The sequence below is a fragment of the Trematomus bernacchii genome, unplaced genomic scaffold (genome assembly GCF_902827165.1).
Source record: "Trematomus bernacchii unplaced genomic scaffold, fTreBer1.1, whole genome shotgun sequence".
NCBI classification, from domain to species: domain Eukaryota; kingdom Metazoa; phylum Chordata; class Actinopteri; order Perciformes; family Nototheniidae; genus Trematomus; species Trematomus bernacchii.
This window is the reverse complement of record NW_022987409.1, coordinates 2,425,184-2,564,044: the sequence shown is the minus strand read 5'-3', so window position 1 is coordinate 2,564,044 and position 138,861 is coordinate 2,425,184. Positions and strand designations below refer to the sequence as shown.

General features: G+C 42.1%; 4 protein-coding genes across 4 annotated transcripts; 2 read left to right on the top strand and 2 right to left on the bottom strand.

The window, feature by feature from the left end:
• The first annotated feature begins 24,695 nt into the window (after positions 1-24,695).
• LOC117487889 lies at positions 24,696-55,934 on the top strand. The gene is made up of 15 exons (XM_034136644.1): positions 24,696-25,064; positions 26,121-26,232; positions 31,454-31,667; positions 37,298-37,440; positions 38,405-38,491; positions 39,297-39,451; positions 39,566-39,664; positions 39,791-39,916; positions 41,332-41,430; positions 41,518-41,676; positions 51,810-52,044; positions 52,751-52,811; positions 52,901-53,079; positions 53,161-53,249; positions 54,380-55,934. Exons 1-15 carry the CDS (start codon positions 24,879-24,881, stop codon positions 54,482-54,484), a joined length of 2,049 nt encoding a protein of 682 aa, XP_033992535.1. The 5' UTR covers positions 24,696-24,878; the 3' UTR covers positions 54,485-55,934.
• Positions 55,935-64,725: 8,791 nt separating this feature from the next.
• mrpl11 (mitochondrial ribosomal protein L11) lies at positions 64,726-114,671 on the top strand. The gene is made up of 6 exons (XM_034138743.1): positions 64,726-64,877; positions 77,792-77,968; positions 104,733-104,828; positions 111,129-111,222; positions 111,615-111,774; positions 114,438-114,671. The coding sequence occupies exons 2-6, from the start codon at positions 77,846-77,848 to the stop codon at positions 114,544-114,546; spliced, it is 582 nt and encodes a 193-aa protein (XP_033994634.1). The 5' UTR covers positions 64,726-64,877; positions 77,792-77,845; the 3' UTR covers positions 114,547-114,671.
• On the bottom strand, positions 93,764-98,966 carry tmem265 (transmembrane protein 265). The gene is given in 3 exon segments (XM_034138730.1): positions 93,764-94,587; positions 94,589-95,117; positions 97,900-98,966. Coding segments are annotated over 2 exon segments (1,062 nt in total). The 5' UTR covers positions 95,116-95,117; positions 97,900-98,966; the 3' UTR covers positions 93,764-94,052.
• Positions 114,672-120,060: 5,389 nt separating the features above from the next.
• npas4a (neuronal PAS domain protein 4a) lies at positions 120,061-124,115 on the bottom strand. Its single transcript, XM_034138839.1, is given in 9 exon segments — positions 120,061-120,089; positions 120,204-121,530; positions 121,532-121,988; positions 122,309-122,444; positions 122,606-122,715; positions 122,838-123,147; positions 123,241-123,343; positions 123,430-123,590; positions 123,941-124,115. Coding segments are annotated over 9 exon segments (2,808 nt in total).
• Between the last annotated feature and the right edge of the window lie 14,746 nt (positions 124,116-138,861).

The following is a 138,861-nucleotide window of genomic DNA, read 5'->3' as shown; positions in this document are numbered from 1 at the left end:
GAAGGTCATCCTGTCCCCCCTCACCTCCTCGCTGTGCTCCTGGAGGCTGCAGTTCCTCCTTCTCTCCTGCAGGGAGCGTCCTTGACGAAGGTACGTTCTAACCGTTTGTTTTTTAGTGCTCATTTAAACTAATAATAAAACAGAAACGGGTCGTTTTTTCAATTTTGCCCCAAGACGAAAAAACGGAAATTCAGCTCGTTTTTTCGTTTTTCTGTTCTTACTGTTAAAACAAGTATACCACTCAATGTTTCGTTTCCATAGGTGGGTGGGTCTCCAGTGCCTCCTTGCTTCTGATTGGCTAGTTTTCCCCATGCTTGCGCTGTACTCTTCAAAATAAAGGTTCATACTCTTTGCAAGTTTGCCTAGACAGTGCAGTGCGTGTTTGCACAACATTGAATATATGGCTACATGCAAAACATACAGAAGACAGTCTGTCCGTGTGTGGGTGCGTATGTGTGTGCGCGTCTGTCGGTCTGTTGGTCTGTCTGTCTGTCTGTCTCGCGATCTGTCTATCTGGCTGTCTGTCTTGCACTGTCAGCCATGAATCCCTATCTTATAAAGTATGAGTATCTCTCTGTTTGATGTTACTGACACTGCTGAATTGATGCGGCCGTATTTCCCGTTTGCGTGGTCAAGTCAGCATCGAGGGTTTTTTCTTCAAAACTAAAATAGCTTGGAGGTTGAGGATTGATCAATACTATTTAGAGTACTTTTACTGTGTACTCTGTCAAACTCCCCTCTTGAGTACAATAATGCATGTTTTCTGCTATCTTTGATAAGAGATAAAATGATGTTCTGCCATAAATTCTTAATGAGAGTGATACTGTTTGACTCACTCAGTATACTAATTTAACTACACCAACAAGTACTTTTTCAAGTATTCTTTTTCAAATTCCCCTCCTTAGTACAAGAATGCATCTTAAATAAAAATGTGTCATTAGACTTATATTGTTGGACAGAGTATTTTAAGAGGATATGGTAGACATGATATCAGCACTACTTCCAGTCAGTACTCCAGCAGCAGCTTTTACCCCTTGGGAAATCTTCAGAGAATATCCTGGATAGCTGGTATATCCTTCAGCATATACTTTTTTTTAATGTTTTGCATTTGTACTATTTTGTAGTCAATTTGGACAAATATCTTTTGAACTAAAAGTATCCTATGATTGCATATGGTGTGAATATGTATACCCTGCTCACTCAGTATTATTTTAGTTACAATTTATATTTTAAATGTAATGAAAAAGCCAACTCAATAGTGTGTTAAAAATAGACTTTAGGATATTGTAAAACCAAAAACTGATAATGTATTCTTAACCCCCCTTTATCTTCACATTTGCTTTACACCCTTTATCCTTGGTGGTCATTTTGACCCCAGGAGTTTAAAGCTCAAGAAAATAATCATATTCAAAATTGTTACCAAAATGTATGTTTCAAGTACTTTATGTTTCTTAGTTGACTATCTAAATAAAACACTAACCCCACCCCCCCTCCACCCACAGCATTGTACATCCATAATTCCTATTATGTGACCATTGTAAAATATATAAATCACCATAAAATCTCACTGATTGACGTAATATTTTAAAGGATGATCTTTTTGCTGTTGTCAAAGGATCTATATTATTTCCAAGTACAGTTTTGGCATTTAATAAATGTACAGTATATTATCTATGCCGCGTTCACACCAAGTACTTTCCTGTACTTAGTTCCGGCACTAAGAGCCCCGGCGCTTTTAACCCCAGGGCACTTATTACAGATCGCGTTCACACCGGAGTACTTTTCCCTGAGGGAAGATTACGCAAATGAGCCGCTGACGTCACTTCTTCTTCTTCTGCTTTGGCTTTACTGGCAGGCCACAAACCACTTCACGACGAGTACAGTAGGTGGCGGTATGCACCTTAAAGTTGTTTGCAATCCGCTACAAAACAAGACAAGAAGAAGAAGAAAAACTTCCCGCGTATACTGTCTGTTGTTTACCTTCCGACCTCAGACATGATGGAGATGGAGTCGACTGAAGTTGTGCTGTTTGTGCTCATGTTATACAGCTTTGTAACTTCGTTAATGCGGCCTGAGCCAGAGCCTGAGCCTGAGCCTATTAGGCGTTCGACACAAATCCGGAGCCGCCACACGTCGAATGCTATAATCGCAAAGTTTCTTCAGCATCAAAGGCAGTTTAAAAGCCTTAGGAAAAGGATTGGCCGACGGAAAGCACACATGATTGCCATGTTTCACCGTAGGATGGCTGATGACGATGAGCGTTTTCACGCCCTAAGAACAGCAATGGTAAGTTCAGTAAATTATTAATACTATCTAATGTAGGATTTGTGGAGTTATGTAGAGCTAATTTGCGCCTTTGTATGTGTTCCAGATATGCAAATACTACGGGACGCGTCGTGTCCCGCGCTCTCTCTGGGTGAACAATAGAACACAATCACAAAACAAGCCGAGCACGAGTGGTGGTGGAGAACGCTTTTGGCAGACTGAATATGGGGGTTATTCCCTATCTTTATTCAAGAGCGTACAGCTCTTATACATACAGCGCCAGCCATTGCCGAGGCTGGGGGGCAAGACACACGCACAGCCCTTATGAGGCATCTGAACAGCGTGTAAATTGTACATTGTAAACAATAAATGTAAACATTGACAATAAAGCTGATCATTTGTACAGTGCTTTTGTTTCTCTCTTTCATTTTGCAGTCAAGACAGGCAACATTACAATAGTGTAATAGTAGCCAAAACTAACATACATGTTAGTTTTGGCCCATAGTGGACTCCATGTTGTGGGGCAATTAAAAGTTTAGGTCAAATAATATTTAAAATGATATAAATTATCATATTTGTGTATGTGCCCCTGCCATTCCTCCACAAGGTTGCAACATTGATGATAAATAAATGACAAATAAAGCTTTGCCAGTTTATAACATGATGAAACATGATGGTATCAGAATAATCACTTACATGTGATGTATAGGATGCTACACAGGTCACAAAAGATAAAGTGTCAGAAATAAGCAAGATACAGGATCTGTTTAATCGCCATGTCGGTTTTCTTTATTGCACTCTCAAGACATAACATTAAATAGAAATATTTTAAATGTAACTAAAGTGTCAGTTGTACATGTCAGTAAACATTGTCAATATAAAATAAAGTGGCAGTTGTACATGTCAGTAAACATTATATATAAAATAAAGTGATAACAGTAATAACAATATAAAATAAACTGTCCCAGGTGTAGGGATAGTCTCAGCAGCATACACACCTTAGTGCAAAGTTGTGTGTCGTGTGTCAGTATTTACAAAAACTATACCAAATAAACTGTCCCAGGTGTAGGCATAGGCTCAGCAGCAGACATTAACAGTGGCAACTAAAGGGAGGAAGACCTGTTGGCTTTCACTAGCTGGGAAAGCACTTCCAGAAACCCAGTATTAAATGCAGTTTGTCGCTCATCTGCTGCTGGAACACTTCTGCCTGGCGCTCCATCGAGGTGAGCATTTTGTCCTCCGTTTCCTGGGCCTTGGTGAACTGCACCATCTGATCTCCGCGCAGCGACTCATTCACCACGGCACGCCGGTCCTCCAACGCCTGGACGGTCTCAAAGAAAAGTGCATCCTGTGTCCGCTTTCCTAAGAGGGGAAAATAAGCAAGATACAAGATCAACAACCAGAGACAATACATCATGTATTTTTTAGCTGCCCGGATTATAACAGACAAAGACTCATTCTGAAAACTGCACTGGAACAACTCAACATCAAGGACATGGATTTCAAGTCAATATATGAAAGTAAATCAAGAAATGAAGCAAACAAGCTGATCTTCAAATTCTTCAAAAGCACTGGTCTGAGGACAAGGATTTAATAAAAACATTTAATAAATCAACAGTAGGTCGCGATATATGCTCCAACTGGAAGCGATTTCTTACCGGAAGTCATGTGACCTCTAGCCCGGATGTTTACAATGTTTGTGAGAGAGTAAAAAGGCGCGAAAATGTGTAAATGCCGGTCTAGGCGAATACGTTTTCACGCTGTTTCATAATTGTACCAAGAAGGAAATAAACATGATTGTGAACATCAGTTCCATGCGTAACGTTCTTTCAAGACAAAGTTACAGTGTGTGTACCTTTGCGTTTGGTTGCCGGTAAGGGAGACGAGCAAGCGCTTTCATCTTCAACGCAAAGCTCGCTTGTTTCCAATCCCGAGAGTTGATGATTTTCCTCGCCTGAAACACACGATTAGTGCCATGAGTTAGTGAAGCAAATTACAGAAACACTGCACAGTTATTCACAAGTCAAAACGTTTTCATAGTGGCCGAAAATATCTAGCTAGCTAGATGTTATTAGCCAGCTCGGGGCCAGTGTTAGCTAGTTCAGCCTAGCATGGCTAGCTTGATCTACTGAGCAAATAAAAGTACATCTGAGACCATTATTGTGCAGATTAAAACCCCAGTGCATGTAGTTGCTTTTACCTTCGTCGTGGTCGCCCTCTAAATCCACCGTTGGAGCGACCTCCGATGCCATACTGCCCGAATCAAGGCTCTATGCTGTACCGGTGAATGAAGGTCTGTGGCCGAGCAAAGCATCCAAGCGGTCGAACCATTTACTGGTCCTCCGGTCGTTACCACTTTTATTATTCCAGTCTTTAGTTTTTTTGTAGTCCTGCCGGAGTTTCTTTATTTTCAGCCGGCATGCCATGGCGCTGTGCAAGATTCCCATCTCAAGCAACTTCTTCGAACAACGATCGAACATCTTCGAGTTGGGTACTGGCTTCAGCAGCATTCCCTGGGTCGCGTCCTCGGCGTAGATGTCCAGAAGCGCTGATACCTCCTCATCACTCCATCGCTCCGATGATTTCCTGATGTTTGCCATAACTACTCTCCGTCGGTGCGCTGGGGTTTTGTAGCGAGGAAAAACAATGGCGGCTCTTCACAACATTTTCACAGTTGTACGGGGCGTGGTTTGCAATTCGCCCAGCCAATCAGCACTGGGGCACTTTTTACCCACAGGAAAGTACGATCTCTCAGCGGGGGATCTAAAAATGGGGGTAAAAGTTCCCGAGATTAAGTACGATTTTTGGTGTGAACGCGACATAAGGGGTACTAACGGAACTAAACGCGAAAAGTACGGTGAAAAGTACTCCGGTGTGAACGCGGCTAAGGATAGTAGCATTTATTGTGTTTGGGGTCAATATGGAAATATTTCCCTTCCAGTGTCAGCATTCCAAAGGCATGCCGTTGCCTCCCTTTTTGATTTCTACACTCCTGTCAAAATGAACAACCCAATGTGGGCTTGTAATGGCGCGTTTCCACTACAGCGCGGAGCATGGTTTAAGAGGGCTGTGACGTCAGCGGCCCGTCTTTGGTTGCGTTTCCACTTGGCCTAGTACCGGCCGGCGGGTCCTAATTCACAGTTTTTCTGGCCTCATAAAATCGTGGGTCTAGGGCCAGAGACAACGAGGCTGAGTCGGGCTGAGTATGCTAAACTAGAGAGAGCATCGCTGGCAAGGGGGCTACAACTACAACAAGATGGACATATTTGACCGTGATTTAATTGTAATACACGTTTCAAAATGATGCCGAAGTAACAACATACTGATACCGGTCAGTAAAAACCATGAATTAATGCTTTGTCAAGTCTGCAGACAGACGGCAGGCGAAAAACCTTTTAAAATGCGTGTTTTCTAAATGGAGATTGGCTAAGCTAACGCAGTATATGCTCCGACCGTCCACACTCACAACAACGGCCTATACAGACATAAATAAAGCAGCGACTGTATTCGCCATGACACAGGCAGTCTGTGGTTTGTACTTGTTTAACTTTTGTCTAGTTTCTGAACATATATGAGGAGCTGTGAGCTCTGAGTGCTAACAGCTAACGGCTGTGTTGTTTTTCTGGGGTTCTCATTGAAGATGACGTCACGGCTCCGCCTACACTGCGTTACTATAGATACTGCCCCAGTTCCTAAACTGTAATGGAAATTCGCCATAAAGTGAGCCAGTCCTAACGAGGCCTAGCCATACTGAGCGAGGCCGTGTAGTGGAAACGCGCCATAAGTGGTTCCCACCCAACTCATAACTGTCCCCATGCATGCACCTCACCTTAAAATTCACAATCTCAAGTATATTATCTATCAATCCTCTATTGATGGTGTTATAAAGAGCTCAATGTTGACTTCAGGTCTAATGCTGCGTTCACACCGGACGCGATGCGAATATTCGCTTCGCTCTAATCGCTTCGCTCTAATCGCTCCTATCGCATCGCTCTAAACGCTGGAGTTTCACCGCGGCTGCCAGCTGTGTTTACTCGCATCATTCAAACAAGACGCGCTGGCTCGGGAGCTACAACTACAACAAATGAACATATTTTACCGTGATTAAATTGTAATACACGTTTCTAAATTATGCCGAAGTAACAACATACTGATACCGGTTAGTAACAACCATGAATTGATGCTTTGACAAGTCTGCAGACAAGACGGCAGGCAAAACACCTTTTAAAATGCTTGTTTTCTGAATGAAGATCGGGTCGACCAGGCTAAGCTAACGTTGTATATGCTCATTCCACACTCATAACAACGGCCTACAGACATACATAAAGCAGCGACTGTATTCGCCATGGCACAGACAGTCTGTGGTTTGTATTTGTTTAACTTTTGTCCAGTTTCTGAACAGATATGAGGAGCTGTGAGCTCTGTGTGCTAACTGCTAACAGCTAACGGCTGATGTTGTGTGGTTGAACGTCAGTGACGGCGGCTGAGATCCTCACCGCTGATTGGCTTCCGCGAGAACGCGTCACGTGAATTTGACGCTCGAGTTGAAAAAATTGAACTCTCGCGTTTAACGCGGGCACCGTTCAATCGCCTCAATCGCATGTAATCGCGCCGCCCCCAAACATCGCATCGCGTCCGGTGTGAACGCAGCATTAGACATGGCTGACAGCGTATCTTGTGGGGCCTGGAGCCATTTTCATTACATTAGCAGCAAAACTTACCCTGTTTTTCACGTGGGGGACCAAGATAACTTTCCATTTTTGGAAAGTAATGTTTCTGCTCGTGTTTGACAGACAACAGGAGCATCTGCATGGGGTATTCAGGGTGGACAATTTGACAGAGGATTTCTCTGAAAGTACAAAATAAAAGTATTTTATAGTCTTTGCGCTAGTAGTCTAACTACTGGGTCCAAAATGATCAGTCTTAAGAACTTAAAAGTATTTGTATTGCTCGTCACATATAGCAGCAAGGCAGGCATTCTTGTACACAGTAAAAGTATTTCATAGTATTTGGGATAGTTGTAACTACAACTGATTCCAACTTCATCAGTCTTATGAAAAACGTATGGCCAAATATAATGTTATCGCTCATCAAAGATAGCAGAAGCTTGTCATTTTTGCACTGTGTAAAGGAAAAGAGTTAGAACCTTTATTTTGAAGAGTACAGCACAAGCATAGGGCAAACTAGCCAATCAGAAGCAAGGAGGGTCCGTATACGTTTTGTCAGTTTGATTTTTCGTTTGAACAAAAAAAACGAAAATACCAGCCTTTTTTCCTTTTAAATCAAAAACGAAAAAACGGGAAACCAACGCCGTTTCCCCGTTTTTGTTGTCTGAATCAAATCGAAGAAGAAGACCTAATTAAAAAAAACGGTCCTTCAACAACTTCATTCAATTTTCCGTTTTGTATTGAAGAATGAAGAAAAGCCCCGGTGGACCGAAAGTTAAAGAACATATTTCAAAATAAAAGACACAAGGATATAATGGCAATGCTGTACAAGTTCAATCCTGGAACCCAGAAGTCTGACGAGGATAAGTTTATTTCTGCATTCACATGCAGATATGCATTTATAGAGATTAATACAAGTATGCAAGCTCTTTGCATAACTTTAATTAGCTGACTTCCGGTTTGTACGACTTCCGGTTTGTACTGTGTCTGTGAATTCAGTGTCCAGCTTGTCGGTGTGTGACAACGCATACCTGCAAGATTTACCTGTGACAAATGTCAGCGATGTGAACAGAACTGTCGCCCTACTTTCACCTGCACCCAGCAGCAAGCGGGAGAACGATATTGTTAGAATCACTGTTAATATCGCGGAAAAAGGTAGGACCCAAATGCAGACTACAAAAAAGGTAAAAAGGTCTATAAACAAAAAGCGAGCTTTATTCAAAAGCCGATGACAAAAAACATAACATGAACATAACGGTAGCACAAGGAAGAAACATACCCGAAAAACTGACCGTGACTGACATGGAGGAAGAAAGGAAAAACAAACAATGAACCGATGGTGAACACAGGAAGAGACAAGACTAAATACAGGGAGGGGTAATCACGAAACGAGAAACAGCCGGGCAGGGGTGGCAGAAACACAAGGGCAACAGGTGAACACAATTAGACAATTAGACACACCAGGGAAACTAACGACAGGAAGGAAAACAAGAGACAGGGGGTGTTTCTCAATCGCGAGTAAAGCTGCTCCAGAGCCACTATTTCAAGCATACTACGTCATCGAGTGCCGCCGAAGTACTGTTCCAATCTCCAGCATACTTGGAAATCTACCGAGCCCGGCGTACTCCGTTTGGAGAAATATCGAGGCTGCACATGAGTAGACTCCGCGGTCTTAAAATCCCCACAATGCTTTGCGCACGGACCAATTTCCCCAAATCTGTGACGGAAAATGTAAGGCGGGGCCTCTCATATGACGCACACCTGCACACTTGCTAGCCTGTTCCACTCTTTGTTTTCCGAATGCCAGGAAGTATTCTTGCCTCGCTTCTGAAGCAAGATGCTCGGCAGACATGTGCTACCAAGCAAGCGTACTCGCGATTGAGAAACACCCAGGGAGAAAAGAACAGCAAAACAAAACCCATTACCAGACACACAAAACTAAAACTGTGACATAACACCAAGATCATGACAGATATCTCATACAGTCGACCCCTAAAACAGTTCACACAGTAATGGAACAGTTGTTAAGCATTATTTTGTCCAACTAGTCTACATTATGAATTTGATGTTTGTCTAAACTGCTAAAAAGCTGACAGCTGAGTTTCAACAGAAAGACATGCAGGCCATAATCACTAGGCGCTCAAAAGAGGAATGTGTGTGTAAGGCTTACATGAACTGAATTGAAACACTGTCCATTTAGTTGATTAATAAACAAGAAATTCAAGTCAAAGTTTTAGGCATTTTCATTTGTAGCATGCTGTAAATATGGACTACAAAGGTTTATTCTCAATACTCATATATCAGACACAATGACTTTACTGAGAGTGATGATGACATGAACATAGTTACTGTATGGTACTGAAGACAAAATACAGTATATTGCATTTACCTCTTCCTCTAACTCTCTCCAAAATTGGCCTCCATTGTTGTGCACAACAAAGTGTTCAAGCTCAGGTTTCTAAGTGATCTAATTTTAACATGTGCATTTTGGGTGCAGGGGCTTGATAATTGAGTGTGGTATTTCAATGGCAGTGTTTAGCAAACAACACACAGGCTGTCGGTTTTGAATAGATTGTGTTATTGTGTTTTGTGGTTTATCCAAAATGTATCGAAATCATACAATAACACTAACTAACTAACTAATCAAGTCAGCAGTATATCAGCAACTCGTGTGTTATGCAAGGTACAATTACTGTCTTTGTCAATTAAGTTTGGTGACTTTGATTAAAAAATATCTAATATATTTTGTCTGACTGCATGGAGCAGTGAAAATGTTCTATATATAGCATTATATTTTAAGTTAGGCCTTTCTTATACGGAGCTAAAATGCGCTTTCTCTGCAAACTCCTTCCACAGCAGTTCATAGCTTTGTTCCCAGGCTAGTATAGGTTTCATCTACTGTAGGTAATGCACTGACTATAGATAAATATCTTGTACAACCACACCTCAAAACGTCCCAACATTCTCTCTAGAAATGCATTCAAAATACCTATCGTCTCCAACCTCACACATCCATGTTGTCATTGCTCAGAAATGTCAGTTAGGTAGCTTACACAACAGTATCTGCTCCGTTCACTTGTCTTGTTTTTGTGTGAGTAAGTGCATACCAAGCAGTAGCTGTCAGTATCATTTAGTTTCTGTGAATAGAGCATCTGTATCCCTCTCCTGACAGACTGATAACTACAGCTCAGTGAGGTAAAGGACTCTGAGTGTTTAGATAGTTAAAGTGGACCTATCATGCTATATTTGAATAATATATTGTAGGGCCATACCTATATAAGGTATATTTATACGTTTTCTTTTTCAAAATACCAAACAGATCATGCATTTTAGCCATGCCTCATTTCGCTCTATTTTGCTTTCCTCCACCCTGTCTTTGCATGCGCTGCAGCTGACCACGCCCCCCTGCAAAGGAGGGGGCCGAGTTACGAGCGTCGTGTTACCATGCTGTTACCATGCCACGGCAACCTCTCATTCCCCTGATAGGTCAGCTCCTCCGTCCTGACGTCAGAGGAATGTTCAAATCTGGATCAGTCTGTATCAGATCTGTTGCAGCCCCGTTTTTAAAACAATATTAACACTGATAACATGTCTAATGTAAATAAGAGTGTGTAGTTATTTGGTCAATCCAGTGTCCAGCTTGTCGCTGTGTGACAACGTCATGTTTGTTGCGATACCTACAAGATTTACCTGTGACAAATGTCAGCGATGTGAACAGCAATGTCGACCTACTTTCACCTGCACCCAGCAGCAAGCGGGAGAAATGTTTCAAGTTGTACTTGTGAAGTTATATCTCTCAAAGGCTCTGCCCTCTACTGGACTCTATGGGTACTCCCCTTGATCATATCATGCAAGCATTCATCCACTGAGACTTCTATAGACGTAGCCGGCCCCGGGGCGGGCCTACCTGAATGCGCGCGCATCTCACCGCATAAAAGGCGGCCTCGCCTCCTGACTGTCATCCCTTTCTCTTCAGCAAGCAAGAGAGACACACTGAGTGAAGAGAGACGGATAAAATGACAAACAAGCGAAGAAAATGGACTCACCATTGCTGGAGCAACGGCCCTGTCCTTCGTGTCCGGGCATCATTGCAGGCCTGCCGTTTAATCCCTCGGATCAGCCGCCGCCAGCGGCTGGTGCAGTTTGGGGATTGCTACGTCTCGCCGGTGGAGGACCCAGAGGTCGACGTGGTGGAGATGGAGGACCATGAGGAGGGAGTGCCTTTCGTGTTCGCCATGCCAGCGGACCGGGCGGGCCCGCTCCTCGGGGAGAGGGACGACGACGGCGACACCTCGTCGTCTGATGTTTCCGGCGACCGCCAGGAAGGCCAGCAGCACAGGTCTGCGCAACAGGACTTCCCGGCGGTGATGACTTCCCGGCGGTGATGACTATGGCGGCGGAGCATGTAGACTTACCGCTCCCCCCACCGCTGCCACCGAGGCCGCTGAGCCGACTACGTCAGGGCTTCTACGGCCCGGCCCGTCCGGCGCAGCCGGCCTTCGTTTCGCCCCCCCCTGCCAGACATCTGGCGGTGTGTGGAGGCGACGTGGCGACAGCCACTGAGGACGAAGGCTCCGGTGGCGACATGGGCTGGAATCCTCAGGGTGCAGGGCCACTCGGACACGGAGTGTCCCGGTGTGCCCCCCCCAACCCGGTATCACGGCAAGACGTGAACATGTGACGATCTACCATGCTGGGAGACGTGAATATGTCACGGTTTCGTCCCTTCAAACATGACAGTTACACCGTATTGTTAACATGGCCCAACCAGTGGAGAAATACCCGGAAGTGCCAAGCAAATGGTCTACCGCGCCTATTGGTCGGTTTTTATTGTCAAAATTAGATGTTTTTAATTTATTATTTAATCGTCACACTTGATTTCGCCGATTTTCTTGTTGCCCTAGCTGGTCGACACCTCTTTTAGCAGAAACAAAGGCTACATTAATGTATTAAATCGATGTTAATCCATGTGTGTGGATCATAGACTGGTGTGGCTGTGGAATTAACGGACGTGGTTGTGCGATTGCGTTGCCAGGCAACCCTAATTATATTTAAAAACATTTTAGAAGGCCTCACGAAATACTTTAATGTAAATTAAAATGTAAATGTGAAGGGATGTGTGTAATGTGATGATTGACATTATTCACCCATGGATCTATGGGTTGGGGGTATTGTTCCGCACGGACATTTTAGTTAACCGGACTTACTGTTCATGTGAAATCCGAATTTTTTTTTTTAAATAAAATAATACTTTATTCCGAGTTTGCTTGCTTTTCTCTTTGCAGGTCATCACATAACGGCATTGTAATACACTGCATTAAATATTACATATCTGCCGTAGTTCTGTATTTATAGAGCCCTGATGAGAAGACTTCTGGACAAACAGGAAGCACTGCCGCCAAAACTGAAAACGTGACGTGGATCATAAATATATCAGCAATTAAACAACATCTTACATTTCTTTTCACACAATACGTCTCCTTGCAGTATCAATACTAATTCGGCTGACTTTTATATTTGATCCAATTGGTAGATAGGCTGTATTTACACCATAACGGTGCACAGCTGATAGAAAGGCACATCTAGTGGTTAAAGCACGTTATTGAATTTGATTATTTGATTATTTTTCACAAAAATTAAACCATCAATAGCAGAAACAGAATTAACTGTCATTAGTAAACCACCCAAAAAAAAAGATCATAAGTGGTTTTGTTTTATATATATTTTAAGGATAATAATAGCAATGTAACACTGTCTATGACACTTACTGTATAACACTGATTTGAAAAACATACATAAAAAACGAATTCACTGCCCTTAATAAAGTATTTAAATATACATTTCAGGTGTGCTGTTTTGTTTAGATCATTGACATCTGGAGCTCTTTTAATGTCCTTTTTGATTATTGTTACACCAGGTCTTGTCAAAACCTTTATTCCATATTCAATAGCCATTACTAAACAAAACAGCAATTCTACTCCACTACAATTCAGAGGTTAACCTGGTATTTTTTCTCCACTACATTTATTTTAGTTACTTTGCAGATTCTGATTAATGATGTGAAATATAAACAACCCTTAAATCAGGCTTTAGTTACACCTGAGTAAAATTCAGGGAAAGGTGATTGTCAAGTGCCAACAATCAGGAGAGATATTTGATAGTTGCTGCTTGAGAAGACTAAACATTTATCTGCAGATCCCTATAAAGTATATTCATTACTCGTTATTCTCTACTATTAGTTAATTAAAGACTGTATATAATGGCTATTTTGCATATCCCTTTCAAGATTTTCTAAGGTTCATTGACATATCATATACACAACTAATTCAATAACGTGCTTTAACCACTAGGCGGTGCACACAAGGTACACACAGCCATAATAACTTTGTATTATTAGTGTAGGACACTTGTGTATGTATAACATCTGAAGATGTGTAGTTTTATTCATGTTTTCACATAATTGTACAGGATATTGCTATATTATTTCACATGTTTTACTTATAATATCTGATTTGTAAAACATCACAGACAGAAAGGTATATCTGTCATTTAACAGTAAGCTATTGAAATTCTGAATCCATAGATGTGTCTCCCATCACCCAAATCCCCTGACTATTCTCTCAACTCAGTATTTACATTCTTATATTCAAAGAAAATCAGTAATATCTTTAAAAACGACAAGTCCTTTTATATCAGCTGTGCACCGTTATGGTGTATAACGTATTTTTTTTCCGGATTTCACATCAACAGTAAGTCCGGTTAACTAAAATGTCCGTGCGGAACAATACCCCCAACCCATAGATCCGTGGGTGAATAATGTCAATCATCACATTACACACATCCCTTCACATTTACATTTTAATTTACATTAAAGTATTTCGTGAGGCCTTTAAATATAATTAGGGTTGTAGTTGAAGAGTTTGTAAATTGCGTTGCCTGGCAACGCAATCGCACAACGTCACGTCCGTTAATTCCACAGCCACACCAGTCTATGATCCACACACATGGATTAACATCGATTTAATACATTAATGTAGCCTTTGTTTCTGCTAAAAGAGGTGTCGACCAGCTAGGGCAACAAGAAAATCGGCGAAATCAAGTGTGACGATTAAAAAATAAATTAAAAAACATCTAATTTTGACAATAAAAACCGACCAATAGGCGCGGTAGACCATTTGCTTGGCACTTCCGGGTATTTCTCCACTGGTTGGGCCATGTTAACAATACGGTGTAACTGTCACGTTTGAAGGGACGAAACCGTGACATATTCACGTCTCCCAGCATGGTAGATCGTCACATGTTCACGTCTTGCCGTGATACCGGGTTGGACTCTTTCCCCCTGCTTTAGGGCAGGAGGGGGGAGTCCTCCACGTCATAGCACACCTCCGCGGGGTAAGCACGTCAGAGTGTGCTCTGTCAGCCGCAGCCCCAACTTTCTCCACGGTTACGACCGAGGGAGAGGTGAGTGAGGCGCAGCAGCTGCTAACCAGAAAGCCAGTCAGAGACAGTGAGATGGAACAGTGTTTTTGTGGGACGAAAGCGCGTGTATTAGGGATGTTAAGATTGACCGATTCGCATCGGTGCACCGGCATAAACGTTCAAGATGCGAGTGCACCGGTTGAAAGAGTGCACATCGGCTACAGTTTGGGTTGAACTCGCGATGCATCGATTGTAGCGTCTTTGCATCGGTAAAAAGATGATTCATTCATATAATATCCTCTCATCCTGTCAGCACTCAGCAGAGACGATCTTTGATCTTTGCTTCGCCACTACGGAGGCCGAGAGTCTCAGTTCAACACACATGGAAGTCGAGGAGAAAGAGAAACACAGCGCACCGAAAAATACCTACAAATCAAACGTTTGGCAACACTTCGGATTTTTCAAGAAAGACGGACAACTTGAAAAATCGCTCGCAAATTGTAAACGATGCCGTGCCGCTTTAAAGTACACAAGTAGTACGAGGAACTTAGCGACGCACATAAAGAGGCGACATGGGGTCTGCAGCTGAAAAGAGAAACCTGAAAGTAAGACATATGAGTTCAATCACTCAGTGAGGTGTAATGTCAGAGAGCGTGGTGTTTCGTTTACAACAGACTGACTGCCAATAATAGTTTAAATGTCTTCCTTACAATTGTAAGCCGTTATGAAATACCTGTTTGTGAAAGGTTATTTGTATTTGTTATTGTTCATATAGAAACGACACCACTGCTTACTGCTCTCTGGTGAGTTAGCCTATGAATGAGTGTTAAGCACATCAGTCAGCAGCTGTATGGGCATTGCACTATGGTAGTTGTTATTTGCACATTGTTCATCATGGGCAATACATCCTTAAATTGTTTAACTGTGAGGTGATACAATTGTACTGTACTCTGGAGAGTTTTTTAAGGTAAAAAAGGTAAAAAAGAAACAGCATGATGGGATGCGCAGTACTAGTAAAGAGAACCAAATATGTAAAGCACTTTTTTGTTAATGTAGATTTGCTGCATATAAGGAATACAACAAAATCCTCTGTCGTACCATATTGAAGTATCATTATTTTGCATCGTGTTGAATCGCATCGTATTGCCCCGAATCGCATAATGTTGAATCAAATCGTATCGAACTGTATCGCAACAGGGGTGAATCGTATCGTATCGCACCGCCTGGTGTTTCAAATGTATCGTTAATGTATCGTATCGTTGGCAACGTATCGAGATGCGCATCGCATCGGCCTCAGTGATGGAGATGCACATCCCTAGCGTGTATACATCGGGGCTCCGCCCACTGTACCCATAGAGTCCAGTAGAGGGCTCTGCCTGTGTTTATATAACAAGGGTTACCATACGTAACCCCTCGTTACGTCTACAATTAGGAGGGTGAGTAATTAAGCTTTTATTTCTGTAACGTTAAACTTATTGTTTTTCTTCAACAAGTTTGACAACATTGAAAGACAGAGGAGGGGCAGTATGTGCATTCTTAATGAACATACTTTGTATTTTTTATGTGTCAGGGTGTTATGCTACAGGTCCATGAAGACAGGCCCTACAGTGAGTTCAGGATGAAGTGTTGTTACTGTCTTAGTTACCGTCTGGTTAAACATGTTCCTGGGGATGTTAGACACAGCCAATAGTAAAACATAAACTTTAATATAACGAGCACAAGGTTGCTACTCCCCAGAAATGGACTGACTGGTCTGTGTGTGCTGCACAGAGGTTACAGTTGTGTTTTGTTCCTGTTCTGTTGTTAAAGAGTTATTTTTCTTCGTATAAAAGTAAATCAATTCATATCAGTCTGTATAAGAAGTTTGTAAGTATAGAAAACATTTAGGAACAAAGATATGACTTCTTATTTACTCCTTAAAATAGCACAATGTTATTAAACCAAAATGTTACCCTAAAAGAAATAATACAAAGCAAACTGAATACGTATTTATTTTGTTTCTCTTCTTATAGGTGGGGCTGAAAGACTCGACCCCCGTTGAGCTGGAGCATCATGGCTGCAGGTGTGACATGTGTTACTCTCCTGCTCCAGTCACATGACTCCCAGTGGGTCCCCAGTACTCAGCTGTACAGAGCAGCAGTGGTACAAACCAAGAACTATGGCAAGTCTGAGAATAATGTCATTGTAATTCAAATACTAAAACTACACACTCATCATGTCTCATACACACATCATCTCATCATTTCTATATCTTGCTTAAACCCACAGTGTGTAAAACCAGGCCCGGTAGAGAACATGGCTGGGATGTCCGCAATCCAAAGCAGAGAACAATGTCAGAGAAAGTAAAGTGAGAGATTAGTAGTTATGTGAAAGTAAGCTAGCACACAGAATAGTTTATGTGTGTGATGTCTCTGAGAGCTGATGGATCTGTCTGCCCTCAAAGTGCCAGGGATCTACAAGGACTTCACTGCTGCTTCTGCACCATAGGTATCCCTGTGAGGTGCCACTAGTGGACTCTGCTCTCGGTAAAGTTCAAACTGGCAGTCCCTTGTCATATGAACATCACCATGACAGCTAGAAGTCACACCGCTGCCCACCACGGCCAGATCTACCACTGGCTGGCTACAGACTACAACCATCTGCATGCGTTTTTTGTTGTTGTGAACATCAACAGCTGCCCTTAAGGGGATAGTTCTGCATGGTCTTTTGAAGTGGGGTAGTGTGGTATATATCCATAATCAGTGTATTACCTACAGTAGACCAGTGGAGAAACATACAGGAGCAGAGCCATGTACTGCTGAGGACGTGGGCAGAAGCAACATTTATTTTATCCACCCAAAAAAGCTGTATCAGTTTAAGTGTACGTTATTCTACGCTAATTATAGCAATTTTTTTCAGGTGGGCCTTCATTTTTGGGTGCATACAATAGGTTTTACTGCTGTGCTGGTACTTCTGTCTCTCCTACTAACTGGGGTCGTGCCGACCGCTGTCTTCTGGAGGTTCAACACATATACAGAGACAGTGACGTGATCCAAGGGATAAAAGAGACAACAGACCTCTGTGTGTCTCTACCTACATGCACAGCTGCCTCAAATGTCTGTTGATATATTACGATTAATGTCAATAAACATGTGTGTTGAGAATTATGTCTGGTGTTTCTTAAATCACTGTAGTTGTTCAGAGTAATGAGATACAGATAAATAAAGCAATGATCATATTTGTAACCGACTCAAAATCTGATCAAGACAAAAAGCTTTTGTAACATTTAACAACATTCAGTACAATTCATTTTTCATAATGGCTTTATTTAACACAAAAACATAATAGCATATATAGTAACACAACTCCACAACCCCCCCTAACCAAACACACTACAAACAAAATGAACAAACTGAACGAAAACACAAAGCCTCTAACCCAGGGGTGTCAAACTCAAGGCCCGGGGGCCAAATCCGGCCTGTGACTTCATTTTCTGTGGCCCCACAAGAGCTTGCCAAGAATATTATATGTTTATTATACGGTTACATGATTTACAGAAGCACGTTGCCCATAAACTACATGTCCCACAATGCATCTCAAATTAGACTTTTTTCTCAGAATTTGACTTTTTCTCTTCTAAATATGGCTTTTTTCTTAGAATGTGCCCTTTTCTCAGAATTTGACTATTTTTTTAAATGTTACTTTTTTTTCAACATGTTACTTTTTTTTAAATGTCACTTCCTTTTAAAAAAAAGTCACTTCTTGTTTTTTAAATGTCACTTCTTTTTTTATTATGACTTTTTTTTCCAGAATTTGGCTTTTCTTTTTAAATCATTTTGCGACATTCTCACTGAGACTTGCAATTATTTGCAATACAATACTGTACATTATTTTATATATATATATATTTATATATGTATTTTTAGATAGTCTTAAAGTTACAACCGGCCCTTTGAGTGCAACCATAATGCTGATGTGGCCCGCGATTAAATTGAGTTTGACACCCCTGCTCTAAAGACTTTCCAAGGTGTAAAAATGCTGCTGCCAGAGTACTGACTGGAAGTATTGCTGATATCATGTCTACCATCCTCTTAAAGTACTCTGTCCAACAATATCAGTCTCATGAGAAAGGTGTTTTAACGCTTATTCAAAATAGCAGAGAAACATGCATTATTGTACACAGGAGGGGACATTGACAGAGAATTACTCAAAAAGTACACAGTAAAAGTACTTCATAGTACTTGTGGGAGTAGGTTCACTAGTACTGAGTCCAACAACTAGTGTCAATCTCACGAAGAACTAATGGCAAAAAAATATTTTTTTCCCTCATCAAACTTAGCAGAAGTGGCTTGATGTTGTTCTCAGGAGGGGACTTTGACAGAGGACTAAAATAAAAACACACACACTAGAAGTACTTCAATGTATTGTGATAGTAGGTGTAAGAATACTGAGTCCAGCAGTCTCAATATCATTAAGAACTAATGGTAAAATTGTCTTTTTATCATTCATCAAAGATAGCAGAAAACATGCATTATGTACTAGGGGACTCTGACAGAGGATTACTCACAAAGTACACAGTAAAAGTACTTCCTTTTATTTCTGGTAGCAGTCAACTAGTACCGAGTCCAACAGTGTCAGTTTTATTAAGAACTTGTGGTAAAAAATATTTATATCGCTCATTGAATATAGCAGGAAAGAAAATGAAGAGCAGCTGATTTGAAAAGACAAACTCGAGAGACGGCTGAGTGACCGCAGTGCAGAATCGCTGTATAGTTTAAATCTCCTTAGTTACAATGTTGTCCATTTTACCCATAGGCTTATTATATTTACAGCCCCTTAATAACATTAATTTTCTGGGCTCAATATGTGTCTTGGCTGTTTTCGTTGTGATCGCTAAATGCACCTTATAATATTATCACTATAACACTGACCCAGATCGCTGGATCGCTAGAAACACCTGCCATCAGACTGGCAAGGGCTGTTCCATGCTCTGCTCAACCTCCCGCCTTCCCAATGGACTCAGTAGTGCCCCCTGCTGTCGTGGAGCATGTGCGAGTGAGCATGTGTGAGTGTGGGTGTTTCTCAATCGCGAGTAAAGCTGCTTCAGAGCCACTATTTCAAGCATACTACGTCATCGAGTGCCGCCGAAGTACTGTTCCAATGTCCAGCATACTTGGAAATCTACCGAGCCCGGCGTACTCCGTTTGGAGAAATATCGAGTCTGCACATGAGTAGACTTCGCGGTCTTAAAATCCCCACAATGCTTTGCGCACGGACCAATTTCCCCAAATCTGTGGCGGAAGATGTAAGGCGGGGCCTCTCATATGACGCACACCTGCACACTTGCTAGCGTGTTCCACACTTCGTTTTCCGAATGCCAGGAAGTATTCTTGACTCGCTTCTGAAGCAAGATGCTCGGCAGACATGTGCTACCAAGCAAGCGTACTCGCGATTGAGAAACACCCTGTGTTTGAGCCGGTTTGAGCACAACCACGGCGGAATATAGAGTGGCGAAGTCCCTCCCCTTCCGGTGGGACTCATGGGACCTTATTTCGGAAAAGGTTTGTATTGAAGTCAATGGAGAGAGAAAGATTATCTTTCGATCCCGTTTGAATTGTGCCACGAATTACACATATGATGTTTGTCAATCTTAAATAATAATTTTCATGTCAAAAAAGTCACAGTTTGTCGTAAAATTGTTGAAATATAAGACTATGAATAATACGCAACTAGAAAGACTACAAATCCCAGAATCCCGGTCCCGCATGCTGGCTCTTAAGGCCCTGACACACCAGGCAGTCACCAGAGAACTCGCCGACACCGACACCGACAGTTCCATCGACGAGTTCTCCTGCGTCTTGGCCATGTGTCGCACTGGAACACACCGCAAAGACTTCAGCCGAGCACGTACGAACTGCGCATGCGTGAGTGGCAATAACTGTCCTTACCAGCAGGCGGTGGTAGTGTGTATTCGTCATTCAAAATAGGCAACAACCGGAAGAAAGAGAAGAAGAACAGACTGTGATATAAACAAACAGCAAATAGCGTGTGCGTTCCATTTTCACTCTCGTCCATCGAAAACATGTTTTAGAATATAAAAATACATGAATGATGAAATGAGCACATAAAGTGCAGACATACTATAAAATCACAGTTAATAGACCTGCATCTGATGATCGCAGTGTTCTGGCGGGTGTGTAGTTTATTGAGTCAGCAATGTAGTAATGTATGTAATGTAATTATGGCCACTTCTTGCTAAATTTACATTTCCATGTGATGCTTTTATCCGAGGCGACTCACAATAGGTAAATGAACAGCAGTAGACACTATCTCATTTACTTAGACACTGTACTTAAGGACAATGTTGAGGTACTTGAGACTAATCCTGCAACTTTATACTGACAAATAAACCGGACTTGACCAAAAAAATCACGGAGCTCTCAGCAGAGGACAGCCGGGGACGCTCCCGCCGATATCAGAGATGTCCCTGCTATGTGTGGGAGGTAAGAGAGGACATTTAAGGGCTATGTTTGATGTCTTTAAGTATCACCTGCTGGTGTTTAGCTGCTGTCCTGTGCCTTAAATCGTTTGTTTACGTCCCTCACTTCCGTTTCGCTTCTCATTTGCTAGCTGAACAGCTGATCAGAGTGGTTTCTTGGCCCGATAGCTTGTGTCCGACACCCGGCCGACCGTGAAAGGCCAAATAAGGCGTGTCACGGCCGAGGGTTCGGGACACACCAAATTGACTTTGAGACTGACGGGAGATGTAGTTCATTGAGCGGTTTCACACAAAAAAAGTGTTACTTCACAGTTTTACGACACATTTTTATTTTTTTGACTTGCAAAATTATCTTTTAAATTGACAAACATCATATGTGTAATTCGTTTTAAAGGTAGGGTAGGTAAGTTTGAGAAACCGGCTCGAGATACACTTTTTGTTATATTCGATGGAATGCTCTTAACATCCCTATAGCAATGAATATCTTAAGTGCTTTGACAAAAAATCCATAAAAAAATGTCATCTGTGGAAGCCGTAATAGAGTGGCGAAGTCCCTCCCACTTACTTCCGGGATATGGGACCTTATTTCGGAAAAATTATGCATTGAAGTCAATGGGGAGAGAAAACTTATCTTTCGATCCCGTTTGAATTGTGCCATGAATTACACATATGATGTTTGTCAATCTTAAAAAATCATTTCCATGTCAAAAAAGTCACAGTTTGTCTTAAAACTGTTGAAATATAAGACTTTGAAAAATACGAAACTAGAAAGACTACAAATCCCAGAGTCGCGTAAGTGATGTCACAATTGAGACACTACGATACACGTATAATACCGTATATATACGATCAGCGCCATATAGATAGAATCTATCTATATGGCGCTGGCTAAGATAAGATAACTTTAACAAGATGCCTGTGTGCTTAGTACCAGGTTGTTATTATACCAGCAATGGGTCTTGCTTGTTCTTTCGCTTCCCGTCTGATGAAAAAGGAGTGTGTAGATCAAGTTAGCTACCTAGCTAGTAGCTAGCACGTTAGTTAGCATTACAGCCTTGTCATTTTTATTAGCCTTAACATGAAGTAACATTAAGTAACCCAAAATGTTAAACAGTAAGAGTAGTAGTCATATTTCGTGAACCCTTTGAATAGTACTGTCACCGGTGTGATCATTCTATAATACACAATTTAAGCCCGGGGGAGAAATGCTAACGCTAACGCTAGCGATCTTCTCTACTTCATGCTATCTGCACAAATGGTTGACATTAAACATTAAAACGACCGGGCAGTTCAGAGAGAATCAAAGGAAGGCAGGCAGGCAGCTTTGCATGACATTCTTCAGGACGTGTTTCATTGTGGTGATAGTGTGAGGGTAGCCAATCGGTTTGTTGACAGTAGTGACGGCCATCTTGGTGACGTGTGTTGTTCTGTGAGACCAGAGATGTAGTTCATTGAGCGGTTCACACAAACAAATGTGTTACTTCACAGTTTTACGACACATTTTATTTTTTTTGACTTGCAAAATTATCTTTTAAATTGACAAACATCATATGTGTAATTCGTGGCACAATTCAAACGGGATCGAAAGATAATCTTTCTCTCTCCATTGACTTCAATGCATAACTTTTCCGAAATAAGGTCCCATGGAGGTCCACCGGAAGGGGAGGGACTTCGCCACTCTATACTGTAAAAAGTACGACCAATCATTTTAGACGGCCGGCTAAAATAACTGGATGGCCTACCTGCCTGTCAGCCTTCCATCTGTGCACAAACTTATCTCGTGCCCTCATTGGTCATGTGCGCGTTCGTGTGTGTTGGAGGAGGGGCTCTATAAGGAAGTGTGTAGTGATCACTGATTTACATAATTCACGCATGGAACTACAGGTTGGGGGTATTGTTTCCGCACGGACATATATGTTGTTGACTGTATTTATGGCGTGCCCTCCCTTGCTTTCTTGTCTTCCCGGGCTGCGACCCGACAACATGTGGTTTTCTGCTGCTCATTAAAGCACCACTTTTCACCTTCGATGCACCGCCTCCGACTCCTATCTCTCGGCACTACAAGTGGCAGATTTTCTCCGGTTGTGTATTTTCAAATTCTAGCGATCTCGAGCCGGTTTCTCAAACTTACCTACCCTACCTTTACATACATGCCAACCTTTCCAAATCCAAAAGAGGTAGGTTTGCGCGCGGCAAATGTGCACGCCCAAATTAGGTAATCAGAAGAAATGGAACCCCAGTAATTACATGTATAAACCATGTATTTAACATATATTGCATAATTTTATGCATTTTTCAGAAAAAGTGGTAGTTTGGTAAACAGTGACATCAACGACATGTTTGGTCTGTAAAATGCCCGAAAAGTAAAAGAATGGGAGATAAATATCCCAAAGTCTCCCTATTTTATTATATTTTTAATGTGTTTCTGGTCCTCTTTCAGTTGCATTGTTGGAGAAGCCTGTGACATAAGATTTTCAACAACATAATTACTCTGTAGCTATGTTAGTTTGACAATAAAGAACCTTGAACCTTGACAGTGTAGATCAGGGGTGCCCAACCTTTTTTGAACCGAGAGCTACTTTTAAAGTTGCCAGTCTGCCGAGATCTACCAGTCCAAATAGAGAGGCGTAGCCATTACTGACAGCCTACTACCAGGTAAATACACACTTCTACTTATATAAAACTGACCTTTGTACAATTAATACTTCATAAAATACTGCAGATCCTTTATCTTACCTCTTTCTAATCTACACACATACAAGTATTTAACTGAAGTTACACAACAGTGTTGTTGATACAGAGTTGGAGTTTATTCACACGTCACATACTACAGTGGGTCATGTTTTCAAGAAACATTGAACAGTGCTGCCACATATGACACAGGAAAAAAAGAAAAGACTGAACCCTTTCTTTGCCATTATATAAAAATAGTGTTGCTACAAAAGTATAAATTAGTTTTACTAATAAGACAACTCAGATCTGAAGCTACACAGGAATCTGCTGCCAAAGTGCAATAAAAAAGACAAAATTAATAGAATCAAACCCTTTTTTTGTTGCATTTTAGTAGAGTATAAAAAGAAATGCCTTTAAAATAGGATGCAAGCAACACTAGTTTCTTAACCTGAATTGATAATAGACTATAATCAATTTAAACAGAACAGATCTTAAAGTTTGCATTCTTATACCATTTTGTACAATAATTATAATGAATAAGTTCAAACAAACTAAAACTTACAGCTGATTAATAACGGTATCTAACTTGAGTTTTTATTATATCAAAAACCTGTTGAAATGCTACTGTTATTTGTACTGTCCCCAAAAAGCGCGTCGGCAGCCTCCAGGAATGCTTCTTTCACAACTTCACCGTCTTTGAAAGACTTCATGTGTTTCGCAAGAACGTGACTGACACGATGCTATGGTAGCAGCCTTGCTCTTGTTGTTGGGCCTGGTGAAAATGGACTGCTGTGCATTTAGCTGTCCTTTCAGGTCCCTCACCTTTTGGGAGCGTAGGACAGAATTAGGAGGGAATTCCGTCTCGTAGCGTTTGTGCACTGTTTTGAAATGCCGCTCCTAAATTACCCTTCTTCGATAAAGCCACGCTCGCATTGCAGATGAGAGACAGATGGACTTTGAATTGGAATAGATACAAAAATAATCATCCTCCCACTCGGAGTGAAAATTATATATTTGGGGCTCTTTTGCTTCTGCCATAATTGTGGTCTTGTGTGTGCGGACTGCACAGCAAACTAGTGCCCACTGACTACCAGCCACGCCCCGATGGCAGTTGTTCTGTATTTCCTTTATCCTAATATGACTTGATAGATTTAAACTCCGCACACTGAGCTCTGATTGGCCAGCAGGCGGTGCATTCACTGAGTTGATCTCTTATCTATAGCGGGCAGCATCAGGTAAAAAAAAGTTATTTAGCCTTCCCAAACCTGAGCCTCACGCGCCGCCTATGATTGTCTCTTATTTTAACTTCCTCCTGGACGCGAGAACAACGAGCAAAAATCAACACCAGCAGAAAGAGCCTCTTGTAGGAGAAGAACATGTATTTATGGCGCTTCTCCATCGCCATAACCCTGGGCTTGGTGTGGTATTTTTCATGCGGTCGCTCGGTGACTCAGTACATTTTGTGTATCTTCTTTTGTTTTTCTTCTTCACTTTTATTCGAAAACAGTGGAAGAGAGAGCAGCACTCAGACTGATGAAGAGACAGTGGAACATCCATTCCAGGTATTAAATTAATTTTATTTTGGCAACAACTTTTATTGCAGTAAATGGTTGCTTTTACGAGCAGTGTTGCCTGATCGAAAAAAAAATTAAATATGTGAGCGTGAGATGCATTAGAGTACATCACATGATGATGGCACTTTTAACCGTTGTATATCCTGTAATAAGTTAAATAAGGCTGTTAATATTAGTATTAACCCTTCTCTTGCGTTAGGTCATACCCCCCTTCCCATGCTATTTTCGGTCAAAATTGACCGGTGTGTTTTGCACAGTGATATCTCTGGAACCCCTTATCCAATTTTGATGGTTGACATCTCATTTGAACAGTCAAAGCAAGTAGAATCAAGGGATGACAGACAGAATGACACCAGGGGTGAATTTCATATTATTTTTGGCAGTAAGTTCAAAGATAGTGCTTATTTTACATTACTGTATATTATAAAAATGCTTGCCCTGTAGGCTGTGTTTACTGGAGATGGAAATGCTTTAGTTAGTATTGTAGCTGCGATTCTTCCCGTTCCAATGATGTATTGATTTGATACAAGCAAGCCAGTGTTTCATGTCATGGTCCGGACCCACCGGTGGGCCCATCAAGTTCAGCATTCACTGTGATGAATATAAAATAAGTCACTGATACTGTTTTGAGAGAGAGAGAGAGAGAGAGAGAGAGAGAGAGAGAGAGGAGAGAGAGAGAGAGAGAGAGAGAGAGAGAGAGAGAGAGAGAGAGGAGAGAGAGAGAGAGAGAGAGAGAGAGAGAGAGAGAGAGAGAGAGAGAGAGAGAGAGAGAGAGAGAGAGAGATAAAGTAAAGTACTGTATGTACACTTGTCATATCAGTAAAATCAAGTACTGTATGTACACTTGTCATATCAGTAAAATCAACTATGTGTTGAAGTATTTGCAATCATAGCCTGACGTGCATGTTTCCTACTGAGGCCTGGAGAACTTGTTTTCACTCATCACACATGTCACATGGAGTTCAGCACATACTGATGCTACAGTTTTTACTCTTTATCTTTTCATATCGTGGTTTATGAGTCGTGGTTTTGTTTTATTTCAAGGAAGCTGCTGAGGGACAGTTGTTTGGTGATTTATGTGACTTTGCAAAAAGCAGCGTGCATGCTGAACCTCTGGAGTCTCAGTATCCACATGTGAAGAAGTCTCTACAGCAAGGTGAGGCATGTCTAACCGTGGAAAATGTTTTTTTAGGGGGTTTAACACATTTTACTGTACAGTTCTGGTAAACGTTTTATACAAATGTGAAAGAAAAAGTAAATCAAGGTTCTGCTCTTGACCCCAGGGTGTTTTGTCAGCACATTTCACTTCTGTAAAGGACAGTTTTGCATAGACACGGCTGCAGCTGGAGCTCATGTTACATGGAGTGAGGAGGGGTTTTAAGAAAAGAATGAAGGATGAAAAACACACCCTCCCAGTACAGTATGGATAAGGCTGCAATGTAGTAAGTAGAGGAACAAACCCCCAAAAAAGGCTTTAGTTATCGAGATACCCCTACTCGGGTAGAACAAAGCACAACCATGTTTTTTCATTACTTTAATATTTGTAATATATGAAACGGATTGTTGTATACAAATATTTTACTGCAAAATATTTTTTTTTGTAAATGTAGGCTCCTCTGAAGGGGGCCATGTCAACCTTATCACGTGTATATCTGGAAATAAGGATCAGAATGTCACCAACTTTGGTTTATATGTTCAGGGTGAGGCAAAGCATACACTAAAGCACCTTTTCTACCAATACCTTTGTCCATCTTTGTAAAATATACAATTAAACACTGATACAATTTAGGCGGAAATGAAATTTGAAAGGAAAAATCCAAAAGGTATGTTTATACTTTTCTGTCATTATTAAAGTTAGGAGACCAATTCCCCAAAAACCTTATTTATATGTACCAAAGAGTGTTATCTTATGATAAAAGTTGGTTATTTGACTATTAGGGGCTGGTAACCTCTTCTGTCACCAGCCCCTAACAGGTTGCTAGTGCAGCAAGGTCTTAAAACTGACAAATAGAATGGGCCCTATAGGTGTACATGGATGAACGAAAGGACACAGACCATAGATTAAGGCAAAAATGTAATATCATTATTTTTATATAATATATATAATAATAAACCCATCTTTATCATTCTTAATGCATTTATCTTTATATTTAGTTAATCTTTGAATTAACATGGCGATAGGCCTACTGTGAGCCAACAGGCTTGCATGACAGCATTTTCATATGACATAAATGAACATTTTTGACTGAACAAATCAAGCATTAGTTCAAATTAAACCATAAATTCTAAATACATACACAGCATTTAGTCAAATTTGCTTAATAAAGTCTAGTATTGTTCTTACATTTAAACCAGGTATATCAGGGACGACATTTAGCCTATAGGATTTAGACTACTTTTTATCATTCCTAAAATGTGCCTTAACATTAACATACATTAATGTTAAATATATACATAAACATATAAATCTTTCTCGCGCTGGAGACGCTGTAGTACATATGCCAGGCCTGTAAGTGGCGCTGTAGTCTGCCACAAAAGCAGCGAAGAAGACTTCCCGCCCATAGTTACCATGGTTACCCTTTTGTTTATTCTCCGATGTGGCTTTTTTTGTCCCTCCCCGAGGCAAGCGTTTGCTCCCGCTGCAATGCAATCCCTCCCCGTCGAGGCAAGCACTGTAATTCTCTCCGGTTAGTCCACCAGCAGATGACAAACACCCACCTCTCCGCCTCTTCCAAGGAACGAGGGGACCGTGCGGCAGAGTTTCAGTTTCAGTTTGTTTCGCCAGTCAAGATGTCCGTTAAAGTTTAAATCTTCCAGACAAAATTAGAAAAGTGCCGGTCAAAGGTCTTCTTTGTTATTTATTGAGCTTTAAAACAAATGAATAACGACTCTATATAATAAAACACGGAGGACGGAGATCTCTTTTTCTCCCCCTCTTCTGACAGCCCAGCAGCTGATCAGAGCACGTCTCCCCTCTCCTGCAGGGGGGCGTGGTCAGCAGAATCAGACCCGTAGACAGCAAACAGCACATAGAGCGAAATGAGGCATGGCTAAAATGCATGATCTGTTTGGTATTTTGAAAACAGAAACGTATAAATATACCTTATATAGGTATGGCCCTACAATATATCATTTAAATATAGCATGATAGGTCCACTTTAAGCTCACTCCATTGTGGAGATATCCCCGCGAGAGTGCGGAAAATTTAAATAAAATAATTGATTTCAAATGTGAAATTCTACCAATATACTCACGGACCACTAGGGGGCGCTCACGGACCACCAGTGGTCCGCGGACCACACTTTGAGAAGCACTGATTTACACCTATAGGGCCCATTCTATTTGTCAGTTTGAAGACCTTGCTGCACTAGCAACCTGTTAGGGGCTGGTGACAGAAGAGGTTACCAGCCCCTAATAGTCAAATAACCAACTTTTATCATAAGATAACACTCTTTGGTACATATAAATAAGGTTTTTTGGGGATTGGTCTCCTAACTTTAATAATGACAGAAAAGTATAAACATACCTTTTGGATTTTTCCTTTCAAATTTCATTTCCGCCTAAATTGTATCAGTGTTTAATTGTATATTTTACAAAGATGGACAAAGGTATTGGTACAAAATGTGCTTTAGTGTATGCTTTGCCTCACCCTGAACATATAAACCAAAGTTGGTGACATTCTGATCCTTATTTCCAGATATACACGTGATAAGGTTGACATGGCCCCCTTCAGAGGAGCCTACATTTGCCCTATTTTCGGTTATGGGAAGGTCATCAACCAAAAAGAAATATTTTGCAGTAAAATATTTTTATACAAAAATCCGTTTCATATATTACAGATATTACAGTAATGAAAAAACATGGTTGTGCTTTGTTCTACCTCGGGTAGGGGTATCTCGATAATAAAGCCTTTTTTGGGGGTTTGTTCCTCTACTAATGTGCTCAACGGGAAATTCGATTTGTGGTTCTTCATTATCAGCAGTTTCCGCTTTCCTTGTTATGCAGTGTTTATTAAATTGGTTATGGTTAGAATTTAAGATTTATAGCATAGCTGGCGCTCAGATTCTTTGAGAGTAATAATTGACTTTAAACACAGTTCATGTCCTCTCCAGTCACATTTCTCAAGGCTACAGCCAGTGTTTGAAAAGCCATTGAAAGTCAATGGAATTTAGAAAGTAAAATTAAGCTTTTTGCAATGATTTGGCCTTAAAAGCACTTTTCCAGTCCTAAACACTGTATGTCAGTCATATTCAATCTGGGTTCCAAGGTAATTGTTGTTTATTTTCACAAATGTGGCTATTCATGTTAACACAATTAAAAAAGTAAAGCTGTCAGCAACTCATGTTTAAAAATACACAGCCTCCTTTAGAAATGTACATATATTCCTAACGTCTCAAAGTATTTTAAAATAGTTTGTGTCCCACTATTAATAAACAAAAACACAGCTGACAAATGTGAGATATAAAACTACAATAGGGTCTATTTACATGTAAAGTGATTTTATTTCAAGCTGTTTCCGTGCCCTTTTTTATTGAAAGTCTTTGTATGCCTGTAAATTGCTGAAAATATTAATAATTCATAGTTTAAGATATATATTATGGCCTATCGACATAAATGAGATGCTGTGTAAAAGCCCCACATCAGCACTTTCAGCTGGTTCTTGTTTTTTCTCTATAGGACTTTTATATAAATAACTATGTTGCTATAAATAAAAAATGCTCTCCAGACGGACCCGTCTTCATCAAGTTCAGAGGGATTTACTGTCACGTATATCTGTGATGAGTTTTTAATTAGAAAAGTTTGGACAGGAGTTTTGTGAAGTTAAAAAAACAGAGCTTGAATTTCACCATAAAAGCTTTAAATTAGGGCTGTCAAGTTAACGCGTTAATAACGCGTTAACGCAAAAAAAAATTAACGCCACTAATTATTTTAACGCGATTAACGCATGTGTATTTTTTGTCCTCGGCCGCCGTAGTTTCAGAGCGCATCGAGTGTAAAATACCATCGACAAGCTGATGCTGACAGCCTCGCTCCTGCTGCCCGCTTGTGGCAGACCACACTTCCACGCTCACCGGCAGGCCCGGACTGGCCATCGGGAGGACCGGGAGGGAGTGTGTATGTGTGGCGCGACTCGCGCGAGCGAGGCACACCTTACGTGTTGTTGTTGTTAGCATCTGGTGCTAGCTAGCTGCGCTAACGGATTTAAGGAGCTGTTTCAATGACATTTCGCCGACAACTGCGCCGAGCACTTGACTTTATGCAGGTAGCCAGACAGTGGGACATTGTACGAAAAGTCAGCACACTCAGCACGGATCGTACGCGCAACATGATTGCAGCGTCCAGGCAGCTCCCATTCGAGCATATATGCCTTGAGCTGCACATAGCTCCAACGATTCATCACAGTGTCTCCACACACACACACACACACACACACACACACACACACACACACACACACACACACACACACACACACACACACACACACACACACACACACACACACACACACACACACACACACACACACACACACACACACACACACACACACACACACAGTATTATTGTATGAGAGAGGTTCCAGGTTGAATTGAGGCGAATATTTGTAATGTTCAGAGGTTGTTGTGTTTAATATTCATGAGAATATTTGTCATTGTTCAAATGATAATAAACAAACATATAAAGCATATTTGTCCACTCATATGTTGATAAGAGTATTAAAAACTTGAAAGATATCCCTCTAAGGTACATTTAGAACAGATAAAAAATGTGCGATTAATTTGCGATTAATCGCGATTAACTATGGACAATCATGCGATTAATCGCGATTAAATATTTTAATCGACTGACAGCCCTACTTTAAATACGTTAACATTGACATGCCATTTCATTCTGTTGTTTATTTATGCTTTGAGTTAGTGAAGGCAATATTTTTCTTCCCACTGCTCCCCTTTGTTATTTTGATAATCGTATAATCCTGAGAGTAATTCTTCATGCAATTTCAGCCTCTCACTTTTGGAGATTTGAGCTTTTCTGTGTTATATATCATATTAAACGGAACATCTTTAGCTTATAGCCTGACAAAACATGACATTTGAAGACACCTCTTTGGAATTTGACAAACCCGGATGGACATTTTTTGCTATTTTATGACAATTTATAGACTTAACTATTAATGTAGATAATATTAGGCAGGTTGATGTGTGTTCTGAATGTGAATTCTCTTTTATTTTTTCCGGAGCTTTGTATTACCATAATTGGAACAAATAAAAAATGAAATGAATTTCGCTGCAGTCCTCGAGTTTGATGTTCAGAAGAAGAGCGTGGGAGTTTTGTGTGAAAGTGAATTTTCTCTTTGTGACTGCTGTCCTCAGTGTTCGAATGTGCCTACGCCCAGCTGGTCCTGCCTTGGTACGGCGTTCCTGAGCAGCGCGAGCAGCAGCCTCTGCACAAGGTGCTCAGCGGAGAGTTCAACTTTGTAATAGACCGGATCATCGACAGAGCCAAAGACTTTGATGTCTGCCAGGCGGTCGTGGCCTCTGTTCCTATTCTGACCCAGCACTTACATAATGCCAAGCAGGCTGACAGGTGACGCCTACTCTCTCTCTGATTCATGCTGCTTCTGTTACTCAATTATGTTTCTTAACTCTATAAACCTCCACAGTTTTATCACTTGTGAATTATTTACCTTACTTTTACAAGATCATACCTGCAGTGACATCCTAAAAGTTGCTTTAAAGGTCCCATGTCATGGCCATTTCTACTGATCATAATTCCATTGTTGAGGTCTACTAGAATATATTTACATTGTTCAATGTTCCAAAATCACATTGGTTTCTCATACAGCATCTCTGTATAGTATGTGTATTCACTCTCTGTCCTAAACGGCTTGTTGGAGCTCCTGCCCCCCCCTCCCTATGAGCCCACTGTGCTCTGATTGGTCAGCTCGCCCACTATGTTCTGATTAGTCCACCACCGTTACAGCGGAACATCAGTGATTATGTGTTACAATGGTGTTTGTTAGCAACCAGAAAATGACACCAGTAATGACAAACAGATGAGAATGCTGCGTGGGGTCTGGGTGCCGTGTTGGCGGGACGTTACGGGGCTCGCTGCTCCGCCCTTTGAGGCTCGAGGAGCGGACAGTGTGAGCTGGATTACTGGTGTCGTTTCCTGGTTGCTGCGTGGGGTCTGCGAGATAGCGAGACACCACGGAGCTCAGCCTGAGCACACACACACACACTCACAGCCTGAGCTCCGTGTGTTTGCGGAGCACCGCGGGGGGCACCAGAGAGCTTCAGGGGAGGCGCAGCGTGAGAAAAAAATAACGAGAAACAGTGAAATCTAGCTAGTTAACTTCAGCCAGCTTTATGCGAGCGGCAACATGGAGCGGTATATTTTTTGTGAAGTTAGCCTACCTAAAGTGAAAGAGGAGACAGCGTCTGGCAGAAAACGGAGGAAGTATGACCTCGATTATTTGAAGCTAGGATTTTCATGGACCGGTCCTGGCAGGGGCCGACTGGCCATCTGTGTGTTCTGGAGAATCACAGAACAGCTGGTCGTCAGCGGGCCGTTGACGGCCGGCACCGCCCTTTATTTTAATTTTAATAATACGTACTTTGATCAAAAGCAAGTACCGGTCAAGGCTGCAGCCAGAGGATGATCTGCGTTTATTCCTGTCTACATTGCATCCCCGCATCATCCGCCTGTGCGCATCAAAGACGCAGACTCATTGTTCCCACTAAAGTAGGGGTGAGTGTAATAAGGAGGCAAAGTTGACGTTCAGTGTGTTGCCGGGAGCATATAAGGATTTAGCCACGATGTTGCAAATGTTAAAAATGTTTAAAACATATGTTTAAAACATAAAGATAAAAAGGTTTTAAGGAGGTGCCGCTACTCAGCCAATCAAATCGGTGCAGTCAGTGAGCACGATAGATTCAAACACACAGAGACAAGACAAGAAGAGAGAAACAGTCAGCCATTTCAAATGGCGTGCTCGAAAAAGAGAAAGGTAGACAGCGAAAACAGAGCATTTACTGACATTTTCTCTCACTGGACCTCTTTGAAATGCTATTGAATACCCCTGCATTATAGCAACAACAACAATAATAATAATAATAATAATAGCAATAATAATTGGGAGGGGGGGGGGGCGCGGCTGTTCTTATGTTCTCTGAGGGGAGGCTCACCTTCCCACACTTTGAAAACCCCTGGTCTAGAGTGACGTCAACCTTTCCCGGAAGAAAAAAATGGAAAAAGAAAAATGTCCAACGAGGCGTTCTGGGGCATAGACACGTCTTTTCTGTGTTAGAGTTTTACTCGCTACAGGGTGTACTTTGAGGGTTTGTGACTTTGCAGACTGTTTACGTGCAGAAAAAGCTACATAACACACAAGGGGACGGGGAATAACCAGAAAAGCATATGATGGGACCTTAAATGCAGAATGGTGTTTTCAACAGTACATCAGATTTAGAGGCCTTATTAGGCTTTTTGCGTTTTCTCTTTCCTGTAGTTTTATTAGTTTGTGCATGTAAATGGTCTGCAAAGGCTAAAATCCCAAAGTTCCCTCCAGAGGGAGTTTTTGTTCTATTGGCTAGCGCTTCAACACATTGTACATGATAGGCTAAGGGGCAGGACATCTCTAAGCGATTGACCAATCACAACAGAGCCGGCTAGCTAACCAATCAGATCAGACTGGGCTCTGGTTTCAGACAGAGGGTGAAAAAACATGCTGCAGCACAGGCAGTATGAGAAAAATAAAGAGCTTTTTGAACATTAAAGCATGGACACATGAAATACAAATATGAACCTGCATATGAGCATTATAGGGCCCCTTTTATTGTTGGATCAAGCATCAGATCAAGATTGGAAAACAATAACAACAAATAAATGACTGAGCCACTCGGAATCTTTTCCAGATTTGACAACACAGAGCATAATATGTACAATTTTGAATTTGATGTCGATTCAGAGAATCATGTGTTTAATCATATAAGTGACTCGTGTAAATATTATACCGATTATCAATTTAATGACAATGTTGGACTTGAAAATACATTTTCTTTAATACATTTCAACTGCAGGATTCTGTATGCAAACTTTAATAAGATCACTGACTACCTACATACATTTAAAAGTAAATTCAAAGTAATTGCCATATCGGAGGCTTGGTTAAATAAAGACAAAGTCACTGATTTCTAAATTGAGGGTTACGTGCTACACCATATCAACAGAACCAATAAGAGAGGAGGGGGTGTGGCTCTTTATGTGGACAGCGTCCTAAAATGCACACTGGTTGAAAAAATTACAATTATGACTGATGATTTAATGGAAAGCATAACTATAGAAATTGAAATGGAAAGGAAGAGAAATGTTGTTGTGACTTGTGCATATAGAGCACCAGGATCAAATGTAGAGATTTTTAAAGATAGTTTAGGAGTATTAATGGATGGCCTAAATGAAAATAAAACATTTATTATTTGTGTGGATTTTAACATCGACCTTCTAAATGTATCTAAACACAAAACAACTTCTGATTTCCTGGATGCATTGTACAGCAGGGGGCTTTATCCCCTAATCACCAAGCTCAGTAGAATAACATCAACTTGTGCAACATTGATCGACAATATATTTACAAATGTCATGGAAAACAGTGCTAAGAGTGGGCTAATAATAAATGACATAAGCGATCATTTACCTGTATTTGTAGCATATGATTGGCAATTAAAGAAAAAGAAGGAAGAGACTCGCAGTAGATATGTCAGGGTAAGGACTGCTGAAGCAAAAGACAAGTTTAGGAGTGACCTCTTAAAGGAAGAGTGGAGAGGGGTTTATGTAGAAGATGTAAATGCTGCATATGAGTCCTTCCTAAAAATCTACATATCACTGTAGGACAAACATTGTCCCACTGTACTCTGTAAATATAAAGGTACTTATTATCAAAAGCCTTGGATAACAAAAGGCTTACAAAATGCTTGCAAGAAGAAAAACAACCTTTATACATTTAGGACAAAGGCAGTTGAAAAGCAATACAAGGCATATACAAATAAGTTGACAGCTATAATGAGACAAGCAAAAAGAGAATATTATAATAATATGTTAAAAGAAAAGAAAAATGATATCAAGGGCACATGGAAAATCTTAAATAATGTTATTGGAAATAAATCTGTATCCACTGGCCTGCCCAGTCACTTCATTACTGACAAAAATAAGGTTGTAAAAAACATGAGTGAAGTGGTACATGAATTTAACTCTTTTTTTGTAAATGTCGGACCTAATCTTACAAAGACTATTCCAAAACAAAACGATGGGCAAAAAGAGGGTGGCGGAACTCGGGGAAGTAAAGTGTTGCAGTCAATGTTTCTGGGAGAGATAAACGAAATTGAAATTAGATCCATTGTAGACAAATGCAAAAATAAGACTTCGACTGATAGTGATGGGATCGACATGACAATAGTGGAAACGACTATTGACTGTATAATTAATCCGCTAAACTACATCTTTAATCTTTCATTTCAGACAGGTATATTTCCACTTAGCATGAAAATAGCTAAAGTTATTCCACTTTTTAAAACAGGGGATAAAAGCCAATTTACTAACTACAGACCAGTGTCCTTGCTTTCACAATTTTCAAAGGTCCTTGAGAAATTGTTTGTCCAAAAATGTGATAATTTTATTGAAAAATTATTTTGCTAATAGAAAAAAAGATGAAAACATTTCACTGTCCATTGATGGAGTCTTTATTGAAAGGGTTTCTGAATTTCGATTCTTAGGTGTGACACTGGATGATAACCTGACATGGAAATCACAAATAGCACATGTTAAAACGAAAGTGTGAATATTTCTGTTCTAAACAAGTCAAAGTATTTGCTAGATTACAAGGCATTGAGGATGTTGTACTGTTCACTCATTTTGCCATTTTTCATTTATTGTATAGAAGTGTGGGGCAACACGTATATGAGCAACATAAAGCCATTGTCAATATTACAGAAAAGAGCAGTAAGAATAATATATAAAGCTGATTCAAGAGAACACACCAACAGACTGTTTTTTAAGTCAGGACTCTTGAAACTCAAAGACATAGCTGAGCTGCAGACATTATTAGTAATGCACAAGGCAAAAAGCAGAATGTCACCAGTATATTTACAACAGTTGTTTGTTTTTGGATCAGACAAGGAAGACCACAGAAGGAAATTAAACTTTAAGCATCCTTATGCAAGGACTACTCTTAAGCAAATGTGTATTTCGGTGGTTGGTGTAAAATTGTGGAATTCTCAACAAAAGGATCTAAAGAATAGTATATGTATTTTTCAGTTAAAGAAATTGTATAAATTAAGAAAGATGGGACTATATGAAGCAGAATGTGAATAAGTCTATGTACTTTGGTCCTGCATTGCTAAATAATTTTTGATGTCTTTGATGTGATGTCTTGCAGGTCCCATTGTTATTGTTGTTATTGTTGTTATTATTGTTATTATTATTGTTATTATTATTATTATTATTATTATTATTATTATTATTATTATTATTATTATTATTATTATTATTATTATTATTATTATTATTAGTAGTAGTATTATGCGCCGCTTTCCACCTTCTTCTCCAGTAGGACTTAGATGAGGGTGTACTGTTATGTTTGGCTGTGAACATTTTTTTTTTTTTTAGAAAGGGGCAATTCATATAAGAGTTTATTCTTCTCCCTGCTCCTTTTCGCTCAATGGTGTTTGTAGAGACATGTTTTGTTGGCAATTATTGTACATGTGGCGTTACCGCAGCATCCTGACTAAAACCAACAGATTCAGAGACAGTTTCATCCCACAGGCGATAAGACTGTTAAACACCTGAACTGCTGTAACAACATCCATAACATTCTGCTACTTAGTAATCATTTATCTATTTACCTAATATATCATTCAAATAGCTTGCATATAGACTCTTATTTCACTATTTCACTTTTTTTTTAAACTATTCCTTTCTTTTTGCAGTTACTTTTAATATTTACTTGCACTATATTTTTCTGTTTTTCTGTAATATTGTGTTGCACTGTTGGAGAAGCCTACTCTGTAGCTATGGTTGTATGACTAATAAAGAACCTTGAACCTTGATTTGGTTATGCGTACCATGAGCGGGACAAATAAAAATGAAATGAAATGAAAGATTAAACATCAACAGTCATTTCTAGTACTTCCTGTAATAATCACCCTTGCTCTCTGTTTCAGGGAACTCTTGTTCAGCTCCAGAGCAGAGGAGATCGCAGTCCTCCGGGTGTTTTCTGATGCTCTAGTACGTAACCTTTTCCCAAAACCTCTCTGGGGCCATGAAGTCAACCGCTGTGCCTTATATGAGATTGTTGCCTTAAAGGGTAAGGAACCATCAAACTATCTCTTTGCAGGAATACACTCTTACATAAGGACAAAGCCCACCAGAGCTTCTTTTACAAGTGTGATTTGTGTATAATCCCTTATTGTCAGTGGCATAGTACAGCTTAGCCTTAGAGCATGAAAAGGGAAGGCACACTTCCGCAGTGATGTGCCAATTTCCTTTAGGGTTCTGTCTAATCCTTTTTAGAATAGATCAAATGTCTTATCTTGTGGCAAATCTGCAGTGCAGTAGGTTTTGTCATTATGCGTGTAGCTCAGTTACAATGAGTGATTTTGACAGCTGTATTTAAAATATGAAATGGATATCTTGGCAGCTGGAAACAGCTTATTTCTAACTAAATAGTTTTGATATGAACTCAATATTTGATTGTTAACACTAATTCAGAACATTTGGCAAATTATCCAGAGCTTTGATTTCACAGTCAAAATGAAAATCATGTATTTTGAGATGTATTGTACCACTTATTCTTAACTACACAACACATTAGAAGTACAACAAAAAACGATTCAAAGGAACTCATTTGCCAAATTTAAATTCATATTTTGACATTCCTGTAAATACAAATATTTGCTTTCTTATACAGAATAAACAAACAACAGTACTGCATGTACATTAGTACACTTTAGATGAGCTGGTAGGTGGATTTTGTTCCCATTGCAGAGACAAGCTAGTTGTTTCCAGTCAGATTTTATGCTAAAATAACTGACTGCTGCCAACTCATAACATGAAGGCACATTTTGTCAAATCATTTTAAAGCTAATCATTGAGGAAGCTCTTTTAGCTATATTACTGACTGCAGCTGTGTTAAGAAGAGGAAAAACCATAAACATGACTCATTTCACTAAACTGCTTTTGTGAAAAGTGAAAATCGTGCCTCATGATATTAGTGTGTTTATGCTAATGTGGCAAACAGAGCTTGGTGGATTATTTTCTGTTCTCTTCAGGGCTGGGCCTGCTGGTGACATGGCTGTCGGACCCCGACAACCTGAACCAGATGGTGGTGAACCAGCTGGACCGTGTGACTCCCAAAGGTTGTTATTTAAAAGCCTGTTTAATTCAAAGCTCTTTGACACTGTAGGATGTTATTCTAACCTTTTTAAGCTTTGAGTGTAAGACAATTCATATTAGGCAGGCAGGTAGAGTAGTTTGTGGTTGTTTTGAGGAGTGGCCTGTGCTTGCATAACATTTTGTACAAACCGTTTTGTGTACAGCAATGTGTTGTCAACTACATGACAGTGTAATTTTCTTTACATGTCTAATCAATCCCTTGTTTCTTTGTTCTGTTTGTTGGTACAGACAGCTAATTACACACACAGCTGACAGGCTGAATGCCAAATAATGTTTGTGCCCTTCCTTTCTTTGTATTGTAAACAATCAAACCGTAATGAAGGCTTAATACGAAGCGATTATGCCATGACAATAATGAACCCTGTGATGTGACAAACGTATGTATTTTCTATAGTGATCGCATCAAAAACATCATCATTTGTAGTAATCTGTAAGTCGTACCTCGATCCTGGGATATTTATTCATTATTAGTCCATCACATTGATAATAAGAATTCACTTTTGATTACTAATTATACTTACATGCTTGCATGCCTAATGATCATGGTGAATAGTTTCTCACTAGAGAAAAACAATATGCAGATTGTTGTGATGATCAAGGTTGAGGTAGAATGCATTTGTATTCTCTCCATGTACATGAATCAGTTCATCAGAAAGGGACACTGTTTTTTCAGTGCTGTAATGTACACAATAAAGAAAAGAGCTACGAGGCAGTAACAAGTTGTAGAATTATCTCTGACTTTTTACATGTGGTTGTTGTCATTTTCAGCCAACAAGTTAAAAGAAGGATGGTCTAAATTTGTGGACAAGGTAAAATCTAAGAAGGCCAAAAAGAAGAAGATGGAGCGGAGGGTCTTGGCGCCCAACGAGGACGAAGTCGACGGCAGAGAGTGCTCGCTCCACAGCCCGCACGACTCTGACAGGGTGAGGCTGCTGCACCTCGCCTCAAACTGAAGAGGATTAGTTGTGAAACATGACAGATTCACTGTGATTTTTTAAATGTATTATTCAATTTTTGTTGTGTGTAAACACCATAAGGAGGACAGTGATCTGGAGACGAGCGTCCAAGAGGACATGATGATCAGGTTGTTGTATGAGATGTGGCGCGCTGGCAGCTGGGCTGTCAGCATCCCTCATGTGAGTTATAAATATCCGTGACAGTAAGGAATGTCCCGGAGGCTCGTTATCTGTCTGCTGAGGCTCTTTAAAACGTTGTCCTTGGATGGTATGTTAATGTTTGAGCAGCAGTTGACTTTGTTATAGGCTGAGTGGGATGGCGAGGAGCTAATCTTCACCTTTCACCTGGAGGAGAAGGGCAGCCCGGAGAACCTGCAGTGGGACATCAAGAAGACATACATGGATGTCATATACTTCCGCAACAGATGGCAGGTAAAAGGCAGATAAAACGTTTTTTTGTATATTTGTTTTTCTATATATTATCAGTTTAAAAGTCCAAATGTGTAGGATTTAGGGGAATCTATTGGCAGAAATGGGGCGAAGCCTGCGAGCTAGTTCAGGCAGTCAACTCGAGCACTTATGCTGCATTCATACATAACGCCCCTTGCCACTCTACAACCAACCAAACAGAGTCTCCTTAATATGCCGCTCTATTTAACTTGCCAGATATCTCTCCATGCATTGCTTGCTGCTGCTGCTGCTGCGTTCGTGCCCTGCTATTGCGTTCACATTGCTACCGCTGTGTTTCATGCTGCTGCTGCTTGCCTGCCCCACCACCACCCCAGCTTCCATCCCAGCATCCACCTGTAGGCTCGGGGTTAGTTATTTAATCATCACTCATCGTGCTATGTATATCTATGGAGTGATGATGCCCGAGCCTAGTCGCCAAACTCAACTATATGCTGCTTCTAATAAACATGTTAAAGAAATACGTGAGTTGTCTGACTGAAATTGAATATAATTTTCATAATTCTGTTTTTGTTTCTGTATAACCACCTGAAATTGGTATCCTCCGAACCTGAAGCCAATGCAGAAGTGCATTAAAACTTGCAACAAGTGTATTCTCTCTAATGGCTAGCAGGGCGACATGATAGTTATGAGTTACATTTTGTTGCCTAGAAACGTCTTGTTCAGCATTTTTTTTGTAATCGTCTCCATCCTCTTTTGTCACTTCTTCTTTCCAAAAACAACATGGAGACTTTCACATTTTTCTGGCTTTACATTTCTATATTAAAGTTGCTGTAGACACTGCTAGACTATGCCTATCGACAGTGAAATGTACACATTGTAAGGAGCTGCTAAATACCAAATGTACTGCAGTATATTCTTTTTGCTTGCCCTCCTGTGAGGCCCTGTCGTCTCCATGCAGATGCTCTCTGTAGTTTCCACAGTGATTTACAGTTAAATCATGAATGTATAATAACTTAAATCTCTTCAAATCATTTTTTTAGTACGCCCCTCTTGGGTCGTCCTAACTCACGGTTTTCTGTCTCTTCACCCTCCTCCCAACTCCATCTCCGCACTCTCAACCCCCGCCCACCGTATATAAATCCCCCCTAGACCCCACTCATAAAAGAAGAACTTCTGGTTGTCAGGACTTTTTTCCTTTGACTTCAGATAGGAGTTGTTTTGACCACTTACTGTCTAGCATGAGCCAGAGGGGGAAGCATTGTTGTGAAAACAAACCACAACTTTTCCCTGAAAGTCAGCTTATTGAACGTGCTGTCATGAGGAATACAGTTTTATTCTTTTGCCAGATATAAAAAACAGCGGGGTTGACCAAACACTGTTCAGTCTTGAGGCTGTCTTGTCATAAAATGATATTTTTCCTCTTTCTTTTTTTTTAGGACTCGACCAGCCTGCCCACGATCCTGCTGCTGCAGAAGTGGGAGGTCAACGCTGAGGTCAAAGAAGAAGCCAGAGTATCAGTGGAGCACTTTCTGCAGGTATAGACAACATTAAACTTAGATGTGCTGGCAGATAAACACTTCAATCATAATCATGACTCAACATTTTCTTCATTTATTTTCCAGGCGTTAGTTTCTGCTAATCTGATCAGCCAAACTCAACCAGTTTTTCAGTTCCTGTGCCCACTCGACAAGCTGCTGAACGAGGAGGAACATTACGGAGGCGTGTGGGGCCTCCTGAGCGGCCTGGCTTACTTCCTGACTCCAGGTCAGGAGGAAGAGGAGGTAAAGTTTTACATATTTGCTTTTCTTTAAGTCTACATCTTAGAGGTGCGATGAGTGTGGTCTGTCAACAAAAACGTTGGCCCCGGCTCAACAGGGGTTACGCTGCTCCACAGCCTGTGAAACCAACACCAGATTTACTCTCTCTTGCTACGATCTGGCACCTCTGCGCTACATTTTTATAGAGGTTGGCGCTCGGTCAAATCCCGAACAAAGCAGAATGAAAGAAAAAAGGAAATGCAGGCAGAGGGCTTCAGTCTCTGCAGATAAAATAACTCGGTGTGGATTAAAAAAAACTCCCAGGAGAGAGAACTGGGGTTACGTACTGTAACCCAGCTTCTATGAGTATAGGCGCAGCCCTCTAAGGCTATCGCTATTGGGTAATCCCACTGCACGTGTGCAGCACTGACAGACTTAATCCACGCCCACCTACGGACTCACTTCCGTATAAATAGGAAGTAGGCTCTACAATCTGCTCCCACACAAACAGCTTTTCTTCAGCTATTCGTGGAGCCAGTGGGGCCCGAACCTTAGAGGGCTGCGCCTATACTCATAGAAGCTGGGTTACAGTACGTAACCCCACGAATAAACGAACAGGGGGAAGACCAAGATGCTGCAGTGCAAGTGTCTTCCACTGTCATTCCTCCGTGCAACGCCGTAGAGGTTGAAATTCCTCTGTTGCCGTGCGCTTGATGTTCTCCGGGGGATCCACCCCAGAGGAGACCTACGCCTGTGACACAGCCTCACACAGCCCGTGTGACAGGCGTTGTGCAGACAGAGGCTGCCCTATTGAGCGCTCTCTGTAATGCACAAACAGACGCTGGGAACTGCGCAATGCAGCCGCGCGTGCCGTATAGCATGACAGCGCACGCACGGGACGGAGGAGATGAGATGTGGCTTCTTCCTCTGATGTGTGAGGAGGAGGAAAAAAAGCCATCCAAAGTTATCACTCTCGATCTAAAAAAGAGCCTGTGATCATTTTTGGCATAAACGCCGGGCTAGGGCGCAAAACAGCTGAGCTGCCATCTCCTTGGATCTGGAGACATGACGGAGTCACAGAGAGAGCAGACAAATCACTCACCCCTTTTAGCTGATGTCAGAGCCAAGAGCAGAGCTACCTTGGCTGACAAGAACTTTAGGGGGACCTGATCTAAAGGCTCAAATGGAGCTTTTCTCAGTGCGCGTAACACCAAAGCCAAATCCCATTGAGGCGCCAAAGCGCATGACACAGGTATGAGTCTCTGTACTCCCCGTAGAAAACGTTTTGTCAGAGGGTGACTAAACACCGTGCTGACCCCAAAACCTACGTGGCAAGAGGAAATGGCAGCAGCATATGTTTTGACCGTGCTATAGGCCAGTTCCTGTCCAGCAACAGCTGGAGGAACGACAGCACGTGAGGCAGGGGGCCCGTAACGGGGTCCAGGCTTTTCCCTACACACCAAACGGAACGTTTAGGATGCTCTGGTGTGTTCAGCAGCAGCGCTGATCGTACACCTCCCTGGCGATTTATGTAGGCCGACGCTGCTTTGTTGTCTGTTCGAATCAACTCCATACGGAGAGTAATTCCAGCACGTATGGAGAGACATGTGAGCCGGCCACTGTCCCCCCACTGCCTGTGACATGCACGTTCTTCAGCCTGCGAGAGATGCGTCTGTCAACACTGCGGTGTGTGACGTCACTCTGCTCAGGGGCACCCCCACTGACAGGACGTGGAGATTTTTCCAGTAGGTTAAATCCAAACCCACGGAAGGAGGAATGTACACCATGCGTCTCCTCTGACGCACAGGGTCGATACGCAGGCAAATAAACCACCTCTGGAGTCTCCTCATGTGAAGGAGACCCAGGGGGATCACCACGTGACCAGCTGACATCATGCCTAACAGCTGCATCACGGAGAGGGCTGTCACCGCCCCGCGGGGTGTGACGCGCCGGAGGAGAGCTGTCCGAGTTGCCTAAAAACCAATAGGTTTTTAAAGACAGCCGGTTTATGCAGCGAGCCATGCTGCCTATAACCGACAGGTTAGGGGCAGCCGGCTTAACCGGTGAGCCTTGCTGCTTATTATTATCCATCTGTCCATCGAACACACGCGTCGCCACTCTGAGTAATACTCTGAGAGCGCACGATATGCTCTGGATGTGCTGTGGTTGTCATGGTGACGAGCCACGTCAGAGCCCTCGCCGCCGTTGCCCGTGAAGCAACCCAAGAGGGGCCCGGACCGAAAAGGCTGCGAGGGGGCCTCCACACGCTGCATCTCACACCGGCTCTCATCCTGTCGCTGTTTAGGAGAAGGCTCGTAAACTGGACATTGAGGCGCGTTCACGCTCAAACCTGCTGAGGAATGAGCAGAGGTGTGTGCAGTGCTCTTCACACAGTGCGTAATAACAGCCCTGGGCTCATTACGACCGTGTGTAGTAGGCCCATCTGGGACAGAGGAAAAACCGTGCCGCCTGCTAACCGACAGGTTAACAGCTGCACCGGATGAGAGCTGTCACTTTCTCCACTCTCTGCTGTGAGAGTCGCGCTCTCATGCGGGCTGAGTTCAATTCCACTCCCAGTTAAATGATAACCTGGGAGGGAAGAGGACAGCTCTTCTTCCAGTTGATAATGAAACCCAGGCTTGACAGATGCACGCTGTATCGTCTGTGTAAAGCCGCTTCCTCCCTGGAGCGAGGCAGCCACAGCCGGTCGTCCAGGTAAAATAACACTCTCATCCCCATTCTGAGTAGCTGGTCCAACCGTCTCCACCCACTTTGAAAAAGTGCGTGGAGCCAGGAATGAGAAACGCAGGAATTTGCTGTGTTTCGGGATGATGGTTACGTGGAGGTATGCATCCTTCAGGACTGGATGTGAACCAGTCTCCCTGGTGAACACACTCCAGCACCTGTTTGATCGTCAGCATGGGAAAAGGCAATTCCCTTGTTGGACACTGACAAATGGAGGATGGGTCTCATTCCCCCCGCCCCGTCTCCTTCGGGACCAGAAAATAGCAGGAGTAAAAACCCCTGATTTTCTTCCCCTTGAGGAACCCTGGAAAAAGGCTTTCTTTAACCAGAGTTCCTGCCGCTCTGCACGGAGCGCGAGACACTGTTCCTGGGATGACAGGACTCCCTGTACCCCGTAGAACTGCGGGGGGGAGAGGCGAACTGCAGAGACTACCCTCTGCCCATCCGCCTGCTCATCCATCTGTCCATCAGACACACGCGCCGCCACCCTGAGTAATACTCTGATAGCGCCGGGTGTACATTCTCTGGATGTGCTGTGGTTGGTGACAAACCACGCCAGAGCCCTCCACACACTGCCTTTCACACAGGCTCTCATTATGTCGCCATTTAGGAGAAGACTCGTAAACCTCGCGTTCACGCTCAACACCACTAAGGGATGAGCGGAGGTGTGTGCAGTGCTGTCCACACGAGGCGTGTGCAGTGCTGTCCACACAAGGCGTAATAATGGCCCTTCCCGTGGGCTTATTATGACCGTGGGTAGGAGGTACGTCTGAGACAGAGGAAAAATCCATGCTGCCTAACCCCAAAAAGGTTTAAGGTAGACGGATTGAATAGTAAGCCCTGCCGTTTATTAACCGATAAGTTTAAAAAAAACAGCCGGCTTAGGCAGCGAGCCATGCCGCCAAGTAACCAATAGGCTATTGGCAGCCGGCTTAACCGGGGAGCCTTGCTGCTTATTATCTTTCATCTGTCCATCTAACACACGCGCCGTCACTCAGCGCGCGAACCTGCTCTGGATGTGCTGTGGTTGTCATGGTGACGAGCCACGCCAGAGCTCTCCAGACGTTGCATTTCACACAGGCCTTATGTCGCGTTTAGGAGAAGGCTCGTAAACCGGACATTGAGGTGCGTTCACGCTCAACACCCCTGAGGGATGAGCGGAGGTGTGTGCAGTGCTGTCCACACTGTAATAATGGCACTCGTGGGTTCATTACGACCGTGTGTAGGAGGTAGGTCTGGGACAGAGGAAAAAAATCCGAGCTGCCTAAAAACCAATAGGTTTTAAAGACAGCCGGTTTATGCAGCGAGCCATGCTACCTATAACCGACAGGTTAGGGGCAGCCGGCTTAACCGGTGAGCCTTGCTGCTTATTATTATCCATCTGTCCATCGAACACACGCGTCGCCACTCTGAGTAATACTCTGAGAGCGCGCGACATGCTCTGGATTTGCTGTGGTTGCCATGGTGACGAGCCACGTCAGAGCCCTCGCCGCCGTTGTCCGTGAAGCAACCCAAGAGGGGCCCGGACCGGAAAAGGCTGCGAGGGGGCCTCCACACGCTGCATCTCACACCGGCTCTCATCCTGTCTATGGAGAAGGCTCGTAAACTGGACATTGAGGCGCGTTCACGCTCAAACCTGCTGAGGAATGAGCGGAGGTGTGTGCAGTGCTATTCACACAGCGCGTAATAACAGCCCTAGGCTCAGTGTTAATTTCGTCAACGAAAACTATGACGAAAAATGTTCGTCAACGACCTTTTTTACATGACTAAGACGAGACGATAACGAGCTAAAAATAGATTCTTGATAACGAAAATTTGACGAAATGTATATTTAGTTTTCGTTGACGAGACGAGACGGGACTAAGGTGTTAATGGTGGACTAGCGGACATTCAAAATGCAGCATATTTTCCCCCAATTGCCCGTCATGTCTGTCAAAATGCATCTTACATTTCTAACTTGCAATATCATTATTTCCGCTCTCTTCACTCCAGAAGAGCGATCTCCCTGTGTCTCTCTGTGTGCGGGGGGCGGGGCCTAACAGACACGCTGCAGCGGCACACAGAGATCTGCAGGGGACGGAGCATTCAGAAGTATAGAGACACTACAAGGCTCGATGTGGACAAAGCTCGTTTGCCATGTTTTCGCGTTAGCGCGTTGACACGAGTAGAGTAGTCTGTCCAAACAGCCGGCCAAAAGGCGTCATATTCAGTCGGAGAAATGCACAATTTTCGACTTCCTTAACTCGTAGCTCTGTTGCCCCAATTACGAGTAACGTTATCACATCAAGTGTGCAGAGGTGGGAGAAGTACTCAGATCTTGTCGCTAAGTAAAAAAATACCATAGTGTAGGAAGAGTTCCTCAAGTCAAAGTATGATCATCAAAATATATTTAAAGTAGCGACAGTACAAGTAGTGATTGTGCAGATTGTTCCATTTCAGAATAATATATATGATATGTTTTATAATGATTGATCATTAAAGTGTTCTCAAAGCTGGTAAAGGTGCAGCTAGTTTGAATGATATATTATATATCTGTATACTGCAGGGTAGCTTGTGAATTTACTAAAGTCTGAGTTAACACTTGATTATATTTCACATCATTCATCCACATCTGTAAAGTAACTAAAGGTATTAAATACATGTAGTGGAGTAGAAGTACACCATTTAACTATGAACTGTAGTGGAGTAGAAGTACACAGTAGCAAAACATTTACAAGTACCTCAACATTTTACTCAAGTACAGTACAATATTTTAACATAATTATATATTTAATTTATTTCACATTTTAAATAAAGCAATTAATTCGGTTAACAATTTGTTAGTTTTTTCTTTTAAAAAATAACAAAAAGTAAATACAAGAATACCGTTAAAGTACCGGATCGATAAGCAGTATTGATAAGACTAGCAGTACCGTAGAAAACCTTAATGATACCCATCCCTAGATATTACACAAGTAAAGTGTTAAGAGAGTGAAATGTTGCTTTACGAATTTCAACACTTGATGCTGTCACCTTGATTACAATTTCAGATACCTGTATTTGCCTAACTGAATTGGTTTAAAGAGAGAAAACATTTTGACTAAAAGTTGACTAAAATGTAATTTTTCCATCGACTAAAAGTAGACTAAAACGTTTTGAGTTTTCGTCGACTAAAACTAGACTAACACGTTTTGAGTTTTCGTCGACTAAAACTAGACTAAAACTATGAAGGATAGAAATGACTAAAATGTGACTAAAACTAATTACCATTTTCGTCTAAAGACTAAGACTAAGACTAAATCAAAAACAGCTGCCAAAATTAACACTGCCTAGGCTCATTACGACCGTGTGTAATATAGGCACATCTGGGACAGAGGAAAAACTGGGCTGCCTATAGCCGACAGGTTATAAGCCGCCTGTTTAAACGTCAAGCCCTGATGTATATTAACCGACTGGTTAATTACAGCTGGCTTGTGCCGCGAGCCCTGCTGCCTGCTAACCGACAGGTTACAGCCGGCTCAAACGGCGCACCCAGCTGTCTGTTAACCTTACAGGTAAAAAACAGCTGCACCTCCACACGCTGTATTGCACAGCGGCTCTCATCATGTCGCCGTTTAGGAGAAGGCTCGTAAACCGGACATTGAGGCGTGTTCACGCTCAAACCCGCTTGAGGAATGAGCGGAGTGTAGGAGGCACATCTGTGACATAGGAAACAAACCCGTGCTGTCTAATTAACCGACAGGTTTTAACCTGTTTAGCCCTGAGCCTGTTTTTCAGGTCTCAGGCTCGAAAATGACATTCCCAGAACAAATTACCATATCTTCCCTTCTAAAAGGGTTAAATTAATAATCTTTTTTCTCAAAGTAATGATAAACCTGTGCGTTGGATGTAGAAGAGTCAGAATCAATATAGATGTTTTTTATTTTAAAGAAAATTCAGATTGAACATAGTAAAAAAACTGTAAATTATAGTGTCCGTCCAAAAAATATTTTTTACTTATAGTGAAAACTACCCTTGGATGATGGTAAGGTAGACTAAAAGCTTCAGGAATCCAAAGTACAACATATAATAAGTCAGTGTTGTAGTCCAAGTCACCAATTCACGAGTCCAAGTCACTCTCGAGTCACCACTCTTCGAGTCCGAGTCCAAGTCCGAGTCACCAAGGGAGAGTCGTAGTCGAGTCCGAGTCCAAGTCCGAGTCACCCAAGGAGTGTCCGAGTCGAGTCCGAGTCCGAGTCATCATTACCTGTGCTCGAGTCCAAGTCCAAGTCCGAGTCACCCAAGGAGTGTCCGAGTCGAGTCCGAGTCCGAGTCATCATTACCTGTGTTCGAGTCCGAGTCCAAGTCCGAGTCACCTAAGAAGAGTCCAAGTCAAGTCCGAGTCACAAGTCTTCATGTATTAATCTTCATGGATATATGTGTTGAAATGTAGCTGCTCCTCTACATTGCTTTTATCCTGTCATGTTATACTAATGTGTCTATTGAACTGCTGTGAAGCGAGTTTGGCTACAATTCTTGTAATAGGTGCTATACAAATATAAAGCTTATTACTAATATTAATATTATTATATATAAATAAACTATATTTAAAATGAGTTACCTTTTAGAGAAGTGATTATATTTGTATGCCAATATTTTCCTATGGTAAAGTTTTTGCTTTGCACTTTTATTTTGATAGTAATAAGATCGGGACTCTTATTTTGAAGGAACTTTTACCGGTTAAATCGGTTCACTGATAAAGATTTAGCCCCAGAAAGCACATGGCTACTTAGCATGCAAAATGATGTCATTCTGCATGTTAAGTAGCCATGTGCTTTCGTGTTATCGGCTGAATCTTTATTTATTGATTAGATCACGTTACTCTGATGATAGTGTTCAAGACAGCCTATATGTCTGAACTCGATCCTTAGAGTAATGTGTTACGGAGCCTTCTCTTCAATATTGTTTCCACATAACGAGCATTTTGCGCTGCTCTTTTCCAATGTGGAAGCAGAATGTGTGAAAGCATACAGCACGTTGCGGGGAGTGTCTCTAGACATCTTTAGACTGGAATAGCGGGGCCCAGTACGTGAACTCGCCTCGCAGGTGCACACGCCATGATAGAGGACATCAGACTCCAGAGAAAATGTGCTCGAGTCCGAGTCCAAGTCGGAGCTCAATGTACAAGTCGAGTCCGAGTCATCGTGGGGGGGAAAATTCACGAGTCCGAGTCCGAGTCCAAGTCAGCGTACGCGATAATTCACGAGTCCGAGTCCGAGTCCAAGTCATCGTGCGCGAGAATTCACGAGTCCAAGTCTGAGTCGCGTCAATCGAGTCCGAGTCGAGTCACGAGTCCCGAAAATCGGCACTCGAGTCCGAGTCCAGGACTCGAGTACTCCATCTCTGTAATAAGTACCCTGTATCAAGATTGATGCAAAACAAGTGACATTTGACCTTTTTAGAGAGGTTTAGCAAAAAGAACTCCACCTCTGAGGTGATTTGGGTGGAAATGGGGGTTTTACCGTTTCTCTGGAACCCATTGGTCGATTTTGGTGATTGACATCTCTTTCTGACCGTTAGAGCCAATAGAATCGAAGGGGAATTTCCCCCCACACACACATGGTAAAGAAAAAAGGTGGGGGCTTCGCGCATGCAGTTTTGCATCAGAGCGAACCTATCTCTAGCTCTGACATCTGGAAACGGAAAAACAGTTTTATTGCTTATGGATGATCAGAAATCATTTCAAAGGGACACAGACACATTGGATTAACCTATGGATTAACTTCAGCAGCGTTTTTATCGTTTTAATGCCATTGAAGACCACTTTTGACCAGACTACGACACAGGTAAACCATGTTAGCGTTTTTAGCTACCTAGCGCCACATGTTTTGATGTCTGTTTTTGTTTATAAAGTCGCGAGTTCGTATCATAGAGTGATAATGTATGTACCCATCGATGTGTTGGATGTGCAGAAAAGATAAATAATAAGGTTTTATGAGTGAATTTCGGTGCAGTAATCTGTTAGCATTTTTCGCTTGTTGCTAATTCAGAGGCTGAGCGTTAGCATTGTGGGTTTTTAAAAAAAAAAAAAAAAAAAATGATCAGTTAGATGAGTTTCTTCCCGTTACATGGATATAAAACATTCATAGTTTATTAAATGAACATGCCCTCAGACACTGTTTCCTGCAAGATGTTGCGGGAGGGCCCCGGTACCGGGGTCTCTCGGGCTTAACAGGTTAAAGACAGCCGGTTTAAGCCGCGAGCCCTGCTGCCTAATAACCGACAGGCTATATGAGGCAGCCGCTTATACAGCTTTTTTTTATGTCATCCGGAGGAGAGCTCTCCTGAACCGGGGGAACGGGGAGATCTCATTAGGTGGCTGCCTTTCCGATGATCTCCGGGAGTTCCTGGAGAATACCGCCTATCGACGGCAGAGCCGTGATGGCGGATAGAGGGACCCGGTGACCCGGGACCCGGTGTCAGCCCGGCAGCCGAACCTAGGCTCGGCTGCCGGGCCCCCGCCCTGTCTCCCCCGTCCGGAGGAGAGGGAGGATGGGGCCGGGGGAACCACATGGTGATCCGTGAAATGGAATCCAAGTTGTGGTTCTTACGTAAGACCTGTGATGGCGACTAATTCTTATTGCTAGGGGGGTATTATAAACTTTCTGATTTTCTGACTGCTCATGTTCCTTCCTTACCCTGTGTTTTCAGACTTAGCAGTTTCTTTATTATAATCAATGAAATCATGAATAAAACAAAATCAATCAGAGATTCAACTGGGGGTGAGGATATCCTGACTTTTAACCCCTGTTATGCCTCAAGCTCGAATAACAGCTGGCTACACACCAACCCGATTTTGGGAGTCAGAGGCCGTCAGAGGCAGTCGGGCATTCGCGGCACCCTACTCAGGTTGGTGTGTCCCGCACCGTCGTCTCTTTACGGCACCTTTTCACACATCCCGCGAATCGGCCGCGGGAGGTCAGAGAAAGTCGGCCCAAGCAATCACTCTGATTGGCTGTTCACACTACCGCTGCCTGCTGGCAAGGACAGTTATTGCCACTCGTCGACTGAAGTATTTGCGGTGTGTTCGTAGGCGTAGCTGACGTAAAAGTCGGGACGCCTTCGGTACGCGTTCTTTGGTCTCAGGTGGGTGTGTAGCGGCCTTTACAGCATCTTTCATGAGAACTGGCACCCATACTCAACACTGATAGCTTTTAAATTATGCATCTCTTGTTTTAAACACAAGCTTTTTAGTTAAAATATAGTCTACAGTAGTTGATATCACTCTGCTGTGTTGCATTCCTTGTAAATCCAACTACATGTGTTATACCGTGGAGTGGAGTCTTGCTGAACAGATATATTTATGGATTAGTTCCCTGCTGGTGTTAGCCGCTCTGTGAGGCTGGTGCCTCAGGGTCTGCTGTCACAAGCTGATTGCTTTGTTTTCTCTGCAGAGCTCCAGCCCACAGACAGAAGCCCCCAAAGACATCATAACACCGTTTTTGCATCCAGAATCAACAGCTCTGCCTTCAGAAACCGCTGCTGCCTCTACTGAGGAGGGCAGTGATGTTCCTGATGGTGTTATCACTTCTCCACGAAGGGAGAACCTCCAGGGTCAGAAGAGCCAAGTCAACTTGGAGCAGCTGGAAGCGACCGAAGCCATATTTGATCTGCTGAAGGAAATATCTGGTTTGTTTAAACCATTTAAGGCATTCAAAAGATGGTTAAGATGTGTTGAGGTTCTTGTCCATGGTCGCATTATACTGCAAGGAAGTAATGTACTGCTGTGGATGTTGTTTCTCCTAACTTTCGGCGAGCCATACACAATATATGTACTATCCCTTTAAGGCCTGCAGGATTTTACCAGGGCCATTCTTTTTGTTTAACATACTGCAACCTTTAAATTGATTAATGCATGTTTCCTAAAGTCTTCAAACCTGTAGAGACCTGACACTCGCCTGACAAAGCTAATCCTTTGCAATGTGGTTTGTTTTTATTAACCATCATGTGGTATCTTAATGTGAAAGCATGCACTGGTATTAGAAAAAGGGTGGTGCATTTGTGTGCAGTGACAAGCTAGAACAATCAAGTGTTGGCAGTTTGTAGCTTCAGAAGAGAGCCATAATCAAACATTGATGTGATGAAAAGAAAAGTTTGGTGACTTCATGTCCTGAAATGTAGATACTTAATCATACAGGCTGGAAGATAGTAAGGAAAAATTGAGTAGGCTGAACCGCTTAAAAAAAATAATTCTAGTCATGACAAACCCATATTAATCTATATTATTACTGACTTGCTGCTCCTGTCTTTGATCAAGTCAATTCTCTCCATACAGTAAATCCAATTTGACTAAACTAAGCTTTAACATGCAAAAACACACTGTCTGTTTCAACAGGAAACTCCATCCGAGTGAAGTTTGTTGCCTTTTCGAAACGTTGTGGGCCCTTCTTGAAATGGTAAGTGTCTTTTAGTGATGAATCTTTTTACAGAGTTTTGATTAGAGCGTGTGGATCCTCGAGTGACTTCTGGTTGTTTTCTCCTCCAGGATAGTGAACTCTTTCCTGGACAAGATGAACCCAACAGAATTGCAGATGGCGGGTTATATCGACACACTGCGGAACAATCAGTGGCCAGAAATCAAACCTGCAGCACCTCATCATGCTCGCAGCGAGGAGGAGAAGAGCGAGACGAGGGACCGGGCGCACGGCCTGATCAACGCCAGATGTAGGTGACACCTCTCCATCAGAAAGAAGTACACAGTTATGTTTGGCGCATCTATAATCTCTTTTCATGTTCTTGTTGTAGATTACTACATTAATCTAATCCCGAAGAAGGACATGGAGGCTGTTTTTAATCTTTTCCAGGACAGAGAGGGAAACCAAACGCTGGTATATGTGAGTATCTCATCATTTACTTTCTGTCATTAAATTATTCAGATCATTTATTCAAGTTGAAAGTTGGAAAATACTACAGCGTAAAAATACTCCATTACTAATTAAATGTAGTGTAGTACAAGTATAAACTAGCAGTTAATGGAAATACAAGCACCTAAAAAGTCGGCAGACTACAAAGTAACTAGAAATCTAGGTGTAGTGATGGACCTGCATTTTAACAGTCACATTACAACAGTTATTAGGTCTGCATACTATCACCTAAAGAACATATCTAGGATTAAAAAACTAATGTCGCAACAGGATTTAGAAAAACATGTCCATGCGTTTATCTTCAGTAGACTCGACTACTGCAATAGTGTATTCACAGGGCTCACAAAAGCATCCATCAGAAAGCTGCAGCTGATTCAGAACGCTGCTGCTCGAGTCCTCACAAACACTAAAAGAGTGGATCACATCAGTCCGGTTCTGAAGTCTTTACACTGGCTTCCAGTCGGCCAAAGAATTGATTTTAAAATACTATTGCTAGTTTTTAAATCACTAAATGGCTTAGGACCGAGGTATATAAACGATCTCCTGCATAACTATGAACCATCCAGGAGTCTCAGGTCTTCTGGGTCGGGTCTGCTCTCTGTTCCAAGAATAAGAACTAAACATGGAAAAGCAGCGTTTAGCTATTATGCCCCGACAATCTGGAACAAACTGCCCGAATCGTGCACGTCCGCTGAAACACTTCCTATTTTCAAATCCAGACTAAAAACATATCTATTTGCCGCTGCTTGTAATTGAGCTGTTCATACTCGCACTGCAGTATGCCTTTTATTCATGTATTCTGTACCTGCTGTTTATTTATTTATTTATCTTTGCTTTTTTATGCCTGTTTTTAAATGCCATTTAATAATGTGTTTATGCTGTATTTATTCTTAAATGTCTTTTGTTTTTATTTTGTAAAGCACTTTGAATTGTCGCGTGCTGAAAGGTGCTATATAAATAAAATTGCCTTGCCTGTACATGGGTACACTACTTGAGTAAATGTACTGACTTCACTTCCAAACACTTGCTAATTTATCAGTTTTTTAGGTTTCTTTTATAAAAATGTTGTTCTGAATTTGTTGCATTATCTTTCATAACAGATGCTCCTGTCATACCTGATGAGGAAATTTCTTCCCAACGATGTGAGCGTCGCTGCCCTCCAGAAAGTGACCACCTCCCCCCTGCTGATCTGTGAATTCCCCTGAATATCTGTGACCATTTCTGTATCAATGTCGAACATTCCTCTCTGCTGTTTTTACCTCAAACGTACTGTAAACAGTTTTGTGTTTATCCTTTTGGTTTTTATTTTTGAACAGTAAGTAATTAACCCTGACTTTAATCTTTGTGAAATCAGAGACATTCTTTATGGGATCAAGCTTTACACATTTTGCTTTTATTGTAAAACTCACAGGAGAAAGTAAGAATTACACCCTTCAAAGTTAAAGTTGAATTACATATTAGAAAGTATTTTGTGTCACTTTGAGCACTTGTTTTTTGGTGAGAGTGTTTGTTTTCTGATTAAGTTTTATATAATAGAAGATGCCACGATTACCTTTATCTGTCAGTGGACAGTGCCACTACCAAAGGAAACTGTTGATGTTGTTGAAGAAAGGAAGAAAATGGAACAATGTACTTAATTATATAAAGCTTAAATATGCTAAAAACTGTGTTAAAACTCTGAATGTCATAGTCATGTATCGTATAGTTTTAACGGTTTAGCAATATAAACAGGATGTATAACACAAATCCTTAAAAACATAGGTACTCATAAACATAGATATATATAAACACTAGATGACTCACCCGCGCTGCTGGCCAATGGAGACCGACGTTGCCACATGGCGGCCATCTTGCCACAGGCTCGCTCATTCATAACATTATGTCTATGGTGCACTATTGAAATAACCGTAGATTGCTCAATTTTCAACCAATTTTCAAACGGTTTGGTTTGTTATAAACATCAAAGATGTAGTTATGATACTGCATACTTATAATTATAATCATGAACTTTTTTTTCAACATGTCTTGTTGTCTCCTGTATCATAGCCATGCTAATAACGTTTATAATAAACCAAACCGTTTGTAGATCAGTCAAGATTTCAGCGAGTTAAGAGTATTTTTGTGCAGATCACTCACCTTACAACAGCTGTAGCAGTAGTTGTTGACTGTGGCAAGATGGCCGCCGGTGAGCTACGCTGGCGACTCCCCCTTGAGCCATCTAGTGTTTATATATATCTATGCTCATAAAGACCTATAGTACGCACTTCCCCTTTCGAGGAGAACATCTGTTATGTATTTCCTCGCTGGAAGTGAACAGTTAACCACAGCAACGAAGAAGGACATCTCTAAACGCACCAGCTTGCACGCAAAGCATGTGACGAACCACGTGTCAAACCATGTGACAAGCCGCGGGAAAGAAGAGGATAAAAGAAGACTGAAGAACATCGGAGAGCAGTTCCTCTTTGAACCCAGTTCGAACTTGAACTCTCCAGCTTGTTTAGAAAGCCACGGAAGACGATCGAATACTTACTCATAGTGAGGCAAAAATCTCGGATATAATATGTATCTGGGCAAAACGCATTTCATTTTTTATTGATGTGTGGTGTTATAACTTGTGAAACTTTAATAAAACTGTTCCCCGAGACATTATATTCAGCAGAAGTCTCCACGTTTGCAGTCAACCAGAAGTAGTTTGTAAACCTCAGCTTACTAGTTGTAACGGACAGAAAAAACACGACCACATCGCACTGAGTTTGGCCTGGAGTACTGACCGTTTATTACGCATGCGCATGCTCATTAGCATCACCACGTTTCAGGCACATTCTGATGATGTCATACACATGAACTGAAACATGACTTTGTTCTTATACAAATATGCTTAACAAAAACTACCTGTTCACATTTGTGAGAGGAAACTAAAGTCCATGTAGCCCTTCTAGTACAGCGGATAAGCACAACAATTGTGCATTTTATGAGAAAAGCATGACATTTCTAACATAGTTAGTGCATACCATAAGGTTTATTTTCAGATGTGGAGGGAAGTCAGATTTGACCTGTGAGGACCGTGAGAGGTCAAATCCAAGATGGCCGCCAGTCTCTCGGGTCAAATGTTCAAACACGTTTAATTTTGGAACCAAACATTGTAGAAAAACATTTAAGGTGTCATATCCAACCAGGGCTGGACTGGGACAGCAAATCGGCCCTGGCATTTAGACCCAGACCGGCCCAAATCCATAAAACAAACGAATAGTAGCGGTTCCTGACAAGAAGAATAACTCAGTATAATTTAAAAAAACGCTATTATTATCCTTTTTACGTACCAGGGGCAAACAAAACTAATACATACCACAAGTATGTGTAACTATCAATCATTAGAAATTAGACCTTCAAACCCTCTCACAAAGCGAACAGTGACCGAGCACTAATAGGGGGGTCTGGTGGGGTATGCCCCCCACAGAAGAAAAGTTTTAAAAATAACCCCTTAAATGATGACTTCTAGTGAATTTAGGGGGGGGGGGACCCTATAGTGCCCTGCCTCCCCTTTCTATGACAACACAATAGAGATAGGACCAGATGAGTCGACGGCATCTTTTTATATACATTGACGCTTTCATTTAATTTTTCCATCCTTTTTTTAATCGCTGTAATTGTATTGCCTTTTTCATCTGTACACACGACACCTATTGCACATCTGTCCGTCCTGGGAGAGGGATCCCTCTTCTGTTGCTCTCACAGAGGTTTCTTCCTACTTCCCACTGTTAATTGTGGGGGTCTGTTTTGGGGAGTTTTTCCTTGAGCGCTGCAAGGGTCTAAGGACAGAGGATGTCGTACCTGTACACACTGTGAAGCCCTCTGAGACAAATTGTAATTTGTGATATTGGGCTATATAAATAAAATGTGATTGATTGACGCACGCAAGGGGCTATAGTGCAAGTCTTAGGCGGCTGGTTTCTCAGAACCTCACAGAGCACACAGAACTGAAGGAACACAGGTTTAACCAAAAATACTATCCACTGTCTTTATTTTTTTTCCTGAGAATAGGTTTGAAAGAGACAGATTTAAATTTACAAAGAGAGTTGAAGCAACATTTGACAGAAATCCCACATAAATTACAAAAGTACACAACTAGCAAGATATATATACTGTATATATATACTGTACACACAAAGTAACTTATATACTAGACTGAAATAACTAAAATGAATGCTTGTTGTGGAGAGGGGCACTATGTCCAGCGTCCATTCCTCTGTGTGTGTGTGTGTGTGTGTGTGTGTGTGTGTGTGTGTGTGTGTGTGTGTGTGTGTGTGTGTGTGTGTGTCTGTGTGTCTGTGTGTCTGTGTGTCTGTTTGCATGTGTGAGTGTAGTTGGGGGGCTTTGGGAGAGTCAAAAAGGATGCAGGTGACCTCTTTGGTCCCTGATAGAGGTCCATACAAATAGGCATTGACATAACAATACCACACAGTTAATGGTCAAAACTACATGTGTGCCTACATTTTTTCTTCTATTTCTATATTATTCATTCTATATATTGTCAATCAAAACTACCACAAAAAGCTGACTATAACCATTTTGTTCAGGTCCCAAAAGACCACTGTTGCCCTTATAAACACATAAGTAAATAAACTAAACAAAACAAGCTGCCAGCTGACAGTAATTGTTCATGAATGGTGGTTAACAAAATAATGACATTCTTTCAATGAGACAACGTATCAGAGTCCCATTAAGCTATATTTTAACTTGCCAGGGAAAACCTAAAATAGCCAGCTTACTAGCTTGTAGGCTAACGAATGTTTCTCTAATAATATTTGTCTTATTAGTGCTTCATCAAGGGGATATTAATGGGTTCCAGAACTACAGAGTATCATAACCTTAATAATAATCTTTTCCTAATTTTCTTAGCTTCTGCTTACCGCGAGTTCTCCTCCCTCTCCCCACTCGCGCGGATCTCTCTCCCTCTCATCATCTTCCTCACCACCACCAATATCGGCCACGGGTGCTGAATATGGACCTGCACCTGTACTAAACATGTCGGTTATTTTGACACAAGCGGCAACATCAGCACGAAGGGCCTGCTTTTTTCTTGCCCGCAATTTTTCTGCTCCCCCTTTTCGCTTGGCCTTCGTCTTCGCCTTCGCCTTCTCCATTTCTAACTCGAACTTTTTTTTTTCTCGAAAAAAAAGGCGATTTGGCTTCAACGGCCGGCTCACCTCCTGGGGGCGTGATTTAATGATGCACACCGAGCGGCCCAAAGGGGGAGGTGATTAAAGATTTGATTGGGCCGGCCCAGTGTCAATTACTAAAAACATTTAAACAGAGGGCCAATCTACCCGTCTTATGGGCCGGGACTTCAGAAAAAAAAAAAAATGACGTGTCGGCCCAAAAGGCACGTCGGCCCACCGGGAAAATGCCCGGTATGCCAGATGGCCAGTCCAGCCCTGTATCCAACTAAATTAGGGATGCCCAATCATTTGATGATACTTTTGAGATCGCCAGAATTCAAGAAAATGCATTTAGGTGAAGATAAAGGTAGAAATTGACCAAAAATAAGCTGTCAATCAGTTGAAATTTGGTGTGTGTGTGTGTGTGTGTGTGTGTGTGTGTGTGTGTGTGTGTGTGTGTGTGTGGTCACCCAGCGCTAGCATTAATACAGAGACTGGAGGAATATGGCTTTACTTGGCACAGTCTGCATGCTGAAGCAAACATTTGTTTTTGTCTTCAAATACATACTTACATGATTGTGACGAGCATAATATTTGCTCCCCGCCCAACTCTCTAAGTGCTTGAACTCCGTGACAGGAGGATGAAGTATGTATAAATGGATGGAACTATCAACAAAACAACAGCGTTTTATTCCCCAATGTCATATTTAATAGAAAAATAATGATGCACCACTTATTGGAGAAAGAAGAGTATCATAACCTTAATAATAATCTTTTCCTAATTTTCTTAGCTTCTGCTTACCGCGAGTTCTCCTCCCTCTCCCCACTCGCGCGGATCTCTCTCCCTCTCATCATCTTCCTCACCACCACCAATATCGGCCACGGGTGCTGAATATGGACCTGCACCTGTACTAAACATGTCGGTTATTTTGACACAAGCGGCAACATCAGCACGAAGGGCCTGCTTTTTTCTTGCCCGCAATTTTTCTGCTCCCCCCTTTTCGCTTGGCCTTCGTCTTCGCCTTCGCCTTCTCCATTTCTAACTCGAACTTTTTTTTTTCTCGAAAAAAAAGGCGATTTGGCTTCAACGGCCGGCTCACCTCCTGGGGGCGTGATTTAATGATGCACACCGAGCGGCCCAAAGGGGGAGGTGATTAAAGATTTGATTGGGCCGGCCCAGTGTCAATTACTAAAAACATTTAAACAGAGGGCCAATCTACCCGTCTTATGGGCCGGGACTTCAGAAAAAAAAAAAAATGACGTGTCGGCCCAAAAGGCACGTCGGCCCACCGGGAAAATGCCCGGTATGCCAGATGGCCAGTCCAGCCCTGTATCCAACTAAATTAGGGATGCCCAATCATTTGATGATACTTTTGAGATCGCCAGAATTCAAGAAAATGCATTTAGGTGAAGATAAAGGTAGAAATTGACCAAAAATAAGCTGTCAATCAGTTGAAATTTGGTGTGTGTGTGTGTGTGTGTGTGTGTGTGTGTGTGTGTGTGTGTGTGTGTGTGTGTGGTGTGGTCACCCAGCGCTAGCATTAATACAGAGACTGGAGGAATATGGCTTTACTTGGCACAGTCTGCATGCTGAAGCAAACATTTGTTTTTGTCTTCAAATACATACTTACATGATTGTGACGAGCATAATATTTGCTCCCCGCCCAACTCTCTAAGTGCTTGAACTCCGTGACAGGAGGATGAAGTATGTATAAATGGATGGAACTATCAACAAAACAACAGCGTTTTATTCCCCAATGTCATATTTAATAGAAAAATAATGATGCACCACTTATTGGAGAAAGAAGAATGGGGAACAGAAAGGTTTAGAGAGGGACAACATGCTGAAACCTTGCAACTTCAGTGCCAGAGAAAAAAGGTACTGTGAGTACACTTGTGGTTATTGTCCTCATGTTGCACATAGAAAATTCAATTAAGATGTTTACCGCATGTGGGCAAAAATCCATCAATCTTTCAATTTTCTAAAACTTGTTATATCCTTAGAGTCATTTAAAATGAGTTTTTTTCTCCATGCCATGGAGTCTAAATGGGTAAACCTTTGTATTTGTAATTGTACAGCCATGCTAGGACAAACAAATCCCCTTTGCCAATGTTCTCTCTGCCACACACACAACATACATAATCCTTTCTTTGCATGACCTCTAAATGTCCATGTGAGCCACTAAAGAACAGAAAAAAAGCTGCGCTACCTTGGCTTTATAGGTGGACAGGCAGGGAATCGAACCCCAACCCTCTATAAGTGGAAAGGGACAGCGGTGAACCTTATAGTTGAGTGCAGCCCTTTGTTAACAGCGAGGGTTAAGAGAGCTGTTTGTGCTCTACATGGAACTGTTTTCCATCTCCCTCTTTGGTTTACATTATTATTATTATTTTTCTATTAAATATGACATTGGGGAATAAAACGCTGTTTTGTTGATAGTTCCATCCATTTATACATACTTCATCCTCCTGTCACGGAGTTCAAGCACTTAGACTTAGAGAGTTGGGCGGGGAACAAATATGATGCTCGTCACAATCATGTTAGTATGTATTTGAAGACAAAAACAAATGTTTTCATCAGCATGCAGACTGTGCCAAGTAAAGCCATATTCCTCCAGTCTCTGTAGTAATGCTAGCGCTGGGTGACCATAAATCCACTGGAATATACCACACACACACATTTTGCAAATTTCAACTGATTGACAGCTAATTTTTGGTCAATTTCTACCTTTATCTTCACCTAAATGCATTTTCTTGAATTCTGGCGATCTCAAAAGTATCATCAAATGATTGGGCATCCCTAATTTACACACACACACACACACACACACACACACACACACACACACACACACACACACACACACACACACCAAATTTCAACTGATTGACAGCTTATTTTTGATCAATTTCTACCTTTATCTTCAACTAAATTCATTTTCTTGAATTCTGGCGATCTCAAAAGTATCACCAAATGATTGGGCATCCCTAATTTAGTTGGATATGACACCTTAAATGTTTTTCTACAATGTTTGGTTCCAAAATTAAGCGTGTTTGAACATTTGACCCGAGAGACTGGTGGCCATCTTGGATTTGACCTCTCACGGTCCTCACGGGTCAAATCTGACTTCCCTCCACATCTGAAAATAAACCTTATGGTATGCTCTAACTATGTTAGAAATGTCATGCTTTTCTCATAAAATGCACAATTGTTATAATATGAGAGCTTATCCGCTGTACTATTCTGATTATTGTTGGATAAGTGACAAGTCAGATGGCAATGTAACCTGTTCCCACGCAGCTTGAGTCCTGAGTCCAGTTTGATTCCAGTGTCCTGTTCCTTGGTTGAGGATCAGTGTTGGGCAAGTTACTTCCAAAATGTAATATATTACATATGACTTATTACTGTCTTTTTAAAGTAATAAGTTACATTACAATATTACTGTCTCTGAAATGTAATGAGTTACACTACTTTTATATTACTTTTGAGTTACTTTCACCAAAATAACCGCAAAAGAATGGCTAGGTATTTTAAATGCTAAAATGTAGTTTAGTGCAGCTCATTATACATCCAGTGAAGGGCAATGTGGTATAGCATAACAACTGTGTAGGCCATTAAGGCTACTAACAACTTTTATTACACGGCTTAGTTGAATACTCGATTCTGATTGTAAATTCTTAACATGTGACACGTTGTTAATACAGTACAGACCACTGTCAAGGACTATAATGAAGGTTGCTAAGGAGGATCAAGAAAGAGAAAGGAAAAGAGGTTAAAAGACGGAGCACTGGACGTCAGATAAATAACCAGAAGAAGGCAGAGAGGAAGTAAACAATAACAGGACACGGAATGGGCTCTGTATTTTGTTTAGTGTATGGCCATGTACAGACACCCGGCCGATTCAACATGTTGAATCGGCCGGGTGTCGACCGTGAAAGGCCAAATAAGGCGTGTCACGGCCGAGGGTTCGGGACACACCAAATTGACTTTGGGCGACAAGGAACCCATTGTCGCCAAACAACGCAAGACGGCCGATATCGGCCTGGGGGGTATACTACGAAGCTGGATTTTCGCTTAGCCGGCTAACTTCAGGGAAATCTCGGGCTTTCCGGTCCTACGACGCTGGTTCTCTTTTTAGCAGGCTAGATTTCCATGGTAACTTATGCTGAGCGGCAAACCTGCTCCGGAGCAGGTTAGGTTGCAGGCTAAGAGATCAACTCAGTGAAAGCACCGCCTGCTGACCAATCAGAGCTCCGTGTGCGGAGTTTAAAGCGATCAATTCATATTACAGGATAGAGGAAATACAGAAAAACTGCCGTTGCAGGAAAGACGGCCGGCCAAAATCAACTGACTGTGTGAACGTGAAAATTAATAGAATATCCCCTCCCATCTTCAGAGCAATCTGACAATTATAACATTAGCGTTAAGAAAGCTTACTTAAATATCTGCCACGACATAAGTAACCGGATCAGAGTAACATTAAGTACAGTCCGCGGCACTGTGAGTGCAGACGTCGATGTGTCCCATTATCATTCATATCATATCACATCATAATGTATCATATATTTCCTTATTTGAGTCAGCTTCTTGAGCCGTATCTGGCCGTGCAACACTCACAGTGTCACATACTGTATGCAGAAGTATTATTTTAAGCAACACATTAAGTTGACGAAACACTCGAGTCAAATGTAATTAAAGTCAGATCGTGTCTTGGACGGGGCAGTGATTTCATAAACCTGTTAATGTACGCATTCAAACGCTTTTTCTTTTACCAGCTGTATTCACCTTGCAGGTGCAGCTATGTGGCTTTTATCCTGGGTAAAGTGTTTAAGCCATGGATGTTTAAAGTTTAACTTCTTCATATTTGACTAATATTAAAGTTCACTTTTCATTCAGGAAGTATGACGCTGCGCTGTCAGTACGCTTCTCCATGTTTGAGATTGGTCGAATGCTCCAAATACCACCCCTTTCATGTGAACGTGCACCTAACTAGATAGGACACGGCTGGCTTGAGTGATCCACTTGATATCCAGCGTCGTAGTACAGTTTAGCCAGAGCGCGTATATTTTGGATTGGGCCAACCGGCTAACTCAAACATATCCAGGTTAGGAAAATCCGGCTTCGTAGTACAGGCCTCTGGTGTGAAGGGGCCAAGATAACTCTGTTGCTGGATTCTATGTCATATTGGAGGTCGCCACGATCGATTGATCTTAAATACGGCAGCAGTGCTTTACGGGTATTGAATCCCAAGGTTTCAGAGGTGTGTTCATTAAGGTCTGTGTTTAAAGTCTAAAGGGATAAACTAACAGGGTAAAAGTTGAAATATGTGTAAAACTGATGAATGGAGGTAGTATAGAAAGAAGGGAGTTTGTCGGTACCTCGTGGTGGTGTGTGGGTCACACCTTTTATGCCCGGACTGAGTAAAAACCGTAACCTTTTAACAATGTGAAACACTTAAGTTTATTTCAAATGAAATATTTTAATAAAGATTTTCTGGTTAAATATCCTGCTTTGTGTCTGTTCATTGAGTTAAGGTTGTAAATATAGCAGTAAATCACATAAAATGTAATTTGGTTGCTGATGCCAACTGCTTATTTTCTCTGAAGCAATTATAAGGTAGAATAAATATCATTACTTTAAAAAAAAAAAACAGAAAACGCCTATTTCTTTTTACTGTTGGTTCACCGTTAAGTACCATAAATGTCCTATTACGTATAGATGCACCCTAAAATACCTGTTTACATGTTTTTTAATGATTAATTTCATATTCACCATTAAGTAATACAAGATATTTTCTTTTTAATAAAGCCTATTAGTATATGCTTTAAAATAAAAAATATATTTCTTCTTCTTTTTTAACACTAGCACACTTTTAACAGTAAAAGTGTAGTTTCTTTGCTATACATATACCCTTTAAAAATAGAATTTGAATTGTATTGAAACTCTTAAGTACCTTGTTTTTTTTAGGTTCTTTTTTTACACATGTCCTGTTTTCTTTATACATTTTTAAATATTGTTATACTGTGCTTTTTTACTCTGGGAACACTGGGATTAACCGAAAGATTTATCACATAAAGAAAACCTGAACATTCCTTGTTTATTAGGTTCTGTATTTCACCCTTTAGATACACCACTATCTACTTATTTATAAAATAAAAAATAGGTAACCGAATTTTTTTTCACTGTGAAATAACAAAAAGTACCCTTTTTATTTGCACACATGATCCGGGTAATAAGCTGCCAGTACATGCCAGTTGAAGGTCATCCTGTCCCCCCTCACCTCTTCGCTGTGCTCCTGGAGGCTGCAGTTTCTCCTCCTCTCCTGCAGGGGGCATCCTTTTCTCTGCGGCAGGAAACCGGCCGCTGCCTTTAGAAATCCAAGATGTCTGCGCCCTGAAGGATGCTGCTAACAGCGTGAAGTTACAGGACAAGTGACAGGTACGATAACTCTGCGGCTTCTGTCTATCTTTAGAGCTCGACACTGGTTAATCTGACTCGTTATTGATGTTTAAAGCTGTGTTTTATTATACCCGGAGTGTGTATGAAGAGACACGTGTGTGTACAGTAGCTGCTTGATGTTCAATGTTACTGCTGGACTCAAAGTGTAGCAGCTTAGCGTTTGGCTTCTGTGTTTTAAAGTTCACACATTGTCGTTTTAGATTAAACACGAACTCATTAATCTGTTTGTCATGAGCTTCTGTTATGCATTTGAAATAAATTGCTGTTCTTGAAATCAGGATCTCACTATGAGCAAAAGGGGTCTATTATGAGCACAACATATTTGATCTAAGGTTAAACAGTTTTCCCCCCTAAACACGTCTTCGGGTTTCTGATTTTGTTTGTAAGTGAGGCTCACTTGGATGAAAACATGTCTTTTCACGCATATTTAGCAATATTTAACTCAAAATCCTGTTGCTCAGTGGTGGGGTTGAGTTGCATGTGTTCCCAGGCCACTGTCAATGGAATTAGAAGAACACAACATACCTACTTGAAGAGGCGGATAAACATACACCAAGGACCCTTTGCTTACAATGTTTCTGTTTTCATAACATTAAGATTTAATGTTATAAAGAAGTACTTACGATCTTCAATACCAAAAGTGTACTCTAGAGTCTAGACTCACAAGAGCTTCTCCATATATTATATTTGACTGATGTGTTTGCTTGATGTGGAATTCTTAATACATTTTACTGTTTTAATTTGCTATTTTATACTGCCTCTTGACGACCTAAGCTTCAAATCGGTGTTGTTCGTTCCTAAAATATTACAATTTACAATTTACAAACATTTCATCACAGCAAAACTCCCCCTTGGGACCATTGTTAGATGCACAAAAACCTTTTATAACGACTGCAGGGAAGGGAAAACCCTAAAAAGCATCATAGGGCCCCTTTAAGTTTTGACTAGATTATTTCTTCCCTTAATCTACTTCATGCTGGGCCTCAAATAGGATGATCTGCGAAACGACTCTATGTCCTAACGTTGTTAGATGTGTGTTATGGGTCGATTCATAATGATTACTGAAAAATCTCTAATTGGCGGGAAGTACTTTTAGTAACCTGACAGCATAACCAGGTATTTCTAGAGTTAAGAATTCATTTGCCTACATGCACCAACATTAAACAATGATGCAGGGGTCTTTAACATGTTTAAAGCCAAGGGCCCCTTATATAAAATAGAGACAGAGCAGGGACATCCCATACAGTATTTATAAAATAGAGTTTCCTCTTGTGCGGGATGGCCTAAAGTGACTTTCACAAACACACATCAAATCTGTAGCTAACTATTATGCTGTTGTGGACGGATGCCTAATATTTATATATTTACACGCATCCCCTATTCAGAGGGTTAGCTATAGTTTACTTGATTGCACAATGATTTATGTGTAGCAGTTAGTCTATATGATTAATGTGTGAATTGGATTAAGTGAATAAGATTAACCTGTTAAGCCCGAGAGACCCCGGTACCGGGGCACTGCCGCAACATCTTGCAGGAAACAGTGTCTGAGGGCATGTTCATTTAATAAACTATGAATGTTTTATATCCATGTAACGGGAAGAAACTCATCTAATTGATCTTTTTTTTTTTTTTTCAAAATAAAACCCACAATGCTAACACTGAGCCTCTGAATCAGCAACGAGCGAAAAATGCTAACACCTTACTGCACCGAAAATCACTCACAAAACCTTATTATTTACCTCTTCTCTATACATCCATGACATCGTTTCACATCGTGAGGTGACACAGAATCGTTGGACACCCACATTATCACTGAATTATACGAAATGGCGACGTTATAAGCAAAAACGGACATCAAAACAGGTGACGCTAGGTAGCTAAAAATGCTAACATTTTTACCTTGGCTCTGTAGTCTCTCCAAAGTGGTCTTCAATGGCATTAAAACGATAAAAACGCTGCTGAAGTTAATCCATAGGTTAATCCAATGTATCTGTGTCCCTTTGAAATGATTTCTGATAATCCATAAGCATTAAAACTGCTTTTCCGTTTCCAGATGTCAGAGCTAGAGATAGGTTCACTCTGATGGAAAATTACATGTGCGAAGCCCCCACCTTTTCTCTTCACAACGTGTGTGTGTGGGGGACTCCCCCTTTGATTCTATTGGCTCTAACGGTCAGAAAGAGGTGTCAACCATCAAAATCGAGCAAGGGAGGCCAGAGATATGGAAAATCCACCCAAATGACCCCAGAAGTGGTTTGTTTTTGCTAAATCTCTCTAAAAAGGTCAAATGTCACTTGTTTTGCATCAATCTTGATACAGGGTACTTATTATATGTTGTACTTTGGATTCCTAAAGCTTTTAGTCTACCTTACCATCATCCAAGGGTAGTTTTCACTATAAGTACAAAATAACTTTTGGACGGACACTATAATTTACAGTTTTTTACTATGTAAAATCTGAATTTTCTTTAAAATAAAAAACATCTATATTGATTCTGACTTTTCTACATCCAACTCACAGGTTTATCATTACTTTGAGAAAAAAGATTATTAATTTAACCCTTTTAGAAGGGAAGATATGGTCATTTGTTCTGGGAATGTCATTTTCGAGCCTGAGACCTGAAAAACAGGCTCAGGGCTTAACCGGTTAAGATTCGGGCTCTGCCTAAGATCTTGGTGCTTGGATTGTTTTTGTAACCAACACAAAACCCGAAAGAGATGAATTATGGATGTCAACAAATAGTAAGAAAAGGAAAGAGAGGATTTGAGTGACGCTAGTACTGCCTTTTTGTGTCCGGTGGTTCGTAGTCCCCTGGGTCATCCAGAACCTAATGTAGCGTCAGGTATCATAAACTTAAACCATGAAAGACTCAGAAAGACTTATTAATGACCCGTTTGAACAAGACCGTACTTTTCCACAGAAGATAAGATGATATATTAGTAAAGTGTGGTCATCACCTTTTATCCTCTTGGCATCCGTCATCACAGTGTTTGTTCATTTGTTATGAGCCTGAAGACTCCAATGGAAAGTGATCTTTGCTCAGGGATATATTGGTAGTATATTATACTTTATAAAGAATTGAAGAACAGTAAAACAAATATATACTGTATATATTTATATATTAAGCAATTTTCCTGCAGATCCTTAAAACGTTTTACAAGACATTCAATTAATTAATTGCCTTTTGTAAATGTAATCATTTTTCAAGACATGCAAGTAGGATTTACAGAATTAGATTGTTTTCTGACGTTGCATTGTAGAAAATAGCTTAGATTAATATTACAATTTTAAATAATTGACTCTAGGGCTGTGCGATTATGGCAAAAATCATAATCACGATTATTTTGGTCAATAATTGATATCACGATTATTAAATACGATTATTCATTGACTTTGAAAAATTCCATTTATTGAACTTTAAAACAAATACAAATAATAATTTGAACAGTATCTTTTTAACTGTTGATTACCCTGAACATATAATTCAACTGAAAAACCAATACAAAAATAAATGATACATTTAAAATAAATAATATCAAAATAATAAATACCAATAAACAAGATCAACAAATATTTTGGAGCGCACTTCCATAAGCTACTAAACATATATAAATATGATAAATACAAATAAATGAGACCAAAATTAATTAGATCAAATATGTTGCACTGTCACAACCTAGCAAAGCAAAATAATTGTTTTTTTCGATTATGTTGTTTTCGTAATTGTGGCAGGTCAAAATCGTAATTGCGATTAAAATACGATTAATTGCACAGCCCTACACATGCAGATACGGATTGCAGAGCATTATACAGTATGTGAAATTGGACTTACATTTTTACATTTATCTGCAGTACCCTCTACTAAATTGGTTGGAAGCCACTTGTTTGCATTGAATACACCTGATTGTAAATGTATAAAAAAAGATCAGAGTAAAGAGATGTCCTGCTCTAGGTGTTAAAAGAGCTGAGTCACAACTGCTCATCCTTTGCTGCAAAATCAAGCTCATACTGTAGCTTAGTCCAGGTTCCTTGTAGCTGGAGGGTTCATGTTTATTCAAGGTCCTCTTCATTTTAAAGTCCATCTTCCAGTTCACTAACCATCCACCCACACTGTTATAATCAATCATACCCCCCCCACTGTTCTTAAGATGAGGTCCAGCTGCAGCAGGATCTCGGGGAGGGGGGGGGCGGGGCGGGCGGGCGGGGGTTGTGTCTCCAGAGTTCAGAGGGTTTACTGTCACATTGTGTGTGTGTGTGTGTGTGTGTGTGTGTGTGTGTGTGTGTGTGTGTGTGTGTGTGTGTGTGTGTGTGTGTGTGTGTGTGTGTGTGTGTGTGTGTGTGTGTGTGTGTGTGTGTGTGTGTGTGTGTGTGTGTGTGTGTGTGTGTGTGTGTGTGTGTGTGTGTGGTGTGTGTGTGGTGTGTGGTGTGTGTGTGTGTGTGTGTGTGTGTGTGTGTGTGTGTGTGTGTGGGTGTGTGTGTGTGGTGTGTGTGTGTGTGTGTGTGTGTGTGTGTGTGTGTGTGTGTGTGTGTGTGTGTGTGTGTGTGTGGTGTGTGTGTGTGTGTGTGTGTGTGTGTGTGTGTGTGTGTGTGTGTGTGTGTGTGTGTGTGTGTGTGTGTGTGTGTGTGTGTGTGTGTGTGTGTGTGTGTGTGTGTGTGTGTGTGTGTGTGTGTGTGTGTGTGTGTGTGTGTGTGTGTGTGTGTGTGTGTGTGTGTGTGTTGTAAGCCGTAAGCCACAACATAAAGAAGTGTAATGATGTTGTGAGCAAAGCTTTTTATTTTCTAGCTCCTTTGTTAAGCATCCAGTCTGTATAAATCATGTATACAGACTTCAAATGTACCGTGTCCTGAAGATCGCAGTAATGGGGGAGCAACTGATGTAACTTTAGCCTGTTTTTGACATACCATACCAGTCTTTGGTTTTCCTGTGCTTTATGCTCAAATAAAAACTGACAGCTACCGGCTGTATAGCCACAACAAGTAAAACATGTTGGCTGACGGCACAATATTCCAGACAATCCTGTGAACTGAGTGGTTTTCACTATTTTTTAAATGTAATGTCAGGTACCATATGCTGCTGATGCGTTAGTGTTGTGGTTGTTTGCTTTTTTAAATGTATTCCAATTGCAGGAGGAGGTTTGTTATACAGTCTGTCTCATCCATTCCAACACGATGTGGGTGGGGAGGGGGGGGGGGGGGGATGTAATTCAGGGGAGTCGGGGAAGAAAACAGCCTCCCTGGGATGTGATCACATGGAGGCTGAGATAATGCATTCAGGGAGTTTAGACTGGGAGTCATCACTATTCATGTACAAGGTGCTGGTTTGAGTCCAGGCTGCAGTGATGGGAATGTGTTCAGCAGTCAGCACTAAAGCAGCTGCCCCTTATTAACTGATGTGTTTCTGCACGGTGACTGCTTGACAACTGAGAGATAAGTGAAGTGCTTATAATGCACTGCGGAGCCCATTGTATATACAGAGCAAACATGACAGCCATATGATTGGCTCACATTTGGTGCTACTTTATAACAGAGGTGTGGTCAGGGCTCTGCGCAGAGAAAAACTTTTTTGTGATTTTTTTTTTTTAAAAGAATACTTCCCCACAAAAAGGAACATTTGATTTTTCTATTACACTTCAAATAGTCTGAGGCTGTTGAAGGCCTGCTACTCATTTGTGTAAGTGCAGTCACTGTAACATTCAACGTGAGCCTGAGTAAAAACTCCTTCAATGTAAACTGTTTTCATAATAGATACAGTTTCACACAAAATAATGTGATGCTCAATATTTTTTACAGCTCTCGTTTCAAATGATCATAAAACCCGTCAGAATGAGACTGAAACGACGCATTGTGTAATGATGTGTTGGACCATAAAACATGCTGAACAGTGACAATCTTCACCCTCCAGATTTCATTAATATTTTAGCACAAATTAAAAGTCTATCCCCACAGTGATAATATCAGCTAAATTAAAAAATATTAATCAAAATAGATAATTGATGTGAAGCATTTCCTGCCTCTTACAGCTTACTATGCCATTTCAAACTAATTCAATCCAGTGTTAGAATAGACGATTTGATTTAAAATGAGTTTATTCCTGATAGAATGGAAATCACGGGTTGTTTATTTCTGAAATCTTGTTGGCTCGGAGAGACGAGACCTGCAGGTTCAGCTCTCGGTTAAATCAGGCCACGAGTTCCCCGCTCTCCGTCTTGTGGGATCATTCAGACTCGTCTTGAGTTCTTCGTTTTATTTGACTGGCCTTTAGCACTTGGCATTCAGCAATCAATAGCTCCAGGGCCTGCGTTAGGTGAGCTGAATACTAATGCAGCGGAGCAGCATTGGCATATGACTGGCTGTCTATAACTTTATACCTGACGCTATCTCTTAATCTTATCCAGAGCGTCCCGTGTGGCGCAGCGAATGATCGCCGCCCAGTGAATTTGTTCTGTTTGGTCACTGCATTAGTCTCATCGATTCCCGTTAATCTGCAGCTCTTTATTCACAACGTGGTGCCATCTAAACAAATGCTGCAGCTCAGAGTTCCCCTGCTGCCGCTGAAGGTCTTTCCTGCGTGTTTGTTTTGCCGTTAACAGAGATTTGTTCAACTTATGTATTCAAGGACGCCCGTCGTTAATTGTTGCACTAATGGGGTTCAAACTTTCCTGCACAGATGAGCAGAAACATGAAATTGCTTTTATGATTTCAAATATGCCAGTTCTCTTTTTCTATTAGTACCCGGCGTCTTCAGCTTGTCTTCAGGGCTTTTCTTCCTGTTTGTTTTACATTTTCTTTGGTGGCAGCTTCCTGTGGTAGGACATAAGCAGGGACGTGCACAGACATTTTGGGGGGCGGGTGCTCAAGTGAGAAAAAGGTGCACTTCCCATAATCATTTATAAAAAAATGTTTTAAAACAAAAAGTTAAATATAGTACATCTCTGACTTACTGACCAATTTATTTGATTACCCTCACACTTACGTAATTGTTTAATACTCAACAGAATTCTACAAAAATAATCAGCTAACCCAGAGACAATGGTCTTATTTAGTATTCACTACGCACAAGAGCAGATAACAAACTAGTACAATTAATAGTTATTAAATGAGCAGCCAACAATCACAATTATGAAGTTTCTGTTTAAGGACATTTCAGGCAAAAGATCGTTTTTTCATGTACTTGTTATTTTGGTCTATTTTGCTTCCATGTTTTCTTTCACTCTAATGGAAAGAAAACTTAAAAAAACACATATAAATGGTGTTTATACCATTTACTACCATGTCTGAATTCATCTATAGATTTAAAGCTAATCTGCATTTAAACATTACATTTCCGGGGAAAATACTGACTTGACGTAAATCTATTTGGGGAAGTTGTGAGGTGATATGTTTTTTTGTTTGATTTTTGTTTTATCCTTTTCACCTGCAATGCCTATATTTGTTTTTGTCTTTTGGCTAATTAGCTGTAAACTCGAGGCCCTGGCAGTTTAGTAATTTGTTCATCACCACTCACCTTCAAAATAAGCCAAGAAAAGCCGGCATAACATGGGACTGTAAAGTGGGAGGTGCTGCTACCTGTCTGTCTGAAGTGACTGCCGATGTCCGCGAGACGTGGAGGGAGGGAGGGTAGAGAGAGCATCGGAACTTCACAGTCTAATCTCCCGACCTGATATTTTTATTTTGTATTCAATCAATATATTTTTGGAAAGGGAAACTGTGCGCATACAGCAGTATATGTATATTCATTTAGTTGAAACAAAAAAAGGGCACTTTCTCTGGAGGAAGAAAAAGGGCAGGGGCTCAAGCCCACTTTGATGTCTGTGTGCACGTGCCTGGACATAAGCAACCTTAACAGTCACTCGTGTGAGCGCTTAATTATTGTGAGTTAATCTCTAATTGAAAATGTCCATGTGCATCAAATGTAAAAGTGAATGCTACCACTAGATGGACTGCCACGCTTAGAGTTGAGTGAAACTGATTGTCAGAGTTTTAGTGTGGAAGATTAAATTGAAAGCTGTCCCTCTCCCTGTAATTTCTAAGAATACTAATGGTGGTTTCTGTTTGGAAATCCGACAGGTTTTTATCTCTTTAAAGAGATGGAAACAGAATGGGTTTCTTGAGTGATGAGACCCAAGAGAGAATATGTTATGTCTTATCACAGATTACACCCTGAGGACCAGACATATGTATCAAGTAATGGATCACACATTTTAAACACAGCCGCAGATAGAAGCTTCTGTAAATGCGTAATATCAGCTTAAATCACAGGGCTGGATCAGCCGGGCTGTAAACACCATGTTATCGCAACACATGGGGAACCGTAAAGTAGATAATAACAAATGGAAGGGAGTGATGTGAAAGTAAAAAATAGTGGTTGGTAATAAAATCCTGCACCACAGAGCTCCATGGTGGCGTAGTTTTTGGGACAGATGTTCAACCTGTATTTTATAACCACTCCTTCTCATGTCCCCTCCCTACTGTCCGTCTTTGACTCAAAGCAAGGCCTCGTACAGCCACAAATAAACAGCAGGACTAAATCCCCGATGTCTGACAATACATTGTCTAAGTCAACTTTATTGTCAATCTTGCAGTTTGTGTGTGCAGACAGAGATCGAAATACCATTTACCACAATCCCGAATATAAAAACAAATGTATATAAAAATAAATATGTGTGCAAATATGTATATGTGTATATATGTATGTATATATATATATATATGTATATATATATATATATACACAGAATCAAAGACACATTTTTACATGAGCTAGTGGACAAATCAATTAGGCCCTCAACAAAAAAATATTTTTATAATCAATGTATCGATTTAAACGATCTTTGTTTGCGGTTTTCTCCTTTTTTCTGTTTTTATCACAACAACTATGCGGTATATCTTTGGGTTTTGAACTGATAAAACAAGACTCAATTTTAAAGGCATCTTATTTGACTTTAATAAACTATGAGTGACATTTTAAAATCATTTTCTGACATTGAGTAGATCCAATGATTCCTCAATGAATCAACCCTTCTCATGGTATGCATTGTCATATTGCTCTTCCCTATCAAAATGTATGATAAGAGTTTGCAGCCATGCCAGCCGAGAGGCTCCATGTTTCTTACGTCTGAGTTTCCCTTGGAAATAGTAATAATAGTTTTACTTTCTTTACATATTTATTCTTAAACTAAATTATTAAAAGTACCAGATTTTGGTATTAAACTAGGGCTGCACGATTTGGGGAAATAATTCAATTGCGAATTCTCTGACAGATATTGCGATTGCGATTCGATTTGCGATATTTTTTTTTAAGCGACCCAACGGAAGTTTATTGTAAAATGCGGCCATATCTCCGGCTAGGAAGGTCGTATCAACGTGCTCCCGTCTCTAGCACCCCCGCAGCCCGAGCTACGAGTGAAAGAACTAAACTTACATGAAACTTCCGTTGGGTTGCTTTAAAGTCAAGCTTCAGTTTAAGATTCACCCTGTAATAGATACATGTGATGGAGCATTACTAACCTGACTCAGATGGTTTGTTTCACCATAATCGCATCATTTCAAATCGCGATTAATCGAGCATTACTATCTTTGGTTTGGTGGGCAACACAGAAGCCAAACGCCTTGACTTCATTTCCTCCACTGATTCTCTTTTCAATTTAGCCGAGATATGAAGAGGAGAAAACAGATGAAGTGTATCAAGTAAGGGATAATGTGCAGCGACGCGGTCATTATGGGGAAAAGAACACCGACAGGCTGATCAGGAGCCCGACGCGAAGCGGAGGGATCTAGATGGCCAAACTGTATACAGTTAAATCGAACAGACTTCTTTGTGCAGATGTGAGCGTCCTTAACAACGGTCAATAAATCCCTGACAGCGGTCTGTCTGTTCTGGATTAACAACGTGTCACGTGTTCTGAATTGACCAATCAGAATCGAGTATTCAACTAAACCATGTAATAAAGATTATTGAGCCACTCTTTATTCTGAGATGTTTCAGGTACAAAGCCGGATCCCACTGAGAAATCAATTAGTATTCAGCTTTTATCTCATCACACAACACGACACAAAGAGAAGAAGAAGACTTGATCGCCTCACGGCAGATCCAGTGCCGGTATCATTTATATGGTGGGCAGTCTCCTACGATAACTAAAAGAGATAATTTCCTTTATTTTACCAGAACTGTATTGAAACTCTTTAACCTTGAGCTGTAAATAAAGAACAGATTTAGAGGATGCATTGATGCTGGCTTCTGTTTTATCTGTTCCTTAATGAAGATGAAAGATACTCTAATAGCCTAAACAAAGAACAGCGGTGTGCTTCACATCTGCAATTAAACAAACCTTTTTAATAGCAAACTGATTAATTTCTTTAATCAAAGACCGCTTTATCCTTGAAGTGCAGTCAGTTTTAATTATCCTGGAACGCACCACAGGAGCTGCTGTTTACAGCTGCGTGGAAATCTGAAGGAAATTTCAGACACATTATAATGAATAGATGATAAAAGATGGAATGAGTTTTTACACGGAGATTCTAATTTCAGATTATCTTCCCACAACAGTTTATACCTACCTACCTGCACTTTATAATGACACTATTTCTCTCCAGCTCCCCCCCTGTGTGCTCGGTTTTATTGACATGTTTACCTCTCTCAGAGATGTTGTGTTTCCATCCCAGGTCGTCTGTCTGACAGGAAGCGTGGGGGAATGATTCCTTGACAGATAGGCCGAGAAACTGCTAGGATTTTGAGTCTGGATTTAGGGGTTGATTTATCAACCAAAGCGACATGAGTTGAAAACCATAGACTTGATGCCAAATCCTAATGGAATAATGGCAAGGACAAGAAAAACATTTAACTTAGAATGTCACTATAGGGATGGCAGCGTTTGGAGAATGAGCCAACGTGTTTTTTTGCTCTATTATCGCTCTCCTCAGCTCCCTCATTAGATGATAATTTAAACGGGCTTCGTGGCATGTCATTTATCAAGCATGTTTCAACAAAGTGCTTTTACGCTGCGACTCCACAACAAATTGCTCTTTCTGCGTTCTCCGTGTTATCGACAACACTGTTGCCAGTAATTGCTGTATGAATGTAATATTCTGCCTAAAGAGCAGCTCAGAATTGTGTCTCTTCTTTGCAAATGACTGCGGCGTTGATTTGATTATGCACAGGAAAGTGCTATCCCCGCTCTGATTGAGGCTTATTGTACTGCCTTGAACTATGTTTGCTGCCGCTGCACAGTTAACGCCTCCATGCCTTGAATCTAATGTCAATTCAGCTGTGGGAAAGGTGCGCTCTGTGCAGTTGTTATGTAGGTCAATTCTTCTTCTGCATTCACCGCTTGGTCTTGTGATGAGTGATCTCATTTTGCAAGGGAACTGTGCTTTTATTATTCATACTCCAACAGAGATTGGAGTTGCGGTGCATTAGAGCATGACGTTGTCGTTTCCCCGCTCGCAGAACTGTTATTCCCTTTGCCCCAAATAGAAATTAAACCCTACATTTGATGCTAGCTCTAATTGTTTTTCTCTCGCAGTCACACAACTCCAGTTAAGCCTCATCTCTCTGGACGTACAGTACGCCGTTTCATTGATTGATTTTCTTTGCAGCCCCCTCAAACTGCTGTTTAAGTCATTTCTCTGCAGCTTGCCATTTAAGCATTCATGAGTCTTTTCTGTCACAGAAGTGGGTTTTCTCCCTTCAGATTGAATGCATATTGGTCTGTGCATTTTCTAACTAGCTCCAAAATGGATCTGAACTGCTACACAGATTTTCTGCAATGAAGTACCTTAACACAATAGGTGAGTAGCGTGAAATTGACCTCTGAAATGCAGAAGTTTAAGACACTTGCATTGCACTGAAGACAGCTATTGAATTCAAACTAAATGGATTCTATTTGGGACTCTTTCCGCAGAATGGGTAATGCTCTAATGTCCTAAATATTGCCTCATGGAGGTTGCACTTTAACGGCTGCTGGATAATCAGCAGCCAAGATAGACTCACAACTTTTCTTGGGAGCAGTTTCTCCCCATTTGTTGCTCCAAAGCAGCGTGTGTTCCCATATATCTTTTGGGTTGTGTCTCCTCTGTTGATCTAATTGGATACCCTCTGTTGGCTACAATGAATCATGGCTGCTCTTCTCTCCTCTCCTCCAGTACTTATTTTTATTGAATGCAGGGATCCCCTGCATCACAAGGCTCCACCTTAAAACTTGTATTTGTCCCTTGGCTCCAAGCATTGATCTTTTTTCCTTTTTAAAAAAAAAAACCGCTCCGTCAGTATCACTTTTATTCCAGCAGAGGATTATGGGCTAGCTTTTATGTGTCCCTAGAGAGAAGCCAGGAGTTGTGGCCAGGCTCCCCTCTGCACTAATTGACTCCTAATTTGGCAAATGCATTTTAAGGTGGAATGAAAAAGCTGACCCCTCTTAGCGTTCATACATGGGCATGCCACTTGCACCCCCCCCCCTCCCAGTTTTACTATTGTTACTTATCTCTCCTCTGCCCTCTACTCTTGACCTCTACTGATGCAGAGGAGGCTCTTCTGCAGCACGGGGACTTCAGTGGTGACATATTTGAAACTGAGGTGATGGGATGGAGGCTTTTTGGCATGCACCCCATGACTTTTGGGAAAGAAGTTTAAATCCTGCCAGTTCTCAGGCTCTTCAGCACTCGGCTGCTGATCCACACTGCAAACACCTCCAGGAAAGTGGCTCTCGCTGAGCCGATCGAAGGCAACGATTTTTTTAATTACTCGCCTGCTGCTGAATGGAAAGGCACGAGTTTTGCCTGCGGGTATCAGTATCGACTTGAGTGTATGATGTTTTAATGAGCCTGGCGTGTAAATGATTTGTTTCGGTTGTGTTATTCAAGAAAGCTAATTTGCTGTTTTTCTCCTGTGTTCTCAGTGGATGGATTCTCAGTTGACTTGGAGGCAGATTTAAGGATTTTGAGACAGCAGGATGTCAAAGATCTCTAAGGCAGCTAAGGCTGTGAAGAAAGTGGATGCAGGCAGTTTAATCCGGGCTATCGTGAGGTCAGGACAAGCGGCCCCTGGACCCCCACTCGGCCCCGTCCTCGGACAGGTAAAATCACTTCCTGTTCTATCTGTTCGCTCCCAGTAATTCATTAAATTGCAGTAGCAGGGCTTCATTTTGTCAGCTGACCTTCCGTAAACAGGTCTCATTAACCGCCACACAACCTGATCCTATTTTCACTTTGCCCATCACATAGTTCCCTCTCTCTCCTCTCTCTCAGTCAACTCATTGTAAAACCTCAGCACCACATCCATCTCCCCTCATACCACTATTCATATTCCCATTCTTATTCTACTCGCACAGCTCCATGGTGCAGGTGGGGGCCGCTCTCTGCTTCAGGCTGCAACTATTTTTTCACAGTTTCCAGGCCAAAGACACTAACACCTCCATCCACAGCAGCTGTCCGTTTACATTAGCCTCACGCTTTACAAGCCAGTCGATGAAACGGCACTAAACCTGTGAAGGTTTTGTCTTAAATTCTTGTATACTTCTGCCTCACTTGCTCCGGAGACACAGCTGAGGTTGTCTTGTGTTTTATTGCTCAGGGATGCACCACTACCAATGTGCCCATTCCTACTAGATGTATATGTATACGCAGACCTCAAGCGTTGAGCAATGGAGAAAGACGGATTGTTTCAAAATAACTAAGGCTAAATTATCCTCCTTCTGTTGCTTGACTATGAAAATGCTGATGCTGTGTTGATTAACCTCATCTGTATTTCTATCTGTTTTAAATCTGTGCTGTAAAACTTTTATATTATTTTACACCATAAACGCACAACCTGCTCCCGCTGTTATGGTGGTTCAGCTGTTTAACTTTGATAGTCCTTCGTGAGACTGAATGAAAGCAAGCATCTGTCTCGTTCTGTACATACAAATGATCCAGTGAGGCTCTTTAATGGACGGTGCTCATCAGCCTTGACTGCTGTTGCACGCTTTGAGACGAGATCAATTCTCACAGTTCATCCATCTCCGTGACTTAACGACGACGCTCGGAGAATGGGATGGAAAAATGAACAAATCTGGCAGAAAAGAGCTATTAACAATGTCAGGAAAAAGCAAATGCTGGATGTCAGAAAGGAGTTAAATGATGTGAAAACATCCTATTTTTCTTTTCCGATGTCGGATGTTACAGTGTGGGTACTTTATGTTTTCTTTGTTCAATGATGTACGCTGCCGTCACCAGCTCAACTATAACATAAAGTAAATTCATTGCTTCCAGACTGGGAGTTATTTAGTTCTCCGAAATACCGCAGTTATAATTAGTCTTAAACCCATTTCTGTTTGAATGTTCTCTGTATTGATCCACACATACGATTTGATATTATTCGTATTATTATATTCACATATTTAGGCTTCAATTAACCTTTTCTTTAATGATTAATTTGCTGATTACTTTTTGGATTATTCTTTTGCTCTAGATAACTATAACTCAACTCTGAAGCTCTACAAAGCATTTCATTGTCTTTAAACGAATACTTTAGATTTCTCTGCCCACAACTTTTCTGTTTTGGTTTATTCTCAAGATTCACATAGTATTGTTTTGGACCGTATTTGGCTGCTGCCCAATATCGGATGTATAACTGGATACAGCGTCGGAGGCGGTGCCCCATCACTCCTCATAGAGTTGCTCCGGGGTCATCCCGCCTCCGATCCACAGCGTCTCAGCTCAGTAAGATGAACGGAGAGGGAAAATAACCCTGGATTCGGGTTATAGTGCATTTTACAACTTTAAGACCCTAATGATTTAAATAAGGGCTTTAAAAGTGTTCATGCAGGGTAGTTTATTTAGCTCAAAAATTATTGTAAACTGATTTACAGACATCTTTTCCCAATCTTAGTCAATGGGAGGAAGTATTTCTGGGCTCAAATGACGTCAGACTAGAATATGACTGTAGTACCTCGGTTTGGCCTTTTACGGAAAACTTGCTTCAGCAGCCGGCACTCTTCCTGGGGGCTTTTTCTTTTTTACCCGCTGTACACTACCTTCTCAGGAACATGGGACAATAACGTTAGGGACACTATGCTTAACATAGTGGAGCATATACTTGTATCTTAATAAGGGTCCATTTTAGGCTTATATTAAAGTTTAAATGAGTGGTAATGTTGCTGGGAAACTGCTGAATCTGTAAATAGACAACTGTTAACTGACACATTCCCTCTTTCAAATCAAAATACGTTTCCGCTCCTTCGAACAGTGGTAGTGGAAATACTCTGATCTTTCACTTCAGTAAAAGTACTAATACCACACTGTAGAAATACTCCAATACAAGTAAAACATCTTACTTGAAAGTGAAAGTATGTGAGTATAATCGGCGTGATGTAGTTAAAGTGCAGTAAACTGTTCCCCGTCAGTGTTTTAATATTATATATGATGTTGTCGGGTTAATATCACTACGTCATTAAAGGGTACGTTGCATTTTACTGCTGTGGATGTTTAAGGATGAGCATTTGAACTCATTTATTAGTGTTGGGTTGTTACATTTACAGCAATGCATTATATTCAATAAAATCAACTTGTGTTCAGTGTAGCTGTCCTCTGAGATCCTCGCATCTTTACCCAGGCATTTGCAAATAGTTTATTCAGCTTAAAGGAGAGGTGTCATGCTTTTCCGGTTATTACCCGTCCCCTTGTGTGTTATGAAGGTTTTTATGCATGTAAACGGTCTGCAGAGTCAAAACCCTCAAAGTACACCCTGTAGCGAATAAAACTCTAACACAGAAAATACCTCCCCAAAACGCCTCGTTGGAGATACGTCATTGTCCATTTGATTCTTCCGGGTACGGCATGATGTCAACCCGTACCCGGAACGAAATGGACCAATCCGTGGAGACGTTACGTTACGTCTGCGGAGCCGTTACGTTAAGCCCCCGCTGATTGGTCCAAATTGACCAATCCACGGACTTCCTCACACACACATCTGTGTGCAGGGAGCAGGCAGCTCAGCTGATTTCTCCTCCCTGGCTGCAGGCTGATAACAGACAGTTGGGATCGCGGTGAAATTCTCTCTGCAGACCCATTCTCACAGCGTTTATCAACCTTTTTCTTACTCAATATCAAGCCACACTTATTGTTTTTACTTCGGATGTGAGTTTGTGTGTGCTCAGGATGAGTTTGGCTGTGTTTCGCTATGTATCCTAAACAAGGAAACAACACCTCCACGGAGCTCAGCGCGATTCACAACGTCCCGACCAATCAGAGCACACTGTGCTCACAGGGAGGGTGGGGGCTGGAGCTTTGGGAGCTACAACGAGCCGTTAAAGGCAGAGAGTGAAATTCAGTGAATACACATAGTTTACAAAGATGCTGTATGAGAAACCAATGTGAGTTTGGAAAAATGCACAGTATAAATCTATTTTAGTAGACCTCAACAATGGAATTATGATCAGTGGAAATGGCCATGACATCTCTCCTTTAAGTTTCTCAACACACATGGAAGGTTCATCTTTCAGTCTATCACACATCTAGTGTCATCACTCAAAACCCACCTGTTCAACACTGCATTCAACCACTTTGAATGCATCTCTTTTTGTATTATTCTTGTTGTTTTTTATTCTCTGTCAAAGCGTCTGAGTGTCTAGACAAGCGCTATACAAGTGTCATGTATTATTATTATTATTATTATTATTATTATTAGTGTAGAAGTGAAAGTGCCCTAGAGCGGAAATATATGTAAAATTACAATTACCTCGAATTTGACCTCCAACACAGTACTTGAGTAAATGAAATGTGTTATATTCCACCACTGTGAGTGAACAAAAACATAAATGAACTCATGTATTATGTAAACAGAGTGTTAACACAGGCAGATATCTTATTCTCTAGAGTCCTGCAGGCACACAGAGGTCATATCCTTTGAAATTATGTTTGACAGTGACCTCGCCTTTTTAATGAAAAATGCAACGAGTAGTTCCAGTAATGATTCTTACAGTTGGAAAACATCCACTTTTCTCCAGTAATGAAGGGGAGGATCTGTGCTTTAATCTAATCCCATTTCACCATCTCTCATTCTCTCTGAAAATACAGCAGCCGGAGTTTTAACTGCTGCCAAGTGAAGGGACCGTAATAACCCCATTTTACCGTCCCTGCACTGTTCACCAGTTGGATGTATAATTGATTTTAAGATTTTTACTGATCACATTTGAGGCTCAGCTAAATCTGCTTTCCCCTCAGCTTCACTGGAGACACATACGTTCCCTCTCATCCTCTGGAAACTGGGAATTAGTACCCTGGAGGTCATTTAGTTTTTCAGTTTGTACTACTCCTGACTCCAAAACATGAAAAAATTGTAGAAATGTCTAAAAAAAAAAAAAAGCTTTTTGCATAATAAAGAATATGATTCACCTTTTAATATTGGCAACTTTTATTTTTTTTATAGCACATGCACATTACTTGACAGACGGAGGGAATCATTCAGGGTTCTTACGGTCATTAAAAACCTGGAAAAGTCATGGAAATTCAAAATGCTAATTCCAGGCCCTGGAAAAGTTATGGAAAACAATATTTTTCCCAAAGTTTTGGAAAAGTCATGGAAATGTAACTAAAGTTGCATCAAATATAATTTATATTTTATCTAATCGCCGAAATAGTAATACTATAATGATAATAAATACTGTATCGTATAGTAATGAAACGTAAAATGGCATTTAACTGACGAGGTATTTTGCTGGTGAGAGATTTTAGTTGCTTTAGCGTGTAGAAGCTAGTAAGCCAACTATTTGATTTGTTTTAGATAGGCACAACATGTTTCATATGCAGACCTTATTTTCCTGTTCCATGTTAAAATAAACCATTTTCAGTGGTACCGCTGAGAAAGAGTAATTATTTTGGTCATGGAAAATTAGGTATAAGTCATAGAAAATCATTGGTGAAAAAGTGTATGAACCCTGATCATTGTAATGCCACTCCCAATGGACATACATATAAACTCAGTAGAATTCATACATTTTTGAACAATTCTCCCTTTCTCTCGCATCATATAAAACCTGTCACAGTGACACGAGTGCTGACATGTCGGCATCAGTGGGTGTGAGTGATATCTATGGGTGTTTTTAACCCAACTTACACGGTTTCCCTCTCTTAAAGATGCCCTAGTTGGAATGATCATTTTGCATTGTCTGATTTATGTGACAGCTCAAGATAACAGGCAAGAATAGGAATAGTGGTTTCTTTCATATCCTCGACAAGTATGCGGTGTGATCTTTACCGCCTGTTTTTGTTCCTCAATTTCACCTTAGAATAGTTGTTGCTTCATTAAATTGCAGTAGCAGGGCTTCATTTTGTCAGCTGACCTTCCGTAAACAGGCTTTTTTTTTTTTTGTACCCGCTGTACACTACCTTCTCAGGAACATGGGACAATAACGTTAGGGACACTATGCTTAACATAGTGGAGCATTATACTTGTATCCTATTATATAAGGGTCCATTTTAGGCTTATATTAAAGTTTAAATGAGTGGTAATGTTGCTGGGAAACTGCTGAATCTGTAAATAGACAACTGTTAACTGACACATTCCCTCTTTCAAATCAAAATAAGTTTCCGCTCCTTCGAACAGTGGTAGTGGAAATACTCTGATCTTTCACTTCAGTAAAAGTACTAATACCACACTGTAGAAATACTCCAATACAAGTAAAACATCTTACTTGAAAGTGAAAGTATGTGAGTATAATCGGTGTGATGTAGTTAAAGTGCAGTAAACTGTTCCCCGTCAGTGTTTTCATATTATATATGATGTTGTCGGGTTAATATCACTGCGTCATTAAAGGGTACGTTGCATTTTACTGCTGTGGATGTTTAAGGATGAGCATTTGAACTAATTTATTAGTGTTGGGTTGTTACATTTACAGCAATGCATTATATTCAATAAAATCAACTTGTGTTCAGTGTAGCTGTCCTCTGAGATCCTCGCATCTTTACCCAGGCATTTGCAAATAGTTTATTCAGCTTAAGTTTCTCAACACACAAAGGAAGGTTCATCTTTCAGTCTATCACACATCTAGTGTCATCACTCAAAACCCACCTGTTCAACACTGCATTCAACGACTTTGAATGCATCTCTTTGTATTATTCTTGTTGTTTTTTATTCTCTGTCAAAGCGTCTGAGTGTCTAGAAAAGCGCTATACAAGTATCATGTATTATTATTATTATTAGTGTATAAGTGAAAGTGCCCTAGAGCAGAAATACATGTAAAATGACAATTACCTCGAATTTGACCTCCAACACAGTACTTGAGTAAATGAAATGTGTTATATTCCACCACTGTGAGTGAACAAAAACATAAATGAACTCATGTATTATGTAAACAGAGTGTTAACACAGGCAGATATCTTATTCTCTAGAGTCCTGCAGGCACACAGAGGTCATATCCTTTGAAAGGATGTTTGACAGTGACCTCGCCTTTTTAATGAAAAATGCAACGAGTAGTTCCAGTAATGATTCTTACAGTTGGAAAACATCCACTTTTCTCCAGTAATGAAGGGGAGGATCTGTGCTTTAATCTAATCCCATTTCACCATCTCTCATTCTCTCTGAAAAATACAGCAGCCGGAGTTTTAACTGCTGCCAAGTGAAGGGACCGTAATAACCCCATTTTACCGTCCCTGCACTGTTCACCAGTTGGATGTATAATTGATTTTTAAGATTTTTACTGATCACATTTGAGGCTCAGCTAAATCTGCTTTCCCCTCAGCTTCACTGGAGACACATACGTTCCCTCTCATCCTCTGGAAACTGGGAATTAGGGTTCTCTCACTGTCCCTCAACTCCCAACCCTGGAGGTCATTTCGTTTTTCAGTTTGTACTACTCCTGACTCCAAAACATGAAAAACTTGTAGAAATGTCTAAAAAAAAAGAAGCTTTTTGCATAATAAAGAATATGATTCACCTTTAACATTGGCAACTTTTATTTTTTTTATAGCACATGCACATTACTTGACAGACGGAGGGAATCATTCAGGGTTCTTACGGTCATTAAAAACCTGGAAAAGTCATGGAAATTAAAAATGCTAATTCCAGGCCCTGGAAAAGTTATGGAAAACAATATTTTTCCCAAAGTTTTGGAAAAGTCATGGAAATGTAACTAAAGTTGCATCAAATATAATTTATATTTTATCTAATCGCCGAAATAGTAATACTATAATGATAATAAATACTGTATCGTATAGTAATTAAACGTAAAATGGCATTTAACTGACGAGGTATTTTGCTGGTGAGAGATTTTAGTTGCTTTAGCGTGTAGAAGCTAGTAAGCCAACTATTTGATTTGTTTTAGATAGGCACAACATGTTTCATATGCAGACCTTATTTTCCTGTTCCATGTTAAAATAAACCATTTTCAGTGGTACCGCTGAGAAAGAGTAATTATTTTGGTCATGGAAAATTAGGTAACGGTCATTGAAAATCATTGGTGAAAAAGTGTATGAACCCTGATCATTGTAATGCCACTCCCAATGGACATACATATAAACTCAGTAGAATTCATACATTTTTGAACAATTCTCCCTTTCTCTCGCATCATATAAAACCTGTCACAGTGACACGAGTGCTGACATGTCGGCATCAGTGGGTGTGAGTGATATCTATGGGTGTTTTTAACCCAACTTACACGGTTTCCCTCTCTTAAAGATGCCCTAGTTGGAATGATCATTTTGCATTGTCTGATTTATGCGACAGCTCAAGATAACAGGCAAGAATAGGAATAGTGGTTTCTTTCATATCCTCGACAAGTATGCGGTGTGATCTTTACCGCCTGTTTTTGTTCCTCAATTTCACCTTAGAATAGTTGTTGCTTCATTAAATTGCAGTAGCAGGGCTTCATTTTGTCAGCTGACCTTCCGTAAACAGGCTTTTTTTTTTTTTTACCCGCTGTAAACTACCTTCTCAGGAACATGGGACAATAACGTTAGGGACACTATGCTTAACATAGTGGAGCATATACTTGTATCTTAATAAGGGTCCATTTTAGGCTTATATTAAAGTTTAAATGAGTGGTAATGTTGCTGGGAAACTGCTGAATCTGTAAATAGACAACTGTTAACTAACACATTCCCTCTTTCAAATCAAAATAAGTTTCCGCTCCTTCGGAGACGCTGTAGTACATATGCCAGGCCTGTAGGTGGTGCTGTTGCTCACAGAATCAGCCCTTGCAAAAACAGAGCTAAACATTTTCAAATTGAGCGAAATGAGGCATTGGCTAAAATGCATGATCTGTTTGGTATTTTGAAAAAAAAAAAGTTTAAATATGCCTTATATAGGTATGGTCCTACACTATATTATTCAAATATAGCATGATAGGTCCACTTTAAAGTTTAAATGAGTGGTAATGTTGCTTGGAAACTGCTGAATCTGTAAATAGACAACTGTTAACTGACACATTCCCTCTTTCAAATCAAAATACGTTTCCGCTCCTTCGAACAGTGGTAGTGGAAATACTCTGATCTTTCACTTCAGTAAAAGCACTAATACCACACTGTAGAAATACTCCAATACAAGTAAAACATCTTACTTGAAAGTGAAAGTATGTGAGTATAATCGGCATGATGTAGTTAAAGTGCAGTAAACTGTTCCCCGTCAGTGTTTTAATATTATATATGATGTTGTCGGGTTAATATCACTGCGTCATTAAAGGGTACGTTGCATTTTACTGCTGTGGATGTTTAAGGATGAGCATTTGAACTAATTTATTAGTGTTGGGTTGTTACATTTACAGCAATGCATTATATTCAATAAAATCAACTGGTGTTCAGTGTAGCTGTCCTCTGAGATCCTCGCATCTTTACCCAGGCATTTGCAAATAGTTTATTCAGCTTAAGTTTCTCAACACACAATGGAACGTTCATCTTTCAGTCTATCACACATCTAGTGTCATCACTCAAAACCCACCTGTTCAACACTGCATTCAACCACTTTGAATGCATCTCTTTGTATTATTCTTGTTGTTTTTTATTCTCTGTCAAAGCGTCTTTGAGTGTCTAGAAAAGCGCTATACAAGTATCATGTATTATTATTATTATTAGTGTATAAGTGAAAGTGCCCTAGAGCGGAAATACATGTAAAATTACAATTACCTCGAATTTGACCTCCAACACAGTACTTGAGTAAATGAAATGTGTTATATTCCACCACTGTGAGTGAACAAAAACATAAATGAACTCATGTATTATGTAAACAGAGTGTTAACACAGGCAGATATCTTATTCTCTAGAGTCCTGCAGGCACACAGAGGTCATATCCTTTGAAATGATGTTTGACAGTGACCTCGCCTTTTTAATGAAAAATGCAACGAGTAGTTCCAGTAATGATTCTTACAGTTGGAAAACATCCACTTTTCTCCAGTAATGAAGGGGAGGATCTGTGCTTTAATCTAATCCCATTTCACCATCTCTCATTCTCTCTGAAAAATACAGCAGCCGGAGTTTTAACTGCTGCCAAGTGAAGGGACCGTAATAACCCCATTTTACCGTCCCTGCACTGTTCACCAGTTGGATGTATAATTGATTTTTAAGATTTTTACTGATCACATTTGAGGCTCAGCTAAATCTGCTTTCCCCTCAGCTTCACTGGAGACACATACGTTCCCTCTCATCCTCTGGAAACTGGGAATTAGGGTTCTCTCACTGTCCCTCAACTCCCAACCCTGGAGGTCATTTCGTTTTTCAGTTTGTACTACTCCTGACTCCAAAACATGAACAAATTGTAGAAATAAAGAATATGATTCACCTTTAACATTGGCAACTTTTTTTTTTTTTTTATAGCACATGCACATTACTTGACAGACGGAGGGAATCATTCAGGGTTCTTACGGTCATTAAAAACCTGGAAAAGTCATGGAAATTCAAAATGCTAATTCCAGGCCCTGGAAAAGTTATGGAAAACAATATTTTTCCCAAAGTTTTGGAAAAGTCATGGAAATGTAACTAAAGTTGCATCAAATATATTTTATATTTTATCTAATCGCCGAAATAGTAATACTATAATGATAATAAATACTGTATAGTAATGAAACGTAAAATGGCATTTAACTGACGAGGTATTTTGCTGGTGAGAGATTTTAGTTGCTTTAGCGTGTAGAAGCTAGTAAGCCTATTGGATTTGTTTCAGATAGGCACAACATGTTTCATATGCAGACCTTATTTTCCTGTTCCATGTTAAAATAAACCATTTTCAGTGGTACCGCTGAGAAAGAGTAATTTTTTGGTCATGGAAAATTAGGTAAAGGTCATGGAGAAGTCATGGAGAAGCATTGGTGAAAAAGTGTATGAACCCTGATCATTGTAATGCCACTCCCAATGGACATACATATAAACTCAGTAGAATTCATACCTTTTTGAACAATTCTCCCTTTCTCTCGCATCATATAAAACCTGTCACAGTGACACGAGTGCTGACATGTCGGCATCAGTGGGTGTGAGTGATATCTATGGGTGTTTTTAACCCAACTTACACGGTTTCCCTCTCTTAAAGATGCCCTAGTTGGAATGATCATTTTGCATTGTCTGATTTATGCGACAGCTCAAGATAACAGGCAAGAATAGGAATAGTGGTTTCTTTCATATCCTCGACAAGTATGCGGTGTGATCTTTACCGCCTGTTTTTGTTCCTCAATTTCACCTCAGAATAGTTGTTGCTCACCGTGTCCTCTACGGATATTCTGTTTCAAGTGTGTTAAATCATTGATTTGTCCCATTTGGAGTTTTCTTTGAGACAACATTTAGTTTTGTTTATTTTTGAAACGATTTCTCATGTTTATTTGTCTTTAACCTCCACATTTCTGTTTTTTTCTAGTCTTATGTAATATTATTCTGGAGTGGACCTGTTCTACATAACTTACATTTGATTTTTTTAAGTATGTTTTGATGCTAGGAAACATTCAACATCGATTCTGACGGTCTTCAGATCAGTAGTAGTACGTTCAGTCTTATTAGGTTTTCCTTCTTCGTCGTTTCTTGTTCCTACACTTTGGAGATCCTGGATCAGCTTCCTGAGTATCCTTCCTTATTTCCAAGAGCATCAGACACACAGCTGTCAAACTCAGTTCATTCAAAACAGCCTACACAAGCACTAATGCTGGGTTATCAGAAAATGAAGATTTCTGTGGCTTTGGCTGTCTTTTTTTTTCTTAGGTTTTTTGAATATATATATATATCATTTCAAATGTCATGATATTTTCCTTTTTAAATTGCAAAACACCATTTAAGAGCCTACTTTCTGTCCTTCACATTTAAAGCCTCTTTGAATAGAAAGAATAAAAGCCAGTGTATCGAGGGAAACATAAAGGGAGACTCCATTGACACATTTTCTTCAAAGAGGCCTTGATCACATCACCTTGATGTCAGAGATGTACCTTTTACCCTTTAGATAAAATATAAAAGAAAGATAAAAAGATTTGCCCCTTTTTACTTCAACTTGTGATTATATTTATTTATTTGAATCAACAAAACCTTATTTTCCTTAATTAATTATTTTGGATTGATTTGACTTGATTGATAAGTATGCCAATTTTTCCGAAAGGTATTGTGTCCTTTTATTCGAATATAATAGGGCTGCTAGACATTAGCTTTTATTATTTATTTCTAGATCAATCTATTATTTCAAAGCCAAGGTAACATCTCTAAACGTCTTGCTTTCCAACAACCAAAGACCTCCAGAGAAACGCAGGAAATTTGTGTGTGAACCAAACAGCCTATTCTGACATTTGTGTATGAAATAATGTCTTTGGAGACTAATTCATTAACCAAATAATGGTCATGAATGAGGCGAGGGGAATTAGATTACCATGTTCCTGCCATGCATTTCCTAGCCACATAAAACAATCTCCATATATTTAATTTTGGAATAAATTGAAGATCTGCTGACTAGTGGAAATACCCAGTAAGAGAAGCTTGTGATCTAATGGGAACTCTTTGGTCAACGTGTTACTGAATTCGTACTAAAACAGCCTTTTTACAAAACCAGGCAAAGTGCCAGAAGAGGACGACATCTCTTCCACATCTAGATCTAAATCGCATCACATTGGATTTATGTAGTTTCTCTTGTAGTAAAGTACGGTTGATGGAAGAAATTATAGTGATCCAGTTTTTACAGGGCATTAAAATGTCTGACAAATGGTCTTCACATAAATCTGACACGAGCTGTTCATCAATGGTTATGTTCAGATGTAATTCACACCTCGCTGTAGATTACCTACATTTCCCTCATGAAGCAGTTTCTCCTCATCAGTAACACCTTAGACTGTATAGGTAAGAGCAGGTACAGTTAGTTATTCCAGGGACACAGGGAGCTGCCTCTAAGAGAAGATCCTAACTGAAGATAGCGGATGAAGTCATATCTCTGTATTTAAATAGACTTTCAGAGAGGCATTAATGTGAATCACAGCCGCGCTCTGAATCATGGGTAAGTGGAGCTTCACTGCTAAAAGCCACTGATTCTGTCGGTGACAACGAGGATTTAGTGCAGTCAGTTCAGTTTAAAGACTCGCTGTTAAAACTACATGTATCTTCTGAACACGTGTAATTTACAATGATATAAAATCAAATAAAAGTGGGGAATTCTTGCGTTTAAGGAGCTTGACTTTAACAATTAAACCATAATCCAATTAGTCTGTGTTTTAAATAATCTGTCAACCAGATACATCATAACTCTAATATGTCATCCCTAGTTCTTTATAACATGTATTGGATCGTCAGGTAAACTCACTTATCCCCTGTTTCAGCCTGAGGTCACCCCATCACCTGAGACTTTATTCTGCCTTTGTCTCCAGTATTACACTGCATATCGTAAGAGCCTCAGAATCTTTTGCAGCATTTCATTCTCGGGTAATAAACTTTGAAGTTCTGCCCAAAAGCGTGTGCTCTGATGAATGATTTAGACGTCTGTCTGTTAAATGTGGCTCTTTCTGCCAGAGTAAGTGAGTGTGAGCTCGTAGGCTGTAGCTGTCGCTGTGTCGGGGGTAATGAGGTGGGATGGGTTGTAACCAAGTGCTCGACAGAGCAAAACAAAGCCATATGTTTGTCTAAAGTTGTCTCCCTTTGAACTGCTTGGGAGGTCATTGTTGTCAAGGCAGCATGTTGTGTGCGTTTGTCTCTCTGGGCTCCAGTGCTCCATCAAGCTCTCACTGTGTGTAACGGTAAATAAATGGCAGTCGGCAGCCACTCTGCTATAGGCAGTGGCTCCGGCCCTTTAATCTTAGCCAGCCTCTGCTCTCTGCTTTTTTTTTTTTTTTTTTTTTTTAACTTCTTCTTCTCTGACTAACCACCCTTGACAGGAGAAGTGCAGAGAGGTAGGCTGCCTGTCGGCTGCGGGGCAAATTTAAACAAACGAGAGAAATAAAAGAAGGAACGGAAGACAAAAGCGGGAAACTGACAGGGGAATAATTACATGCTGGAGTGAAATTAGCACAGACGAATGGATGAAAGAATAGGGAGCTGCAAAAGAGGAAAGCAAACAGCAGAGCGGCTAGAGCTCTTTTCTTCTGCAGCAGGTTATGAGAGTTGGTGGGAGCTGAGGGGAAATGCTGAGCGTTGTATCCCAAGCTTAACAGGTGTAACAAATTCAAGGAGGAAGTCATTTGCCGTCGCCGGGGCTGCTGCCTATGCAGTCGCTGCTTTTAGTTTAATAGAAATATGAGTAGTTGCCCAACAGGGAGTGCATCCAGAATTGCGTATGTTTGAAATGTAGAGAGAGCGAGGGAGGCGGAGATGAAAGAAAGAGGGGAGGCTGGAGCTGGATGCCGTCTACTACTCTGGATATCCCTCTGTGGTTTTTCCTTAAAAGTCTATGAACCGCAGAGAAATTCCCCCGCTGAAATGAATTTATTTGTGTGCCGGAGTGTGTACATTACTCTTAATACATCCTTTAAATATAGCCTGTAAATCATGCATAAAGCACTGCGAATAGCACTTGCGTTTGATAAATAGCCTCAATTTCAATTAATAGGATCATTAAAGCTAAGAGGAAAGGGCAGCGGGTGCTGCTGTGAGCACTCTGAAAACATCACACACTTACTACAACTCTTGACAGGCACACCCCGTCTCTCTTTCAACATTAAAGGCAGACAACACGACAGCACACTCAAGGATTACTGCGAGAGGATCCTAACTGATGGGGCCGCCGGCATAATTGTGATAAATGACGGCCTTTTGTTAGCGTGCCACACTGAGAAGCAAAGAGCCTGCTTTTCTAGCTTGAATGCACCCCTTCCAGCATAAGAAAAAAACATAAAACCTTGCAATTTTCTGTGACTGCACAGGCCCATTGACTTTAATATAGTGGCATTTGTTGAACATATGAAGCAGTTATTTGTCCCTAGGGCCTCCTGGCTATGAATAGTGTGGACCCTATGTGGGTGACAGACTGCCAATAAGGCTGCTACATGATGGCCAATGAACTGTCAACACTAGGCGAGTATGAAACACTTTATTAGTTTACACTCTGTCCTGGAGGTGTAACCGACAGACAGCTGTGGAATAACTTCACAGTGTACACATGGCATATGTCCAAGTCCCACATGGTTCACATAATGCGTACGTACGCCTGCTGGGGTCTCAGAGGCTGCAGCTCCATGAGGAAACAAGGCACTTGACTGAACGGTACATCGGCAACACCTGCTGCTCTGACCCTTAATCCCATGATGCCCATGTTCTACAACACCCACGTGAAAACACATTAGAGAATGAAACGCTCCATCCATAATTCGAATGCAAGTTAAACTAAAGTGGAAAAAAAGGGATTTATGCTTGGGACAGGCAGCTTTTTTTTCCTTTTTTAAATGACTGAAGGAGACTTTGAAACAAGTACGGACGACAGCAAAACATGAATTTTAAATGTGATCTGAAACAGTAAAGGGATTACTTACATTGGTATTCTGTCTCTGTAAACACTGTTGTAAAATAGACCGTAGTTTGTGTTGGATTTGGATTAAGATGACGCACAATTTCCATCTTTAAGCCCTACGATTGAAAGGTTTTATTTATGGAAACTGTCTTTATAAACATTTGGCATCTTGAGTTATGCACATTGTGTTGTGTTAGAATTGCCGCAGGAGAGTATTAGCATTAACAGAAAATAGATACAGCATGTATCTAGAAAATCATTAGCTAAAGTTCAAATTCTACATTTTAAATATAACAAAGATGTCATAGGACCAGTTTGTCGGTCATGATCAACCACAGAGTCTGCAGGATGACACTCTGTCAGCCTGGTCAGAAAACAAAAAGTGATCAGCCAGTGTTTCCTTTTTGTCTGAATGAAGCTGTGGCACCTCTGTCGCCAACCAATTGTGTCGGGACCCTCCCAGTTGTTACAAGAGGAGATATGAGGAGAAAACATCCGTGTTCATAGTTTTCAGATTTTATTTTGCTCTCTTACCTTTGCTTTTTCGTAAAACTTCACCCCTTTAGGTCTTTAAAATATATCCAAATAGGAAAAATGCAAGAAGGGAACATCCCCTGTGAATAGACCATGATTCATGAGGCTACAAGCCAAAAGGTTTGGATCCTCTGGATTTGACTCGACATTGAAATACTGTAGCAACGTGTAAAGTGTGAGTTTTACATGCAGATGGGCTTTGAATCCTGGCTCTGTGGTACTAAGGGAAGAGTAAATCATCACTCGTCTGTATTTCTCTGAGAAAGGGGCAGAGAGAGAAATGTAGACTAAAGGTCACGGTCTCTATTCTGGCATCTAATGGAAGAAAGATCACATTTTTCTGACAAGCAACATGATTTCAACTCGTAGAGTAGATCACAGAGGAGAAACTGTATATGGAGTGCAACACATTCAACACATTTGTGGCAGTTTGGGCAGCTGTGCCAAGATTAAAGAAGGGAAGAGGCCGACTTCAACAAATATTTCTGGAATATTCTTTACAGGCTGAAATGTGTTCACAGTGTTCAATTAAAAAAACACACTCCCACAAATCCCAGCAATGCATTTTGAGTTATTATTAGCACAACAAAATGTGCAGAAATCCAAGCTTGTCAAATGCATTTCCACAGCTCGGCATTACACCCATCAATGTTGCACTGAAACTCAAAACGATGTATCTGTTTGGTTGTGATACTCACCCTGCTGGTCTGAGTTTAAGTCTGAGTGTGATCACATTTTGTGTGCATGCGTGTATGTTCAGATCCTCTCTAGAGTTCATGGGAGATGAAAGAGGGTCCTAAGGGCGTCTCTGCGGGCTCCAGGCTAGCATGAGAGAGATTGTGGCTTTGGGAGCGAGACAGTGTGTGATAATGAGAGGGGGAGGCTTTCCCCTGAGCCGGGTCCTCTCCCTGCTCTGAGCCCTGGCTCGGCAGGGTGGGGTCTCCTAGTTCTGCTCCGGCCACGGCCCCCGCCCCGGCAGCTCCGCGCTCCTGCTTGTGTTTCTCCCAGGCGGAGCTCAGCTTCACAGCCAGAGCCAGCAGGTTCTTCCCCAGGAACACGGTGGACACGCGGGGGTCCCGGTACCACAGCATGCCGGTGCCCCTCAGGGCCAGGGTGAAGATGTTGATGGTGACCAAGCTGAGCCACGGGTACAGAGCCTCCTTACGGGGCCCCCTCTGTCCCGGCAGGCCCGTGGCCCCCAGCTCGGTGAGGGCCACACAGGGCAGCAGCAGCAGGAGGGCGTAGCAGTAGAAGAAGACCAGGCCCTCGGCCCAGATGGGCAGCTTCTGCTCGACGACCCCCCCCCGACCCCGCCGACCCCCCTTGGGCCTCCCACAGCCCGGCCTGCAGGTCCAGCACATCCAGCAGGTCCACCACCACCCAAAGGAGCCGGCTCCGCACCTCCTGCTTCCTGCGCTGCGGGGTCATGTGGTCGGCCCCTGTCAGGATGAGGAACAGCGAGGGCAGGCAGATGGACAGCAGCAGCGTCAGCGTCTTCCTGGCCAGCGGGTCGGGGGGGCGGCGCTCCTGCCTGTAGTTATGGCAGACGAAGAAGAGCTTGAGCTGCAGCAGCGACAGGAAGAGGAACCAGAGCGCGTTGGCAAAGCCGCGGCGTGGCGACCTCGCCTCCGACATCACGCCGGCCGACACGAAGCGCAGCGCGAGCAGGAAGCCCAGATCGCCTAGCAACACCACGGCACACTGCCACACACTCGGCCCTGGAGGACCACGAGCTCCCAGCATGCTCTGCTCCAGCAGGTAGAGGTCCACCACTGCCATCGTGCTCACTGTGACCAGGGTTGATACGCACACCTGGGGCGTGGGCACCATGCCTGAAAGAGAGATACAGATATATGATCGGTGGGAAATCTGAAACATGGGCAGAATTCAAACTCTGCTCACATCGCTCCACACACCGCCATCTGTGCTCAGAAAAAAACTACAAATCTGCAGGAAAAGAACATGCTTGTTCTTTCGGAGCATTAATTCCAAACAGAATGTCAAATAGTTTGACGCCTGTTGCTATGGTTAAAGATATTGGCTGCCCAGTAAGCAGTGAGCTCCCTTCATCTTTGTCCAAAGCTACATCTATCTGCTCAAGCTGAGAAGCTATTGTGCTTTTTTGAAACTCTGCGGCAAAGTGAATTAAATAGTCTTTATTTTCCATAAAACTCCTCACATTATTTCTTCCTAGTCCTCAGCCGTGACTTTTCTGTGTATTGTTGTTATTTTATGCTTTTTTTTTGCACTCATCTAATTAATTATTAATTAATTTCGTTGATGTGCTAGGTGCTCTGTCAAAGCCTTTTCTTTTCCTTTATAGTCTGCCATGTGTATTCACGTACTGTTCTGCAGTCTTTAATCATCGCAAATTCCCCTCTCATCTCAGATGAATATTGATAACTTGCTATTTGTTTAGGAGGCGTTCGACTCGTGTCTTTGTGCACACACTGTGTACGGTTGGGTGAGAGCATGCTGGCAATGCTAATTTGGATTTCTCTTTTTGTTGCAGCTCATATTTCAGCTGCGGTCAGTACAAACCTCAGTATTGACAAAGCGTGAGAAATGAGCATTGACTTTACAGCGTAATCGAACCGACCTCTCTTTATCCTGTTTAGCTGGAAATCACAGCACCGACCAGTGGACTGTCTGTTATCTGCTCAGCGCCACTCGGGGGTGTCAACCTCTCAACTGGATCGATGGCATTATAATATAAAATCACTATCAGCTCAGATGTGTCGTAATGGCAACAGTTCGGGGTGATCGAGCGAGAGATTGTCAGCATGATTGCGACCTCTGAGAAAAGTCTGCCAGTGAAAAGTGTGTATTGATATCTTGCTGATGGAAGACACATCACTTCCTTCTCTGTAAGACTAACAGGAGCTCTGCCATATCCTTGCCGCTGTCTGAATCATTGAAGAAGAGGAACTCCTCTGGGAAAAAAAGAGGGTTTGAGATTGTCTATTCTGTGTGGGGGGATGGAGAAGGAGCATACAACTGCGAGTGAAAGATTAATAGGTCTCTTGGCTGTCTACATGCCTAATAAAGTGTTACGGCGTGATGGTAATAGTTCATAAATAAGCTCAGGGTGAGAAGGGGTGAAAGTGATGAAGAGGAAAATATTCAAATGCAGATAGAGAGTGACTTCCACCCACTTATGTGAAGACACGCAGTTCATGCACTAGCGTGGCATGGATGAATCCAAATGTATTCATCACCAAGGCTATTGAAATGTCACAGACATTAAAGTTTGTCCTGAAACAAATGAATCAAAGCGATGAGGAAAGAAACTATCTCGGCTGATTAATCTGCTGCGAGGCATTGTGGGAGGACAGGCGTGGATCCTGCCAACATTCGTATTATCTGGTTGTCTCCATCCTTTTGTCCCACCGCTTACTGCAACTTGATTATCATTTCCCCCAAAATTGCGTGATTTTCCCCAAGCAGATTGAGAGGATATTAGATTTTAAATGTGTCTTTTATTTATTGTGAATCTGCAGCTTGGGCGGGGGGGGGGGTTGGAGAAGTTTACACCCTCTGTGGCAGCTGGCTATTACTCGAGGTCATTTCTCTCAAGATACTCCACCTGAGCCTTACATTTCACCCCGGAAAAAATCTCCCCGTCAGCCTCTGTTTGTGTTTTGACTCCCTGTCAACGCTGGGTAATTTATTCCACTCTGACTGAGGGACCGGGATGACAGCCCATTTGTCCACTCTGCTCATCAATAATGACCAAATTCATCATATCCCTGTCTGGAAAATGACACTGCTGTTGACAAGATGAGGCAACCCATTTTGCTGTAAGCATGAGTAATGGCATGTAATGGTGTGCAGGTGAAAGGTGTGTTCATTTTTGATGTGTTCTGATATGTACTGCAAATCCATTTCCCCCCAATTTGTTTTCACTTGTGGTCTCTAAGCTTGTGTGCCACAGATGAACATGGCTCTCTCTCCATCTGCACCATGTGTCTGCCTTATCTGCCAACAATAAAGCTCCCAAGTTCTCTGCATCACACACTGACAGAGATAAAGCAGGGGGTGGGGTTGCCACTTGTTTTTATATTGGGTGATTTCCCTGTGGACAGAAATCTGTGTAGAGCAAAGATACATTTGTGTGTACACCCACAGTTTATCTCCACAAACAGCCCTGAAAGAGCTCAAAATCACATCAAAGAGCAAATCCTCCCCCAGTTATCACAGGTGGAGCACCAAGGGCATCGGGACAACATCTATGCCATTGTGTGCAAACTAATTAATTAATAGAAAGCCAGGCAGTGTGCAATCCCTGATAATGCCCTGCTGAATAAATCCCCTCTCCAGACTTAGAGCCACATGACTGAAACATCTGTTGATTTGTGAGGTAGCAGCCCAAGTGCTGCCCGAGGGGCTTTGTGTTATTTCTTTTTTTTACAGAGTTATCACGCTTGGTTTTTTTTCTTTCTTGAAAATATGATTATCAATAGCTGCCCCAGCATGCAGTGCGACGCCTTGTATCCTCCGGAAATGTAGCAATCAATGTGAAACCGCTTCTCTGCAACACCTGTTTCATAACTGCCCTATTAACAGCAGGTGCTTATCCGTGCATGGCTGCTAGTAAAGTGAATCTATAGTTACCCAAACCATTCGTCTTCCACTTGGGCTTGGATCCTCCTGGCTTGATTTACGGCGTTTTCCTCCCAAGTAGAAGCGCAGTGTGTGACCAATAAAGTCTATTTTATTGTCGCTGATGATCTTGGTGATAAAGTCCTCTTCTTACAGTCCGCGTGTTTGTTTAGACTCCAGGAGAAGGCTCATCTCGAGGCTTGTTAGAGGAGGAAGTCATCGCCACTGCCACGCCAAGCACACCCGAGTTTGCAGGAACAAAAAAAAAAACCCGGCTCATACTTATCAAGATTTCCCCCTCCGTGCAGATCTGGCATGGCCGATGTCTGCGTGGTTTGTTGCAGAGGCTCCGCTCCGGATCTGTCACCTCCCGCAGTGTCGGTGTGTCTCTTCGGGCTCCGGCTGCTGCGGCTCCGTCGGGCTCCGGCTGTGCGCAGCAGCCGGGGGAAGTCGCTCAGAAGTGGGGCAGCGGCATCAGGGGCACCGTGGGATCGTTAAAGTGGAGACCGCAGGCCGAGAAGATGGCTTTGCGAGGCGGTGCAACAGCGAGAGGAGGACGGGGAGAAACTCACTCACGCTGTCCGACTTCGGTTGTGGTGTTAATTTGTAAGCAGGCTACGTGCTCCACTCCAGACCTCCCACCCTCCTCAGTTTCTCCTCCTCTCCTCCAGGAGCAGCTGTGGAAGTTAAGCTGGAAGATGCTATAAATATTTGAGAGCACCCAGTTACAGTATAGCCTACTCATTGGTTATGGTAATCATGATGATTGTGTACTTGCAGAAGAATAGTTGCATTGTTTAGGGTGCAGGCAACATACCTTATTTACCCCTTTCTGAAAAAAAGAGCGGAGGAGCGAAAGCCGCTTTTAGCCTGTAGACACACTCAGAGCTCCGAAAGCAGATGTTACAACTTTAATTAGTCCTCCTTCTGTCTACTTACAGTCTTAGTCACACAAGGAAATCATTCCTCTGTTGTAGATTAACTCGTTATGCCAGGCTTCCTCCACACTTAAACAGAAGGATTTGGAATGTACAGACAGATGTATTTGTATGCGACAGATCCAGTCTAAAATTAATCTTATGGAAACTGTTTTTATAGAAAGAGCTTGCTGCTTTCCTCATTAAAACATTTAATTGTGGTTCCTTTGTCTGCCGTGGATGTGTTTTTTTTAAGAAAATGTCATATAGCAACACCACTTCTTTAAGGTCTTGTTCTTTCAGGTGTATCTGAAGGTATTCCAATGTGCACCTTTAGCAAAGGTTCAAGTCCTCCGCTCCCTCCTTCAGTGTGCCCGATTCATTTTAGAGTGTTAGGTTTAATCAGACTGGTGAGAGAGGGGATGGAGAGTCATCTTTCTTGTCAGATTCAGCTCTGCGCTCCACTGGCTTCCAAGAGAAGAGATATTTTTCCATTTTCCTCACTTAAGCAAGCATTTTTTTTTGTCCTTCAACCCATCTTTCCTTTTCGCTGCACCCTCTCCTCATGTTTATACCAATGTCTCCTCCATCCTGCTACTATACACCACCCACCTCCTCTTTCCTTTTTTTTGTTTTTTGTTTTTCCTCCCCGTGGGTGTGGCTGAAGGTCATTCTGCACACTGGCTTACTTTCAGAGAGGGGAGAGAGAGCGGTGGAATAGCAGAGGAGGGCGAGGGGCAGCCAGGCGGGCCGGCTGTCCACAGGACTGTGCAGTCATCACCTTTTGCTTCAGACATGATTGGGGAAGTTTGGAAGGACACATGGGGCTTAGAGACTGTCCAAGTATGCTAAAGGCGTCAGCACTGAGTCATGCTCCACATCAGGACCGAGGCTGACCTCCACAAACACAGAAAAATCATCCCGTCACCTTATGCCTTTTGGCTTTTTCTACATGTGTCCTCCCGGAGTGTAAGACATGAGTTAAGAGCTCCCCTGTAGCATGGCCCACTCATGATGGACAGTAGAAGCTGCAGGAGAATTGGAGATATTGTCCTTTTTTTATTACAAGCATTTTTCTTCCTTTTCCAAAAATCTGGCAGCTATAATACCCACGATGCAACTTGACCCCCGACAGTTGTTGCCTGTGATCTCAGTAGTGGTGTCTTAACGGTATTAACAATAAACAGTATTCATATCATATGAATAATACACATAAGATAATATTGTGTAAATTATTCAGCATGTAATAAATACACGCTTTTGTTTCTGATATGATATCAAAGGTTCAAAGGAATGTTTTGTTATATTATGCACAATAGCAGCAGTGTGGGTTTGGAATTGGCAATCGAGAGTCTGAGGCTCCTACACGGCAACACACAATAGTTAAGACATAAATACATTTTAAAAATAGTGCAAGAAGAGATAGAAGTAATGCAAGGGATGGTGCAAGTTAAATGCGGTAAAACAACTGAATTTAAAATCTAATACTGTACAGTGGAATAAAGTAAATTACTGTATTTTGTAATAATAAATGTGTGAAATGTAAACAAGATCGTAAGATACAGACTCTCTCAAACTGCATACACTTGTGTTTTGAGTGCAATGTGTTTGCCTACAGACAAAACGCACAGTAAAAACATTTTCAAGATGAATATTTCTGAAATTATATTTGCTGCTTTTCTATAGTTATTTCCAAAATATTAGTATTCTGAATAATCTTTTGCCACAACAATCGTCAGAATATTGTGACAGCCCTACTAGAGGTAATTTGTTGGATTTCGTGGAGCTCCCTGTGGAGCCACAAAAGGATTTACACAACTTTGTTCACATGCTGTAGTCCTCCCTAAGACCTGGAAACAGACTTTGATGTGGAGGATCAGTGGAGCTCCCCTTTGAATAAAAAAAACTCACTATTATCCCTCTGCTTACTCCATAAACACACACGGGCTTTGTCAAACCGTTGCTCGCTGTTGTTGTTGCAGCCTGACTTTATTCCAACCCCTGCCTCTCTTCCTTTGTCTGCCCCCCCCTCCACTATCAGTGTGTCTTGTGATTTTTTTTCAGACATCTCCAGCGTGGAGCCTCAGCTGCCTGCAGTTCAGGCTCCGGTGTTTCTGCTGCAGCCTCCACACGTGATTAATCATCTGAAGTGGCAAAAAGCACAACACTGTCAAGACTGTGAGAGGGACCTAATGGAGTTGAAAATGTGATGTTTTGTCGTGATGCAATCCATTTTGTTCCACCCTTCGCCCGCTTCCTTGCGTTCACCGTGCCCTCAAACGGAAAATTCCTCTCCCTGTGCCAGGTGGAAAAAGTGTAGGCTGCCTTTTACTAAGCAGAGATCAGTAAGCACTGCTAAGAAGTGTTTTGGCTTGTATTGGTGCTTATAAAGAAGAGTCTCTGAATGTGAACGCTCGGTCAGGTCTCCACTCATGCTTGTGTGAGCACGGATCCTCGGCTCTTATTCACAGGGTTGTATATTGTCCTCAGCACAGTTCACTGGAGACTGTGGGTGAAAATCGTTTCCATTTTCCACTTTTAAGACTAATCCATTGATTCCAGGGCAGAACATCAGGTAAAATGCATGTCCAGCATGAACTCAATTAATTTTGTTTTGCTGTGTGCATTCGTGTCTGTTAGACCTAATCTGAGCTGCTCAGCCTCTCAGTTTGCCGCTCTACCGCTGAGGGTTTTCAACATGAAATCTAATCAGCTGTATGACGTACAATGGGGCAGAATGTGATAAAATGCCAACAGCGAAGCAGATTAAATGAACACGGTAATGAAGGTAATGAATGGGGGTGTTTCACACTGAAGAGTTTAATTAACCTCCCACCAGCCTCTCTCCACTGCAACACCTCCGTCACCGTATCGCAGACCCTCCGCTGTGTCGATGGCCCGCGGCAATTTATCAGGTGGCCTTGTGTGCCTGGGGCAATTAATCCTCCGTCCTGCCCCAAGGCCTTATCTCGGGTCTGGGTCCCTTTATCTCCACGTTTGCCACGCTTCCATAAGCACAATACTCCTCTTGACCTGTTCACCCTCTCCTTCTCATCTCCTCCTTCACTTTCTCTTCCTCTCCATTTTCCCCTCTTGTGTTTTCTCAGAGGCAGAGACACCTGTGACCACACACAGCACACACTTCCTCCCCGTCAGCAGTCCCTGGCAGCTTAATATGCACACGTATCCACTCTTCAACGGATAGTCCTGTCAGACCGAAATGAGGCCGAAGTGTTCATACATAAACATACAAAACTCACTCACCCATATTCATGAGGACCTCCTGCAGCCTCTCACTTTACTCCTCTCTTCCCCCCGCTGTTCACCTCAGTTAAACAAACCTCTTCTCATTGTTCAAATATTGACCACGACGACTGCTGGCCACATTCTGACATCTTTAATATACCACAGCTGTCTCTCTTTTCCTCAGCCCTGTCTCTCCTCCCCCCACACACACACACACACACGCCATCCTGCTACGCCAGTGCTACATCTTGTTAAAAAGAGTTAGTGAAGCTGAAAGGCCAATCACATTAACACGGAAGGAGTGTCAAAGAAGACTGCAGAGAATATGGTGGAAGGGTCAATTCAAATGGACACTTCCAAGATTTTTAATTGCAAGCTCCTAATTGCTCTCATAATTACGAGCAATAAGACTCTGCAGCGCTGATCTTGAATGGATCATTGAGCAATTAGGGCCCACTGTCGTAGCTGGATGTGACGGCGGGAAAAATCTTCGTAGATTAGCGCTTAATCCCGTTTCCAAGGATATCAGAAGTCTTTGAAGATGTGCGGCTGAATGTCCTCGCCCACAACCGGCGCGGAAGGCCTCGTGTGATGGGCTGCAGCCATTTTATACTGGAGAGCGCCTGGGATTTAATCAGTCATGGTGGCAGACGGGGGATTTATCCAGCCGCTCGGACTCCAGGATGATTAGATGCTCAGATGCAGTGAGCGGGGTTAGAGATTTGGCCAGGGCATAACTGCTGCTGTTCTCTCTCTCTCTGATAAATGTCATGCGAAGTTGGACCTTGCTTTCATGGGAATCCATCCCCCTGCCACACTTAAGCTGTGACTGCTATAGCCAGCCTGGTTCAATCAAAGTCATTACCGCAGTTTTACTATCAAAATAGCCCGGGGGGCAAAATAAGACTTCCTCAGCCTGCTATCTTCAGACGATGAGACGCTCGGACTCATGTGGAACAGCTTTAATTAAAAAGTGATCACCTGTCTCTGGTGGATACTACATTGTATGCGTAGCTTAGGGCAAACTGTGTGTTATCCCCCAGAGGGTCGTGTCACATCCTCTTATTTGCCACTCGTTAGCTTTCTTTTAAATATTTGCTCGAGCATTCTTTTTTTCATAGCAGTGGAGGACTCTCTGGTCAGGGAGGCCGTGTGAAGTCTTTGCCTCGGTCTATCTTTAGAACAGCCGCTCCTCTGCCTGCATAATGTCTTCCCCTTCGTGCTTAAGCACATTTCAGAAGCATCAGGCATTATCTCCGGCTGGTCAGGGAGACTCTTTCATGGCATTGTGTGGCATGAAAGGGCCATCCGAGTCGATGGGAGAGATCATTATCCGACAAGAGTGGAAGGAATGAGAGCTGAACGTGTGAGGAAAGGACTGAGGGTCTGATTTGACTCGTACGCACCCTTTATTCTAATCCATATTTAATTAGACTTTCCTTCAGTGCTCCCTCCCAGTTTGTTTACGCTTGCTGTGTTGTTTTATGGGAGGCGCAGGGAGGGAAGGGCACTGTTAGAAGGTAGTGAGGTTGACATGGGATTGCTAATAATACGCACGGAGGCTGGAGGTAGCGCCTAGTGAGGTCCCTGGGGACACCGCTGCATTTCATGTCATTAGTAGCATATTGTAATTCAAATAGCACCCATCAGCTCTGAAACAATAGCCTGCCTCGACTCGTGTGATGTGTTTAAATTTCAATCTGCTCCTTGTTATTGTGCTAGCAGATGCATCGAGACGCCGGTGAGTGATGAGCGGTGTTTTAGACCCCAAACGGAGTCGTGTAGGATTAGCATTCACCAGGTGCTTTTTGAGGCCTTTAGTGGAGATGATGTTCAGAGAACTTTCCGCTCCGTTAAGTTCAAATAAATGTCTTCCGCCTGCTGTCATCGCTGAGTGTCTCAGGATGGCTGACTTTTCATCAGATCCATTATGAGAATTTGAGAAATGTGCTCTGCTTTGTCATGGAGTAATAGAAGCTTGCAAGTCCATTAAACTGAATAAAATACCTTCCTCTCATTTCTGAAATGAACATTTCAATCAGTGTGTTGCCTTTGGGGAGGATGGCGGCTGAAGGTCAGTATAAATTCCTGCAGTAATAATTAGATTCTTTATTTCTTTGCCTCTGAATTCAGCTCCAAAGAGGAATGGTGCAAAGGAGCCGTGTTGGCCGAGTGTTGACTTCATGTCACCCATCTATTTTGCTTTCGCTCCGGTTGGCCTTGCCCGAGCAGGGAAATGTGAGGCTCATTCATCACTCGCATTTCTTTGGCTCTGGGCACCAACATGCATTCAGTCATCGCTCGAGTGACATACACAAACACACAGTGTGGAACAACAGAGAGGCTGCACACACACAGAGAGAGAGATGCATCCCAGAGTGAATATAAGTGTGAAAATGTCTCTTCCCCCCCCCCCAAACACATAAACACCCACACACTCTCTGCACACACGTATATAAATATATACTGTCACACGGCGGTCGCTGAACCACTCGTGTGTGCAAATAGTCAGACCTCTGTGAAGTTTGGTGATGGATTGACTGACAGCAGCGCAGGCATCTGTATTCCTGCAGCACTGTGTGACATGAGTGACGTTCAGCTGAAGGTGTGCAAGCTCAGGCTTCTCATACATTTGAAAGCGATCCTCCATCATCTTTTTCTTTGTTTATTTTTCCCATGCAGAGAGGAATCCCCATTGGGCAGTTCTGCAAGGATTTCAATGAGAAAACCAAGGAGATGAAGGAGGGCATCCCGCTCCCCATCAGGATCACAGTGAAGGTGAGTGTCTCGAACCCACCCTTGACCCTTTACACCCCTCCCTCCCGCGATTGTGTTTAATTCCAATAGCTGCATAGCATTACCAGAGCACTTCCATTATTCATACACTACCACCGAAGTAAGCCTTTCCATTTGCATTCATTAATGAAGCAGAGCCCAGAGGAACTTGGAGTCAAGAGGCAGTAAGTGCATGTAGGAAAACGTGAATTACTCAGAAAAGAGGTGTTACGAGCGTGTCGATTTTATTTTACACAACTACATATTGTTTGCCTCGTCACGCCCCCCTCCCTCACACCGCTCTGTGTGTTGTTTCAAATCAGGAGTTTTTCCGTTTTGTGATGGAAGGAGGGGAAGCCTAATCCTTTAAAAGGCGTGAATTCATTTTTCACTTGCAATATGCAGCAAGAACTCTGTTATCACACGTGGCGCTGCTGAGCATCACTGCCATCTGCTGGAGGACTTCACTGGTGGGCTGCCACTGTGTGAGGTTTCATCTGTGCATGCAGAATGTTGCAGACTCTGAGACCAAAGTAACTCAACGTTCACCTCAGGCTTGTCTGTACAGCACATCCTACAGTGACTGTCATCCGACTTCAAAGGAACAGTTGGACCTTTTGGGATAATCCACTACTTCCTAACTCTGTGTGGTGAGGGGCTTGAGAAGAAAGCAGTGAACTTAGCATTAAGATAAGCATCAAGGGGAAACGGCTAGCCTGGTTAGCCTACCCGCACCTCACTTTTGCATTATGTGTCTTTTGTTTCTGCTGCCGCTCTGTTATTACTGACTGAATGCTAATGTCAGCTTGCTAACATGCAACTCTTTCTTGGCAAACAACCGCATGGCGCAGTGACCCTCTGTGTTTCTCTACTTTTTATTGTCAACTCACAAAATACAAAAAGATACAAAATGCTTAAGTATTCATCTACAACAACAAAAAGGCACCCTGCCGTATCAAACCTCCTCCAAACCAAAACAGAAATCTAAATCAACAGTTCAATGATGCATCCCAACAGCATCAGTACCAAACATCATTATAGCTTACATTTAAATCATCCGTGTCCTATCACCTTACAACACAGCTAACAGTGTAAATACTGTAGATCAGCACTGACAGAAAACAAGACGACACCTATTAGTTTAAATCAGTTTTCTTTCCCTTCCTTTTTTTAATGATCTATAAAACCTTTACTGCTCCATCCCTCCCCCGCTCTCTATTTCTGTATTTTTCTGTTGTTGGTTCTTTCGGAAGAGGCGGTAAATATTAGTTTTGAGATCTTTTTAATGGAGGAGAAAACAACATTGCCTCATCAGACCTTTACAACCAACAGCTTTTCCATGGATGGAGAGAAAAGTAGTTTCCTTTGTGGAAAGGTCACTGTAAGATAAGACGAGTCTTATGACAAATCGCCTGCTCTGTGCTCTCATCTCGGTTCAGCCTACAGCTTATTGCCCTCTGGTTTGTATTGTTATTTATTTATCTATGTGGCGGATAACAGATGATCAAGAGCAAACTTCCCTCAGATGATTTATCGATTGGATCGGTATGTCAGATTCTAGAGACTAAAGGTCTTCGGCCAGAGAAGGGACCACATTAAGAACAGATCAGAATAACTCGGTGATCAAATCAAATCAGGTTTTATTTATATAGCACATTTAAAAGCGATCTTTGGTCGAGCCAAAGTGCTGTACATGTAATAAAAACACATTACTACAATCACAATAAACGACAATAAATTACAACAGATATATATAAAAAACAAAATAAAAATAAAAACACAAGGAAAAGTCAGGAGTCGTGCTCCGCTCTAACTAGAAAGCCAGAGAGAAGAAGTGTGTTTTTAGTTTAGATTTAAAAACCCCTAGGGTCTGGGCCGACCTCACATGGAGGGGCAGAGTGTTCCAGAGCCTAGGGCCAGCTGCTGCGAAGGCTCGGTGCCCTCGGGTTTTAAGCCTGGTCTTGGGCACTACCAGCAGCAGCTGGTCAGCAGACCTTAAAGCTCTGGCTGGGGTGTAGCGCTGGAGCAGTTCAGTTATATAGGCCGGAGCCAGCCCATTTAGTGCTTTAAAAACAAATAAAAGGATTTTAAAATCAATTCTGAACCGAACTGGAAGCCAGTGTAGTGAGGCCAGAATAGGGGTGATGTGGTCGCGCTTTTTGTGGCCAGTCAGCAAACGTGCAGCTGCGTTTTGGACTAGCTGCAGGCGTTTAATTGAGGCCTGGTCCATACCCACATACAGAGCGTTGCAATAGTCCAGTCTCGAGGTTACAAAGGCGTTAATAACCCTTTCTAAGTCATTAAAAGATAAATACGACTTGGTTTTGGCCAATAGTCTTATTTTAAAAAAGCAGGATTTGACTACGGTGCTGACCTGCTTGTCGAATTTAAAAGTGCTAGTGAAGGTCACTCCAAGGTTCATGACCGAGGGGAGGATGTTTTTTTTGAGAGAGCCCAGAATATCAACCGGAGAGGCTGGAGGTTGCGGTCCAAAAAAGATGACCTCAGTCTTGCTCTCGTTGAGGTTGAGAACGTTTTTGCTCAGCCAGGATTTTATCTCTGCTAAGCAGTCCATCAGCTGCTGTAGTGAGTGTTTGACATTTGCTTTGAGAGGCAGATATATCTGTACATCGTCGGCGTAGCAGTGGAAGGGAATATTATGTTTTGTGAGAATTTAACCTAGGGGCTGTATGTACAGTAGAAAAAGGATGGGGCCCAGAATCGAGCCTTGGGGAACCCCACAGGTAAGAGGGGCTTTGGCAGAGGAGAAGGCACCTAGCTGTACCGAGAAGCTACGGTCTGTCAGGTAGGACCTGAACCATGCAAGGGCAGAGCCTGTGATGCCAGCGGACTGTTCAAGCCGTGACAGCAGGATGCTATGGTCCACAGTGTCAAAGGCAGCTGTCAGGTCTAACAGCACCAAGACAGCTGGGCTACCTGAGTCGGCGGCTAGGAGCAGATCATTAAAAACTCTTAAAAGAGCTGTTTCAGTGCTGTGCATGGGTTTGAAGCCAGACTGAAACTTTTCATGGATTCCATGGATGGTTAAAAAAGACTGCAGCTGGGCGTAGACTACTCGCTCCAGGGCTTTTGATAAAAAAGGTAGCTGGGAGATGGGCCTAAAATGTGCGAGAATGGAGGGGTCGAGATTTTTCTTTTTAAGTAGTGGCTTAACCACGGCATGTTTGAAGGCAGCTGGGACACATCCTGAGGTAAGAGAGGTGTTTAAAAGTAATAAAATACTTGCTCCAACTGATTCAAAAACATCTCTGAGAAGGCGAGAGGGAATGCTGTCTGAGGTGCAGTTTGTCGGCCGCAGGTGCTTGACTACATCCGAGAGAGAAGAGAGGGATACAGGCTCAAAGTGGTCGAGGACAGCAGGGCACAGAAAAGGAGCAGGATCTGGGGGTAGCACTAGTGTGGGCTAGCCTAAGAGCAGATACTTTTTCAATAAAAAATGTAAGAAACTTATCACAGAGAGTAGTCGATGGCACAATAGAAGAAACATCACAGGGATTAATGATCGAGTTGAGGACATTAAAAAGAACCTGAGGTTTATGGCTGTTTTTGGAGATTAACAGAGAAATGTGCTCTGTTTTGGCTGCTTTGACTGCCGTCTGGTAGTCAGAAAGGCAAGCACGAAGGATTTCTAGGGAGACATGGAGTTTATCCTTTTTCCATTTTCTCTCTGCACGCCTGCAAGCGCGTCTGAGAGCACGAGTACAGTCATTGAGCCACGGCTCTGATAGAACTTTGGTGCGTCTAAGCGTAAAAGGAGCAACAGAATCCAGTATTAGTGTGCATGTCGAGTCAAACATGGAGATAAGCTCATCAGCATTAAAAGCACAGTTCACATCTAATTTACAGATCGGAGAAGCATTAAAAACATTAGAGAACTGTGAGGCAGTCAAGGGGTTAATCGAACGCAGACGACGCTGGTGATGCTGAAGAGAGGTCTTTTATTTTGGTCCTGAGGGGAGGATGGAAAGGGCGAGTCAGTGAGGCTGGAGAGCAAATGTGCAGCAGCTCACAGTTAAACACGCAGGGGGGGGGGGGCAGATAAACTAATATTAAGACCTCATGCAAACAGGTTAGGGTACACTTAAGTGATTCTGAATGAGTGGTAACTTCATTTCATCATCGCTGTACACCTAAAACCGCCAACGGGTCAAATTTACACGCTATTGATTTTCAAGGTACAATGTTCTTTTATTGATCATACAGAACAGTGAGTTTTGATCGCACAGGGATACCAATAGCATCTGTAGACTCTCAGCTAGTTTGTGTATAAAATATCGCTACCAGTGCTGATTTAAACGCTTGGTGTTAGACTTGTGTTTTGTTTAGGTACAAATCTCTCTATCTCTCTCTCTCTCTATCTATAACTATCTATACGATCTATCGAGCGAGCGAGCGAGCGAGCGAGCGAGCGAGCGAGCGAGCGAGCGAGGAGCGAGCGAGAGCGAGCGATAGAGCGAGCGAGCGAGCGAGCGAGCGAGCGAGAGAGCGAGCGAGCGATCTAGCGATCGAGCGAGCTAGCGGCGAGCGCTGAGCAGCGAGCGCTCTATCTATAACTATCTATCTATCTATCTATCTATCTATCTATCTATCTATCTATCTATCTATCTATCTATCTATCTATCTATCTATCTATCTATCTATAACTATCTATCTATCTATCTATCTTTCTATCTATCTATTTATCTATCTATCTATCTCTCTCAATCTATCTCTCTATCTATAAGGAACCGCAGTAGACAAAAGGCGTTGCTATAGCAACACGTCATGTTTACGCTGCATTTTCTATGAGGTAAATATTACCCGCTGGCTGATATAGGTATAAATGGCATTTTCTTTGCCGATTTTTTCAATCTGACTTCATATTAACAATTTTTAACAACAGAGGGTGCTACATAACACACTTTCAGGAAAAGTCACGGACTGGGAGACTTTAATATTTTATTGAAAAAAAGTGACATACAATCAAAAAACAGCTGCGGGTCAAATTGACCCGTTGGCGGTTGTAGTGTTAAAGCTGCAGAATGATCAACCATCTCTGCAGTTCTCCTTAGATCTCCTTTTTGCTTTTACGGCAAATAATCTCACCGTTTTGGTTCTTTTTCAATGCTTTCATCAGCATCGGTTCAGCTGCTGCTGCAAAAAAAAACCTTCCAGCTCAGTAGGAAGTTAGCGACTAGCGGGGGAACATAGCGTCACATTCTGAAGAGCCAAAGGATTCTCTGAGGAGCCGAGTAGGGACCAAAACAAGTAAATGCTGATATTGGTCCGTATCAACTGGAAGTGGACAATCGCTTGCTCACACATTCACCATGTCATCTTTGAGAGGTGATTATATGTGTTTTAACTTAATCAATAAAAGCAGGCAACGATTACAGCCCTGAAACAAAAAGACAGAATGATGAATTGGTTTATAGGCGGAACAATAACCAACACTTTTCATATTCTTGAGAAAAAACTGAGGTTGTTGTGTTTTCTGTTCAATAAATATTGCAATGAACACGGTGCGGAATCAGGCTCAAGGTGTGAAATGAAGGAAGCTTTATTCTGAGAGAGATGAAAGAAGAAACAGGTACCCCTCAATCACGGAAACTTCAATACTGACGACTGAAGCCTCTGTGGAGAGCAGGCAGCGCTCGATATAGACAAGTTTATCTTTGTGCACTTTAACAAAGCGATGTGCTCTGTATTCTGGTGGAAGAATTCATTGGTCCCAGCTTCAGTTTGCGCTTCTACTCGGCTTTTATTCATTTCAGTAAATACCAAGAGTCATAAATAAAGATACAGTACATTTGGTCCGACCCGAAGCTACCATTAAACACCAAGGACGCTTTTGTTTCTGATTATAAAGAGGATACATTACTTTATCATTTAAATACAATATTGTTCAATCATTTTCCAAAAACAAAAACAAATGCATTTTGTATATTCAGCCTTTTAAGTTTGATGAAATGAAACTACCCTCACAGAACCAGTAGGGGCTCAAACTGCAGGTATTCTGTGTGTATTCTGCAACCTGTGGGACCCTCTTTTCATGGGGTTTTACTTTTAAGATAAGATATACTTTATTCATCCCAATTTGTTATGTTTTTTATCGTCACAGCAGCATGCAAACAAAAATCTCAAAATAGAAAATAAAGCCAAACTAAAAAGTAAAATATATACATGTTGACAGTGAACCATTTCAATCTGAAGACTATCCGTCAAATATACACTATTTACTATATACTAAGAGCCGATTAAAGCTAACAAAATATAAAAGTAATTCCTATTGTTTCTCCACAGCCTGACCGAACGTATGAGCTTCGGATCGGCAAGCCCACGGTGTCGTACTTCCTGAAGCAGGCTGCGGGGATTGAGAAAGGCGCCGCACAGACGGGTGAGTTTCTCTGCCTGACTGATCAACTCTCACTCACTCCCCGTCCCCGAGCCCATCCTGTAACGGACACACGTCTCTTCCCTGGGCTCGGTTTTCAGCTTTGCTGTGATTGATGTTATATTCATGACATGCGGGGGAAATGCTGCAGAGGAAGGAGGCAGCAAAGGTGGTGTGTGAGGAAAAGAGACTTATGGATCCCTACGTTTTGTGCTTTAATCTGTCTCCAGCCTCATTTCAGCTGCTCACTCCTAATATCACCCCTCCAACACACAGACATACACCCCCCACCTCTTCCTTATCTGTGCCAAAACTTTTTGGTACGTTTATTGAAATGTACCGTGTTCTTTATTCAAACGCTGAATTCTCTCTTCTGTGTGTGTTTGTGTGTGAAGGTCACGAGACAGCGGGGATGGTGTCGGTGAGGGCGGTGTACGAGATTGCGCAGGTGAAGGCCGAGGATGATTGCTTCAAAATGAGGAACACCCCCCTACAGATGGTCGTCAAGAACATCATCGGCTCGGCTCGTTCGCTGGGCATCCAGATCGTCAACGAGTGAGTCCTCGTTCTGTGTTTGGGGCCCTTTTTTTATAATTGTAGCTGACTTAAAAGGTTGGGGTTAGGTGAGTAGGGCTGTCAGAGGCTTTGACTTCAGTCCAAGAAGTTTGCTGCTATTGTTTTATATGAAGTTCTTCAAATAAACAAAGACACATGCAGAAATAAAACGCCACACGCATTCCTGCAGAGATGAGCAGAAGCAGCAGGTGTTGTCTCGTCTGTAGATGCTGCTACGCCCCCTTACAGCCACTAGAGGTTAGACAAGAGCGCAGTACAGAGACCACAGTGGCCAACATAACATGAACACAGTGCAGTAGATAGTAGAGTATAAAATGCAATTAAAACAATAGCCCTGCAGCAAAATCATTTATTGTTATAAAGTCAAAAGGTCAGGATTTGTGACGTCCCCATCACATTTGATCTCTATAAGGTCCTTGTTCCTTTTGATTATGCTCTTTATAGCGTGCTTAGATGAACTCAAGCATGACACACAGACTCCTGGAAGAAAAATGGACCCTTCATCTTAACGAGTGAACATGTGAAGAATATATATATGCCTTAAACCTTGAGCATCTATCCATACGAAGTCCTATTTAATATTTACATATATCTATGTAACGAAACCTGAACGTTCAAGAAAATAAGCACTCTGGTAGGTAAACAATGTAATAAAGACTTGAAAACTCAGGGAAGGTGTTTACGGTTAAAACGTGATTAATGCGAGGTACAAGGGGGACCTATTCATGCGTCCGAGCACGGGGGCTCATTGTTTCTTAATTTGACACTCTGTTTAATAAGATCCTGACAGTATTCATCTATCTTTGGCGCAGGGTTTAGTTTGTGGTGCTAAATAACATTATACTGTGTTATATAGTGCAACCCCACTCATACAAAACAACATATATAACAACATGTGACCTGACAACAACAACCCCCGCAATTACAGTATAATGTTCAGTGTGTCCCCTAGGTTTACTGCCTTGACAGGGTGCTGCTCAGGAAAAAAAAAATTGAATTTCTTTTTTTTATCGATAACTGCTTGAGGTTAAAAAATAATAATGCAGATTTGTTTGACTTTTTTACACTTTGCTGTTCTCCTCCTTTCCTCCGCTCTTTGTGTGTGTGTGTGTGTGTGTGTGTGTGTGTGTGTGTGTGTGTGTGTGTGTGTGTGTGTGTGTGGTGTGTGTGTGTGTGTGTGTGTGTGTGTGTGTGTGTGTGTGTGTGTGTGTGTGTGTGTGTGTGTGTGTGTGTGTGTGTGTGTGTGTGTGTGTGTGTGTGTGTGTGTGTGTGTGTGTGTGTGTGTGTGTGTGTGTGTGTGTGTGTGTGTGTGTGTGTGTGTGTGTGTGTGTGTGTGTGTGTGTGTGTGGCCCCGCCCTTCAGAAACAGAGCGGAGGGAGAATGTGAATATGCAAAGCAGTGGAACTGAAACTTGCACATACATCGGATAAATAACATAGGCGTTTAGTTTATTTAATAAAAGAGCACATGTTCAATGTGAAAAGTGACCGTAGATAGATTACTTCAGTTGCAATTTGGTGCCATATATATATTTTTTTTATTAAAAAAATAAATAATAATAAAAAATAAATAAAAAAAACAGCTTGAATTTCAGGCGGGGCGCGAGGCTCCGTTGGCAGGGCGCAGGGGAAACACTGATGTTGCATAATGTCATGTACTGTATACAAAATCTAAAGTACGTTTTAACATATACTTACTTCAAAAACAATTTACTCCAACTGTTTGTAATCAGTATGTAATGTCTGGAACTCCCTTCCACAACACATCAGAGACTGCACCCACTTTCAAAACACTGACCAAAACACACCTCTTCAGATTGGCTTTTAATTTGTGAATTATGTTGTGTTGCCGTTTTAATATTTTTTATTCTATTTCATCTCGTTTTATCACCACTGTAAAGCGTATTTGAGCACCTGAAAAAGCACTTTGAAATTAAATGTATTATTATTATTATTATTAATGTGGATTTCCGACTGAATGCAATGAGCTTCAAAAAGATATCAGAGATGTGAACTCCCCTTTGCATCTCATCATCCACCTGTTCTGCTTTCAAACGTTTAGATATTTATCATTTATTAGCTGCACAGCAGGGTCTGTTTCAGTTCAGTCTTCCTGCACAATCGCACCCCCACAACCCCTCTGGTTCTTCTTCCCTTAATGATATTGTACTTTTCCCAGAATCCCTTTCTCTCCTTACTTAAACCCCAACATGTCTTGAGGCGGCAGTGCATGATGATTTATTGAGAGTGCTGTCAGAGGAGGAATTGCTGCCTGTTTAACAATGGATCTGTCCCTGGCTGTTCTGCTGCACTGTGGCCACTCCAGAAACAAGATCATTGCTCTTTGTTTCCGGGGGGAAGAAAGATAATGTTGCACAAAGCTGAATGATTTACAGCTATAACAAATAGGAATGTCCCTTATTTAACATTTCCATCTCCACTGGTGGTGTTTGACAACCGTGTTCGTCCAGTTTTATTACATTTTAAATCACTTGTCTACAGAATGATGGAGGGGTTCAGGGAACACCACCCGTGGCCATTTGTCTTCACACTTTTGAACAGAAGATTTTCCTGTAGCAGTAAGTTTGGGGAATATAATGTTCTTCTTTTTTCTCTCCCTCCCTTCCTCCCCCTCCTCTCCAGCCTCTCAGCTGATGAGTACAAACTCTTCTTGGAGCAGAGGGAGGAGAAGTTGAAGGCGGACGCAGTAGCAGCCGCCGCCGATGCAGTTGCGCTGGGCAAAAAGAAATAAAGACCTGCGCCATTTTTAACATTGCCCTCCCCCATTCCTATTTGTATTGACTCTATATGTGAAGTGCATTCATACAAAACACTGTTAATGTCGTGTGTCTGAATAAACAGTACGTTGTTATGTCATTCCTTTTCTCTGGCCTTATTCACATCTGATATTTAGATATTTCTTGTTTGGTTCCTAAATGACTGAAAATATTTAACGCCGGATACATTTTGACACATCCGCTCACATTTTGGATATATTTATGACCTTGAGCCGAGATAATCAATCTGTCTTAGAAGCATTTGTATGTTTAGTCTCTTTGATGTTGTTATCTTTTATTAACTCTCCTCCAAGCGGTTTGGCATCCTGTCGGGTTGTGCAGATGTTTTAGAGTTCACACGCCTCTCATGAATCTGTGATCTGAAGGGTTCCTCACATGAAATATTTCAGAAATCACGTGGACTGTGAGGGCGGGGCGAGTCTCGTCCGAGATGATCCCAGGGCAAGTACTGGCTACATTAGTTTTATATTATGACTTAAAGGTGGGGTAGGTAATTTTGGAGAAACCAGCTCGAGTGCGCTAGAATTTGAAAATACACAACCGGAAAAAATCTGCCACTTCCTTACAGAGCCCCTCCTCCAACACACACGAACGCGCACATGACCAATGAGGGCACGAGATAAGTTTGTGCACAGATGGAAGGCTGACAGGCAGGTAGGCCATCCAGTTATTTTAGCCGGGCCGCTAAAATGATTGGTCGTGCTTTTTACAGTATTACAGCTTCCACAGATGACATTTTTTTATGTATTTATTGTCAAAGCATGTAATGTATTCATTGCTATCGGGATGTTAAGAGCATTCCATGGAATATAACAAAAAGTGTTTCTGAAATAAATTACATACTCCACCTTTAATGAACTTTTGTTTTAAACACAAAAGGAGTTTGGTTTAATGTAAATGAATAAACATCAAACCAATGCGGAAATAATAAATAACCAATAAGACTTCAACCATTTTTAAACTCAATTAAGCCATTTACGCCATTAATGAACCAAAATACCAGCCTTTCAAATGTGAGGATTTCCTGTTTAAAGTCATTGTTTAATGGTGGAAGCCAAATCTTACAGACACTGTTGAGTCTGGGATCTTTTTCTTTTCACTATTATGTTGGGATTTAAATAAAGAAAATTGCATTTGCCTGTATTGATATTGAGGAATAGACGCTTGTAGTTTGAGAGAAAACATAGAAATGTCCAGATGTGATTGAAAAGTAAGATAGTTTATTCCAAAAAAGGCAAATATAAATATCTAAACAAACTATTTGTCATATAAACTGATACTTCAATGTTAAAGGCACAATAAAGAACCAAGCTGTGACGCTCCCAACCAGCAAGGTCTAAAAACTGTTTGCTTCAGTCAGCCACACCAGTAGGCCGCAGCACCTCGACCTGCAGGAGTAACACACTCAAATGAAATAATAAATAATATACACCACAGAATCTGAGACTATGTACTCTAAAAAGATAAAATAATATAAACTAAGGAAATGGCTCCTACAACGTCCATGTTTAGATTGAAATTGTTTGCTGTGATTGTCCCCTCGCAAACCTCTAAAGTTCAGTCTGGGAATCATCCAGGATCAACGTCTGCCGTTTCCCAGGCAGTAAACAGTCATCTATACATCACAAGGTTGGAGGTTCGATTCCCACCTTTGTCCTGTGGGTGTGTATTCGCATAAAGAACAGATTCTAAAGTTTTAGGATAAAAGCAGACATTTCATCCTTTGTGATATTATTCCTCGTCCACAGCTCTGCAAGGAAATGGTGTCTGAGGACATTTCAAAGATGGAACAGGTGACTTTACAGGCCACTCTGGACATGAGGAGCAACAACAGTCTGCATGTGAGTATTGTTTTTCGTCAGGACCTCTCCATTAATAATTGACTGTTCTCAAAAGAGCTGCAACGATTAATCAACTGACAGAAAAATAGGCACCAACTATTTTGACAAATAATACATTTTTTAGGTCATTTTTGCAAAGATCGCAGACAATTCAGTTTTCATCCTCATGTGGAGATTCCCCGCTTTTCTTCTTTTTTTCCGAATCAGAAATACTTCAATACTCCCAGGAGGGAAACTGTTTTTTGTCACAATGGTCCCATTAAAGTGAATGAATAAAATACAAGATAAGTGAAATAAAATAGAATGTACTATATAATATAAAAGACACAATAAATATATAAACATACAAATTAAAATAAAAAGCAAATTGCCAGCATTTTGTGGAGTTAAACAGTCTGATAGATACAGACAGAAAATACCTTCGTCCTGTTTCCAGCCTTTCAAACGTGAGGATTTGCGATGTTCTCGTTTAACATCATTGTTAAATGCTTGAAGTTTATTCTTACAGACACTTTTGAGTCTGGGATCTGTAAAGATAATTGCCTTTATTGTCTGTATAACATATTGTCATCACGGGTAAGGATATCTATTCTATTATCTTTGGGTTTTGGACTGACAAAACAAGACACTTAGAAACATTACATTGGACTTTGAGACACTGAGGTGCACAGTTTGCACTTTTTTCTGACATTTGTATAGACCTCAAGGTTTCAAGGCTTCAAGGCTTTGATTGTACTGTGTGCATAGCTATACAGTGTAGTTATGACAATGAACATCTTAGGTCACAGGCTCCTCCAACAGTACAACACAATAAAATAAGTAAATCAAATCAAATATAATAGAAACAGAATATAGGATTAATGTATGAAATAATCGTCAGATGAATCGATAATGAAATAATCATTACTTGCAGCCCTAGATGTCCCCCATGTCCAGCCCTACATATACTTAACCTTCATGTAAGCTCCGAATAGTGTCACTTATAGCAGCTGTTATATTATCTGGTTCAGCGAACATGTCCTTCACACCTGCCCTCTTCATAACCTTCTTCTAACATGGCCTCTTAACACAACACACACACTTCCTTCTCTCTGCTGCAGTGCATGTCTTTGCCAGAAGAGAGCAGCAGTAAGCTGAGCAACTCTTCCTCCTTCTGCTCATCTTCACTCCATCAGACACTGCAGCAGCAGCAGCAGCAGCAAGGAGTGATGGTACAAAATGTTCCCTTGCCGAAAACCACTATAATGTTTACAGTCTTTTCTCATCACAAGTAATATAAGGTGTGTTGTTATTCTTATGTTATGACACAGGTGATAAAACCTGACAGTAAAAGGTCCATAAAACCAATTATCTATGTTTTATCTATCTATCTGGATTCTCAGAAAATCTATTGTGTGTTTTTTCTTAAAATGTTGATGTTCTTTCACCTTTCCATCGTGTGGCGACAGCATCATCTTTACTGTACCTCTAATTTTAGCCTCCTCTCACTCCTCCGTTGTCTCCCCTCTCTCTCCAACCCTCCCCTCTCTGATCCTTCTGAATGGATGCTGAGAATAGACGGGAGCAGGAATGCCTATATATGGAGTCTCGCACCGCGTCATCCGCTGATGGAGTCGCAGGTACCTCGATGGAGTGAATGTGGGCTACTGTGATTTGTAAAGAGGGGTGGCAGAAAGGAGGGGGGGTCATATTGCCTACTATTATGTGTGTGCGCGCATCATCATAAGTGGGAGGCTGCCTGCGTGCAAACGTTCGCACGCAAAAAACCTCGATGCCCAGAGTGTGCGTCAGTCTGAGTCAGATAGTGTCTCATTCTATCTCGTCATGTGTGTGCGTCAGTGCTGTTGCTGAGCGAAACTCGCTCCAGGGGAAGAAATGGAGGAGGGAGGAAAAGAGGCAGGGATGGTGGGATGATGATGATGATGATGAGGCCGAGGGAGGAACAAGGGGCTTGACTATGACGACACAAATGCATCATTCGCATTAAGAGCACTTTTAATATAAATGCATTTGTATGACAATCAAATACACTTATAAGACAATAGAACACTGGTCCACAATGTCCATTCTGCAGTAAGTAAGATGTTCACAATATATTCCATCTTATGCCATAAAAATCTCTCTCTATATATACAGAACAATAGCTGTTTCATACAAATGTACAAATGTGTACAACCTTTCTGAAAAGAACATGTGCCTATATCCACAGACATAATGCATATGCAATAACATCTTTCTCAAATATCACACATACAGTATAGTCATTTTACACATGTATATTAACTTAGCCTTGAATAGCTAGAACGTAGGAATCAATCCTTTACTTGACCGTAGACAACTCTACGTGAGCATGTCGACACCATGGGAATAGTACCATTCTCAACCCGTGTCGCTTGGTAACTGAATAGAAATAGCACCCCATCCCTATTTTCATTTTTTAAAACAAAACTTTTTGTATTCTAACCCCTCTCAAAAAAGAAGAATCGCTCATTCACATAGTCAATTGTGCCTCACTCCAGTGGAGCAACGATGTCAATGTCCATGTTTGAATGGACTTGATAAAGAGTTCAGAGTTCAGCAGGTCAGGGCCGTGTCAGGCACACAGGAGCCGCTATAAGCTGCCAGCATTGCAAATATTGATGCTGCAACAATATCCAGCCGAGTGCCCTCAGGCCAGCGGACCTGAAGAGCCCACATTCAGAGTCTAATGTACAGTACGACGAAGCAGTGGATTTGTAGCATGATCAGAGCTCCGGGAAACTTCCAGACAATTTCTTGCTCGGTGTTATATCTCGTAAAGCACTGGACACCTTCAACATCCTCGAGATCTTCACATGCCAGGATCTCCACACATGTTTTTCATTTTTGTTTGCACATCACAATGATACACAAGATTTTAGATGGAGAGATAAATAGGAAACGTTAAAGGTTTGAAGCCGCAAACTCAAAGCTCAAAGTATGTCTGGGTTCAAGTTGAATAACTGTTAATGAGTTAGTTTAGATGTTGCCTTTAAGGCTGAGAGGAAGAGGGTTATCGAATCAGAGCTGTACTGGCGCTGAAGAGCCCTTGTTTTGATGTGCAAATAGTGGTCATCCTATGGATGTTGGGAAATTGTAAACATTTGACTTCCAATACATTTGAGATTTGAGTTTGCATCGCTGCATGTCAGGCAAAAGTGCTATAATTCATCTCTCTATTGAAATAGCAAGAAATGTTCTTTTTTTTTGTTCACAACAGATTTTTCACTACGAGTGAATACAAATGCGCATCTGGAAGTTAAACAGCGCTTACAAGTTCAGAGAGGTTTCTCTTTCTGATCATATCTGAAGCTCGTGTCACAGAGAAGCTGAAGACGCCACATGGACTCAAAACCCAGTCAGTTATGAGTCCATGTGGTCGAACCATCATGTAAATGTTGCACACGTTTGAAAAAGTACACAGATTAATGACTGAACAAAAATATAAAGCCAATCTTTGTTCTTAAGAGACATGTAGGAGTTAAAGTCCTTAAGTTGTATATACATTATGTATATTTATACACTTAATCATTTTTTACTTTGCAGTAAAAGGGGCTCCACAAAATATGACAATATGCCATACTTAATGAAGTAAGTCACAGACTTATTTTAGAACGGAGGAACACTTCCACTCCCATCTGAAAGACAAAAAGAGGGGAAAGAGAGAAAGAGGACGTTAGTGGGGATAATCCAGAAAGGGTTTCTCATTTATAGATAAATAAAAAATGCATCTCAAGCAGACAGATTCTCACCTTTGTGGAAGCACTGTGGCGATGGATGACATTGGAGTTGATACAACTCAGGTTGTTGCCCTAAGCCAGGGGCGATCGAGGCACCTGCCCCGAACATGGGTTCCAGGACAGCCAGTTCCTCCAGGAGGGACTGATTGCAAGACACAGCGGGCCCAGGCGAGGCGATGGGCGTGGAGAAGGCTGGTCTGGGGGAGGCCGTGAGGATGAGGGGAGGGGACGCTGGGATGGAGGAGCAGGAAGACACAGGAGATGACACCACCTCGATCTCCATTGCTTCCTCCGCCAGCCCCTCACCCTCCGCCATCGCCATCGCCCGGGCCTCAGCAGCCGCGCCGCACCCGGCCGTGGAGTTACATTGCGCCGATTGGACGCTACAGAAGTGGCTCGCTCCCTCAAACTGGGAGGGTTGGCGCCAGCACACTGGGGTCTGAGGAGAGAGTGGGCTGCAGGGGTTCAGCATAGGGGAGGGGGAGGAGGTGAGGCTGGGGGACTGGGGGGGAACGAAGGTGTCTTGGAGGAGGGTTTCTAAGATGCTCTCTTCAAACAGAGATTCGTCATCGTCGAGGAACATGGGAATGTCCAGGCCTCTCCACGCTTTGATGGGATAAAACTCCCTAAGCATGTGACCCGAATCAACATCATCAGCAGTTTCTACGGCGGGTGACAGGAAGGGGGAGGGAGGCGCGGAAGAGGGTGACATGGAGGGAGGAGACAGTTTGGACAGGAGAGGATCCAGGTAGAAGCCCTCTGCCAGAGAGCTGATGTGCTGAGCTAACAGGGAGATCTCTGCCCTCTCCTTCTCCCTCTCTCTCTCCAGGGAGAAGAAGGAGAGGTAAGGGTATTTACCAGGAGACGCCTCAGGGGTGAGGAGGCCCTCTGGGGGAGACTGGAGGGGCCCAAATGGAACATCTACATACAGCGGACCCCGAACCTCGGGCAGGGTCATCACTGTGCAGTCACCGTCGTCCCCGGGGCTGTCGGGCGTGGGGGGGAGTTTTTCGTACAGAGAGCCGCTGCCGTGCTCGATGGGGAACAGGAAGTCAGTGGATGTGGTGGAAAGGGTGAGGGGGAGCTTGGTGGACAAGGAGGTGGGGGGAGAGGGGCTTGTGGTCGTAGTAGGGGGGTCTGAGGAAGAAGCTGTCGGGGCCATGGAGGTGGTGGAGGTGGCGGTTGTCGTAGAAGGAGGTGGAGTGGTAGTTCCAGCCGGTTCAAAGCTGAAGAGGGGCTCACCGAAGGGGAAGTTGGACCCAACGATGTGGGGGGTATAGGGCGGTGTGCACACAAACTCTTTGGTCTGCTGCTGAGCTTGTGAGGTGGAGACAGGGGGGGAGTGGCAGGGGGAGAGCTGGCAGAGCGGGGTCCAGCTGGAAGGACGGCGGCAGGAGGATGTTCTGGGTCAAAAAGTCCAAGTCTGCTACCGTTTCAACAGTGACGGGGGTTGGGGAGGAAGCAGCTGAGGGGCTTTCGGGGGGATGCTGCTTGAAGAAGCTGTCTTCCTCCAGAGAGGAGATACTGGAGCGGGGGTCTCCCTCCACCTGCATGGCCTCCGCCGCAGAGCTCCCGCGCTCATCAGAGGAGCCCACGCTGCAGCCGGCCGTGCTGAAGTCAAAGGACTGGGCGGAGAGGCCGCTGCTGCCCGGGGTGAAGACCTGGTCCGGGCTGGACAGGGTCTCTGGGGACTGGAGGCTCAGACCCTCCTGCTGAGAGGTGCCGCTGCTCAGAACCAGAGTCAACTGAGTCGCCTCGGAGGTGAGCTGCTGACGCACGGACCACGCCTCAGACTCACTGAGAGGGGAAGAAACAGAGGAGGAACCGGGGGTTAGGATGTTGGCTGGTTTAAGCAACAGTGTAGAAATATTCTGTTACAAGTAAAAGGCCTGCTTTCAAAATGTTACTTAGGTAAAAGTGTATGTATGTTTATGCAGGATCTTTAAAGTAACTACAGCTGTCAGATAAATGTATTGGAGTTATAAGTACAAAAAGTCTCTGAAATGTGGAGTAGAAATATATAAAGTAGAATTAGGGAATACTCTAGAACAAGTACCTCAACATTGCACTCAAGGACAATACGTACTTCCACCACTGGGGGTTTAAAAAGTAAATACCTGATGATGTAGTTGTTGCTGCTGATGGGGATTTCACCGGGCTGCAGCTGAAGCACCATGTAGATCCAAACCCACGACTGGTCCTGGGCTTGCACGCGCACCACCATCTCAGCTCTGCCCTCTCCTCCCTCTCTCACTGTGGAGCAACAAACACAGCACAAGTTGGCATCGGCTCGTAATCCTATTAATCATCAGTGTGTTTTTACTGCGTGGATGTGCCGGTGGGCACGATGTGTGTGTGTGTAATTGTGTGGGCAATGCATGGTTGTAACTATGCGTGAAGAAGAGTACACTTACATAGGCTGCGGTGCTGAGCGGAGGCATGTGACAGATCCTGTGGGTGGAGGAGGCTGTACCAGGAGCAGGAGCGCAAATCTGTCACATCAAAGCCGAGAAAGGCGCTCACACTGTGGGAGAGAGTGGGAGGTGACGTGTTAGCAGGATAATTGTTTACCCAACTTATAAACAGATTACATTACATATTAAAGCAACAGGTGGAGCTGCTGTGTGTTTCGGGGGCGGGGCTCACCTTTGCTGGGCAGTCTGCAGCCTCATGTCCCGGGAGTGCTCGGAGTGGAAGCAGGGCAGGAACAAGTTGGTGTCCGCCGGGGGAGGGGTGGAGGTGGACTCCGGGTCTGCCCCGGGGCCGGAGCGGCTCGGGTGGGGCTCCAGAGGGGAGCAGAAACACACCCACACCGTGTTGGCGGTCCAGTAGGTTCCGGCGGCAGGGGCTCCGGAGGGGGGGGAGAGGCAGCGAGCCCGGATCAGAACCAGCTTGTTCCCGGCGCTCTGCCTCCGCACGGACTTGGAGGTGTTGAAACGGCAGCGGAAGAGACGGTCTGTGGGGGAGAAAATGAATGTTTTATTTAACAAAATCATATCCAAACACGCATTTGATTATTAAATAAATATCACTTGTATGTTTGTCTTACCGGTCTCAAGTGAGGTGGAGACTGACAGGTTGCTCCTCATGATAAAGTGGTCTGAGGCGTCGATGATATCATAAACACTGTCTCCCTGTGCCACAAGATCCACCTGAAAAACACACAGACATGTTATTTATGAAGCCCAAAGAAGAACCAGAATATTCCCTGAACAACGCATCATTTCAAAAGACTCACCATGGAGTGTCCGAGGTGCTCGGAGACGCTGTCTGACAGGTACAGGAGCTTCCCTTCCCCGGTCACCAGCATCAGAAATCCCGGCAGGGCCTGCGTCAGCTCCGACAGCTCGTGGAAAGACAGAAACCTCGCGCACTCCTCGAGATTAGCAGCAGTCCCCGCTTTAGGTAGAACGGCACAGAACAAAAATGTGTTAACACACCGAGTAAATATGATATCTGATCTCTGCAATGAAGCATAACAGTAGCTGCAGTGTGTTTCAGCACCATGGACAGCGGCGCGGCTGTATTTATGGCGCTGATTAATTTCAGCACCACGGACAACGACAAGCTGCTATTAAACGCTTTTATGAGATTATATCGATTAATAAATGACCCACATATCTAGAGTTTGTCCTAAAGAGAGATCTATCCCAATTTGCCCGCGGTGCCACTAAAACACTTGTTGATCCACCACTGAGAGTCTGTCTATGCAGCACATGAGATTCATCAACAGGTCTTTTTATTCTTACCTTGAGTGAAGAAGACGGATTTCCTGGTGTACATGGAGGCTAGTGACATGATGTGCAGGTATGAGAGCCGTGCTTTATCTGCTTCAGATATGGGCAACAAGTCCTTCAGGTTCCGGATCTCGGCGTTGATCTGGTCCCGTCGAGCCTTGGAAGCTCCTTTGGTTGAGCGGTACATTGTGGCTGGTGGTTGCGGTGATCTGTCCAAATTCCTCCAGATGTGAGTTAGGAGAGTTGCGAGCAGAGTGTGGTCGGTGTGCCTCGGCTGCCCTGTCCCCGTGATGTGTTAAGAGACAGGTTGTAGAAGTGGGGGGAAATATTTGTTATTGGACTTTCATCTCAGCTATGTTTCTGCTTTCCAGAGAAAGGTTTTAAAACCTTCTCCTGTCCTGTCTCCGTCTGCTTTAGCTCCGCCACAGCGTCCAGCTCGGATGCTGGCCGGCTGCTATGTCTATCCCTCCTCTCGGAGTGCAGGCTGTGGTAGCCGTCTCTCGGAAGTCCGGAACCTGTAAATCTGGTTGAGGGACTCTGCTCGCCGGTGACTTATATAGTCTGGGTCTCCGCTGGAGTAGGGGGCTCCCAACGCACCAACACCGACGTAAAACGGAGGGAGGGGGGTGAGGAAATGGGGGCCAAGGGGGATGGATATGTCTCGTATCAGTGTAAGCAATGGAGAGGCTCTCCCCCCTCCCTCCCGTGTGCCCTCTCCTCTCGGTGACTCTCCTCCTACGTCAGCTCTTCCCTCTACTCGGTGATGACGTAGGTCTGAAATCGGGAGCTCCGGCGACGCAAAAAGCCCGATTTGGACAAAACCGAGTAAGGGGCGGAGCGAGAGTAAAACGTAAACGGAGTCACCGGACTCCGGTGTATTTGAGGAGGAGGGAGGGGAGAGGGGTGCAGGGGAGGAAGAGAGGAGGAAGGGGAGACTGCGTTGAATACCAAAGAGGTATCTGTGTGTATATGTCTGGCACCGGATCGAGGCACCGTTCCTGAGTGTTTTCCCCGGACCAGTCGGTAAACAAGACAGGTGCTTGTTCGGTGCAATTCATTCATTTCAGTTTAACCGCATTAAATGTCAACATTATAAACATGTTATATTGATGACAGTGAACGCCACACAGGACATGGCTGCTGACGGTGTTTTACATCGCAGCATCGCCTTTTATGAATGGAAATGATTCCTGAGCTGCTGAAAACAGTAATGGATGCATCCACCTACACAAAATATGCCTCAATGTTTTGCTGCTGCGCATGTTCCCATACCTTCACTGCAATCTTATATTTTGATTTCAACGCAATCTTTAGCATTTGGTAAACGTTGTTTTCTCAATATTGGCTTGCATGTTTTCATTTGTTTAATATGATCTTCGACTGACGTAAATCAGGTTATTAAATACTTGGAAGACAAATCTCCTTTGCCTTGTGATGGACGATATACCTTTTGTCAGACTCTAAAGGACAATTAACAGGCGTTTCTGAGTGTATTTGGAGATTGTGAGTTAGATAACATATTAGTATAAAAACATGGACTCGCAGTCATCAGAGCAGTACCATCTGCACATACTGAATGAAACAGCACAAACAGATCGCCATGTGACTTTCAAACACCAGCAACGTCATATTATTCCTATTATAGATTATAACTGTTTAACAAATGACGTTTTAGTGCCAAAGCGCTTTCTTCTCTGTTTAAACTTACAAGGACGATGTTCAAAAAACTCAATGAAATGTGAAGTCTTTTTAATGAATGGCATTCATGAATAAATAGATCCGCGCGCAGATATCAGCCGCTATTTCGCAACCTGCAAACCCGTCACCAGCCTCACGTGAGGTAATCCGTGCTGTTTCTAAAAATAGATGTTACCGGTGACCGACGCACGGGACTGCGAGGCGCGCCCCCGTATCCCATCGTCCTATTTATAGATGAGGAGATTTCACTTGCAGCCCCCCAAAATAGATCTGTAGTATGTTCTTCAGGCGACGAACAGACACACACACACACACACACACACACACACACACACACACACACACACACACACACACACACACACACACACACACACACACACTCTGTTTTTATCTTTGATTTAAGATTAGGGTTAGTCTTTTGGGAATTCGATCAATGTAATGTATCCTCCAGTGATCAAGTGTTTGTGTTGAATTGAAACTGATCTGTTGTATACTAAAACGAAATGAAGGTGAATGTAGAGGACAAGGCCCATTTTTTTTAAAGAGTATTGATTATTTTGACCCACTGTTTACCTTCTCTAACAGTTTTCAATATGCAGACAGTAGCTCGCGGATGAATCATCCTGCTACTTGCCTCAGCTTTTACTTGTTTCATTCCCTTTTTCTGTTTCTTTTCCTTTGATTTTTTTTTCTCTCATATTTTTTATCGGATGACTCAGCCGTCTCTCCTTCCTCTTCTATAGTTTATTTTTCCATTGCTGGTTCCCCAAGGGTATCAGATTATGACCAAAAGATCAGAGAAGAATGTAGAAGTTCTTCTTTTTTTACTCACAAAAAAGGTCCTCTAGTCGTCACTTTCAATGTGTACAGCTTCATTTAAGCTCTTGTAGTCGTAGCCTAAGCCTTGGTGATCAGTGCTGCACATCACATGTTGGAGCAGCGCCTCAGAGCGGATAGAAATACATCACCAGTCTGTTGCTGAATTGGGGACGAAAATGTTTTGGCTTTTTTTGGATGCAGCGTCACACTCATTATTTAAGTAAGACAGTTCAGTAGATAATCAATCAATCATTCAAAGTGTATGTATATAGCCCAATACCACAAACATTTTACATTCGTCTCATTGGACTTTACAGTTTGTACAGAATATGAAAATGTATACCACACCCTCTGTCCTTGGACGTAGTAAAAACTTCCAAATAAACCCGGGGAAAAATTGAAGAAACCTCAGGGAGAGCAACGGAGGAGGATCCCTCTCTCCCAGGAAGGACAGACGTGCAATAGATGTCATGTGTGTAAATTAAAAAGATAATATATTTACAACATAGGTAGACCAAATTGTTGAAAATGCTTGTGTCTATAAATAAGAAGATGAATCCAGGTGGATGTCAACAACCCTGTGGGTGCCATCAAAGAAAAGGTGATAGTCAAAGACAGGCACTGCCGCGACTCAGGATCCATGACTCAGGATCCATGACTCGGGATCCATGACTCAGGATCCATGACTCAGGATCCATGACTCAGGATCCACGACTCAGGATCCACGACTCAGGATCCACGACTCAGGATCCACGACTCAGGATCCACGACTCAGGATCCACGACCCAGGATCCACGACCCAGGATCCACGACTCAGGATCCACGACTCAGGATCCACGACTCAGGATCCACGACCCAGCACCACAGCAACAGGCACAGCCACATCATTGAACAGAGGTTGTGCAAAACCTTTGTTATTAATTAATTTAATAACAATTGAACCAACCATGAAAGGACTAATGTTCAGTAATGCTTCTCTTTCTACAGTTATATCGTTGGCCCAGTTGCATGAGTCGTGTCAAAGATTATCCAGAGGTCAATCTTCCTTCTGGAGGTGATCCATGCAGCGATGTCAATGTGCCACAGGTCAGTGCTCTAAAGTTAAATGGTCCTTTGCTTGACTAGAAAAGTGCAATAAAAGTGTGATGTATTATAAATACATTAAAACTCAAATTGGTCTGCCTTATTATGTTTGAATTGGTCTTCTCTTTCCTGTAGGTTGTTCTAAAGGGTTTTGTGCATGCATGGTCTGCAAAGGCTTACATCCAAAGCTCCCTCCAGAGGGAGTTTATGTACCACATATCCACTTTTTGAACATTAAAGCATGTAAACAGGTCACATTAGAGGCACACGACACAATTAAGAAATCTGAAAATAAGAATAGTAGGGCCCCTTTAACACCGCGGAAAATGGCAATAGACACTCATTTGTTTAGGAAACACAGCCACATCCTCTGCAGTTGTGAAAGTCTCAGTCTTTATTTTTATGGCCTGATTTCATGTTTTATTGATTTGTTTGTGCAGGTTATGACGATGGATTAAGTTTGATTCGTGATACTATAAAACGTTTTTTATTATATCTACCCACACAACTTCCTATTCATTGAAGCTTTAAACTCCCAACTTATTGACATGTTCCTCAGGAACGATCCCTTATTGCAATATATCACCAGTAGTTTGGAGGAAAAAGTTACGTTTTTTCCCCCAAAATCTTGCAGTTTGGGTTTCTCTCGCTGCCACAAAGTTACAAATTGTTGTGCACACGCTGTGCTGTGTGCAGCATGGTCCTGTGCATCTTGGTGTCATTATCAACATAACAACTCAAGCTTTCTTGTTTCATGTAGAAAAAAAACATTGAATTGAGCGGACACCTCATTGTGTCTGCTGCACCATTAACTAGCCTGCGAGCAGGACTGTGACCTCGTCTCATGTTGCCCATCATCAGAGTCATTCATGACCATCTTTAACAATAAAAGAGATTTTTTCTAATGAGCAAACGTTCTCATGTTTTGACCTCGTAGGCCGTCACCATCAACCACAAATTAATTTGACAGTGAATTATTTAGATTCTCTTCACACTTACATTAAATGACAATGCCACTGTTTGTACATGATTGTTACAAATTATTATTAATAAACCACATATTCATCATTTTTTTTACATTAAAGCATGTAAACATGTCACAGTCACGAAAAACAATTACGAAACCTGAAAATAAACATAACAGCAGACAGAGGCTGGAAGAAGGTGCTGCAGTACAGGAAGTATGAGAAAAATAAATACCTTTTTGAACATTAGAGTATCTAAACATGTCACAGTAGAGGCACAAAATACAAATATGAACCGGAAAATGTGTATAAAATGTCCTCTTTAACTGCAGACACTAATCTCTGTCTATTACATTTAAATATTCCCCAGGTTCTACAAATAGATCAAACTAATATATAAATGCCGTAACTTATGAAGCCCAGGGATGCACAGTGTTTCATTGTATAACCCTGCAACATAAATCCTCTTCACTCTGACCTAATAATGAGCATTATCTTGCAGATCCATGTGTTGATGGTACAGGAGATTCCCTGTTGTTTGAATACAGCTCTGAGTCTCCTGCTGTGAATCTCCTTTTCTCCGTATTCATGACTAAGCACACAACACTTTCTTCAAGATGTTGTTTTTTTCAGAGATTGCCTATTTATGAATGTATTATTTGAAACAGCGCTGGCAGACCTTCTCTGGCACAGATAGCCCTCATCTGAATGCAGGAGCTTCGGGAACAAAAACACTCAAAGTTGTTTGTTGTTGTCCATCCAGCAGTCTCGTAGGCACTTAAACTGTCCCGGTGTCCCACACACTCTCTCGTCTCATGCGCTGCCATTGTTGCGGTTGTCATGATAATCCCTGCCATTGTGAGACGGGGTAGTGTTGGTATCATAGGTGGGAGGCAGATGAACATGGCTGTGGAGAGGCGGAGGGATGAAGAGCGAGGGTCTGAGGGATGAGTGCCTCGTCTCCCTGACAGCAAATGGACTCAAATGAATCCAATTAGACGGCCGTCTTTGTGCCAGAAACTCCTGTTTGTCTCAATATTCATGTGGAGGCTCATTCAGTCTTATAACTCTCTTTAGCACAATCACTTATCCAGGCACATTAAGCAGAGCACTCACTCATTCATTTCTCCACTCACTGAGTCACTTGTATTTTACCCGGTAACTCTTTGTTCAGACACTCGTTCACAGAGGCATGTCTGGTACATGTCTGGATTATTTTTTGTAAACCAAAATAATAATTTGTTTTCTCATACTGCCTGTGCTGCAGCACCTCTTTTCACCCTCTGTCTGAAACCAGAGCCCAGTCTGCTCTGATTGGTCAGCTGGTCGGCTCTGTTGTGATTAGACACCGCTTAGAGATGTCCTTCCTCTTAAGCTGGCTACACACCAACCCGATTTTGGGAGTCAGAGGCCGTCAGAGGCAGTCGGGCATTCACGGCGCCCTACTCAGGTTGGTGTGTCCCGCACCGTCGTCTCTTTACGGCACATTTTCACACCTCCCGCGGCCTCCCGCGGCCGATTCAACATGTTGAATCGGCCGCGGGAGGTCAGAGAAAGTCGGCCCAAGCAATCACTCTGATTGGCTGTTCACACTGCCGCTGCCTGCTGGTAAGGACAGTTATTGCCACTCGTCGACTGAAGTATTTGCGGTGTGTTCGTAGCCGACGCAGGCGACGTAGCTGACGTAAAAGTCGGGACGCCTTCGGTACGCGTTCTTTGGTCTCAGGTGGGTGTGTAGCGGCCTTTAGCCTATCACATACAATGTGTTGGAGCGCTAGCCAATGGAAGAGCGAGTGTTACATAGTGATGTCACGAGGAAGTAAAAAGGAGTCCAATGGAGGTGTTTCATGCAGTTCACATGAAAAACCTATAACACTCACAGGAAAGGGAAAAACCCTGTAAGCATAATAGGGCCTCTTTAAGCAGGTTTAATGGGTACCATCTCTTAGCATATTAGCATATTAGCATGCTAAAATTACCACTTAAAGGTGGGGTATGTAATTTATTTCAGATACACTTTTTGTTATATTCCATGGAATGCTCTTAACATCCCGATAGCAATGAATATCTTAAGTGCTTTGACAATAAATACATAAAAAAATGTCATCTGTGGAAGCCGTAGTACTGTAAAAAGCACGACCAATCATTTTAGCGGCCCGGCTAAAATAACTGGATGGCCTACCTGCCTGTCAGCCTTCCATCTGTGCACAAACTTATCTCGTGCCCTCATTGGTCATGTGCGCGTTCGTGTGTGTTGGAGGAGGGGCTCTGTAAGGAAGTGGCAGATTTTTTCCGGTTGTGTATTTTCAAATTCAAGCGATCTCGAGCCGGTTTCTCCAAAATGACCTACCCCACCTTTAATACCGAGTACAACTAAAGCTGATTCAACTAAAACTCCCTCATTCACTCGTGTTCACCTTCTTACTTGTGCACTTTTGTTCTTTCCCTCACTGATATCTGTACTTTTCCCCTCATCCACACATTCACTCACTAGCTCAGACACGGATTCATTTGCTCATTCATACCTTCACCTATTCACAAAGATGTGTTGCTAACTTTATTCCTCACACAGTTCCTCTTTCTCTTTTTGATACAAACACAATTAGCTTTTTAATCATTCACTCGCTCACACTTTCACCTGCGCACACTAATATCATCTTTCTCTATTCGTCATTCACAAACATTTGAGTTGCTACCTTCACCCATTCACACAGACTTCCAACCCAATTATACCTTTTCTCACTCACTCACATCTTCACCCATTCACTCAGATTCAGTTTCTCAGTTATCCTATACCTTCACTCTTTCAGTAACTCACTCTCTCATATGTTAATCTTCTGTCTTCCTCGTTCACTTACGCACATATTACCTTGCTTAACCTCTAAAATGCACTATTTCAGTCTCTTACTGGTTATTCACACGGTTAAACTCTCATTCACCAACACTGCCTCTCTGTCACTTTCCTCCACGAACACTCTGAGCAGATGTATAGGAGTGTTCCCGCACACACACACACACACACTCTCGTATGGTCGCCAACAGGTGTGAATTTCACAGTTTTGGGCCGTTGGCAGGGACAGACTCTGCGGATGAGGGACGAGCAGCATGTCCCTGTGGATGAGGGACGAGCAGCATGTCCCTGCACCACCTTAGTCATCCAATCACAGGGAACAGAGAGGAAAGATCATCGCAGTGTGAATTGTGAAAGTTTAGAACAGATAAAATGTCAACACTTTTACTGACGGTGAGCAATGGATTGTGTTGATCTCAAAAGCAAATGGGGCTATAAATACCGTAAGTGAATTATTTTTAGACTACTTCGGAGTTAATAGGGGGGGAATGAAGGGGGGGGGGGGGAGTCATTTCAGGGTGTGGATCTTTTGCAGAGGTGAAACATACTTGTCCTTTTTCCTCTAAGACTGTCTTTTTTCCCTGTTTATTTTTACACCCATAGAGTCAAGGTCTGCGCTCTGCTTCTTGAAAGGAAGGAGCTAATCTGTCGCCTAGCAACACCTCCCACTCCTGCATTGAGGCGGGAGCGAACGAGAGGATGTGGAGTAAAGAGGAGAGTTGAGGAGGAAAGAGAGAGACATTTAGGGAGTAGAGAGGTGTGGGGGAGAGGGGAGAGGGGAGAGGGGAGAGGGGAGAGGGACATTATTGTGTGATATCTGAAGCACCGCATACTAAAAGCTAATATGAGTCGCCTACAGTCCATATATAGCTCGATACTGCATACATGTACTTATATTTACACACTCTTAACCCCCTGGAGTTCAGGTTGATTGTTGTCTTTGTGAAGCACTTTTGAAACTTTCCTCAACCCAAATGCATCAATACACCATCAGCTAGAATCTCATGATATTTAAACAAAGTCTACATTTATACTCGATCCATATCAGGGTTCAACTTGTAACTCTAGTTCACTTTTCTGAATCTTATTATATGAAACATGACATTGGGCAAGGGGACACATGCCACGAAGAACTCATCACAATATCTTAAGTTTATTTAAAAATGTTATGCAGCCAAAGGAGACGTTAACATAACATTGAAAACAAACAAACAAATTAACAACTTGCTATTATTTAGCAAACTAAATAATGTAAAGAAAATTGATTCTGTGTTTTTTTGCTTTTCATTGAATGATCTTAAAACCTCTAAAGTGCATGTTACGACCACTTGTTCAGTTCAGTTGACTTCCTCTTTGTTGTCCCACTAGGGTTCATTAAAAAATGTAATTGTAAAGGTCCAAGTTGAATCCTACGTTTTGAACCCAATGCATGATGGGACAGACTCCAGCCCTCTAACGACCCAGGATATGTGGTGTAGAACATGTGAGATTCATTAGTCAAGGCTTCAAATAGTGTCTCCAAATCGAAGTATAAATTCCCATATGTGTAAACGCAATGCTCACAATATATGTGCGGTGTTTGAACATGTTATGTGCTGCCCTGCTCACACAGCAGCTCCTTCTGCTGTCCGTCGACACACAGCTGAACCTGTGAATGTGAACGACACACACACCCACACACACACAGCTCCACCCACACTCCCGCCTTTATCCATCTCTCCCTGCCTCATTTTCTCTCGCCGTGGCTTTGTGAGCCAGTAGCCTTGCACCTTCTCTCTTTCACTTTTCAATATCCAGTTTATTTTTAGCAGCCAGAGCAGAGCGGGGGGGGGGGGGGGGGCACAGGTTTTTCACAAGAGCTGTTGAGTTGTGTTCAGAGTTATTCTGTCTCCCCAAGGTCTCTCCGACTATACTTAGACTGGCAGGAGAACATGGGGACAATAACTCTGTAAATAGCCAGCACATTTATATAGAAGCTTTATTCTACATGACGTGGGCTTGAACATGTGTCTGTGCTCAAGGATAACATCCAATCAATCGAATACAAAAGGTCTTTTTTCAACCGTTTCACATTCATTTTTGTACATTTTCATAGAATGTGTATCCTTGTTATCAAGTCATGTTTACCCACATGTGTTCCTCCTCGCTGTGGGCACATGCAGGGGCTCTACTGTAACATACCAGCACACACGCAGACTCTTTCTCCCCACAGTAACTTGGTGCTGATGCGGGGTTGCCATGGTGACGTGATGTAGATGTGTTACATCACGAGAGACCTCCGAGCAGCAGATCTTTCATTGAGACTCCCTCTCCCCCGTTTCTCTCTCCCCCTCCCCCCCCCCCCTTTTTTTTCTCCTTCTTTGTTTGCCTCGCTCCCCTCGATTAACTCTCAGCCTCGATTTCAGATAAAAGGTGGACGACGGATCAAAGACAAAAGACACAGCTAGGCCTGATACCTGGACGCACGTTTGGCTTCATTTGAACACCCAGACGTATATGCTGAAGATGAGCAGAGAGCGAGGTGTTGCATAACAAACGCAGAGTGGGTTGATGAGAGCGAGGCAGGAGCAGATGTGCTGAATGGGCTTCACATCAGCCACTAAAGCATATTTGTACCTTGCGCTCTTTCCCCTTGTGTCCGCGCTCAAAATAAATCAAAAATACTTCTGTATTGACCCTTCGTTATGATAGAGATCACATGACTCCCCTGATACAACTATTATTATCCCCTCTTTATTGTCCTGGATATTTAACTCATTCATATTTCTGGGCTGATTCATGAATGGATGGGGTCAATCACTGTGGTTCATTTTCATTTTTGTATTCTTTCTATCTATAGCTCTTCAGAAAACACAAAATAGCACGAACAAGACCTGTAGGGTGTCAACAAGCTGGAAAACAGGAAACCCGCCTTTTATTAGATATCATATTGCTTTCATTAGCATTAGAATTGCCTCTAAAAAGCAGGTTGGGAAATATCGTGCTCTCTGAGTTTCCTGTTGCTGATGTTTGTGGGTATTTCAGGTTTGTTGTTGTTTTGTTAATAGGAAGGGAGATTGTACCTATTCTAGGAGATGTTATTAATAGTTATTGGGCATATGTGAGTGGTCTTAACTAAGTACGTGTTCCTGTGCACCATTTGTATTCTCTATTTGCTGCTGCTACATAATCCTACTTTTCATTTTAGAGGGAAATCATGTACGGCCTTGATTTTCCAACGTAATTGCAGATAAAAATGTTACCTGAAGAACAATAAGATGATAAGACACAATACTTTGTCATTGCATGTCAATTTGGTTTGGCAGCAATACACTCCTCTTATCAGCATGGATATAGATATACTGTACTGTATTTAAAGAGGGAAATATATAAACACAAATACAAAGTTATATACTGAAAATAGTCATAATATTCACTGTGCACAAGAAATTCAAAATGAAAAAACGCCCATATTTATAGTTGGGTATAGAATATCCGATAATACAATATAACGTCTGCTAACAGTTTATTAAGTTGTTCATAACAGAAACAAGATTTCACTTCCTGACATGTTTATAAATCAATATTCATGATGATATATGAGTATATGTTATACTATAGAAGATCATATAAAAGTGTTTTGTAAGTTATATCAGTTAAAAAAACATGTTTTCCTTTTGTTTGCCAGAAAGCCCTTCACAAATAAATGTACATTTAGTTAAAGATTCATGTACTGAAAGACTCACGAGAAAAACATTGCAAGCAAATAACGCTTTGCATCAAGAGGAATGTAAACAACGGCCAAAAGTCCTTTTTAAAACTCTTTTTTATTGTTTGATAAAAGTGATAAAACTGTAGTGAAATGCATCCGAATTGACTTATGTGAGAGGATACAGGAGGTTGTGTTGACAACAAGAAAGTTAGCGTATAGAATAATGAAAACATTGTTGTATTGGTACTTTTACTTAAGGAAAGGATCTGAATACTTCTTGTCCTCTCAAACTCACAGCCTAAAAGATGTTCACACAATCGGTGTGTTTGTGATTCAGAAACTCCTCTCCAGCGGCTGCTCCTGCAGTTCACATACCTTTCACTTCTTCACTTCTGTTATGTTTTCTCAGGGCTGAATGTCTTTTCAGCTTAGGTCCCTTTTGCTGCTATACACCCACACACCCATAGCAACACGTCGTCGTTTCTTGGTAACCACATTTACGCAATGAGTAAAGAAAATTGAAGGTAGGGTAGGCTTGGGTAAGGTTTAGCTTAGAGCCTTATATAAACATATCCAAGGCCCTCATGTAGTCCAGTAGCTCGGCTTAACTTTTGTTTGTTTGACAAAGTTAGGTGAAGATGCCTCTCTGTTTTGGTTTTCAGAGCACGTGCTGCCCTCCTCGCAGACACCATAGCTATATGTAATTACTGACATGTGACATAATATGCTGCTCACGGCACTAAATTCCCAGTGTGTTTATAGAAGATTACACCCGAGGTAATGAACATGCCCAGCAATTGAACCTGTAATTGGACTGGAGTGATAAGCTAATTATTCCCAGCGCTAACAAGAAATGACTCCTGTTGAATTACAGCGGGAGAATTTATTGAGCATATCACATTAGAGCTCCTGTGTGATATCTCTGAGTGTTCATATTAGAAACAATAACAAGAACATCCCAAAGGATTTCTTTCTAAACAATAGAACATCTAAAGACATTATGTTTGGAAAGATATTCAACCTGTTAGACAGCCAAATGAGTCCAAGTAGATTCAAATGTACATTTCTTAGCCATATTGGAAGCGTCAGGTTGTTGGTCCACCACCAAGTCCAGGGTGAAATACTTGATATCAACAACTATAGAAGGGGGACGTTACACTTTGTCCAGATATTCATGTTCCCCAGAGGATGAAACCTCACACGTTTGGTCACCCACTGTTTTTAATTAAAGGGGCCCTAATGTACTTTTTGGGGTTTTCCCTTTCTTGTTTTATAGGTTTTATTGCATGTGTATGGTCTGCAAAGAATACAATCCCAAAGTTTCCTCAGTTGTTTCAGTAAGTTTGGTCTTCTGATTAACTATTGATTTCAATAATGGTTTTATCAGATACAGAAATTAAGTTTGAAAGACTAATGTGTTGAACTGAAAACATATCGATCATCATGCTATTCTTACTGCCAGGAGGCAGGGACCTCCACCTCAATTTGCAATCAAAAATAATTAAACTTGTTATATATTTATTGATGTTTCTATGGAAAAACAAAGTTTGAAACAATATCTTCAAAATATTGAGGATGAAATGTCGGTGTCTTGTTTTTAAAAAGGCCCCTGATGTGATTGTTTTCCTTTTGTGTAATTGCCCTCCTGTGATCACCCTCTCACCATATATCTCTATATACTGTATGTAAATATCCAGAAGAGAGTGCCGTTTCCTGCCTCACTCATTTACACTCCCTAATCACCCACCGGCCCTCTCTGCATTGTGCAGCCTGTTTTTGATGTTGCACAGATTCCACTGCCCGCTCTTTTCGTTAATGAACTAATCTCAGAGCTCGGGGGCTGTGTGGGTGGAGGGAAATGACACTCCACCTCGCGCTCTCATTCATAAATATAATACCTGCATTGTGGTGTAGTGCAGGGGGGAGGCATGGAGAGCTTTTTGTAAAGCAATAGGAGGAGATCAAAGCGTAAGACCTGGGGAACAGATTGCTCCTCCGTCATTGCACTAAACTGAGGAACCGGATTTATGTTACATGGAAACATGTCTTATCTGTCCTCCATGTTTGTGCCGTGGTTCTGGTGCCCTATGGCCTCACATGGGCCTTAGTTTGGCCACTTCCGGTCCCATGCTATCACCCACTGTGGCCCACGGGGCACAGCTTGCCCAGAAATGAGATCATATCCCAGAAAAGTTGGCAAAAACAGAAGATGACCGGGCGCTCCAGCACTCCTCTCTGCTCCCAAAACACTCCTCCCACTCGTCTGTGTGGGCACTGCCACTCTCCAACACATGCTCTCCCATGTACACACCCACACACCTTACACAAACACACACTCACAGACACAGGGACACAAACAAACACATAAACAGACACACAGACATACAGCACAAAGGCTTTATTTGAACAAATACAAAAATGTTGCATCTCTTTCGCGTTGTTTGGGCTCTGTTTTAAGTCATTTGTTGTTATTTGATGTCTTTTTGAGGTTATTTTCATTCTGCGTCTCCACCTTGCTCTTCTGAGTTTCTGATAGGTCGTTTTTGTGTGTGTGTGTGTCAGATCATAGTCATTTTGCGCCCCTTTGTAAAAGTGTTGTGTGTCTTTCTGATAGATTCTAGTATTTTTGTTGTCATGTTGCGTCTCTTTGTTGTTATTTAGAGTGACTCTGTAGTCGCTTTGCTTCTGTTTGTGGTCAGCTTGCATCTCCTCATGACCCTCTGACCCCTTAGCTAGTAATCCCTCCTTGACAGTATCTGATTTCAGACAGCTTTTTTCTAAATAAATGCCAACACTAGATGTCAGGGGACTTGTGCCACTACTCACCCTTAATCTGAACACACGCACGCACGCACGCACGCACGCACGCACGCACGCACGCACGCACGCACGCACGCACGCACGCACGCACGCACGCACGCACACACACACACACACACACACACACACACACACACACACACACACACACACACACACACACACACACACACACCTCCTACCCTACTGCCCTCTGTATCACACTCACCAGGCCCTGTCATGTTGTTTCTTCATCTCCACAAGATGCCAAGTTATGCAAGGAAAGGTCTGTGCTGCTACAGCATATTTCAGAGCTGGGACACTTGCTGTATTGTACATATTTGTTAAAAGTAGATCAAGTTGACTTCACTTTGTCCTCCCACAGGTGTACAAGTGTATGAAAAACTGGAGAAAATATAGGCTTAGTAGTCAATTATAAAACCAACACTCTCCTCAGGTGGTTGGTATTCCTGGCCTGCTGCTTGGAGATGTGTGGTCTGCTGCCCCCTGGTGGCTGCTGTCTGGTTACATAAAACAGGCTGTGTGTGAGTCATCACCCCCCAGTGAGGACAGATGGGAGGTGTGTGTGGTGTGTGAGTAGGACTGGGCGGAGCGAACAGCAGTGGACTGTGAAATAAGGGCTTTCCCCTCTCTCCTTTTCTCCCTCTCTCTCTCTCTCTTTCCTTATTTTTTTTGTGGTCAGGAGAATCAGTTAACACACAAAGTGAAGAGCTGAGGTGGTAAAAATAGAACGGGAGGCTGCAGAGCTTCACTCCTGTTTCCTTCAATCTGCAGCCATTTTGTCTTTCCCCTCTAATTTAAGGATGTTGCGGGGTGGACATGATTTCATCTGCCTTCCTGGTGCAGAAATGTTTAGATTAAAAGTATAAAAGGGAGACATCTTAATGGGGCAGTGGTCTCTTTGTCTTCACTTTTATGGACAGAAATCACCACAATGTTGTTGTGTGCTGATGAGTGTGGGGGTGCAGGTAAAGAGGGGGGTGTTTCTGACACACTGAAGTCT

Excerpts from the sequence above, each read along its gene's own strand:
- mrpl11 (XM_034138743.1), top strand. The coding sequence starts at position 77,846 with ATGTCAAAGATCTCTAAGGCAGCTAAGGCTGTGAAGAAAGTGGATGCA. Across the intron at positions 77,969-104,732 it reads TCGGCCCCGTCCTCGGACAG|AGAGGAATCCCCATTGGGCA; the intron begins GTAAAATCACTT and ends TTTCCCATGCAG. Across the intron at positions 111,223-111,614 it reads GAAAGGCGCCGCACAGACGG|GTCACGAGACAGCGGGGATG; the intron begins GTGAGTTTCTCT and ends TTGTGTGTGAAG.
- LOC117487889 (XM_034136644.1), top strand. The coding sequence starts at position 24,879 with ATGTATTTATGGCGCTTCTCCATCGCCATAACCCTGGGCTTGGTGTGG. Across the intron at positions 31,668-37,297 it reads AATGCCAAGCAGGCTGACAG|GGAACTCTTGTTCAGCTCCA; the intron begins GTGACGCCTACT and ends TCTCTGTTTCAG. Across the intron at positions 39,665-39,790 it reads GGGCTGTCAGCATCCCTCAT|GCTGAGTGGGATGGCGAGGA; the intron begins GTGAGTTATAAA and ends ACTTTGTTATAG.